General features: G+C 40.0%; 2 protein-coding genes across 3 annotated transcripts; both read right to left on the bottom strand.

The window, feature by feature from the left end:
• Positions 1-3,983: 3,983 nt before the first annotated feature.
• mad1l1 (mitotic arrest deficient 1 like 1) lies at positions 3,984-70,279 on the bottom strand. The gene is made up of 18 exons (XM_061054873.1): positions 70,121-70,279; positions 69,497-69,679; positions 69,260-69,400; positions 68,907-69,086; positions 68,699-68,823; positions 68,475-68,556; positions 66,765-66,895; positions 65,908-66,022; positions 63,518-63,579; positions 58,406-58,492; positions 57,476-57,620; positions 51,553-51,693; positions 51,253-51,309; positions 49,842-49,933; positions 49,508-49,598; positions 34,918-35,149; positions 30,094-30,287; positions 3,984-6,183 (listed from the first exon to the last, which is right to left on the bottom strand). The coding sequence occupies exons 2-18, from the start codon at positions 69,638-69,640 to the stop codon at positions 6,034-6,036; spliced, it is 2,169 nt and encodes a 722-aa protein (XP_060910856.1). The 5' UTR covers positions 69,641-69,679; positions 70,121-70,279; the 3' UTR covers positions 3,984-6,033.
• Positions 70,280-103,582: 33,303 nt separating this feature from the next.
• LOC132987899 (neuropeptide Y receptor type 2-like) lies at positions 103,583-109,885 on the bottom strand. 2 transcript variants are annotated; one of them, XM_061054884.1, is made up of 3 exons: positions 109,499-109,885; positions 107,442-109,026; positions 103,583-105,823 (listed from the first exon to the last, which is right to left on the bottom strand). In XM_061054884.1, the coding sequence occupies exons 2-3, from the start codon at positions 108,332-108,334 to the stop codon at positions 104,830-104,832; spliced, it is 1,887 nt and encodes a 628-aa protein (XP_060910867.1). In that variant the 5' UTR covers positions 108,335-109,026; positions 109,499-109,885; the 3' UTR covers positions 103,583-104,829. The 2 variants fall into 2 exon arrangements, with proteins under 2 accessions (XP_060910867.1, XP_060910876.1); XM_061054893.1 differs by lacking the exon at positions 109,499-109,885 and having other exon boundaries at positions 107,442-109,433.
• Positions 109,886-144,179: the final 34,294 nt, after the last annotated feature.

Genomic DNA, 144,179 nt, shown 5'->3' on the forward strand with positions numbered 1-144,179 from the left:
TTGCAAGGTAAAAAGAAGAAATATTTATGTGAACTGGCAATACTTAAGCCAGCTTCTACTTTTTGCTAAAAAAAAACAAAAACAAGAGTTATCTTGGTTAGCTGTCAGTTTAGACCCTACTGACAACAATCTACCCTTCTAGAAGTCTCCATTGACATTGCTCGCTCACGAAGGCGTTGTTGCAGAGGCCTCTTAACCATGTTTAGCACAATGGTACTCTGGAGAAACTAACGGAATCATTACACCAACCAATCAGTTATCCTAGCTGGTATTGCTCCTGTGACACAGTGTTGGGGCATACACTATGCCAAACTCCCTCTCCATCATTTTGCCTCATAAAATAATAAAAGGTTTAATCAAAAATTGGACTAATACTTACCATGTTTAGAGAGTAAGTAGAGAAGACCCAGAGCAATGCAAAAAGACAGTTGACTGACAAAATGATGAAGGCTCTAATGTTAATATCATAGCCTTCCTCTGGATTCAGGAACACAGCAAACGGGTAAGACCTTCTGGATGGCGTGGGGATATCAGATAAAAAGTGTGATGGAATAGCAGGACAGAAATTCTTTTAGCTTCCACTTGTGTAACAGATTTTCACTTAGGTCATCAAGGACATCTATATTATCTGTTACTGGCATTCTCTGTAGGCATTGTCCACTAAAAAAAAATATGTGACCTGTTTTTTTTATTTCCAAATCCATTTGAATGCAGTATGAGTGCTACCCAAACTTTGAGTGCTATCAGCGATTTTGAAAAATACCAAGGGAAATCAATTACATCAGTGTTGTAGTAACTTTTTATATTTCCTCACTGTGTCATCTCCACTTGTAATGCAGTGCAGTCCAGGTGATTGAAAAAAAAATAATAAGGTAGGGGAAACTGTCATCACAGTTCCTCACAGCTTCTGGATATTGTGTTTTAAAGGTTGGAGGTCACAGCATAAGCGACTTCAGTAAAGTTAGAAATATATTCACAGATTCGGCTTTCCCTGGATCAATAACTCATCAGCAGAACATTGCTTTTACAAAACCGACACCTCTCTGCAATCACAACAAGATAGACTGCGAGCTACATTCATATTTTCCTTGCATTGGCCTCTACGCAGAGCCGGCTGGTGCTCGAATGCGCAGGGACCGTCTGCAAATTGCAACACCGAAAAAATATGATACAGAAATATTCAATAACTTCACCCAGCAGAGGTGTAGTGTCATGAAGTCATTTAACACATATGTGATCTCACTACATTTCTCAGATTGGAAAATAATACTTTTGAAAAAAATTGAGGATTTTTTAATAGCCTATAAATAGCCCAATGTTATAAATGTAAAAAATGTAATAAAATCCCTTTTGTAAGGTGTAGGGTGAAGAAAAATCCCATTATGAATAAATGTCCTCCTGCTCTATAAACTACATCACATTGCTTTGGATAAAGGGCTTTCATGTAATTTCAGTGATCTTTTTATCATTAAAATAAGTAATAAAATAAGTAATAACTATACTATAACATGTTGTAGTGCCATCAAACTCACAACACACATAAACCATCTCCTCTTGATTATACTACAACTCTTAGTTTGAGATGGTTTATGTGTGTTGTGAGTTTGATGGCACTACATGTTACAGTACAGTTATTACGGTTACGTGCCGTAGTTTTGTGTTTGTTTTCTCTCTCTCTCCAGTGTGTGCTCCCCAGGTGTTGCTCCTCAGCCTCAGAGTGCCCAGCCACACCTGTGGCTAATTACTAATCAGGGGCAAACTGTAAAGAGCAGGAGACAGAAGGCAGCGATTGCCAGTGCCAGTGTGTCGTTGGACTGCGTGTGTCTTTGACGTCAATAAATTTAGTGTGATCCTTCTGTGGAAGGATTGTGTTCTGATTAAGGCCTTATTGTTCATATCTTGATTGTCAGTTTTGAATTGTGTTAGATTGGCTTCTCTTTTGTTTGGTGTTTTTTAGAAGAAGCTTGTTTTGTGTTGCACATTCTGCTTTAGTTTGTTAATAAATCCTTTTAAACTTTGCTTATATTTAGTTCCTATTTCTTTTCCCTGGGTTATAATTTATTGTTACTCCCCTCATCCCCTAGCCATCTAGGCGAACGTAACAATAACTTATTTTATTACCAAATTTAATGATAAAAATCACAAAAATTACATTTATGCACATTTTACCAAACTAAGAGTTGTAGTATAATCAAGATGAGATGGTTTATGTGTGCTGTGAGTTTGATGGCACTACAACATGTTATAGTACAGTTATTACTTATTTTATTACTTATTTTAATGATAGAAAATCACTGAAATTACATGAAAGCCCTTTATCCAAAGCAATGTGATGTAGTTTATAGAGCAGGAGGACATTTATTCATAATGGGATTTTTTTGTTTACTCTACACCTTACAAAAGGGATTTTATTAAACATTGGGCTATTTATAGACTACTAAAAAAATCCTACATTTTTTTTTCAGTATTATTTTCCAATCTGAGAAATGTAGTGAGATCACATATGTGTTAAATGATTTTCATGACACTACACCTCTCCTGGGTGAAGTTATTGAATATTTCTGTATCATATTTTTTCGGTGTTGCAATTTGCAGACGGTCCCTGCGCATTCGAGCACCAGCCGGCTCTGCGTAGAGGCCAATGCAAGTTCCCCAGCGCGGAGGACGGCTCGTTTTGAGGTAAATACGAATGTAGCTCGCAGTCTATCTTGTTGTGATTGCAGAGAGGTGTCGGTTTTGTAAAAGCAATGTTCCGCTGATGAGTTATTGATCCGGGAAAGCCGAATCTGTGAATATATTTCTAACTTTACCGAAGTGCATAAGCGAGTTGTATGTCTTTTAGGCTACATATTCAGTACACCTGTGCTGTTGGCTGGTGAAACCTGATCTTTGTGAAGCCACAGAATGATGCACCAAAAAAAGGAGTGCACCCATCGACTCCCCCTGCAATTGCTTGGGCATTCATCATTCAGGATGCAGCTTTGTTCCAGATCAGCTCGCTTCTGTGCCTCACGCTAATTATAGCCTTTGGATTGTTTGCGTGTGATAATTGTTATAAACAGCACTTGTTATAATGGATTCTTTCTTTAGCTCTTGTTGCGCAGTTTTTCACCTCGGACCGGGCCAAATATTTATGTTCGGATCTCACATGCACTCAGTTTAGTATTATCTGTCTGCCAGGGCGCATTCAGTCTAGGGAATCAGTACCGTGCTCAAGCATGCTTCACCCTCAAAGTCCAGTTCATTTGACGAGTGTGAGTGCTCCGATCCGTGCTCAAGCACAGTACACTTTCTTAGCCCTGGTAGCTTGGAAAAGATGTGGTTCGGCATGGTACAGTACATGCACGAGCACAAGCTCAGGCAAGAAACGTGGATAGCCTTCCATTATCGAGAAATCCCGGAGTGTTATGGCTTTATCTGTCTAAAACGACTCAAAATAAGACATAAAGTCAGTAAATGCAGTCCTACAGGCGCAGACTTGACCAGGCGTCCCTTTTTTTTATTTTTTTGAGTTCGCCTGGCTTGTAAACTAAGCACCTTTCACGTAAAGCCATGCATGTGTTTTATTGAGACGTTATGTAGGCTACAAGAGGTAACCGTGCTCAGGCCCGGTTAGTCCTGGAGCAGTGAGTACAGGCCAGCGGGGGAATGGGGAGGGGGGACAATCGGGGGAACTGGACAACTAGGTGAGCTAACTAACTAACTGTGAGCGCGCCCTTAGTTGCAATAGGTTTAGGGGTGTGGTTCTTTAGTTGTTTGATGTGGTTAGTTTGGATTAATTAAGTTTTTATTTGATTTGGTTTGACTTAGAGAGTTAATCATTCTAAGTAAAGTGTGTTCTTGTTGTTATATTGATTTGAGCCCTGTCTTTCACACTCTGTTGCACAATTTAACTCCATTGTTAATAACTATGCTATCGTCCCCCAGAGGGGTGATAACAGAGGTAAACATTTATATAAATATAGTTTATAGAAGAAGTCAGGTCAGTTCCACACTTGCTTTATTTATTACAGTGGAAATTCAAATGTTAAACATCAAGAGGATACAGTTATCTTATCAGATGCTGACAAAAATGATATATCGTTATTTCATCAGGCAGTGCAGAAGGAGCTTGTTTGTTTTTGTTTATTTTGCACAGCTCATATGAAAGCCTGTAAAATATCACTTCTAGGTGAGAGCTGCAGAGTGTGCAGAGGATGTGCTGTGTTGTGAAAAGTAATGAGTGTGTGGAGAAAAGAAACAGTATAAAAAAAACAAGGACAGTATGTGGCATGTACCATAGAGGGGAATATGTTTTCTCTTGAGACATACGGCTGCCTCAGCTGGAGATCTTATATTACGGCTGTGATAAGTGGTTTTATTCTCAGTTCACTTCCTTTTGTTTCTCACTTTTATTGGATTGCTCCCTTGCTGCCTCCTCACCCCCATGTGTGCTTGTGCCATTACTTTTTATTACTGCCTAATATTTCTCTGGTCTAATCTGGTGTTTGTACTCGTACCAATGCACACAGGCACAATCAAAACCAACTACAATGCAGGGGATATTCAATGATTGTTGTTTTTAAAAAATCCAATTCATATCCACGCACTTTTTCCATGTATTAACGGGAAGAAAAAAACATTTTGAGTTTTTTACTTTTTAAACAGTTTAGCATCCATGGTAATATGAATGTCAGTGTTTTAGCTTTGTTTGATGACTTTAAAATATACCAATAAAAATGTATCAAGTAGGTGAGGAGAATGTGTACACTGTGTAAAACTGTTTTCATGTAAGAAGTTGGTTTTCTAGCCCCAAGTAAAAATGTTGTTCAGCAGTGTCTCTGTTCATCTTTATTTAACAGTACTGTAAGTGACAGTCATATGTGTTTTGATTTTGAGGTTATCCAACAGAACAAAATTACCTGCATTTGCATTTTGCGAACAGACTTCTCTCCATCTGAGTTTTTTTTATCTAGAATAGCTCCACACAATTCTAATGTGTTTCTGTTCTAATATTCATTTAAAATGATTACAGACCAGCTTAATAAAGTCCCAACAAGAAGAGTGATGATTCTCTCTCTCTCTCTGACTATGTTAACTGAGCACGCTTCATAATAACATAAAGCGTGCATGCGTTGTATTACGACGTTATGTACAAGAGGTAATCGTGCTTAAGCACGGATAATCCTGTGTAGTGTCATCGTGGGCCGTGCCGGCCAGCGTGGGAATGGCGCAGCGGGGGGCCAATCGTGCTCGAGTACGGCACGTAACAGATGGCCAGTGTGACCGCGCCCTAACATGACACCCTATGGGAGAGACGAGGGCGGGAAACCTCTCAAGACTTTTTCTTTAGCAAATCAAGACACATACTGTATTGATTCAAATAACTAAATGATTTAAAATAAATAAATAAAATGACATAACTAAATAGGATACTGTTGATAACTGCTTTAAAATCTGATTAACTCTGTAAAAGAATGTAAAAAAAAAAGATTTTGTATTTTAGAGGATTTCATGTCTTCCTGGTTAGGACTAGCTGTAACCCAAAAACATCGACTGTCTGCAAAGCCTTTTATTTAAAGGTCCCAGAGAGAAAGCAGTAAAGGCAGAATGTACACCAAAGACCTCGCCTCGCAAAAGACATCTTCTGCAGATCCAAAGAAACACAAAACCACTGTAAAAAAAAACAAACAAAAAGAAAACTCCACAGACAAATGGGCATATGTGCTTCAACTTAAAGACAACCTTGTTCTGGTGTTCAGAAAAATGTTTTTAAAAAAAGTTTATTGATGAAATATTCAGAGAACAAATAGAGATATGAAGTTTGCTGTCTAAGCCTAAGTGAACGATAGAAGCTTTCCACAAAACAAGGTGTTTTTATCCAAAGCACAGCACCGACTGCACCGTTCATGTCAGAGAGTCTGAGAAACACCAGCGAGTTTCTTACGCTGTGTGAATGTCGGATGAGAAAGAAAAAGAAGAAACAGGAAAAAAAATCATCATAATCCCATGAGAAATTTGTCAACCCAGTGTCTGAGTTGGTGTCAGATTACTTCAGATTGTGGTTTGTCGGCTGAAGAGATCAAGAGTCACAGCTGAGAGGAATGCTGGGAGGCTCTTCTGGTGATGCAGATGAAGCGCCACCATCTCATCCAGAGTTTTGGAGAACTCGGTTTCCATGAGCTGCATGCTGCCATTGGAGCTCTGCACACACACACACACACATAAAATCATAAACACACAGACATCAAAAATCAATGCACAATATCAAAGAATAACAGTCAGGTTTCCCACTTCTTCTATCTCCACAGGCAAACTTTCAAAGTGAAGCAAGATCACTTAAAGTTATTGTCCACAGGGGATTGTCAAGTGTCTGTTGTGTTGTGTAGTGTTTGTGTGTGTGTACGCATTCACAGCAGGGTGAAGGTGTCTAAATCTGTGTGGATTAATTAAAAGGAATGAGGAGCAGCTCGGGGCAGTGGAGTGAAGGAGAAAGGGATAAGGAGAGAAACGAGGGATGAAGTAATTAAAGCATCGCAGGGAGGGAGGAAGGTAGCGAGAGAGGAGCAGAGTCCCAAGACACGCCGGGAAGATATGGAGACGTCTGACAAATGTCCTGTGTCAATGTGTGGAAGAGAAACAGATCTTTTATTCGATAATTTTCTGGAGGAGGCTTATGGAACAGCTGGTGAAGGGAAAATAGAGATTAGAGGACAAAAGAAAGAATGGAAGAAGATTAACAGAGAGATTTAATGCTGCACTTTGTTATTTTCCTACATGGACACTTTAAATATGAATATTAATTCTGAAAAATCAGCATTTTTGTTTGGAAATCTGATAAACTTCAGCAGTCCAACACTGGGACATATAGATGATGCAAGCTTTAAAAAAAAAAGAAGTAAATCCTACTTGATAAACCAATTAGTGTGCTTCCTCACACACATCCGGATGAGGTGAGCTCAGCTGTTCACTTTTGTGTGAACATCCACAAATCTCTAAAGGGTGACAGCAGGGGATAACTGAACTAATGACATTTGCAAGCTGACTGCACAATGCTAAACCTGCGGCTAAAAGCAGAGGAGAGAGCTTGAGAGAATTTCTTCAGAATGACTTGCTCTTTTTTAAGTTGTATTTTTTTTTCTGAGCAAAACGTATTAAAAAAAAAAAGTGCCGACATTACAGTAGCTTCAAATCGAAGCTGACGTCAAGCCAGAGAGCCGCTGAGAAAAGTTTTTGGGTTTAATTGATTGAAAGCAGCGGACGTTCATGTTCTTTTACACTTCAAAAGACTTCATCTGGTTCATCAGCTGGAATTTCTTTCAAATAACAAGAGTACTTGAGTCATGTTGCTTTAATAGAGCCCTCTTACAGAGAAACTCAATATTACTGACTTTTTCTTTTAGTTAGAATAACATACAACTGGTCCCTATATCGTCATCCTGCAGTATCTTTGACCATAGCAGTCATCTTGCTTTGCATTCAGGAGAAAAAACAGTATTTCTGCACCCCCCTGCCCAAAAAAAAAAGAGAAGATCTTAGACATCTTTCACACTGAGCCACAGGAGTATAAGCAAAATCATATTCACTCTGATGTGGGCAATGCCATTGATATCAAGTCTTGTATCTAAAAAAAAAAAGACATCACATCACCCAACCCTCAGATGTTGGAGATTTTGTCTAGGGAGCTGTGGGAATGAATGAGAAGGGGGGGTGTTTGAGCTAATACTTGAAAGAAATTGCTGTGTGATAACATTCATTTTCTTCATACTGCCTAAAGAGGAAGTGGATCAGTGGAATGAGCTTTACTTTGTAAATGTTTTCAAGCAATTATTGTTTCTTTAAGTAAACAGCTGATGGACAAAGGCAGGAGGGGAAAAAAAGAGAATGACACTCAGCAAAGGTCTGCAGCTGGATTTGTCATGGTTACCTCGTAAACGACTTCCTCCATCAGACCCCTGTGATATCCTGCCATGGTGGTGTTTTCATGTTTAAATTTGTATTCCTGTCTTTACGGTAATTGGCTCATTTTGGAAAATGTATCAGATGTAAAAGTATTATGCATTAAAGGCAGGGCTTCCATACACATGTGGAATAATAATAATGTATTGAATTACATAGCACCTTTTAAGGGACCCAAAGATGCTTTACATGGTGGAGGGACCAAACAAAGAACTAAATCAAAACAAAACCTGAGACATGTAGCAAAGGATGGGAGATGGAGAGACAGATTTGAGGGAGGTGGTAGGCCTGTCGAGTACAGATGGTGTTTGAGAAGTTTTTTCAATGAGTCCAAAGGCATTGAAGATGTCTGAGGGGAGGGTGTTCTAAAGGGCGGGGGCTGTGACACTGAAGGCCCTGTTCTCCATAGGTATGGACAGAAGGCCAGTGTCTGATGACCAGAGGTTTCGGGACGTGGTGTGTGGGTGTAGGAGGTCAGAGAGGTACAGAGGGCGTGGAGGGATTTACAAGTAGTCAGCCAGTTGGAAAAAGTAGCCAGCAAGTGGGGTCCAGGGCTTGTGGAGAGCCCTGATTAAAGGCTTACTATGAGACTATCAAAATAGATTTCATATCAAAACACAAATCCTCTTTTCAGACACACCTCCTTCATCCCTGAAGTGAAAGAGACACCGGCCCTTTCCGAATAGTCACAGTTCAGTATGCAGTACATACTATTCAGTCGGGAGTTTCAGTATACTGAACTTTCGTGGTCATTCAGTATGCATTTTTTGGGTCCACCTCAGTATACTGAACATTTCAGTATGGATACTAACTTCTGGGTTTCATGCAGTATGGATCGGATGCGTGCTTTCAGGAAATGAATTGTATTTTACCACCCACAATGCTGTGCGAAATTAAACATAAATCGTCACTTCACGTGCGCCTCCAAATCAAAACAAACGAGCATGGATTAATATAATCTTAATTTAAAGTCCCGACTGAAATCGCTACTTTTAGTTAACAACAAAAAATATAACAAATGTCTGCATTATTATAAAACCTTTCTCTCTCTATTTAAATAATGATTTCATTATTTAAATCATTTAAATAATGATTTCACTATTTAAATGCGTCTTTATTGGTTTATTTTACTTTATATTCCAGTGTTTCCCCTAGGTTTACAGCGTTGGGGGGGTGGGGACAAGCCGACATGCCGACACAACGACACAAACACTTGAAGGAATCTTGGTGTTCATGCGTTACTTTTAATGACAGCTGTCCTTTTCTATCAGAAAGGTATCCTTAAATGACTTCTTTCCCTGATTTCCGACTCTATCCACTATCCTATCTCTACAATAAAGGCACAAAAAGCCCAAAAATAAATCTTTAAATCTTTTTTTTTTACTTGACCTTCAGGGGGGGGAAACACTGTATTCTGTATATTACTGTCTTTCATTTGTACTTTCCTTTATGTACTGTATTTTATTTAGTTATTTAATCTGTCTTTTACTTGTGATATACCTGACTGTATATGCGCCTTACTCTTCTTGAATAAAGTTAAACAAAAAAAACAAAATAAACGGGTGAATGCGGCCTGTTCGGGTAACGTAAATGACCCCACTTCCAAGTAGGAACAAATATCTGTCTACTGTGCGCGCCTACTGAATAGTAGGTACTAAACAGTATACAGCACGGATAGTAGGTACTGTCTACTGCCTACTGACAGATTGAGTAGTACTTGGCAATTTGGATGCAGCCACCGAGTGCCTTTATACAAAATAATGGATCTTACAATAAAAAAATAAAAGATCTTAGAAACCAACAATTTTTTTCTAAGATCTTTAGACTACTTTGTTTTGACCTGTTTTGACATTCATTTATAAAAACAAGCACATGATTTGAATGGAGCAAAATCCATCTCGTTCAGACACTTTCAGCTGACTTCTTCAGACACAGAAACACTTATTTCCACTTAGCAGACGTGTTTCAGTAAATATATTAGGACACCTCACAACAACACCTTTCTGGTAACATCTTCAGGTATAACTCTTCACATGTGGCAAACCAAAGTCTTTTCTAATAACATCTTCAGTCTATCACTAACCCTTTTCACACATACAGAAATCTCCTGAAAAACCCCGGAGATTTGGCTATTTGGATTTGGTTTCTCCGGCCAGACCCCTAGTATTTTTTCCGCAGAAAGTCCGAGTGAGCTGATGTCTGAACGCGGCATATATATACACACACATATATATATATATATGTCCGGATAGTTCAACTCGAGCCAATGGGACCCGAGTGACGTTTATATAGTGACTGCCTAAAGTGTCTGCACGTGACCACTACGATCTCCGTGCACGTAATTAAACGGCTGCATTATGTTTTCTGTTCGTCAGTATGTTGTTCTCCTCTCTTTTGTGGATGTTGTCATTCCATTGGATTACACATAGCACTGATAAAGGCAAATATTCTCATTATAACGTTGTGTAGTGGACTCTGTTGCTTCGGCCGCTACTTCCGCGTTGTTTATTTACGTCACGTCTTACCTCAGGAAATCCCCCCTCCCCCCCTCCCCTCTGACAGGGAAAGTCCCCCGCTGTGAGGAGCATATGTGAACAGCTAGGTCAGAAGAATCTCCGTAGCGGTCCTCCTGCAATGATCTAGATATTATCCGGAGTGCATATGTGAAAACGGCTACTGTCTAACCGCCTCACTCGTTGGCTCTATTTCCTGACAGTCCCCGATGTTTTCTGTCCCTGAGCTGCTGTCTGAAAGCTACGGTATGCCATATCCCCGGGCTGCTCCTCTCATCGCAGGCGCACACACAAACATGTCTGCGCGCATGCCTCTCTAGAAATGGCCGTGGCTCTGGGAACATGGAACACATACATTTTTTTTTTTTTTTAAAGCCACTGTAAGCGGTTACCATGGAAATCTGTCCAGTCTGAAGGGCCTTCTGCCCAAGTTTGTCTTGAGATCAGAATTCGTATATACGAGTGTGTGTGTGTGTCAGTTGATGAAAGCCTGTTGGAGCCAAGGACAGCAAGACTTCTACGGTTTTGCCAAACCAAGTAAATGGCCTTGTTGTGTGATATATAACATCAGTGCACCCATGAAACATTCAGTCTTCAAGGGGCCAAATGTGTATGCAGACAGACAAACATACACGTAGGTGGCTAAACAAAGGTTGTACAGATTTAAACAGATTATACTGCAAGCAGATTCACCATTTTGACTGAAATCTGTCTGACCAGCTGCTGCAGCAACAACAACAACAGAATAATACTATTTTCTTCAGATAGAGTTAACAAATGGTGACATAACCGCTTGTTGTCATCATGGTCTGTACACATATAGGTGGTTGAAATTACAATGAAGAACTTGACTATTTGGCACCAATTGTTTTATGTGGTTTAAATTTGTGCATGTTATCCCCACTACGTCCAGATTTAACCCATTCATACCCTTTGATTAAAATTAAACATGATGTAATCTAAATAGTTTTCTTAATATAAAAAAAAATAAATCACATGGGGCAAAAAGCCTATTTAAAAGCGAAGCAGATTTGAAACCAAAGCAACCTTGAGTGTGACCCATTCAAAACAACTTGTTAGATTTTGTTCTCACGTATATCTTTGGGTATGCAGGGGAAATTCAAAAGACGTTAATAAAATGTCAGGGGAGGGTTTTTTTTTTTTTTTTTTAAATCAGCTTTATTCAAATGTTGACCTTATCAATGCATATTTGAATATTCACACTTCTCTAAAACTAGTTTGAAACAATATGTGACCTTTATGAAAGCAACTCCATTCTGTTTGTTTTTGAAAAACAACGGGATTTCTCTCATTCTGTGAAGGTAGTGAGATAAAAGGAAAAATAACTACAAGGTGAGGTTAAGGTAAACACACCTATGACAGGTTCCTCCTACAAAGTCATCAACATCATTCAGCCTGAAAACACAGAGAGAATTGGCTTTGTGTTTCTCCAAAGATCAGGGGTAAGAATCTAACGAGACAAACTTTCCACGAGAGGACAGCCCTCAACAATGGAGAGGAGTCGAGCTATCCCATTCTTAGCCACTTTTCATTTGTCTATCCAATTAAAGGAAATCAATACCTGCTGGCTTGAGATGCAGGGTGGGGCTTTATAGTGACCTCATCCAACCAGGGAGCTGCCTGCTGCCTGAATGACAATCACGCTCTTCTCCCAGAGAAGACAGGGTCAGAGAAGAGGTGCACACCCACCCTCAGATAGTTCCACAAAAACACATGAAAGACAGAAAGGCTCAGAGCGATGACTGAGGCCTGTTCTCCTCAATGCAAAGATAAAAAGCAACACTACTTGTTGTTGTCTACTAATGAGCTTTGCCCCAACAGTTTATATATTTCTTTTTCTATTGTTGAATTACTGTTCGTTTGTTTTTTGCCTAACACAGCACAGGAATTGTCTCAGTGTTGTTACGAGGGATACAACTATTATTTTGATTATCAGAGTCCATTTCAATCACAGCTCCATTGGACAAAGAAAAGAAGCAAATCCCAACACTTGAGACGCTTGAACAAACAAACCTATTTGATATTATTGCTTTAAAAAGACTGAAATTATGACTTAATTACCAACAAAGCTGTGGATTAAATGCATTTTTCATATACTTTCTGCTTCATTTACTAATCAATTTAGTTTCATAAGGTATGTTGGATTTTTTTTATTGGAATGGCATTTGAAATAAACATCTGACATTTGAAGTCAGATCAGATGACAAGAAAAATTAGCTACTCCGTGCAAATGTGCAGTAATTAAAGTTTGCTGAAGTTTACACTAATTATTCCGGCTTCTTTAACAAATGTATGCACACATGTAAGCCACACGTTCTTTTTTAGATATATATCTATGCTGAAGCAACCAATAGGATGGGGATGAAAGCACTCTGAAGAAAAAGGCTGATGTTTGTGGTGCACCCTGTAGTGTTGAGTTTAGAATCTCCCCATTGAAAACTGGAACTGCTGAGATACACATTCCCATCACATACTGAAAACCCATCTGTTCAGAAAACCCTGTGATCCATTAAATACAAATAGATACAATATATGTTTCTCTCCTAAAAAGTAGCCTCTAAATGTAGCCTTGAAAAACAGTTCTTTTGAATATTCATGAATGCACTTCCTCATAACTCTGTCAGTGAAAGACGCAACACTAAAGAACTGTAACATTAAGGACATGTTCTGGTAAACAAAGTTGTGAAAAAAAAGTGGACTGCTGCAAAAGAACAACACAAATGTCTGTACAAACAGACTCTGCAGGTTATCACTACACAAAATATATCGCACACTGTGACGATCAATCCAGTTGTCGATCTGCTTAAGTGTTTTAATTATTCATGCTTGAGTGACATTTGTGATTGTGAAATGATTTTATACAGCTTAAGAGAAGCGTCTTCAATAATTTAATCAAATCTATCATCAATCAATCAATCAATTCTGTCACAAGAATGAAATATGATGGCAGTAAATGTACCATTTCAATAAAAAAATGCATCCAGCTTACAAAGTACAATCCTCTGATTTTGTTTTAATATATATTCTTTGTCATGCCACTCTGAGACCCCCAGGCTGAAACAGGGATTTTTTTTTCTTCTTTTTTTTTTTTCAAATTGCTACTTGGAAACGATCTCTGTATTCTCATTTCCATTTGATGAACTGTTTCAATTATGTGTTACAGTGATTGGTAGGATGCGTAATGTGACTGAAAAGATAAAGATTCATCAGCACTCCCACACAATTCATACTCCAGCTCTCACAGCCTTTTTTTTTTTTTTTTTAAGAAACATGTGAAATGCTTTTAGACAGCTTCACTGTCCTCACTAACATGACATTCTGCACCGCTCTGGTCTTTAGGACTCTATTGTTAAAACCGAAGCCCCCGGACGTTGTGTGATGTATGGCTCCATGTTGAAGTGGTGAGTTGCAGGTCACACATCAGTTGACCTCTGTCTCTGTTCTCCACCGCTAATGAGAGGACTTTTCTTCACGTCTTACCCTCTCTGTCTTGTTCTCCCTGCCGACCGCAGCATAGATCTATCCTCAATTCAATCATATTCATGTCTCATTCGCTAGTTAGCCTCTTTTCAGATTCCAAACACATACTGTACTGGACTGTTCCACAAACAGCAGCAGCATTCCCAATTAGAAACTCTAATGCATTGCAAAGCTGCTGATTAGTTGAGTTGGGAAAAGGCAAATTAATTGAATAATCAGAACTATGCAGATGAAAAGCTTTCCATTTAAATGCAGATTTTGGCATTTTTCTGCAGCCAGGAGAGGGATGTCGGAGACAGAAAGAGGAGAGAGATTACAGGGAGAGCAGAGCTTCGACTAAATAGTAATTAAAGCAACAGCAATTTGATCCATATTTATATTCTAATCAGCTCTTTGTTTACTGTTTGTTTTTAAAGCATTGTTCATGCGTCTGAGCAATGGGTGACTTATGACAACAAACATCTAACAGAGAACTCCTTTGTGTGCAGTCTGATAAAAAAAAAAAAACGGACCGACTCATCAACCTGATTCTCAATTGCATGAATGCATAAAACATGGAATCAGTTCCTGTTATCGATAACAGAGACTTCTAAACTTAACATGTGTCTGTGTAGAACAAAGAACTCTTTGTTGTTTTGTTTATTTGAGATTTCTCTGATCTTTTCCTTCAGTTGCTGAACATTTCAGATCCAAAGAAAACTCATAACTGTGCTTTCATAACTTGAAGGGCATTAACTGTTGTTCCCAGAAACACCATCAACAACTACTTTGCTTTTTATATGTACAACTTTTGATTCAGATTATTTTTGGGGCTTTATGGCTTTTAATTGAGAGAACAGCTATATAGTAACGGGAAAAGTGAGGAGAGGGAGAGAGGTTGATAACATGCACAAAACAGCATCAGGAATGGAAGTGGAAACCTACGACCAGTGGGACAAGAACCGTAGCCTCTGTACATGGCATGCTTTATTTACTAATTGAGCTAAACCTGTACTACTTGAAAAAGTTCATGTATTTTTGTCCTGGTTCAAATTTGTGGTTTTAAAAAAATCGTGAATCCTTTAGTCTAAGAGTGAAAAAAAAAAAATCCAAATCTGCCAATCCCCCTCTGCTTTGGATGCCACTTGACAGGTCATTAATCTGCTAGTGAAAGTAGAGAGTGACACTGTGCTGACCTCCATGTAGTCTGACCCGTCCGTCCATACAGCACCATTCAAATTCCAAGCAACAGATCCCAACTGAAGAGGAAACATGCTATTTGTATGCAGTGTGACATTCACCAATGAACTTATTGCAAAAAAATGTTGTGCAGTTTGCATTTTAGATAAGTAATAAACATAACAAAACGGGGCTGTTACACAAGATTTAGCTGCTGGAGTTTTAAGAGCTCATCAATGGGTCAGTATTTCTGAACAAATGTGAAACTGTAGTGCGCTCTATGTCTCTTTAACACTTTAATGTTAAATTAGGATCAAGGCAGATGTGTAATGCAGCTTGAAGGAATCTCTGAACCCATTCCTCTTCCTCAAAGCCTCAGAAAGACGCACAGTCATCACTTTTTAGTTCTGCTCTGTTGTTTGTGAAAAAGAAACATATTCTATTTTAGATGTGTAGCTACTCTATCAACATTCATTTTAGTGGAATTTTCCACTAGGTTAAATGTTGAACATGGTGTATACATTCTTGTTTTTATTATAAGCACCTCCTGCAGTTTATGGCTACAACTGTACTCATAATGTACATGGTTGATTTTTTTTTTCATGACATGTATTAGTAGGAGCAAAGTGATCTGACAGCAGTTAGTTTACCTTGTTGTATGGCATACCAGAAATATTTTTAAGCAGACACTGCCTTCATGGGACATCGCAGATTTTAAGATGAGTTCAGCTTGTGAAATGTGTGTTGAACTAACCAAGTGGTGTAACGACAATTAATCCCCAAATCGTAGGTTACCATGAAATTCTTCAAGCACAAGGTTTCAAGCCTGATTTTAAGATCGTTTGAATGGTGCACATGCCCCCCAGTATTAAAATACATAAACCAAAAAGTGCACCAATCATGCTCATTTTTAGACTTCTGTGTAAGGAATAAATTGAATCACATGTAAAGTATGTTTACTCACTTTATAACAGCACTTGGAAAACACAAGAAGATCTTATTTCTAAATCAAATTAAACCTATAAAGTTAAAACCCCGTCTGTGTCCGACTGATATACTAAATATACATTTGACATAGACAGAGCATCTGTAAACATCCACATGGAGCTGATAGAACTTCACTGTAAGAGCACAGTCAAGGTAGAGTATGAGTCTGTGGCTGCACGGCTCTCACACTTCATCCCTGAAACCATGTCCCAACTCCACATAAAGTTTGAAGCTCAGACCTGTGTGAGCAACTTTACTCTGTAAAGAAGTTCAGCAAAACCTCACACAGGACTTTCTCACTAATGCATACACTTCATTCTGTATTTCCACAGCTGAGCATTTTATAATCTAGCCACAAAAGATGCCAAACATCAGGCTGGGGCAAATGGACATAAGAGCAGAGGTCACTTTATGATCATGGAAATGACCCAGTGAAAAATGTGTCTCATTTTAAATTCAATCTCTTGTTTGTTTTTTTCAATATCCTTGGTTTATTCTAAACTTCAGATGAACTTCAGAAGATGTCTTAAGAGCAGGTAAGTTCATATATCTCTGGATGAATAGTTGGTCATATTACTTCTGATGAAAGAATGGTCTGTTCAATAAATGTTAACGCTAATCGGCCCTAAAGTTAGACCCTGAAATTACTTTTCACTCCCCCTGTGAATGAGTTAGACATCACTGATTTTAAATAATACATCTAGCAGCTCCTATATCCATGTGTTGGGTCATATAGAAGTTGGCACAAATTAGTCTTGCTCCCTTGAGTTTTTTTTTTCTCTTTCAAACAAATCCGGTCCACTACCTAATATGAGTTTGGCATTGCTGTATTGCTGTAGTCAAGACCACACTAACTGAGACCAAGACGTTTACGAGACCGGAGTGCTCTGAGACAGAGACAAGACCGAAACATTTAGGGATCGAGACAGAGTCAAGACCAAGGCAGGGCGACACCAAGGTTGTGGCCATAACTAGGGCATTAAAACCAAACTACAAATGAATTTAAGTTATTTGTTCTTTTAGAAGGGGGCATTTTCCTTCTCATCACAGTAATGACATGGAAAATAGCCCGGTGGTGTTGACCGGTCTTGTTTTACAATCCGGAGTCCTCCTAGTCTGAGGCCGAGGAAAGGCTGCGTAAAAATGCTTTTGATTCTGAGACCTTCAAAAAGTGGTCTCAAGACCGAGTACTACAACACTACATCGCTATGTGCTAACTGTGCTAAGCGACTCGTATGCTACAGCCGGATGGCAACAACAACTGCTGAACTTTCAAAACTTTCTTTTGGTCTAGAATTACTGTTCCACACATGCAAGTTGTTGGACTTGTTAGCTTATACTCATTTGGATCACAGGGAGTGCCAAAGTGAGGCAGTAACTTACCAAAACTATCCTCCATCTGACACATCAGAACGGATTCAAGGAGTGTTACACACAAACACGGTGTAGCAGCGAATGTGGCCTCGAGCTTATTATCCCAAGCACAGACAAACCCCAGAACCTTTCTTTTTACAAACACTAACCTTCAGCCACAGGTGACATCACTTGAGGCAATTCACAAGAGTTCACAAAGCTCGCTTTAAACTACAAAAGGCCTTTTGCATCTCATCATTGGTACTCCTCAAAATCTGTAAACACTAAACATGCTTTAACGTGGAAGTTTGTGATCACTTAAAAAAAGGGTAGAGCAATTCACTTCACTTTTATGTACACAAACAGTGCAAACAGATCTTGATACACGAAAGTCAACTGATCAAAGTTGTCTCTTTTCTTTTTTTATCTTAATGTCAAGGTTGTTTATAAATCCTGCGGCTGACAGGATTGAGTGATTAGGTCATGGAGTCAGCGGTAACGTGTGAACTGCTAAGAGTCAGAGACAGAGCTGCAGTGGATCAGGAATATTCATGACCTCAGGTGGACCTTTGTGTGGTTCTGATGTATCACGTTACCATGGAGACAGCAGACATATGTTCCACACACCGACGAGAGGAGAAAGTGATGCCAAGACAAGACACACACACACACACACACCCTGAGGGCATGCAGGACAGCAAACAGTCAGGAGTAATCAGAGTCAACATCCTTTCTTTCTTTCCTGGGGATTTCAACTCCTAAGATTTCTCTCTGAAGGTTTAAGCACACAAAGTCACATCCACAGGAAAAAAAAAGCTGCTCATCTATTCACTCTTGTATTCCCAACAGTCTTGTTGTTTACTGTTTATTAGTGCTTTGCTCATGTTTGTCTTCATAGCTATCAGCGATACATCAGTGAATGTTTTGTTTCAGTCAGTGAGCAAAGTGAAATTCAGTCCCAGCATGCCTTCTTTCTTTTCCCAGACATCCACTCATCCATCTTTTTTGTTGTTGTTTCATATTCATGTAACTGCTCCTGACTCTGTCGTAGACCCATGCACAAAATCTCATGCATGTGCACACCACATACGCAAATATGTTTTTTGAAGAGAGCCAACGTATGGCAGAAATGAAGACAAAGAATCCAAGTGATATTCAGTAATAACGCAAAATCCTTTATTGCTCCCAACAAATTGTAAAGTAAGCGCTCAGAACACACATATTCCTCCCTTCACAACAACTCAGCAATATCAAGACAGCATTTTTTTTTATACCTCTGTTGGTCTGAAGTCTGCTCTGACCTTGTGTGATCAGATCGAGCTATAAATAGTTCTACTACAGAGCTTCAGCACTAACTCTGTTTCCAGAAAGAGTACAGTAGGCACAGTGTCCATGCATGAGGCTTGATAACCTAAATGGGATGAATACAGCCAGTCAAAACTAAAAGCCAGGGATGCAATCATTGAAATGGTAATGTAAGTCTCACCAGTCATACGTAATGATAATATTTTTTCTCCACAAAAAGGGTTTCAGTTTAATATTTTCCACCCTAAAAAAAATATGAGATAACACAGAAAGTACTCAAAATCTTTAATATATTATTTGCGTGTAAAGACATGTATAACTGTAAATTGTGCAATGGTTTGGATCAAAATCTAAAAAGTTTACTTTGTGAATTGTTTTAATGAAGAAGATAAAATGTATGTCTGTGTTTTAGGGATGGGTCATGATATTCAAATATTTTATGCAACTATTGTCTCATACAAGTAATAATGTTTTTTTTTTTTTGTTTTTTTTTACCAGTGCCTGGTTGTAATGCGGTTCTACTGCCAGACGGTGGTTTTTGCACATCTGAAAGCAGTTTGCTAACCGCATCAATGAACAAAAAGAAGAAAACATCAGTGCCAGTTGCCGATGATCAAGATGTAGGCCTGCGAGAAACTGAAACTAAAGAAAATGCTGACTGTACATTCCTATTAGATGTAAACATGCACTCCACGCTGCTGAGTCACAGAAACTACGGCATGACGCCTGAAGCAGATGCTCCGTTATGCCTGGCAGATGTTAAGTTAATGTATTCACACTATCAGTGTTAACGCTGTGGCCATCATCAGCTGACACACACAGTGTTTACCTTTGGTAAGTGTTAAGTGTTGTGTTAGTTACTGTTTCTCTACTTCTCCTTTCTGTATTCATGTATACATCACAAAAAGAAAAAAATGAAATATCAGTTAATTTCCAGCCCTTTTCTTCCTGCGTATGCACAAAGGCAGGCCACCATCCAGAATAGGTGGATGAAGGCGCCTAATACACAAAGTCATTATCCTGTGTGTTTGACTCCCCTCATAATAAAAGGTGGTTATCTCTAAGTGCTCTGTCTTGTAAAGCCAGCTGTATTGGTGTTTTTCCACCTAACTGGATGTAGTTAATAGTGTTGTTGTTTAGAACTGCCATTCCCTTTAAAAAAATGAGCTCATATATTCCACTTTACTATCTTATCAATAGAAAAAAAATGGTTCAAAGAGAAAAGACCACATCTTAACAGGTCCTTATCATTTTATGTGGGTGCCACACTGCCTTACGACAAATAAAAGCCCAAACATTCCAGTGGCATTAAATCTGATTGGTCTGTAAAGGACAGAGGCAAAGATTACAGACTTCTCACAGGGAGAGAAAGACTGACACCACAAAGGTTTCTGACCACTGACCCGGCTTATTGGCCCTGTAGCCCGCAGCGGCCCTGTCAGCCAAACTGGGCTTCAAAGTTATTTTAAAATTAAGCTATAACAGACAAATGACTAAAACCATTCATGCAGTGATGGCTTACACTCTGTCTTACACACACACACATGCTCTGACAGGCAAACACGCATTTGTGTGGTGTTAATCATCCCAGAGTGTCTGATAAAACAGAGAGAGGTCATTAAGGTTTGACAGTGTTCATAAACTGTACTTTATTAAGTGTCCTCTTTCTTCTCCCACTCTCACACACAGGCACAGATACAAATTTTGTTGTTTTTATCAAAGGGAGTTATTGCATGGCTTCTGGAAACCTCTACAGCTTTTTAAAATATTTTCCGCTCTTCCTACATCAAAATACGGTCCCTCCACCATTCGTCCATACGTTCCTTCATTTCCTTCCATCTCAATTTTTTCATCTCTATCGCTCTCTTGTGAGAGGGCTGACAGTTAATTGGGAGAACGTTTTAATGAGCTGGCTCTGAGATTCTATCTTCTCCTTTCATTGGGAGGGGGAAGACAGGGGAGAGAGTGTCAAGGAAGTGAAGGATGAGAGAGAGAGAAGAGAGGGAAGAAAAAAAATAAGAAAAAAGAGAAAAGTCAGGCGGTCGATAGAGAACACCTAGAAGTTTTTAGTCTCAGGCGAGGAGAGCGCAGCCCTGTGTGTATTTGTTTGTTTATTTGTTAATGAGCTAATCAATAGCAGAGGTGTGTAGGCTCAGCAGTGGGTCTGCTTTGAGATTACATACAGAGATGCACAACTTGTACGACTTGTTTGTCTACAATGTGCCTCTCTTGTTTTGCTTTGACTCAACTGAAGTTCCTCAACTAAAGTTTTTCAGGTACAAATTATAGCAACAAAAACACCATCGGCCAATTTCAGGTCTTTATCAGACAAATACACTGCTTCTTATGAGCTGCTCTTGCCAGCATTGTGACGTGAGGAAAATAATGTACTCTTTTTCTTACAGCTTGGAGGAAATTAAACAAAACAAAAAGAATGAATCTTGTTATTTCTTGGGACTGCAGCAACCCTAATCAAAGTTTGTGCAAAAATAATTTACCGTGGAGTCCTTTTCCTGTAGTGTCAGACAGACATTTTGGACTTTGTGTTTATCTGAACCTTTAAATTGGAAAAATGTTAATGTTGTAAAAAAAAAAAAAAGCAAGCAGTGCTCACTCTCTGTGAAACTTCTGAAAGAAAAAAAAAAAAGTCCAAATAACCCAATCGCTAAAACAGCTACGGTGTTTATCTCGCTGATTAGCAGGGCCTCATAAATACCTCATCACTGATGCTAATCAGCCCTCTCACCTAGGGGGGAGCTAAAAATACTAATTTCACACATGCTCAACTCGGGCTAATGCACACAGAACAACATTTTCTGCACAATTTCCCCATCAAAATACTTCTGGCATCGCAAGCATTTTAACATAACATTGCATTAATCCATTATTAAGTGACAAACAGCACTAAGTAGGTTCTGCACAACAAAATCAAAGCACTGCACAGGGAGAGTTTGACACCCACAACGTCTCACTGTACTCTGAAATTGATTAAAACATAACAACACAGAGGTCTCATCATGATGACTCTTTATGACTTTGAAATAAAAAACAACTTTAGAAATATTAAAGATTTAATAGTCAATGCTGTGGAGGTCTTCATGTTGTTTAATCAGTACAAACACTGGACGTACCGATAAAGATAACAAGTACCTTTGATAAAGTCTTACAGCCTAGAATTTTGCCATAGCAACAAGTTAGTATGCAAAAAATAAAACGCAAACATTTAGCATGTCAGCCTGGAATGTTAGCTGTTTTTTTTCCTGTTATAAACCCAGTTCACCCTTTATCTTGACAGTAACAGCTCTCTACAATGCTCCTTACAACACTTAAATGGATTCTGCAGACACACAACACCTTCTTGGAGTCTTAGGAACAAACATTCTTTATGTTGCCATCCTGAAGTGACAGACACGGCAAAAAGATTTGTTTGTTGTTGTCCAGGTTACGTTTATTTGCTCCTTGTGTGAGAGACACATATCAGCCAACTACTTTTTTCTTTTAAATGATACCACATTGACTCTCAGCTTCAGTATGAATTCATGTGAATACAGACAGAGTTGGAAAGAAGCAAATTACATTTCCTCGCGTTACTGTAATTGAGTAGTTTTTTTTGTGTAATTGCACTTTTTAAGTAGTTTTTAATATCTGTAATTTTACTTTTACTTAAGTAGGTTTTGTTTTAAGTATTGTACTTCGTTACATTTTAAATCTGTTACTGAGAACATTTCTGAACAAATATGTTTACTTTTACAGTTGGTTTGTAAAGATGTTTAATACTGAAAAAAAAGACAAGACTATATACAGAAAAGACATTAAATAAATTCTATGAATAAAGTTAAATGTTTCTTTTTTTTTTTTTTAAATGTATTTACGATTAAAATGTACAAGGAATTTTTAAGAAATATTGCAAGAGGGGTGTGATGATCAGGTGCTATTACAGTTGACCACAAGGTGGTGATAGTGGTTAATCATAAAAGCTATGAGACAGAGTTAAATTAGATAGCCGAGGTAGAAGATGTATGCTAACTACATGTTACCGGCAATAAACAAGAGATTCGTAAACTGACAAAGGACTAATATTCTTTTGCAAACGACGAACAAAACATGGTACCAGGAGTAAATATAAGCTGCGTGGTGGATTGTGAAAAGCGACATGGATGCTCTGAAGCCACCGGAGAGTCTGAAGCTCACGGGGAATGTCGACAGCAATTGGCGCACGCTTAAGCAGCAGTTTCTTCTGTATATCGCGGCAATGGGACTGGAGACGAAGCCGGATGCTAGAAAGGTAGCGTTACTGCTAACTATAGCAGGGCCACAAGCCATAGAAGTGTACAACATGTTTGTGTATGAAAGTCCGGATGATAAGGACAAGTTGGACATTGTGCTTGTTAACTTTGATGCACATTGCTCTCCAGAGAAGAACGAGACATATGAGAGATATATTTTTCGGTCTCGGATGCAGCACCGACGTGAGCCTTTTGATAGCTTCCTTACGGACTTAAGGCTAAAAGCACAGTCGTGCAACTTTGCAACATTGAAGGACTCTATGATCAGGGACCAGATCGTTTGTGGCGTGGAAGATAAAAAGCTCAGAGAACGGCTACTGAGGGAATCGGAGCTGAAGCTAGACGGAGCCATCACCATTTGCAAGGCAAGTGAGCTGTCTCAAATGCATGTGAGGACGTTCAGCGAGAGAGAGGCGGGAACAGCCAATGTGGGTGACAGTGTGGCTGTTGATGCTGTCTCAGGCAAAGGAGGACAACGCACGCATACCCGGCAGACGCATCGGACTGATGACTGTAAATTCACCTGCAAACGCTGTGGCTCACAGCACAAGCCGAGACAGTTTCCAGCATTTGGTAAGATATGCTCGAACTGCCAAGGAAATAACCATTTTGCTAAACAATGCTTCTCAAAAGCAAAATAAATATAGTTGAGGAGACAGATCTCAGTGAAACATTTTTTGCTGGCATGATAAACTGTGACAATAAACCAGAAAAAGAAATAAATTCCATAAATGAAGACAAGTGGATAGCACCACTGCAAATAAATGGAACATTAGTCACAGTAAAGTTGGACTCTGGTGCAAAAGCTAATCTAATAAGCATGTCTGACATTAAAGACATGAAGATTAAGCCAAAAATACAAAGAAAAACACTTGAGCTGAAGGACTACAATGGACAAGACATCGAGTGTTTGGGCAAATGCCAGCTAAGAGTGACTGTGAAAGAAAAAGTGCATCACCTATTTTCTGTTGTACCTGAAGGACTTGATTCACTGCTAGGTGATAAAGCATGTGAAAATCTGGGGCTGGTTAAAAGAGTGTATCTCATCAACACCGCAATGAATGCACCAAGTGACTCTGTTAACTGCATCACACAGAAATTTGAAGATGTGTTCAGGGGTTTTGGTGTGTTGCCATTCACATACAAAATTCAGCTGAAAGAAAATGCACAGCCAGTGGTACATCCTGCACGAAGAGTCCCGGCACCACTAAGAGAGCGCCTTAAGAACGAACTGGACAGGATGACTACACTGGGTGTGATAAGAAAGAAATCACACCCATAAGAATAAGAAAAGGATGGTATCGGGGCAGTACTTCTACAGGCTGAAGGTGAGCATTGGAAACCTGTTGCCTATGCCTCAAGGTCCATGACAGAAACTGAATGTAGATATGCCCAGATAGAGAAAGAATGTCTTGGGTTAGTGTTTGGCCTAGAGAGGTTCCACAGCTATGTATATGGTCTTCCCTCCTTCACTGTGGAAACAGACCATCGTCCACTAGTGGCCATAATAAAGAAGAACCTGAATGAAATGACACCAAGGATACAACGTCTGATGATGAAACTGCAGAGATATGACTTTGAACTGATTTATACACCAGGAAAGCACCTCATACTCGCTGATGCACTCTCACGAGCGCCCACTGGAGGCAGTGTGAGTACGACAGATGAGGACGTTCAAAGCCATGTGAACATGATTTCTTCTGCTCTTCCTGTATCTGACGCAAAGTCCAAACAAATAGCCGAAGAAACAGCAAAGGATACAGAGCTGCAACGTGTCATTGAAAATATAAAAAATGGATGGCCTGTAGCTTAACGTCCATTGTTTTATCACATCAGAGGTGAGCTGGCTGTCGTGAACGGGCTGTTGCTCAAGCAAGACAGAATCGTTATTCCACAGAAGCTGAGACAGGACATTCTACAGAGGATCCACAAAGGTCATCTCGGTGTGGAGAAATGTAAAAGAAGGGCGAGAGACACAGTTTTCTGGACTGGCATCAATAAAGACATTGAGAAACTGATAAGCAGATGTGACACATGCCAGAAACACAGGAACAAGCAAACCAAAGAGCCCATGGTGGTAGCTGATGTCCCAACAGCGCCATGGTTTAAGGTAGCAATGGACTTGTTTCATCTCAAGAGTAAAGACTATTTGGTGGTCATTGACTATCACTCAAACTTCCCTAAAATGGCTTTACTATCAAACACATCATCAATGTGTGACATAACACAAGTAAAATCCATTTTTGCCAGACGTGGTCTACCAAACACAGTGGTGAGTGATAATGGACCATGCTTTAACAGCAGAGAGTGGCAGCAGTTTGCAAGAAAGTACGACTTCAAACATGTGACATCTAGTCCACTGTATGCACAATCAAATGGGAAAGCTGAAAAAGTAGTTGTAGTAGTAGTTCACATCCTTAAGCAACTCCTGAAGAAAGCTGAAGACAGTGATTCAGATCCGTACCTTGCTCTACAGAGCACCACCTCTCGAGTGTGGATTATCACCTGCCGAGCTGCTGATGAACAGAAAGCTGCGTACAGCACTGCCAAGCTACATCAAAAAAGAGAGGTCCAAAGCTGGAACGAAGACTGCAGCATCAGAAGATGAAGCAGAAGTCATTTTATGACAAAACTGCCAAGCAGCTTCCCACACAGATTGAGGAACCTAATGGTTGGAAAACAAAAGCCACTGTTCTTCAAGAAGTAGCTCCACGGTCATTCACCGTAAAGACTGAGGAAGGGCAAGTCCTTAGGCGAAACCATCGCAGTCTGTTAAAAACGCTCAGTGAAGAAGACAGTGAGTCTCCTACAGACAACAACACAGGCACACAAACTTTGACGGAAACTGTGGTGAGAAGATCTACAAGAGAAATCAAGAAACCTGATAGACTGAACTTGTGATTTAAAAAAAAAATAATAATAATAATTAAAGGTTATGTTCTCTAGTGTGTGAGCTAATGTTTTACAGACCTTTCAAACTGCTTTTATCGTTATATAGAGGTTTGCAATGGCATGCTAAGTTTTCTAAATATTGATATGTTGCTATGACATGTTTTGGTAAGAATAGCACTGTTAACAAACCTGACACTTATTTTGTTTATAACCTGTTATGTTGCCTCAAAGGAAAGGGGATGTGATGATCAGGTGCCATTACAGTTGACCACAAGGTGGTGATAGTGGTTAATCATAAAAGCTATGAGACAGAGTTAAGTTAGATAGCCGAGGTAGAAGATGTATGCTAACCACATGTTACCGGCAATAAACAAGAGATTCGTAAACTGACAAAGGACTAATATTCTTCTGCAAACGACGAACAAAACATGGGGGTCCCAGCTAGAGGCTCATGCTATAAGGTGGTCCTTGGCATGGCACAGTTTGGGGACCCCTGCGCTAAAGTATTGTTTTGTTTTTTTAATTAGACAATTGGCAATTGTGACATCATACAGTATTCGTTTACAGAAGAATAGTCGAAGCGAGCAGAGAGCTGCCATAATGGAAAGTAGCACACAATGCTTGCCTGGTTAACTCAGTCTTTGAGGTTATTAATAAAGCAATAACCCCATGTCCAAGGTGATCTGAACTGGCTAACAAATGAAGAAAGATTTATTAATGGCCAAATTAGCCATCTGCTTTCCATCCTAACTTAAGATAACCAGTGACAAGCTGTTGTCATGTCTGTATGCGTTCAGTTTCTAACAACTGTCTGACCTCTGTGAACAAGTAGGATAGCTGGCTAATTAGCTTATGAGCTTACTTAAAGAACACTCATTTCTTTAAGGAAAGACTTCAAGACATTAGCCACCATCCACAAAAAAGTGGAATGGGATGTTTGGATCCAGTGAACTGTGGGTATTTGCTTCAGGTCAGTGAATGTGATTGTAGCAGAGAGCTGCTGAGGTTATTGATTAATGTTGGCCACAGAAAGCTGTCGTTTGTTCAGTCGCTCTGGGTGCTTTGACTGAAACATCTCAGCCTGCGCTGTTCAGCAAGGTGCTGAATGTCGCTGCTCTAGGCAACCAATCATACACTAGATGGGATGGGACTTGTCGCCCAGGTTACAAAGAAAACAGAAACCTTGTTCTATTGGAGGTGACAGATAAAAAGTCAGTGGGCCACCATTGAGACTCCTTCTCTGGGGATCCTTGTTCATGGTAATCCATCCGACAGTGTTTGCTTAATTAGTATGTTTCTTACAGTCCTAAGTTTACACAAGTTTTGATGACTTAAGTATTGTTTCAGCATCATTCGCTTGCCAAAACCCTCAATTAGGGTAACTGTTCTGACACTTTCAGAGATGAAAGCGGGGTGGGGGAGTCTAAATTTCAACATCTGAGCCAAGTTTGTGACAAAGACTGAATAAACAAAAGATTTCCTGCGGTCATAATTATCACCATCTTTGTGTCTCACTAATATCTCTGTTGAGACTCAAACAATAATTAATGATTAAGAGAGAAAGAAAGCATCTCATTTCAAAATTCAACTTGAAACATTTCGATTAACAAATCACAGCAATGTCAAAAGGCTGAGAAGTGATGAACGAATAGTTAGGAAATCATTTGAATAAGTGTACAACATAATGAATCCTTGAGAAAAGACGGAGAGAAAGAGAGAGAGAGGGAACGTGACAGTTGCAGGTTAAACAGCTTACACTATGGGGGGGGGGGGGGGGATTTGGGTGCCTGCAAGAGGGGGATATTAGCAGGATTATCTGGCAACCCTGTTGCTGAGGTGAATAACATTAGAATCCTATTTGCAACGACTTCTATGCTTCCTGTCCAAAATTCCCCCTTTTTTCTTCTCATCCTACAATTAGTCCACTTTTTCTTCTCATAAAACAGATTACAGTCACAGTGACTTTTAAAGAGCATGTTATGTGAGACTGTGAGTGTGTGTGTGTGTGTGTGTGTGTAAGTGTGTCTGTGCAGTCTGCAGAGTGTTGTATGCCATGAGTAGTACAGGCCTCTGTGCTCCCATAGGCCGCATCAGGCATGTGTCATACACACTCAGACAGTCGCAAACACCCTGAATACTAATACAGGAAGTGTTTGCATATGTGTGTATGTGTGTGTGTGTGTGTGTATATGTGTGTGTGTGTGGCTTTTTACATCTGTATGCATGTTTACCAGACAGAGAGAGGTGAAGTGTGGTGTGACGGGGAGTGTGGAGATTGCACTGAGTATGTGTGCATTTGAGTGTGACAGTGTGCACAATGAGGGAATGACGACTGTGTGGTTGTGTGTGCCTGTGTGTGAATGTCTGTGTGTGTGTGTGAGTGTGGAAGCAGTCTGAGGTTAATAAATATTGACAGTGAATTATCTCTTCTGGCAGGGTCGCAGGTGGGTTCGATGGAGCAGATTGGACACACTAGCAAAAAAAAAAAAAAAAATGAATTTACATCCCCCCCATTTCTTATTCTCATTTTATCCTGGCATTCAAGTGAGTCCTTGAGCAAGGCAGGAATGACCAGCCGCAATTGGCAATTGTCTCATAGCGCTGCCTTCCACCTTGCCAGTATGGTTTCTCCACACTCTCTGTTCTAGCTGGAGGCCCCCCGTATCATAACAAAACACAGCAACAACACAGTGATTAGCTTCCGCTACACGCTCAGATCAGAGAGTTACACAGAGAGGGAGGGGGACAGATAAACAACATAAGATAAAAAGAGAAAAAGTCAGCAGGGCAGGATGGAGAGAAAAAGGAAGGAGGTAATTGCAAGGGGAGCACAACAGGATGTTTTCACTGCAAAGCTACTTAAGAATCGGATTTGCTAAACTGCTAAGGGACAGACACACATACAGTTTGTATTTAGCTGGCTCAATGAGCGAATGGGGGATTGTGATCGATTATTGCAGCCCAGCACTGTGACATTGCCCAGTCATCATTCACACACACACACACACACACACACACACACACACACACACACACACACACACACACACACACACACACACACACACACACACACACACACACACACACACACACACACACACACACACACACACACACACACACACACACACACACACACACACACACACACACACACACACACACACACACACACACACACACACACACACACACACACACACACACACACACACACACACACACACACACACACACACACACACACACACACACACACACACACACACACACACACACACACACACACACACACACACACACACACACACACACACACACACACACTCCACTCGTGAGGTACACACACACATTTATTACACACAACAGAGGAGAGAGTCTCTGCCGGTAGAGTGCTCCTCTCCCTGCATGGCCGCGTCAGGCACAAAGCTATAATGTGGCGTAATGGTGCATTAACATGGGTGTGGGGAAAAGAGGGAAAAAACCTTGCAAGGTCAAATTTGCACTTCCTGAAGCATTCATGAAAAATCTCATCAAGACAGATAGCAGTGCCGCAGATGCCGCAGCCTGTAGGAATTCTTTTGTTGAAAGTGTTTCCCTTTTAACTTTCCACCTCTGTGTTAATAACTGCAGTGATTATGCTGTATGCACAGTGAGATGCACACTGTGAGTTGCTGATGGCTACCTGCATGCAGATCTTTGATCTTTCTGTTTTTCTTCCTTTAAGGTGTAATACAGATTAAAGACAAAGGTTATGAACACTCAAAAGTTGTAATAAAAAGTTTTCTAAAAGTTATGAACTGTTCAATGCACAAAATATATCATGTCACTATATAATGCAGCTACGAACTTCCATTCTGCGTTGACTCTGGCGGCCCCGTGGACAGATGTGAAATAGGTTGTAAGAATGAAGACCACCTTTTGTCGTAAAGATCAAAGAAAAACTTAACTTATTTTTCTTACTAAAACTGTTAACAGCAGCAAGGGCATAGCTATAAAAAAAAAACTATACAGAAGTAGACAATCTCCCAGCCTGTTATTAAGTTAGCCATAAATAGGCATTTGTATTAATTGCAAAACGTTTCATTACAGTTAAAGCTCAGTTTTCTGTTTGATTGTGTCCACTTTGTCTGGCCCTAAACGTGATGTGTGTGTACCTTTTTAAATAGCAGGGAGTCGTCCATGTGCTCTGCATAGACTGAAGTGAGTCTGTACTGGTTCTCAGTGGTGATATCCATCTGATAGCCGGTCAGGAGGTAGCAGACTGTGCGGAACTCCTGAATCTTCCTCTGAAACACCTCTTTCAGCCTCTGGTTCCTGAGCTCCGAACTCTCCATCTGCTTACGTAAATCTGAAACACATTGCATAGACACAAACGTTTGGAAACACACTTAAGCAAGTATTGCTGGTACTTTTATTTTAAGAACATCATTCTTTATGTACAACTGAGATAGTCCGGTTCAAGACTCCTTCCCCACGGAGCTCCACAAGAATATAGTCATTTCACTTAGCCAACACATCAAAAATACACTCCCTGAGGCTCTCCATCTGCTCACTTAGCGTCTACCAAACACTTTGATGCACTGAGTGTATGGTGACTAAAGCAGTCAGCTGCGTCTCTTAGCTGGGAGCAGAAAGAGTCACAGAGAGGGGAAACAGGACGGGGGTTGACTTTAATTTGTGAAAAATCCATTTGAGATAATTGCTTTAATTTGAAGACTTGATTTGAGAAGGTTGAGAAATGAGTTTGCCTGAGCAAAAAAAAAAAGAGCCATTATGGAGGTAATTATTTACACTGTTATAACAGATAAAAAAAAGCTCAAAGTCATAGTGCAAGAGAGAAAGTGTGAAAGCGCATGAGAAAAGAAATGGTGTCAGGAGCAAAGACAACAGAGCAGCCACTCAGAGGAACTCTTTTTCTATGAAGTTATTAAGAGCACTGCCACTTGAATTTGTATGTCCTATTGAAACATGCCTTATAACAGCAGAAGACTTAACTTTGTTTGGAGCTTTCATCTTAATGCAGACATCTTCAGCAGAGGGTCCAGACGTGACAGAAAGCAGAAAGATGGCTCTAAATACAGTAATGTTGTTTTATTCACTTATCGCTAACTATTATCCTTAATCATGTCCCTGAAATTCACCTCTCACATGCCTGCCATGGCCGTTTCACGTTATTGTCAAAGTGAAAATGGGAACGAAAACAGAAGTATAAAACATGAGTTAGGAAAAGGACAGACAAACGCAATAGAAAAAGTGTTTGAAAAATAACTTTTTAATCAAGGTATATGCAATGCAAACAAAACATTCTTAAAAGCTTTGCCTCAAGGACAAAGCACTTCAGTTGCTCAAGTAAAACTAAGCCCAATACTTGGAAAATCGTGCCTTCTTACAGTCATCTCTTGTGCTATAACACACGCACACACACACACACACACACACACACACACTCATACAATATATAATATCCTCGCAGGAGCACTGAATTAATAGAAACAGTGGTGCGTCTTCATGGCCCAGGCCTCTAACCCTGCTATGACTAATAATTATGTCCAGCTATCATTCTCCTCTTCATACATCCTACCCTATTACATTTTCATCCGTCAGAGTTACACAAGAAAATGGCTACAAAGTAGAAACTTAAGAGTCTGAAAGTGTCAGTGTGGCTGTCTGCCTCCTGAGTGACTGTCTCCTCTTGAGTGTCAGTCAGTGCTGATAAATACTGTTTCAACACTTCAGCATTGTGACAAAACTGTCACTCTATGACAGCTTTTCAAAGTGCCCTAAAAATGGTTGTTAATTCTCCAGTGACAGCATGAAGGAGACACTGCTTAAATGTACTGTAACATGGAAACAATTGGGACCCATGCAGAGGGATATGGACATGTTAATGCCTGTGACATAGCACAGACAAATGAGAACAAGTCGCCTACTCAGAAATGTGAAGCGGTGACTGTTTAGCTGCTCAATCAAAGTATTTTGGGGGTTAAAAGAGTTTTACACCAACTGTCAAGTTTGGAGAAAGTTAGTGACTTCTGATATTTGCCCTTAATTGGTCTCTGCGGTCTGGGCAGGCTGTCTCTTAAAAGCTGTCAGGAAAATTCCACAGCTGAGGGAGCTTCTCATTTATATACTGCTGCCCACTCATGTTTCAACCTGAACTAAGCCCAAAAATGATCAAAAAATGGGTAATGATACAAAATCATTTCTTGTTTTGCCTGAGGAAAAACTTCAGAAGTTAACTAAATGTGTCCTATCGACCCAGGAGAGCCTAAACAAGTGGAATATTATCCTGAGTCTGCCTCTTGTGACATCTGAGGTCGTCTGAGCTCAAAGGGAAACAAGACAAAAGGATAACGATTCTACGATAACAATGTAAAAAAACATGATGAACTATTTGTTAGAATATAATTGAAACATGGATGAAAAAGCTTTAAGATTTAAAGTAAATAATCCAACATGAACAGGATGGAGAAGAGTTGGTTTATAGCTGTGAAGGTAAGTGGGTAGATTAATGACCCTGGCAGATTCATCTGTTGGTGCTCTGGTTGAATTCTTGGCTACATCATGGACCATTGGCAAACAACTTATTTAAAAGCCTTAGAGTAGGAAAACTGTTGGATTGTAAAAAAACATGACCAATATTTTCACTCTCCATTACATAGTCACCCCCCAGGACTTTTCCAAGAAGGGATGAAAAGAAAATATTAATAAAAGTCAGTCATGTGTAAAGCTATAAAATAAGACTTAATGGTCACAGCTCAATCCACTGCTTTAATTTAATTTTTTAGCCTAATGCTTTATGATGATTAAGGTTTCTAATCTTGTGCAAAAAAAGGCAAAAAAGAACTGTCTATAACCTTACGCTTCTTTATTATTCAATTATTTTTGTTACATGTTCACATAAAGTTCTCGATCCAAAATAAGACATAAAATACAATACGGGATTATTACAAGGCATTAGGGATGTGCTCAAAAAATCGATATGGCATGTGCTCCTTGCAAATACATGTATAGATGCAGACGTTACAGAATCGATATGGCTGCAAAGCTGTGATGAGAGTTTCGAAAGACAATTGACCTTTGGTTCAGTTCATAATAACACTTTTGCCATAGCCATGGCTCTGGGATTAAGATATTTGAATGTCTTTCTAGGATCTCTGAGGACCTGAATTGAATAGTTGTAAATTGTAGGATCTGTATGCCTCTGCTGTTATTCTCAACAATAAAGAACAGCTGTTGTAGTGAATTCTGTGTCGGACATGGTCATTATCCAAATTCAATGTATATCACAATATGGTATGTATCGTATCGTGGCCTCTGCATTGTGATACGTATTGTATCGCGGGGTTGTGGGAAATACCCAGCCCTACTAGGCATTCAATTAGTACCATCACTAAAGATTAGCAGCAAAACTACAAAAACATTCAAATTAAAACTAAATAAATTTCAGTAGAGAGTACTTCACTCTAAGGTCGCTGGTACAGTAGAATGGATCACCTACTGTATACACACAGAGCCAGCAACAGAGGTACAATAATTTCAAGTATACGTGTGTATATACATATATATATATATATATATATATACATAATGACCTTTGTTTGTGCCTTTGTAGATGCAATGTACTGTGTGTTGTCCTTTAAATGGACTTTGAGCATGTAATAAAGCTGGAAGTGAAGTGAATACTCTTGTGGGTCAGTCAAGGACTTCTGTCAGACCTCTCATTGCTTTATTAAGCCTGTCTCTTTACAAAAGATGACTTTTGATCAGTAGATCCTTATTTCATTGTGATATTGAAGTCCTGTTAGAGAGGTCTTTAACTAATATTTGATCTGAGTACAAGACGTTTTACTTTTTGTATAAACCTCTGCCAATGTCAAAGTCATAAAAATCATTCCATTTATCTTTGATCTTTTTTTTTTTTATTTCCAGAAATCCCATCACATTGAACCTGGTCTGAAGATAAAAAAACCGATAGCACACATTAGGTCCGTATTATCTGGGTTTGAAAATGAGAACACCAGTCAGAAACTCAATTATGTCTCCACATGGGAAATAAAGAAAAGGAAAAAGACAGGTAGAAATGAAAGACAGGAGAACGTGACAGAAAGAAAGACAAGAGTGAAAGGAAGTGTGACAAAGGAAAATAAAGGACAGCATTCGGTTGAGGAGAAGAAATGAGATGAGAGAGGAGTTCTAGAAGGAGGAGTGTGTACTGGGCGCTTTCTCGGATGAAAAATTAGACTTCTGGCTCTGAACTGCCATGAACCCCAATTAAATATTTAACCCTGTCAAAACTACACTTCCCTCCTCTAACTGTCTGTCATATACTCCTCCGAGAACAAAAGCCTCAGGGCTTCAAATATAAATATCAAGGAAGCAATTCCCTTCTTATGCTTTCATTAGCCTCAATTGAAATAGGACCTAAACTGTTAAAGATGTTCACTGTAGAAAGTAGTAATAAACATCCAGTCGTTTCTCTAATGTTCACTTTGACTGTCCTTACCTGTATGTATCTTTAAAAACCTTGGTAACTGCCCGTATAAATTATGTAATATGTCATCTTTTAAAGATAATTGACTTCTAAAAGATGACTCCTGTTAGTGTGATGGATTAAAAAATGGAACATGCTGAACTTGTGGACCATTTCAGGTGTAGCACGACTCAATAACAACTCACTGTAACTAATTAGAGCCAAAGCAGAGGCCTTTATGTGCATGTTCTTACTGTGTCCTACATTAACGTAGTCTGTGTTGGGCAGATTTATTTCTCCAATAATGTTTGCTCTGGCCCTAATCTCTGCTGTGGCACCTGTGTTCAGCTACATAAAAATTTATGGTGATGGATATGTGATGGGCAATGAAAGAGTCAATGCACTTGCCCAACCTGGTTTCATTTATTACAAGGCGAGCACCAGCTAATGAGGTAATTTAGAACAAAGGGAGTCTGTAGAGAGAAGTGTATGCTGTGAATCTTACCCAGCACCTCCTTGGATGGCGGCAGACTGAGGCCGAGGCCGGAGACTTGCATGCTTGACTCGTCCTGTGAATGGACCACAGTGCCTCCTTCCCGCAGCATGCGCACCAGTTCTCTGAGACTTGCCACTTCCTCACGAAGACATTCTACTTCCTGCTGGCGCTGTTGCTTGGCAACACTTGTGGGATTCATTTTGAAGTGGAGAACTTGGGTTTTGACTGGATCATAGTCTCCCTGAAACGGATAGAAAGACAAAGATCAACTACTTTAAAAACAAAAAAAAATCTGAAGAGTTCCTCAACTGGAGAGGAATTTAAATGAACTTGTCAAAACCTGAGGCCTGAAGAGAAAACAGAGACCAAGTTCTGATGTACTTTAGCCCCGTCATTGACTGTACATTTGATGCACCTTGGCATTTACTATCTACGCAGACACCTTACATAAATGTGTTCATGGCAACTCAAAGTAATGGATGCTTATTAAGACACACTTTCTTCATGCTCAAAAATAGAACTTTTTGTTCACTTTACTTTAAATTTAGATAAATTCATTTAGATTCTTAAATTATTAAGTTGAGTAAGCACAACAGGTAGTTGGTTCATAATGATGTCTATAAAATATATAAGTCCAAGCTTACTGAATGTTCAGAAGATGTGTGTCACCCAAATAACACTCCAAGGTTCAAAAGTCATTTGGTTCACAAATATAGAAAGATTGGAGTTGGATTGACCAAATGGTTCAATCTTTTCCTCAGGAATATCATTTTTGTACCATGTTTTATACCTCCCTGAAGTAAAGTTCACTTTTCAATCATGCATGTTGCGTAGAGTTATTGTACATTTTAAAGACTCAACTGCACGATGCTCAAGGAATAAATGCATCACATAAGTGCTCACCTTGAAATCAAACATTGCTTCAAGTCCCAATGACTCAAAACAAATTGTTTATTTTAAATTCAACAAACGTTGTTGCAACATTGTAATGATTTAACCACAAAACTACACCTTCATTTCATTGAATACTGAGAAGAGTTGGATGTTGTAAAAGCCAAGCTTTCATTATTTTATTTTTTTAGTATTGTTTCAAAATAGTTTGGAGGAAAACTGTATGTGAGCATAAAAAAGGTGGAAAGACTTCCACAGGGACGAAATCAGCCAGACTGATGAGTCACTTAGTTACTTGTGCTCAACAAATGGTGATGCCAGCATTGCAAGGGTGAAGAAATTCTCCTTAACACTCGTGTGAGAACACAGGGAATTTGATTTTCAAACAAGTAGCTTTATTTCAAAATGTCTATTTCGAAAGATATTTATTTGGTGTAACCTATGACTGCTCTGCTTCTTCACCCTGCCAAAATCCTCTCTTCAGAGGCTGACGGAGCAAACATTGAAGTTATCATCTAACTGCCCACCTGTTTCATTTCCCAGTGTGCTACTCTTTGCCCTCAGCACCGAGCAGTGCAGACTGTGGCAGCAGCAAAACCTGCACAGATACACGGTGTGCCGTAGTATCTGAAATCTTCTTTACTCTCAAAGTCGACAAAACTAACATAGTAGGGCAAAAGGTAAAACAAAGCCAATAAATCATCGGAATGGAATAGAGATTAAAGATCAAAATGAATTGTACACAGTTATGTTTAATGTTTGTACAAGGAGTGCAACGTTAAACCAGAGGCAAATTCATTGTGCTTGTACACATTTCTTCGAGACATATCTGGCCTATAAATATGATTCAGCTTCTTTTTCTGAGATTAAAGGGAAAACCATCTGACATGTTTTTTGTTTTCAATATTTGGAAATTAAATATATAATGTTAATTCAATTTCTCGTTTTTTGTTTTTTGGATGTTCAATGTGCATTTTAACCTAAAAAAAAATAATAATATGCTATCCAACCAATTAGGACATCAGGACCAATACTGATTGATTTTTTCATTCATGTGTGTAAATTTAATTATCTATGGGATTTGTTTTACTTAATTCCCTCCTCTTGAAATGTCACTGGAACATGTCTTACAAACTGCACGTCATACACTTTTCTGCCCAATAAAAAACCTCTCCTATGAATCAGCAGTTATTTATGCTAGCTTGCGTGGATTGAATTGATGCGACACAACAGATAAATATCAACTACTGACATTGGTGCATGCAACATTACTTGCTGACGTGCCGATGTTTGTCAACAGGGCTATTATTGGCCAATAACGATGGTTAAGTGAGACATCAGTGCATCCCTACATGATAGGGCTGGGCCTTTAATCGGGTTCCAATTTCAGTTGTAATTTGGGTTGTTACAAAGTGTATCTTGTTATAGTTTGGCCATAAGAGTACATCACCACTACCTCAAAAACATAGCTAATGTATCAATAATGTATTTATTATTACATATATTTTTTTTTCACTTATTAATTTTCGTTTATTGCTTGTTTTTCAAAGTGTTAAGAGTGTTTAAATTTGAAAATGCAGGTTATCCAGATGTTGTAAAATCCATGAATAATAGTGTTTAATAATTGATCATTGAAAATAATCATGATCGTGATTTTTGCCATAATCAGCTACATGAAACTCGTAGCCTTCATAAAATTAAAAAGGCTGGGTTATAAAACGAATAATTCACCGCCATAGTGTGTGCCTGTAATAGCATAACAATACCATAATTGTTTTTTGTATCAGGCTGTGTACGTGTTAATTTCTTCTGTCAAAACGGACATTTTAGAATGGGCTGTGTATGGGACTTCTGGGTATTGTGGAGCACAACCTGAAGCAGACAATCGAAGAACTGAAGTTTTGCTGCTTGGGTTCAACAGTAGAAGCATTTCCGTCAAGCAAAATAGAGAAAAAAGAGATGTCATACAGCTGAACATGGGGAATGCAGATTAGGAAGCTAAGACTTCAACAAATAAAGGTTGATGCTGTTTCCTGAAACTAGATTTATTTTTATTGTGTTCCCTCTAACTCTGAGGTGCAGGTTAATGAGAAGAGTCTATCTCAGCTTAATGCCAATATAAGGACATACACACAAACACAAAATGCACACACACTCCAACCTGAGCTCTTGATTACTGGCTAAATTAGATTCCCTAGCCCCCAAGCTATGGTTGCCAAATAAACTACAGGCGTGCAGAAGAGCAAGAGGCAGACGAGGAGAAAAGGGGGATGTGAAGATGGGAAATGGTGAGGGACATGGAAAATAACATGGTGAAAACAAAAAGGGGGAGGTGTATCATAGCCGTCAGCTACGATATGAGGGGAAAAGCAGCATGGATGGAAGGGAAAAAGCCTCACATGCTCATAAAAAGTGCTTTGTATAATAGAAAAGGAAGAGAGGGACTCAGCTTTCCAGAATGAGATGTGAATTTATAAAAAAAAAAAAAAACTCATGGGACAACAACTGGACTGCACACACACATCAGTGCCAAATAAAGTGTTGCTTTAGTTGCTTCTTGCGTAAATCTTTTTCAAGTTTTATATATATGGAAGGTTTATTTTAGGGCATGTGAATGTGTGTTTGTGCGTTGTGATAAACAGTGAAGGGAGAGTGGAAGGGAGAGCCAGATAGTGTGAGACATATATGCAGATTAGAGCTGTAAACTCAGCACAAAACGGAAAGTCAAGAACTCAAAACACAGCCAACAGCTAGATACTGTCAAAAATGTTAGAACTCTCTCAAACATACGTCCTTAAAATCAGGTCAAGCTACAGAAAAAAATGGAATGATTTGGCCATCTTCGTCACAATAATAATTCAATGTTTTGATGCCTGGACTGAGCTGAAGGGCAAAGTTTTAATTGACTGCTCGGAAGCCAAAACAAAGAGGAAAAAATGTCTCTTTGGCATCAAAGCACTTTCACAGAGCCAAAAAACAGTTTAATCTTTTTTATTATTATTTGTTTAAACTCTCTCATCAAACGCATAAAAAAAAAATGGGAAAATACCTTTTTTTCCTCTTTATCCATTTTAAATTCAAAGGAATGTTTTCTAGTATCTTACTCCATTCATAGGTTGCTACCATGCGTTAGTCAAAAATATTAAATCATGTTGTTCTTTTGACGATTGGATCTTCAAACACTTAGGAAATGTATAGAAATTTAAACTAAAATCATGAACATTTTTGATAAACCTACTTGGAGAAAAAGTTGGGACTCCTCCTCTCCTGCGCTGCGACTCTGCTGCTCGAGTGACGACCTTGTAAGTAACAAGCACCTACTACCAGGCTGAGCATATTGCATATGTATGTCTGCTTTTGACAAAAGAAAGGGAAAGTGGTGCACTACCTGTTTATAAATTATAATTAGGTTTACTGCTGCAGAAACACAAGAAGCCAAATGGAGTTTCAAAGTGGATGTAAGCAAACTGTTCAATATTACAGTATTTCAGTTGGCCTATTTTGTGCTTGTGTGCATGTGTGAGTGTGTGTTTACATGCATATACAACCTTCTTTTTCACACAGTATTTACAGTGCAGCAAGGTGGAGTGCCATTCTAAGTGCCTACGGCTACATATCTCTTATTCATAGAACAATAACCACACATCTAATACAAGAGAGCAGAATCTGTTTAAAGAAAGAGCAAGAGGCAGGAGAGAGAACGCAAACAGAGCTGGAGATCAAGAGAAAAAGAGAGAGAGAGAGAGAGAGAAAGAGAAAGAGAGAAAAAGAGAGAGTGAGGAGAGATAAAGAGAGAGAGAGTGAGGAGAGATAAAGTAAAAGGGGGGTGGTAATCATGGTATAGAGAAGGAGAAGGCTATGGAAGTCCAGGGAATAATGTCTTTTTTTTAACTGAGCTGAACCAATCAGTCTGGAACATCCACTTATGTACTAAATGGAGCCGCAACCACAAGGGACACGAGTCACTGATGGAACAGGTGACAGGCTGATGGAGAGTGAGTGCATGAGCGAAGGGATACTTTTTTTAGAAAAAAAATGATGACGAAAATAAACGTACAAACACGTCACAGGCGCTTCAACCACATGAACTCTTGAAATAAAGTGTAACGCAAGACACAAGAGACTATTTCTAGTCGGGACACGTTCTCAAAAATACATAGCGCTACTTTATTTGTAACGACTCCTTTAGACAAGTTATTTATACTTGACCCAAGCAAATTAAAAAGATTTACCCTTCACTGGTTTTAGCCGTATAGATTTTTCAGTTTATTAAACACCTGCAGTGATCCCAGCGCAGCAGAAACGATCATTGTGTCTTCCCAAGAGACTCATGCACGATGCACAGTGTTGTTACTATATTCATCATTTAAATCTCCAGACACGCAGACAGGATGGTTCAGAATCTTATATTAACAAATGAAATGTGTTTTCTACACATCCACAGGTCCCATTCAGTCAGTGGAGGTTCATACAGTGAAAAAGTTTGGAGTGAAACAGAGGTCCTCCTTTATAAATCATTTGATTGTTTATCAGTCCTCTCTCCTGTCACACACAAAAGTTAAAGTAAAGTTTTCTCTTTTCTGGGGGGTGGGGTGGGGGGACTCGGAGTAGAGGTATGATGACTCGACTACAACAATGGCCCCCACAATACAATAGTATGAATTTACATGTTATTTTGGAGACCAAAACCAGTGGAAAAATTCCTAAAAAAAGTGTCCTGGTTACTCTGGATAATTCACAGACCTCCCTGGCAATATGTTTCATTATAAATGCTTGTGTTACCTACAGTAGTGGTACAATGAACTGTGTTGTAGGTAAGCTGTATAAACTATTGATTATGTTGTCATATTTAGTCTATATCATCTGTGAGCCTACAAATATAAAGTGAATTAAGGGGCATTACTCCATATTTACAAACAACTAACTGCTACATGACAACTGTTTGAGGTCATTAAGAAAATAATCACAACAAGCTAAACCCTTTTCAACCTTTTTTGGTTGTGGGCTGACAATCTATCTTCAGTTAGTACACCGATGTCCATTCTGCAATGAGGGTACAGTGGATATTTATCTTGGCAGAGGTTCCACTTCAGTGTTTTTTTCCTGCATGGGTAATATTTGAGGATGACCAGCTAGCCGAGGCAAAGATGTCCCTATAAAGACTCTTTAAAACGGGGCCTAGTCAGGTCACCAGGTCCCTGGTGGAAGATAGACATCAGCCAAATGGTGCTTGAAAAAGCAAGATGGAGTTCGGCCGTAGCAGTAGAAACTGTGCAACAGCATGCACTCTGCACTGACAATATTTTGTTTGGTAATGGGTTTATCCCTGAAGGGCTTAGTCCAGGACACACGCATCTGGTATGCTTTGATAACATCCTTGGTTTTAAGGGACCCTGTGGAGTTTTCCTTTAGTGAAAAGGTTTACCTTCATACATGTTAACATGATTCTTGGACTTCAAGTAAAAACTGAATGTAGAGTGCAGTTCTTCTTCCAGAAAGCATTTTCAATCATTGATCTTTAAAGTATTTAAAATATTACATTGCACTTGTTCATGTTTTCTAGCTAATAGTTGAAAAGAGAAAAACTGGAATCAGAAAACCTCAAAATATTGACTTCATTGCAACATGACAAAAAAAAACTGCTACCCAATTGTGGTAAAAAAAAAAAAAAAACTAAATAAATAAGTTCAGAAGTCCACCATGGAACCTTAAAGGGGTCATATGCTTTTTCTGGTTTTATATGCTCTTTAGTGTGTTTTCCATGTGTCCTGTGCATGTTTAGGCACAATCTATGTGCAAAAATTCAAAGTCAGCGGAAACGTGGCTTCTCATACGTCCTCATGTTAGCTGCAGCATTAGCTGCATATAACGCTCGGTTCTAGCCAAACGGCAACCTCCGGTCTCGAAAAATGAAGCCAATGCGGAAGTAAAAAAAACTGCAGTTCGTCGAGTGTCCGCTTGAGGCTGGCTGCAGAAGCCCACAGCCAAAAAAGCCAATTTTTACAACAGAAATTAACATGTTTACAGCCTGGTACAAAAGACAAAATATATCTGATAAGTTGATGGCCTCATGTGCTCCCACTGTGGGGGAGGGGTGATTTTTTTAAAAACTCAACGGATTTTATTCTCTTACGTAAAACGGCTATGCCCATATATGGGTTGTGGCAGATTTGATTGACAGCTCTGCACCCTGCATCTGTCTGTCAGGTCAGGAGTCTAGGTAGCGATTTGATCCGTCTGACTTCTCGTCTTTTTTACTTCGTTTGGAGAGTTTGTTTAACACATATCTGACAACATACATGGCTTGCTGTGCGGTTAACAGACCATCCAAGAAGTTGATTCTTCAGTTTTTTACGGTAAGTGATAAAGGAGAGTTATATTCACTGCATACTCGTGTCGGTATATTTACGGACCTAGCTTGTTTAGCGTTAGCTTGTAAACCAGTCGGCTAACTGTACTCAGTGTAGCCCATTATTTACGGTCAATGGTTTAGCCGATCAAGACTCCCATTCATGCCAAAGAAGCTAATGGCAACATAGCTAGCCATTACTATTAAACTGGGTAAAAAATCTATTCTGAAGTGTTAGAAATTTTAGTTGGCAAGATGTTGAAAAGACAGAGTTTGTGTGATATTAAAAGCTAAAGGTCCTCTTCGGTGGTTAACCGCAGACTGTAAATATGGTTATCCGACATTATGATGAATGTTATACTCCACGTAAATGTCGACATTAAAAGACAAACTTTGTGTATAAAGTTCAACATTAATCAGACGATACCCGCTGGTTAAACATGTTATAGAGGATGATATTAACGTTACAATGGTTGACGTTCATTTCGACAGCCCACAAAACTGAAACGTCAACATTTTCTGTCATTATTTTTATAACATAAACAGGCGATAACAAGTACAAAACTAAAGATGTCGACAGACAGAGATCAGCTATATGTTGAAGCTTGAACATAAAAATGTTATTTGTGAAAACGGTTACCAAATTCAGTTTTTTTTTGTCTCTTTGTATGAGTTCAGGGAAAATGTATATGGTTATGAATATAGTTATTCATCGTTACAGATGCTCTTACAAAGAATATAGCAGTAAAAATATAAAAGATATAAATAATATATGGAACGAAAATAAGATATAAAGCCATAGTACAAGAAATAGTTTGAAGAATACAGCCATGTACCGAGCTCATGTTGATAACAAATGGGCTAGTGCAGGTATGGGCAAACTACGGCCCGCGGGCCATATACAGGCTTTTTAATCCGGCCCGCCGAACTTGTCCAAATTATATTATTATTAAATTAAATTTTATTATAATTAAACCTCATTCATTTTCCCCTGTAATGCCCGCGTTTCCCCAATAGATGGCGCACTTCAGAGTGTGGTGTATTACTCCCTTTTTCACTTTTTCGCTTTGCCCTATGAACCCGTATGAGCCCTTCTGTAAAAATGAGCAGATCAAAGAAAAGAAAAGTGGACAGTGAATGCCGAGTGTTTAATACGGAGTGGACAACAAAATATTTTTTCACTTAAGTCCGATCAAAGGCTGTATGCCTGATATGCCAAGAAACTGTCGCAGTTTTCAAAGAGTATAATATCAGCCGTCACTTTGCTACGAAGCATGCTAACTACGCTAGCAAGCAATCCACGCAAGAACGGGCGGCTACAACTCAGAGGTTGAAGGCTAATTTACAGACTCAGCAACATTTTTTTCACCAACAAACTGCGATTCAAGAGTCAACTACCAAGGCAAGTTTTTTTGCTGGCATTCAAATTAGCAAAGGCTAGCAAGCCGAGTTTTTAAAAGAATGCGTGGTAGAGACAGCAGGTCTCTTGTGTCCGGAGAGCCAAGGCCAGTTTGAAAAAATCAGTTTATCACACAGGACTGTGACTCGCCGTGTGGAACTGATTGACGAAGATATAGCCAGCGAATTAAACAAAAAGGCTGAGTCCTTTAAGTTATATTCACTAGCGCTGGATGAAAGTAATGACGTAAAAGACACTGCTCAGCTCCTCATTTTTATCCGAGGGATTAATGACAGTTTTGAGATAACGGAGGAGTTTTTGACCATGGAGTCCCTGAAAGGAAAAACGCGAGGAGAGGACTTGTATAACCAGGTGTCTGCTGTCATCGAGAGAATGAAGCTACCTTGGAGGAAACTGATGCGGATCATCAGGACTTACTGTACCACTCTCGTGTCCGCTGGTTAAGTTTGGGCAAAGTGTTTCAACGAGTGTGGGAGCTGAAAGAGGAGATCAGCGCATTTTTGGAGTTAATGGGGAAATCCGACGAATTTCCTGAGCTAAGCGACAAGAACTGGCTTTGTGACTTTGCATTTGCTGTGGACATATGTTCACACATGAATGAGCTGAATGTGAAACTACAGGGGAAAGATCAGTTTGTGCACGACATGTACAAAAATGTTAGAGCCTTCAAATCCAAGCTAACTTTATTCTCCAGACAAATTGCAAACAAATCTTTCGCTCACTTCCCCACACTTGCCATGCAGAAAGAGGTGACGCGAAACGCAAAGAAATACAGCAAATCCCTTGACGACCTGCACGGAGAATTCTGCCGTCGGTTTTCTGATTTTGAAAACATTGAAAAGTCACTTCAGCTGGTGTCCTGCCCCCTGTCAGAAGACCCTGAAACAGCACCACAGGAGCTGCAATTGGAACTGATCGATCTTCAGTCTGACTCCGTCTTAAAGGAGAAGTTCAACTCTCTTAAACTAAATGACTTTTATGCTTCACTTAACGAAGCCATGTTTCCAAACCTCCGGAGGACGGCACAGAAGATGCTGACTTTGTTTGGCTCGACCTACGTATGTGAGCAGACATTCAGCGTCATGAACATCAACAAAGCCCCTCACAGATCCAAGTTAACTGACTAACACCTCGGATCTATCCTGAGAACTGCCACTACAAAACTAACTCCAGACTTTAATGCACTGGCAAAAAAGGGAGATCAACAACACTGTTCCCACTGAAACTGAACGTGAGTTTGTCTACTGTGTTTATTAAAATTTAATTTAATTAAATGAATGCATTTGGAAATCAATTTGTACAATGAGCCTTGCATATTCATGCTTTGCTAGCTGTTAAAGGCCAAATCCTTTCATGTAATGGCTTTTACATGTCATTTATATTAGTTCACACAAACACTCCATCCATCTGTTCCTGGCCCGGCCCCTCTGTCAAATTTTAGAGCCCATTGTGGCCCGCGAGTCAAAAAGTTTGCCCACCCCTGGGCTAGTGTATGTTCTGTACTAAAGCACAGAGAGTTGGGACCTGTTAATGATTTAAATAATTCAGGTAATATTTGTTTCATGTTAAGATGAAGTACTATCCACAATAGTGTGTAGGTTGGTGCTGTGTCTAGGAAGTATGAAGGCAAAGGTCTGCAGAGCAACAGCATCTTCAAGAGCTCAGAGGGGCTCCAAAGGCTCCACTCAACCGTCTTGGGGTTGTCCTCTTCAACACTGTGTCAAGTAAAGAGCTGGAAATTCCCTCAGGAACTAGTGAAATGTGTAATATTTCTTCCTCATCACACAGCTTGGTCAGGTTGAACCTTCTCACCTGTTTGATTCAGCTGTTAGAGTGGCCTTTCTTGTGTCTTTGGGCTGCTAATTGGAGTCCCTGTTGTTTGTTGCAGTGTGCCAGAAGCTGGACAGACGTTGTTTCGAGGAAATATGTATAACAAGATACAGCTGAAATTCATTTCATGGAAAAACTGATAGGGACTTTGATGCCTGCAAAGAGTGAGTTTCAATGAGCACTTGGAAGCTTTTTCAGCTTTTTTCCCCTAGTTGTAAGTAGTGAAATAGAAGCCGGAAAAATAAATGTTCACTCGAATGTGCTTCAGCATAACCGTCACTACTGACATTTCTCTCTCAAATTACATCTAACACTGAGTATGATAAAGGAGAAAAGGGTACCATTTTCTGACACCTTGAATCATTTGACTCGTATTTTGATTACTGCCATCATCTTTTCTACCGAAAAGTAAAAAAGCTGCTATCAATATTACCCAGACACTTCATGAAATGTTTCTTCCTACTACTACTGCACATGACCCCCTACATGTCAGATATGAAGTGTAATGGAAAGATAAAGTCTGGTGGGCAAGAAGCTCAGACAATGGGATACAGTAACAGCACTAGGACTCAGGAGTCATAGTAATAAGCTTGGAAGTTACGCTTCCAAGAACATTCACACCTTCATATGACATGGCTACAAGAAGGGCACAGGCTTTAGACTTAAATTGGTATTTGAAAAGAACTAATGTTTCAGCCATGCCCATGCCATAATCAAAACAAACTATCAATAACGGTTTCATCTAGTTCCATGACTATCTGAAAATAATGTATAAATCCAATGTGACTGTGACAGGGTATTATTCAATTGGGCATGTACATGTAAGCGCATGTATAGTAGAGACTGTTGATGCAACCTCCTGCAACAACAATTATCTCTGTCTAGACACTGCCATGACAGCAAGAAGACAAAGTACAGCAATGCTAAGGCAGCCATTATTGCTGCTACGATTGTGCAAGAAAAAACATTAATAAAGCAAAATTGATATTGCACCTTAGGCCTTTTGTGTTATTGTTATCAGCTGAATTCACAACGTTGTTAATTTGCTTCATGATTTATTTTCTAGGCTCTCATGTTGATGTAATTTTACCTCCATGCTAATGAACATGATTCTGCACTAGAAAGAGGAACAGGTTTCAAACCACCGAGGGGCTACTTAAGATAAGGCAGAACAAACATGAAGAAGAGCTTAACAGCCCTTGACAAGTTCTCTAAACATGTCTGGGGAAAAACATTGTTACCAACTTCAATTTGATACTGACGGCCCTTAGAAACAGACCTATCAGAAAAATTTAGCACTAGTATCTCTAAAAGTACCTTTAAAATACAACAACCATTATTCAGCACGATCTAATGCTCTTCGCTTCAAATCTACCTCTTAAGGGTTTAATTTATGAGACAATAATCCATCAAATTGACTTGTTCCCCATTTTGTGGCAAAATTATAAGTAACTTGTAGTGCATATTATGCCTTAAATGCCAATGAAAGTAAGAAGATGAAAGCTTTGCAGTTCAGTGTTTCCCACAGAATGAGGCAATATCTGGGCGGTGGAGTTCGCGGGGGGGGGGGGGGGGGGGTGAATAAACATGAGCACATAAATATAAGAAAAATACAAAATATTTTTATAATTAGAGCTCAATTAATTAAATAAAAGTTGTAATTTAATCTTGCATCAGAATGGTTCAAGAGTAAATTGGTGACTGTTATTTTTCGAATCAAAAGTAACGCTCCTGGGCCAGCGGTTACAATGGTGACAGTGATATTTTTTTTTTTTATACAGTGGAGATTCAGTATTATAGGCTACATTTATAAACTTTAATACGATAAATATCGAGTCATATCAAATATCGACATTAGGCAAAAAAATATCCTGATATCAAATTTAGGCCATATCGCCCAGCACGAGGTGAGAGTGAACGTAGTAAAGTCAAACCGACCGTTTGACCGGATCCCGTGTGTTCCCCACTCGGTCCAGTCGGTACAGTCTATGGTCCGTACTGACCACGGATCAACTTTGTGCTGTTGCAAAGTAAAAAGGTGTGCACCATTGTGTGTGTGCATTTGTGCAGCAATGTTCCCCGCGATGCTTACAGTCATGACAGCAGAGAGAGGAGCATGGAAAAGTAGCTGCAGCTTCATCTAACGCGTTTCATACTCTATAATAGCGCGCCTGCACTCTCTCCCCTGCTCTCTCTCCCCCACTCTCTCGCTAGCTCTCTCTCGTGCACGCAGAAATTTTATGAATACAAAAAATGTATCCGTGGCGGTCCTTGTCGATAATGTGGCGGGCCACCACGGATTAATCAATGTATGGGAAACATTGCAGTTCTGCTCATTTTTATGAACGATTGTAAAACTAACATTTCTCAAAGAAAGAACTCATCTGTCAGCATGAGCGGTGGTAACTTTGAACAAGAAGACAAAGAAAGTGAACTTAAAAAGTCACAACAAACAGAGCTTTAGTCAAAGGCCTCAAGGCTTTCTTTGTGTATTGCAGGAGATAATGTGAAAACATGAAATGAATGGGGTTTTCTTGTTGTTGTTACATTCCAACTTTCTGAACTGAAAACACGCTAAAGTCAGAAGAATGACTTCCTAACTCGGAAACTGGGACCATCCGAGGAGCAGAGGAATGCAGCTAGTTGTTTTGTTCTGCCCTCTGAGACTGTACACTGTATAGGACATGGTGCGAAAAAGCCCAAGCCACCCAAGCAAACTATAAATCTTTCCAGTTTTCGGCTCAACAGTTGGGTTGCCTCTTCCAGCACTGTGTTTATGATTTCACTCTTTTCCTTAATATCTTCTGAAACCCCTTTGGCAGCTGGTTTTGCAAGATTCAAAAATAAAATCAGGACAACCACAAGATGATATTGGCAAAGCACTTGGCATGAAAAAAATAAGTGCTTTCAAGCGATTAAAATGATGATGTAGATGATTTTAGACTTTGTGATTTATTAATCTCATACATCAACAATGTAAGAAGCACTGCTGCACAGGTAGACCTACTGTACTAGGCTATTTCCAGTTAGTTATTTATAATTTCTACATTTTATTGGACTCCTTTCTCCACCTTATTTAGGCCTACTGTTAAGTAGTAGTGTTTGTTAGTCACACTGCTTTCAATGGTCTAAATATAAAGATAGGGCAGAAATTATGCTTAGGGTTGCAAGTTGATGTAATGAAAATTCCCATCGTCCATTTATCCAAGCATTCAATTGTGTAAGTCTTTCATGCCCACTCATTCAGACACCCATTTATCCTTTCAAATGCTTCTCCATTCAGTCACCCATCTCTTCACCAGGCCCATGTAGCGCTCTCTTGCTGTGCATTAGACCATAGAGAAGTCCTAAGAATTAACTCCTAAGAACCGATCCATTGACTGTGCAACCTTGAAACCTGCGCGCACACACAGACGCACAGCACACACACTTCTACGCATACTCTGCTGTCAATTGCCTTAAAAGTAGTGGTCATGCTTGAGAACACATGGATTTCATCCACCCCTCGGCTAAATGGAACCAACACGCTTGCCCACACACGTTTCATTAAAGTGCCCTGGTAGGCTTAGTTTGGCACAGTATGAGTCAGGCGAGTGAGAGGACCTGGCTGAGATGAAACACACACACAGACAGATAGGGCCAATTTAAAAAGGAGAGGGGATCAGGTATCAGGGAGGGAGTTAGTTAAGTAACTTTGTCAGATGAAAGTAGCTGGATAATATGCACACACTTACGCAAGTGTGTGTTTGTGTGTGGTCCAAGATTCATTTCAATTCAGCACGTTTCATTCCCAGCAGACACTGCGAAGGGTCTAAATTTATTTTGCCGATATCTTCTATTCAGCCCGCCGCTCTGTTCATTCTAATCCCTATAAAGGGGAATTTAAAACTAGCCACAGGTTTTGAGATTTGTCCATTGGACGGTGCTGGAATCACACCTGGGTCCAATTGTGCTTGAAAAGCTGTCAGATATGGGATGCGTTTGTGTGAATCAATCTGCAGTGTCATATGGACTTGGCTCCTGCCATTGGGGTTATTAAATTGGTTCCTTTGTGCCAGACGGGTAAATCCATCAATGAGAACAGCTGGAGAGAAGTGTTGGTGCCTCACCTGTAGGTTGTGTCTCTCCAGTCTCATCTCCAGGATGTTGTTCTGCTCCTCTAAACGTTGCCGCTCCGCCTCTAAATCCTCGATTTTCTGTCTGTAAAAAGCATGCAAGCAACTTACTTACAGTACATATTTATTTTATCTAGCCTTTGTAGAATAACATCTATGCTCATTGTTGATTCAAAAGGTTAATCCGGGAGGAAGAGCTCTGCTTTACAGTCGAGGCATGCTGAGTTAATCCAGCCCTGCTTTATGCGCGAGTCTTTCATGTCCCGGGTTTTCACCTGCATTATCAACAAGTTGTACAGTGTGTATTGTTTGTGTTTGTGCTAACTACCTGAGTACGCTGACCTCTTCTTTGGCCACTGAAGAGTTGCCGTCAGCAGCAGAGGCCTGCTGTTTCTTTACAGACTCCAGCTCCAGCTCCACCTGGGGGACACAGAGGAGAAAATGGGCCTTGTGCACAAACATCCGATCACCTTTGGCTGTGTGCCTGGCACAAACTTTTTGGCTGTAGATAAATCCCGGGCACTGTGCTTGAAAAGATAGCAGCCGTACAAATAGATATATCCTCTTTACACCATTAGCCCACAGACTCATTTCCTTCTACTTCTTGTCCACATGTTTCAGTTGGTTTCTCCCTCTCCTCTCTCTGCAATCCTCCCTCATTTACATTTCCCCTCTTCCTGACAGCATCTGTCTGTCTCTCAACTCAACCTAGCTCCCAATCTTCCCAAGACGGAGAAGTAATTACAGCTGTACCAGACAGGTGGATTTCACGCGTCAATACTCATTGCCATGGCTATGTTGATGTCTCCCCAGCAACAAGGAGCGATGAAAAGAAGGGAGATCAGGGACCAAGTGAAGACACAAAGACACAGTCCAGAAGTATGCAAGAGAATATAGGTCACACCTGATAACGTTCTGCTTCATCCAAGTTTCATACCACATTTTAAAGTGTTCTACATTTTTCAAACTTTTCAAACATTTCCAGTTTTACAGAATGTAACAGATGAACTGGGCCCAATTAATCTGGAAAATTCAAAGATTACACTACTTAACGTCATTCACAGACCACAGAATCTTTTCAGTACACCTGGCAACCAGTCACTTTGAGAAACAGTTTGAAAAGGATGTTCCATTATTACTAGTTTTCTTCATGTAGCCTGTCAATTAGTGTCACCTCAGTCAGTATGTAAGAAGAAAAAAAACAAGACAAGAAACCTTCTGTTCTTTACGAGAAATATCAATCCAGCTACTAAATAGGACCATCCCTTTCATAAAAGTTACATAGCTCCAGCGTGATGTTCAGAACAGCAGAAAAAAGATGTTCCGTCAGCATGTTAGTCTCTGAGGTTTACAGCGTCTTTGAGTCACACGAGGCACTGTGCACCTGCAAGGATAACAGCAGGGACTAAAAAGGTACAAGAGCAATAGGATGACGTCATATAGTCAAAAGAACATTTGATTATGTGATAAGTGGTAATAAGGATTTCTACATCTTCGATAGATTATTTTGCATTAAACCTTTTTGTTTATATTTATTTTGTTTAAAGTGGCGGTAGGTTGAAAATATTATTTTGGAGCCAAAACTGTCAAAAGCAAACATGTATTGTTCAATATCAAAAGACAAAAAATATATATTTTACTCTCGAAGATCTTACCAAAACAGAGTGCGTCTTAATTACTCTTGCACTTAATATTCTGGATTTTACGGTATATATGTGTGTGTGTGTGTTTATACGTACTGCTTGCAACTGCAGCTTCAGAGAGCGTGTCTCCTCCTGTGCTTTGGTCAACTGGACCTGAATCCAAGGACAGATGAAAATGGGTGAAGGTTACTGATACAGAATGCAAACAGTGACTTCCTGTTAACAACCTACTGATAAACTGCACTGACAGAAAAAGGAAATGTGAAGTAAGCAGCAGCAGCAGCAAAAGGTTTAAGTAAGTGGTTCATAGGTAGTTTATATTGAAATTTGTATTGAATACTATGACAATTTGGCTGTACTGAATCTTAAACAGGGAAAGAATTGTTCTACACACACCTCCATCTCTGCATTGTGGTTCTGTGTCTTCTGCAAAATGTCCTCCGCCTCTCTGAGACGTTTGCTTAGTTGAGGGGAGTACTCGGTCGGCGCCAACTCGCTGTCATAGGACTCTAGGATGGAACGCATTCCATCTCGCTCCTGCAAGAAGAAAAAAAAATGACACTCAATCCTGGTGTAGACAATCAAATGACAAAGGAAAGAAGTTGTGACTTAACTGAATTGTATTAGATGTGTACGATTTGTGTGCATGAGTGAGCAAACTGAGAAAATCAAAGCTCTTGGTGTTTTTTTGATCCTTCTGTGAAGCTTTTGTTTGGTGGCATGTTGTGTTAATATGACAAGAAAATGCCTTTGTCAATGAGGAACAAAGTATGAGGCAGCTGCGCATTTCTTATCCAAGCTGTGACAAGAGAAGCTCAGGGTTATGGTCTGAATCATCCCAGTTTCTTCTCATGTAATAATCAAATCAGAGACAAATGTCTTTGTAGACAAAGAATCAAGAATAAACAAAAAAAATAAAATCAGAGTCATGATAGAGAAATGTCTTTGCAGTTCAAGTATAGAATTGTATTCTGCCTCATCTCTCTTATCTGGAATGTGATGAGATCATTTAAAATTCTATTGAATTGGCTCTCCTCTATAAACCTGGATAAAAGACATGTCTTTCACACTGCAGTCTGTCCAGATTATCATTGCGCAGTTGCTGCTTTTTGAGTAGAGGGGATAAAAACCTCCTCAAGTCTATGTCTTCTCAAGTGTCACTCAGACTGAACCACCGTCTCCAAACAGCTCATGAGTGTCTGTCAGCATGTGTCTGCAGGATGTCCATTAGCACACACAACAACATGCATGTCTTAGTGTGATTCAAAAACACCGAAAATAAAATACCACTTAAAGTCAGCCCTCTAAAGGACTATTCAGAAGTCAAAGAAGATGAAAGTCAATTGTAGATGTCAGACGGAACACAAAAAGACAAGAAATAGCCGTATTACTGCCTTTAAATCATGAAAATGTCTTAGCCAGTGGTCCATTTTAGCCGTCAAACTCTGAATAACAAGTCCTTATTGACTGTCCATGTGTGAAAAATGGACTCTGACAATTTCATGCAAAGTCATGCTCTGCTCAGCAATTTGCTGAAAGTTTTAAACAAAATAAAAAGTACTGTAGTCAGCTTAACAGCTACATATACGTTAAAATACGCCCAATAAAATGTTTTGATAAGTGTGATTCTAGCATTTTCAAAACCCCTTAATGGATGAGGACCAAGCTCAATACAAACTCCAATATTAACCAACTGATTTCAAGAACCCTGACATCATCTACTGCTGAGTGATTGGAGGTTAAGATTAGAAGGTTTAAGAACATTAGGAAGTTAGCCTTTGTGAGTGAAAAGTTTTCCACAGAAAGCAGAGACGCTGAAGGCAAAGGCATCCCACACAATTATATTGCAAGTAAATTAAAATAGACTACGCAGATCTCTGAATGCATGTTGAACCTGTGGAGGACTCTTTCATGAGACACAACTCTCATCTGTGACTGGTAACAGAGACTCCAGACTGCAAAGGAATTTATAAAAGTCTATGATCGACCTGAGGGATATTCAAAGGAACACAAGGCTTCATGAATTATTGTACTTGTCTTTTGCTTATAATACAATGTTCAGAGTAGGGGTGTGCACGTGTACGCGTGTAACCGGTTAGTAAATCATAACCGTTTAGGAAAAATCAGTAAACGAAAACCGTTTTTTAAATTTTTTATTATTATTTTAAAATGTTTTAGAGACACGCATTAAATCATCTCTGATCAAAAATAACACATACTATTTATTTAGAGTTGAATAAAGCTACAAATGTTCCACTTTGACAACGTTACTGCGCTCACAAATGCACGTGATAAATGTTGGATAACTGACCACCGGGCATTACGTCACGTAACAAGTAAGGGCGCGGTCACACTGGTCATCTGTACCGTGCTGTACCCAAGCACGATTGGCCCCCCGCTGCACCATTCCCACGCTGGCCGGCACGGCCCGCGGTCATACTGGCCAGGACTAACCGTGCTTAAGCACGATTACCTCTAGTACATAACGTCGTAATACAACACATGCACGCTTTATGTTATTATAAAGCGTGCTCAGTTTACAAACAGGCGGACGAGAGAGAGAGAGAGAGAGAGACGCGCAGTCGAGTCTGAGTCCGCACATCGGAGAACAACACAGAGAACATGACAGCTACTTTGTGGCTTATATTGAGTCATTTTAGTCAGATAAAGACATGAAACTCTGGATTTCTTAAGTAAGAAAGTTTCACTTTTGACTTGCGATGGCAGCCAAGACTACTCAGCATGATGGCGTGGAGGAGCCGCACTCCTGGGGATTGACTCTGGCTCCGGGCGATTGTTTGGACGTGCCTGTGCGGGTTCTGGCTTTTGGTTCTCACCCCCTTCTTCGGAGCTGAATTTAAGCATATTACTAAGCGGAGGAAAAGAAACTAACTCAGAAATCCTTTGTCTCTTGCCCTTTTAAAAAATAGAGATTTCATACTCATCATGGTAGTTGTTTTATCATAGCCTTGTTATAGGCCTATATAGGCCTAAAATAAATACATACAGGTATTTGTTTTTACAAATTCTATGGCAAGTTTTCTGTGTTATTTCTGTGTGATGATTCTTTATAAAGCACAATTGTATCTGTCTGACAACTTTGAGTGGCGGCAGTGATACGGAGGAATCTTTCTGAAAAGCGGCCGCACCCTCCATTGGTTGTATAGCGCGACTGCGGTCCACTTTTCTTTTTTTTATTAATAAAAAATTAGAACGGTTCTAAGCGAAGGGTTTCCAAGAAAACTTCTAGTAATGTCAACTTATTGAGGTAATTATGTACAATAAATTATTCTGTTCTGTGTACATCATGTCTGTTATCACGTAAAGCTCTTCAGGCAGGTATCAAGATGTTTAAGCTGCACTCTGACTATTTAACATGCTATAAAATGGTTCACTATTATGTTATTACTACTGTTAACATAAAAAGTTTACAACATTAAGACATCTTAAAATGTCATTTCATACATCAATTAAGCTTGTTACAGTCACAAATTATATTTACATTGAAGCAAAATATTACATACTAAATAGGTTTTTGTTGACCAGCAACATGAAGAGAGTTCAATCTAATCTGTTCAAAAACTGGCAAACAGCCCATTTATTAATGTAAATTCACTGTCAGTCAAGTCAGTTAAAATGATGCATCTCACCCCCTCTCTTTGGCTCTCCATTATAAAGCAAAGCCGATACTATTTTGTGGCCACAGGCTTTAAATAACCAGCTCAAAAACAGCCAAACAGCTCAGGACCATCCTTTAACTCTGAGGGACATTGAAAGCGCAATAGACAATTATTAACAGGGCTCATTTAGAACGGCAAATGCACTTGAGGTTGAAGTCAGAAAATGAATAACGGCCTTAAATAACACTTCAGATAACTGCATGTGCTGTATGGTGATTGCTAAATAGTGCAGCCAGTTTAAACCTGCTCAAAAGCACCTTGAAATTCCTTCATGTAAAATGTCTTGAATAATGTGCTGCAATTTGTCAGATCAGCTTGTAGGCTAGTATCTAAATACAAACCATGTTTACCCTAATCAGATTCAGCCTGTGATGAGCCATTTCAAAAGCAACGTAATCCATTTAAACATGACTGAGTCTGGTTCATTTTAAAGCACTAGATGTGAAATCATCCTGAATTCTACTTTATTTGTTCTGGCAGTGTCTTTTGTCATGCCATGTTGCACAATTGGCCAATACATTTTTTTTTATAAGCTTGGATTGGAGAGACATGGAAGCCCAGCAGGACGACGGACTAAGCAGAATTAAATATAAAAAAAAAGGTGATAAAAAAAAAAAAACTCCAAAAGGTCAGTGGATAAGTGTTTCCTTTTAATAGTAACCAGCAGGCCCTTTGGCTGTTTACTTTCTATAATGGTTCAATAAAATTCAGTCAATCTTAATCAAAAATCGGTCCCTACTTTTGGGATAAAATAAACTCTCATTTTAGAGCATAGACAAACAAACAGGGAGCCGGAAGCAGGAGGACAAAGTGATAAAACTGTCATTACTGTTTTTTATCATCTATTTTTTAAATTGCTTTTATGTCAACAGTTTTATCTGCTGCGTGAAGATGCCACTGTGCTTCTGATGGGGCAGCCGGTCTGTCCTGCTAGAGTATATAAGTAAAGAAAAAAAATCTTAACAGTAGCATAAAGAAGAGGCCGAGGGGGGGAGATGGAATCGATATCTTCTCCAGTTCTTTAACAACTGCTGTCAAGCCTCTTCATCGTCATTGATTTATGAGCCTGTTTGTGGCTACAGCCGGTTCCACAGGTGGAGGGGGGGGACGTCAAAATGGAACGTCAATTAATAAAATAGTTGACCAGGGCAAGATGAATGACAACTTTGATAAATGATTTAAAATCGATGTCCTTTCTTCACCAAAAGTGTTCCACACTACTCTAGGTAGTAGGTACACTTTCTTTTTTGCACTGTGCCCAGCTCTGCTGAAAACATACCTTACCTGTCATGTAGCCCTCAGTGGCCACCACAACCCAAACAGCAGTGCCAACCACAGGTCACGTTAGACCTTCTCTCTGTTCGTCATTTTGATGGACAGGCTTTTCCTACCGTGTGACTACATACCATTTTAATTTTCCCTTTTTCAATGAAAATTAATCATGACCTTTTTAATAGCCTGTGGGCACTCTTTTTCTCCATACTGCATATAAAACTTTGAATAGACATTAACTGAACTTAATAGACAGGTTGTGGCCTGTGACTCAAACTTGTCTCCTTGTCTTCATGGACACACTGGGGAGATGGCAGCAGAGGCCATTTGAGTCAGACAGACAACTCCTCATGTCTTTTTGAATTTTTCTGTTTTTTGTTTTAAGTTTTGTAGTCATGAAACTTTTCTCACACTGGAATGATCAGAACTAGGCAAGACTCAAGTGTTGAACTCAACTGCATGTTGTATTTCCCAACCCTCTAAGCACTTGCTCTTAGCAAAAGTAATCATATGGCATTCAGCCCAGTCTGTCCCACCCGTAGTGGTCCCACACCCGCTTCAAGGCCTCCAGTCTGGAGATCTTCAACGCGCTGTCAGCATCAACTGCATTCAGTAGCCAAGGTGTCAAGGTTAGTGGTAATTTCCACATGCACAAGAAGGGGAATCTTTTTTTAATTTTTGATGGATTAATTAATCACCAATGTACTGTAATGTGTGCGCAAAATTAAAAAAGTCTCACCCTCAGTATTTTAATGAAGGACAGCCTTCAAATTTTTTGATGATAAATAAAAAGAGGAATATTGAAAAGCCCAGTTATACACTACCATGAACAGATAGTTTTGAAAACACAGTGTGTCTTGACGATACAACAATGAATCACACCCAGAAAGTGTATCTGCTTGAATGTGATCTCTGCCAAAACAGACTTGGGCCAAGCCATATTTTCAGTGTGCCTGTGCCCTGCTCAGTTGTGATGGTGTGTGTGTGCGTGTGTGCGTGCATGTAAGAGAGAATGTGTGTGATTTGTGTACTAAGAGACTGAGAATGTTGACCTAGGGAATTACACACACATTACACACACTGAGAAATCAATATCACAGGGAGGTCTAGTCAGGAACTGCAGAGCAGGGGGAAGCCAAGCGGACAGCATGAAAAATCATGTGATCTTTATCGGCCAATCAGAGGAAGAGAAGGGTAAAAGGAAGATTTAGAATTCCGTGCCTGCCTTAAGATTCAAGTCCTTACTGTACCCTGAGTGTCAGATTGTGGAATTGGGTGATGGTGAAAAGGTTGTATGTCAAGGTGTGGCTTCAAACGTGTCAGAATTTATGGGTTTGTTTGTGAGTGTCTTTGATGGTCGAGGTTACCTTGGTCAAAAGTAGCACTCTCTTCTGTAGTCGACGGACAAGCGAGTCCTGCGTCTCTCTCTTCTTCTGCTCCTCCAATGTCTTACCGCGCTGCTGGGTCAGCTCTGCCTGGAGCTCTGACTGCGAACGCTCCACACTTCTCACTCTGACAGACCGGGATGAATGAACAAAGCAGAAGTGAGTGTGTAGGTTAATAACTATTGAGAGGAGAGGGCAGGGAGTGGGATACAGGTTGCTTAGTGCTGCTCTGACTATTAGAGAAGGTAATTCTCAGTCAATTAAGATTACTACAGAGAACTCACCTGACTGACATGGAATAACCCCCAGACTACTGTCCAGATATTATTTATAGCAGTAAGCATGGTTGTGTTTTGTTTTTGTTTAGTTAGCCAGGTCTGATCAATTCAGCAATAATTACACACAGGCTTCTTTCACCAAACCCTGCCACAGCCCCCAGTCTCCCACTCTGCATTTTCTAATATTTCTTAATGAGCTCAATAAGCCAAGCACAAGAGAGATCCTTGTTAGCTAATGAAAGCTTTTTTTAGCTGGACTGAGCCAAAGCAGGAGTGTATCGGAGCATGCCCCCAGTCCTCCCTGTAGACATCACCTCTGCCTAAACAGGACAAGTTTAATTAGTGAACCCCCCCCCCTCCCTCACAATCTCTCTCTCACACACTCACACACTCACACACTCACACACTCACACACTCACACACTCACACACACTCACACCAGCGGTTACTGTCAGGAGTGCTATCAGAATCAGGACCAGTTTAATTAACTCTGTGACAATTAAGGACTTCTCAGAGATACGCTCTAATAGATACATGAGGGGACTAAGGCATGCAGGCAGAATGGAAGAAGAAGGTCTAAAGGCAGAAAGAGGGATTTTGTGTGTGTGTGAAGAAGTGTGTGTGTGTGTGTTACCGGCTGTTGAGTGTGTAGTTCTGCTCTTTCAGAGCAATTTCTCTCTGCTGGATCTGAATCACCTCCCTGGACAGATCCTCTGGTTTCCTACAGGCAGAGACAAACACAGAACAGTTAGCATGCACACATGTGTACACACACGCACACTTACAGACACACACAACAAAAAAAATCAATACGACTGAGTGAGCAGAGAGGACAGAGAAAAGATGGAAACAACGACGTTTCCATATTCTTTTGTTCGTCGGCCGATGGGGAGCTGGGAAATAAAAAGACATGAGCAGCAGAGGGAGAGATGAGAGGAGGATAGTGGGCTAAATACTGGTCACAGTTCTACAAAACAAACTCACTCAGTGGGAGAGATTGACAGATTACAAAACACATACACACATACACAAACAGACAAGGGTAGAGCAACAATAGAGAAGGTCACATACTCAGACAGAGATGCACCACGTGACCTGCACACTGTAAATATAGAGAGTAACTATGGATCTGTGCATAAAAACAAAATTCCATTATCCCTTTAGCTCGTGTGAAATGGGCACACATTTAAGGAGTTCAGCACACTGTGTGAGTTAGCTGCAAGCTAGCAGGTAAAATGAAACGTGGTATATCTTGGTCATTAGGATAAATGACATTTTAAATTCTAAATATGTGTGAGATCAATGTAACAAGCGTAATAAGGTTTCAACAGTGTTAGCATGAGACATCGGCTGAGTAAGAGGACAAATTTAACACATGGAAGAAAAAGGCTGAGAGGTCGGGTGAGCGTCAAGAGTGGAAAGCCTGAGTTCCCCCCGCGTGAAATATGAATGGCATGGATTTATCAACATGTCCACTTCCGCTAGGTGGAGCCTCGTGTATGGAAATAATCTCATGAATAGAATATGAGTTCACGAATAATGATGGCATAAAGAAGAAGGTAATTCCACATGGCCGTCAGCACTGAAGGATGAGCCTTCCCCTGAGCTTATATTAGAGGCTTTCTCAGCGTGTTCTGCCAGTGTTTCTGGGGGGGGTTTCATGGGTCATGAGCCTGCCAGCTCTGTTGACATTACCAATAAGAGGTTGGTAGCAAATTATAGGGTGAGATGTTGTGAACGACAAGAGAACGCACCAGTCAAGAGTCCACTGAGAGTCTAGTATTAAGCAAGAATTTAGTGAGAAAGGGGAAGCTATTCAAACACTAAGATTGAGGTTTTCATTTTGGCTGTGGCCCGTGTGGTTTAATCTGGGCTAAGGGTGAGAATTTTTTGATTATAATCTTGAACTACATAAGTTTCAGAGTTAAGTAAATACAAATGTATGCAAAATTTGTATCCTTCAAATAATCAACCTCCGCTGTTGAAAAATAAAGCCGACGCAGAAGTGCAAAATCCTGTAGTTTGTCAAGTGTCCGCTTGAGGCTGGCTGCAGAAGCACCATCAGTCACATACACACCTATTCTAAAAAGCCGTTTTTTTACAGCAGAATTGAACATGTTTACAGCCTGGTCAAATAGCTCATGTCTCCATCAGCAAACACTGTACTTGGGGGGGGGGGGGTGGATTTCTTTATAACTCATCTGTTTGGATTTTATGAAGGATATGCATTATTTACAATAATTCCCATATCTGACGGGATTGATGGGCGGGGCTGGTCACTGTGTGTCAAGAGGCTTAAAACCTGCCTCATCTTAAACTCTCAGCCAGTCGTTAGGTTGACTGAAAGTTAGGTTGGGACAGCATTTCAAGCATGGCGACAGCCATTGATGGGACTCCAAAGCCCCCTGTGGTCTACTTAGTCCATTAATATTTACGGTCTATGGACCAAACAGGATTTTCCTCGGATTTTGGAGCCACTCTTAAGTGGACACTACTTAACTTTTTTTAAGGTTGCAACTTGTCAATCACAAGGAAGCACCGTCCATAAGAATACCCTACTTTATCATCTTTTAATGGTAATACACTTAACAACATAGACATCATGCTGTATTGAAGAAGACAGAACATAAAATCATTAAGAAAATGTTTCCTACAGTAAGTTGAGAGTTGAGTAAGAAGTATGGCCATTTCATCATGGACTTCTTTACCATTGTCCATGTTTGAGTAAGAGGAGCCACCACCTGCTGGCCACAAAAACTTAATTATGTTTAGTGTTCTTCTTCATTGGCTTCGCTTTTCAGACATGGAAGCTTGATTCACCTCTATTAAGGAGTTTATGTTAAAATGAGAGTGTGATCTCGTGCCTAATTAAAGCTTTGTTGGATGATTTTCAGGAAACATTTGTGATAAGTAGAGACCCCTTAAAGCGATCTGTGTTTTATGTTATTTCCTGGATTATTACATAAATGATAAATTATTTAGATTTAATTTGACTATTACTTTTCAAGATATTTTGTTGCAAAAATCTTTAACTAAAAGTACTTTTTTCAGCTTTAAACTGAAAAAAACATAAGTCTTTATAAAGTACCTTTCAGGAAAATTCCAATGCATTTTTGCAACTTTTTGTCAGAGACTAATGCCCACCAATGTGAATTTAATAATTAACAATGGAATAAAAGATGGATGATAAAAGAGAGAAGAAATAAAAAAAGATGGATTAATAACATTTCAACTAATTTTCAGTTTATAGTACTTTCATTATCAAGCCAGCATACTGTAATAATACATCACAGTTCATGTAGAAAAGAACCTTAACCTTATTTTCTTTATACACACATTCACCTATTGGTCTCAATTCTCTCTTCAGAAGGGAATAGAAACAATCTTGAAAAGCCAACCCATTTCCAAACAGTCTCCCTGTATGCTTCCATCATCTGTCTCCTCAATGTTCCTCCATCTAACAGCCTGATTTGAGGAAAATATTTTCAGACAGTTTCTGTCCATCTTACTTTAATTGTGAGCCACATGGGTAGGCACATGAGCAGGCACAATGTAATCAGACTGTGCAACAGAAGGAAAGAAAATAAACACTAGCAACCAGCCAACTGCTGGCAGAGATGAGCCGAGGCAGTGACGCTCGTCGTCTTTACCAGACAGCCACATTGATTGTTGCTCAGGAATCAGGAGAGGAGGGTTAACTTTTGTCCTAAGTAGTTATTTTTGTGTGACAGAACAAGACAGAAAAGCCGGTAAGAAACCAAATCCTCTGTTGCAAAAGACCCTTAACAACAGCACAGAAGTGTTTACTCCTCATTAACAACAACTGCTGCACAACATGTTCTTTTCACACCACTAATGACCATCCTCAACTGGCTATGACGGATAGAGGAACAATATGTAAACTCAAGTGAAACAATGTAGAAGGATCAGGAGCTTGCAGTCATGAAAACGACCAACAGGCAGGCCAATTTAAACAAAGCAATAGAAAGAAGTATAGACAAGCATGTCAAAACACTACAGCCATTATGAGATATTTCATATTTGATAACTGAAGAAGCAGACGATACACTGGCCTCTAAGACGAAGCTTTGTTTGGATGTAAATATTCATCCAGACACCACCATGTTTTTCCTTCTGTAAGTGCAGTTTCATAAGACCTGATATCAGTTTCAACTTTTGAAACAGGTTATCAGGTTATTGACATATGTAAGGATTCACTTTCTATTATCTTAAAATAAAATAATGACACACCTGAAAACCTTCAGCACAATACAAATCATGAAATAATAACTGCCTAAAAGCTTTGAAGGCAATCACAATGTGCTGTTAAAGCATAAAGTCAATACTAATTTTCAAACCAGAGGAATAAAAGGTGAACAGATCGCTAAATGAAACACTCCTGCTCTCCATTCATCACAGGACCGTGTCAGGAAACAACATGCTGACAATTAAGTCGAGCCATTTAGCAAACAGTAAAAACAGCTTGAAGGAGTTCCGAACTGTTGATTTGCAAGCTGCATTAACCTTTACTTTTGATCAGTATGAGCCTCACACATATGGCTGCCCTTTAGAAGCTGTATGTGTGCGATGCAGTTTTCTTCTTTTTCAAGCAACGGCACTCAAGCAGCCAATCACATGGCAGTCTGAACACCTGAATTTTGAGGAGGGTTTTACATTTTCAACTCAATTTAGCCAGGATGGCCTGACTTTAATCTTAAGGAAAATGATGGACAGCCCAACCCAATAATGGTATGAATTAAACTGAGACTGGTATTACATTTGCAGTGATCCTCTCAGGGCTTTTAATAACTGTAAATTTAACAAATGGTATCAGCAGCAATAACACATTACATAAGACCTGAAACCTTCCATGAGTCAAGAATTTTGACAGTGTGTCTACCTCTTTTTTGTTGCCCTGCAGGAGGATGTAACACACACACACACACACACACACACACACACACACACACACACACACACACACACACACACACACACACACACACACACACACACACACACACACACACACACACACACACACACACACACACACACACACACACACACACACACACACACACACACACACACACACACACACACACACACACACACACACACACACACACACACACACACACACACACACACACACACACACACACACACACACACACACACACACACACACACACACACACACACACACACACACACACACACACACACACACACACACACACACACACACACACACACACACACACACACAGAGAGAGAGAGAGAGAGAAACTGAATACGCTGTGTGGATGTGTCCTATTTAACATTCAGTTAACATCACAGCCTTAGTTAATCATCGAGAAAATGGAGTGTGTGCGTGTGCGTGTGTATGTTTGTATGCATGCATTTCCTGGACAATGTTGCAGTGGTTTTATTGTCTATCAGATCCGCCCCACTGCACACAAGGAAACATGCAATCATTTTCTCTTTATCAGTTTTGACTGGGTGCATTTAGACGCACTCAGTGCACACACATGCAGGTATGAAGCAAGCAAACACACACACACAAACTTGTACAAGTTGGTGAAATCAATCCACAGTGATGAGGCACATTTATTTGGTGTGACCACAGCCCCATCTAGTGGTACTAATGTATATTACATAACTAAAACGTTAGAAAAGAAACATCTTGTTTTGTTTGTCTCATAACGACACACAGTCACACCCTGGCACAGTGTCTGACCTGATGTTGAGTCCAGTAGATTGCCCCAGGTTTTCCCAGGCATGGAGTTTCTCTGCCAACCTCTAAGGGTTCAAGAAACAAGAGGTAACATATTAGGATATACAGGAAGAAATAAAACAACTGCAGTATATTAACGAATACATTTGGTCAGAAGTATAAGTGCAATACATGTGCGTTATAAAACACCATATCTTAATATGGGCACTGACACAACATACTCAATAGCCAAAAAGTCAGAGGACACCAGGGGAGGCTTTAACAGAATATTATCCTTAACCTGCGGAAATGTATCAATGAAATGATGCACAACATCTGAAGGCTATCTCATCAACTAAGTTCAGTGTTGTTTTTGTTTTGTTCATTTCTTCACAAACCATATAGATACAGCTTATAGAAAGAGGGAAAAAAATGGAAACATGATTGTATTGTATGAGTTAATATATGGTTTGTTTCAAAGTGTTTAAATATAAATGAGGCAGTGAAGGTAGAAGAACAAGCTGATAAAACTGATTATCAGCCAGCGGCAGTTAGTGATATGGCGCAAGCAAGAGGCAACACGGAGGGGGAGTGCTGGTCAGGGTACGAGTAGTGTTCAGGTGGCAAAATGTTGTAGAAAAGCTTAAATGCGAAACAGATCTGCTCGAGGGTGCCCTACGATGCCAAAATCAGCATTGAGTGACACTCTGGCACACTCTGGTGAGAAGCCATAGCCATGTTAAAGCTTTGAGGGTGGTCATCATCTTCTTCTGATGGGGTTTCAAGTGACAGATCTATTAGTGTCCGTTTATTTTTTTGCTTTCATCTATACACTATTATTATTATTATTATCTAAGTTTGTGTAATTGTGATTTGAAATTAAAATGACGGGAAATTTGAGAACCTCGTGGAATTCTTAGAAACCTGTCCATCAAAATTACAGACAAACATACATTCTTATTAAAACACTTGAGGAACATCACCACCTATTATTAGGTTCAGGTTTTTTGAGGTACAAAAAAATCATAGCATGAATCAATACATATCCCAGAGGTTGTCTTCACTGAATACTTTTCCGGTTTTTAATGGAATTTTTTTGAACAATGACAAAAAATGTTGAAGTCTGTTCATCATTCTGACCAATTCAAATACTGATGTCGATCCAGTGTGGCATCATACTCATGCAAGCACACAGACCCTTTTCCAGTTTGTGCACAGAGTACATTTTTTGATTAAAAAAAACAAAGATACCCCTCGGCGCATTATCCCTCTTCTCAACACTGTGGCTCTTGCTATTTGCTGCTGACAGCACAGTGAAGAGCTATGGATTGGAAGCCTTGGGGCGCATCTGTGACCACTACAGGAAGTTACAGCTGGTGCAGCGGGGCGGCATGATGTAGGATTTCCTCTTACTGATGCGAGTGCTTGCAGGGTCGGGAAATCCAACATTCAGAGTCTTAGCTAGTTTTGATCACCACAATGGGAGGAAAGTTTAATGACTACAAAACGTTATCTGAACGTACAGCTGGTAAATTCAGTCACCAGTGTGGCTGCAGGACTGGGATTCTGCCCCCAGAACAAAATTAAAATGGCAATGAGAGGTTGAAGACTAAAAGGTTTGTTAGTATTCAGTTAGAATAATTCTGTCAAATTGCATTGATCAAATTCGCTTGCTTGAGGAAAACTGACACTGACATGGAAGTGACCACAGGTCAGTGTATTTCTCTCCATGCTCTAATCAATGCATTATAATGTTATATTGTTTTTCATGTCACATTATTTGAGATTAAGTTGTTTTTAAAAAGAAATGCTACTTTGTAGGTCATGATTCATGAAAAAAAATAAACTTACTCCACCAGTAATAACACGGTATGACAGAATTTTTTCTGACCCCGTCCATCAAAATGACAGAGAGCAAGGAAGTCTCATGCAACCTCTGTTGCATCACTTGTTACTTGTTGACTCTACAGCAACATACATACAAAATCTAAGCTTCTGGAGGTTTCCCTGGCTAAGCAGTTATCACAGGCTTCACATCACCAAGCTTCACATCAATATGCAAGCCCAGCTTTGCATGAGACGTGTACAGCAAACAGCTACTTGACTTTTCATAACAGTTCTTTGGAGTGAGGAAACACGCTTCACTATTTGGCAGTCTTACGATCAAACTTGTGTAAGTGAGGCAGATGCCAGAAGGATGCTCATGGTTTTGGATGAGGTTTCATAACAAGCTCTAAAAGGTGTGCGGTTCAATGTCCACTGACTTTTGGCCATAAAATGTAGGTGTTACCATTAACATTTGACAACAAATCTGGACTGCCAATATATTATTCAGGTCTTTTAATACACATTTGGTAGTAGACTGTTTAAATGATGTTATACCAATGTGCCACAGAAAAGGAAATAAAATTTACCTCCTTCTCTAGTTCTATATTAACTAGTTCTTCTTTTGTTTTTTCCATCCTCTCCAGCTTCCTCCTCAGCCCCTCCACCTCCTCTTTCAACAGGCTGCAGTTCTCCCTGCTCTCCCTAGACAGAGAAGAGCCAACAGAGCAGAGGCACACACAAAATTACTTCAAAGCATGAAAGTGCCTGATGTTAAAATACAGGAAACTTGAAATCACTGGCTACATCCAAACTCTAACAGGGTTTTTAATCTGATTTCAGATTTAGAAAGATCACAGGAACTTCATCAATGCAATAAAAAAAAAAGTATTACTTGGAATGAGCAAGTTTATGTAAATTGTGCAACATATTTACATGTGTATTGCATTAATCATCTGATTACACTAAAACCCAAGCTTACATAAAGTTTCTCTCTAAAACAGGGGTTAAAAGGGGTAACCAGATGTTAACAGAGGAAGGATACTTTGATGTGACATGATAGGATATTACTTTACCAATCCTGCTTCATTACCATGCCAAGTGGCTAATTAAAAACTGTCTTAAAACCATCAAATGGCTCTAATGACCAACCAGTGAGTAACAGAGGAATTTTATCTTCAGAGGAATTTAAGTTTGGTTATGAACTGTTTTCTTGATGGATTACTGTGAAAAGCCAAATAAGTTTCATACTTTAAAACAATGCAAAGTCACTGGTTTCCTTATTCTCCCTCCTAGTGTGGTATGATGACCCACAGAGACGCTGAAATATCAGTTTGAAGCCCATCAGGGGTCACACTAAGCTGTACTCTTACACTATGATACTCTGACTATTCTCCTGAAAGGTGGAACCTTTGGAAAGCAATATACAAAATTCAAAATATCTGACCTGAGGAAGGCATTATCCTCTCTGAGGCGCTTCAACTCCTTCTCCAGGTCTGGCACCTTTGCCACTTCAGACTTCACAGTCTTCACAATGGCAATGTCTTGTTCCTGGAGGGTCAGACGCCTCTCTAACTCCTGCCAAACAGGACCAAAGAAATGAGACGGAGCAAAGGCAACAGTAGACATTGGTTTATTTTCTGTGCACTGCGAAAGCATCAAGTGCCCTTTTCTTTCTTAGACATACAGTATATTTTAAATTAAATTATTTTAACAGTTTGTAAACCAGAATCTTAATCATGTCAAACGGCATGAATACACACAACAAACATGAGACATGATGTTCAATTCAACCAACTTTTATAAAATGTAAAACTGAGAAAGGAAGCAAAAATGTAGTTTAAACAAGAGAGTTATATCAATACATATATATCAAAAAGAATGGCATATATATCATTATAAACCATCATTGATCCCTAGCCTCACTTAAAGAAACTGTTTTTAACATGAAATCTACAACCTGCCCGAATGACATAGTTCCTACTCGTCTTGTTAAGGAGGCCTTTGACTCCATTGGTCCAAGTATCCTCTCAACTGTTAACAGCTCCTTGGCATTCGGCAAAGTCCCATCCTGTCTTAAACATGCTGTGGTGCAGCCTCTGTTAAAGAAACCAAATCTGGACCCCTTACTGCTTTGTAATTACCGACCCATCTCAAAACTACCTTTCCTCTCCAAAATACTAGAAAAGGTTGTTCTGCACAAACTTTTGCCCTACCTTCACCAAAATAATATACTTGATAGATTTCAGTCAGGTTTCAGGGTAGCTCACAGTACTGAGTCAGCCTTACTAAAAGTCCATAATGATCTCCTCCTCACAGTCGATTCAGGAAACTGTGCTGTCCTGGTTTTATTGGACTTTGGTCAGCTGTTGCTGTTTTTAAATGTGCTTTATAAATAAATGTGATTGATTGATTTTCTTACTCATTTTCTTTGACACCTTATCCAGCAAATCACTGTCATTTTTTTTTACAAACTAACAACAGTAAGAGCTTCTAACTGTAGTGGCTTTGTGCTTGGACAATGCTGCTTGTATTACTCTGCCGCTAATGTAACGGAAGATGAACGCAATAGGCAAAAAAAATAACAAGTCAGTGGTGCATAAGTCTGTCTCATTAAACACAACATTGCAATAGTGACAAGCCAACTCGAGGGGAAGCAAAGCCGCCACCACAACCACTATGTTTACTTTTATTTATTTCTTTTTTAGGCTACAATGTGTTTGTGTTGAATATTAAACATATTTTTTAAAACAGGGACTAGAGTGTACTTTTCCCAGGCAAGTGTTTGATCTCTTCCAGTGCTATGAACATTCAGCCTCATGGAAGCTGATCCAGCCACAAAACTGAGGCAGTTTGAGAGCATTTTGTCTATAAACCACATAAAAGGGAACAGCTAAGAAACTAAGATGCGTCCCTCCCGGCAACACGTCGCAGTGCTGCTTCAAGAGCACAGCTAATACAGAAGCTAACAGGCATGTATGGCATATAATTTATGCAAGTCCTTTGTTATGCAATACCTGGTTGACCAGACGGTTCCATTTAGCTTAATTTTATAGAACTAAAACCAGGTAAAATTAAATTAAAAAACCTAGGCATGCACACCACACAGTTGGACCACCCTGAATAAGTGTGGTCATTTTCACTGTTGGTAAAATACCTTTATCTTGATGATGTGCTCTGAGCAAGAAGACTGAGCAGCTTGGAGACTCTGGCAGAGCTGTGACACTTCTTTGTACTTCCTGTTCATCACCATTATCATACAAAAAAAGACAAAACTGTATGGTCAGCATTCATCTCATGCAGTCAGATTACTATTTAATCCGTATGAAACAGAGTGCAGCATGCAGTAGACTCTGTGTGTGTGTGTGTTTGTGTTTTTACCTGTTTTGTAAATCTAACTGCTCCTGCAGTTCCTGGTTTTCCAGAGTTTGAGAAGAAATTGTCAAGTCTTGATTTTGGATCTTTTGCTTCAGCTCTCTGATTTCATCCTTAAAAGAACTAATCGTCTGGAAACAGATTACAGATGTAAGCCATACTGGACATGGTGCGTACAAATACAGTCAGTGTTTAAACACATCTGTGTGTGTACCTGATTAGCAGTGTTTAATCTACTTTCTCTCTCCTCCAGTTTCTTGTTCATCCCCTCCAGATTCTTGCGGAGAGATCGATTAGCATCCACCTGCTCCGATAGGTTCTTCACCGCTTCGGTCTCTCTCTCCTCCAACTTTTTGATTCTTCCCAAGAGGTCCTGGTTCCTGTCAACCTCATGCTGTAAAAATGGTCAATTTAAAATTCGGTCTCACATAATGTTTTCTGTTAAAATTATTAGTAAGTGTATGTATGGAATTATTTAAGAGAATAATAGCATGACATCCTGCATCCAATTACAAATATTTACACAGACCACAGGTAAAACAGTACGATAGGACCTGTGACCTGTACCTCCAAGTCTCTTGCGCTATCAGATGCCGCCCTCTCCAGTTCAAATCGAGCTCGCTTATGACTGAGCTCCATCTGCTTCTTTTCCTGGTCCATCTGAAGGTAGCGATTCTGAGATTGAACCCTCTCTGCTGCTTCCAACAACTACAAGTACAGACAAGTCAGTCAGTCAGTGCTGAGGTCACATTTTAATATCAATTTACACAGCTCACTGGTACCATGCTACCAGTTTCAGTTTACCTCCATGCTGCGTTTGAACTGACTCTGCAGGTTTCCAGTCCCAGCTGGCTGCTCTGACAGCCTCTGTGGAGCTTCAGAGCTGCTTATGAAGGAATTGAAGGACTTCAAGGTTGTTAACACGGTGGTGTTATCGTCTAAATCCATGCTGAGAATCTCTGGTGTTGCGATGCACAAATTGACTTTCTGAAATTAAGAGCAAGGTCAGCAAAGTTACAAACAAGGTATTTCTGGGGCTTGTATTCATTCATGAAGTAACGCAGCTATGCAAAGGGTTACTAACATAAACGTCAGCCTTCTTACACAACATACACAACAAACACAACAAACACAACATTGTTATCCAAGCTAACGTAGCAATGTAAAATACAGTCATGCCATTTGTATTTGCAAATAGTTTGACGGTTTCTGATAGGTTTTCTTTGTTTACTCTTCACTTAAACTTAAAAAATGTTGTTATCGCTGCCGTGTCGCCACACATCTTAAATCTTAAATCTTAAATCTTAATCATGATGCTAAAGTGTAAACGATCGTTTATATTCAGATGATGCTAGACAGCTAACTGACCGAAAAAAAAACTACAACTTTGGCCCAATTACAAACTATCTTTCAAATAAACATCCTCACCTCGTTGTTGACTTGTTTTTTCAAGAGAAGAAGGTTAGTTGTAGATAAGTTCTTATAACTCTGCTAGCGTGTTAGCTGCACATACTCCATACTCCAGAAATCCCTCCAGTTTATCTCGAATGAGATGCGTGTGGTATCGCGAGACTCCCCTGGCCTATCGCGAGAGTGTCATTTTTCAGAGTGGAGTTTATTTAGCAAAAGTTCGAGCTTTTATCATTTAGGCTTTAGTTGACCATCTGTAATGCATTTTTAATTTGCCTTAAATTAGAGGGAAATATATTATAATTAAAATGCCCACAAACCGACAGACTCAGAAATAAATCCAGAAACTTTATGAAAAACTTCATCCTCCCCATATATGTCATCCCATTCATGTAGATCCCATAAAAGTAAGTACACACACTGGTAAAATTCTATTTGATTGTATTTTTCACTTTATTTTTAAAATGCAGTTTTTAATTTGTCCAACAGAGGGCAGCACTGTTATATATAGTATATGTTCATCAGCATGCATTTTAGAGAACCGTGAGGAACTGGACACAAATACATGGAACCAGGTGTATTATTAGCCATATTTAAGACGTTTTTAAACAATATATTGGCTACTACTTGGGCCACAGTCTTAATTCTCATAACAAAGTACAAGAGTATGAAAAAGATGCATATTTAATTGAATTGCAACAACCTACCATGAATGAAAAACCTGTTGTAACGTGACATGACCTTGCACAGAACCTTGTCACCAATCATCTGAATTTGCATTTGATCTACATACATTGCATTGCATTTGATCTACATACCGCCATAAGGAAATCTGTATTTAAAGGCAAAATTGTAGAGTGCACATCTAATTCTGTGACTAGTATTGGGTTCTGAGGCAATACCAAGCAAAGATGTATGTCTTTTGAATCGGGAATGCAAAATGGGACTGCTGTATAATTCAGACAGGAAACATAGAGTACTGTGAGGTACATATATAGGATAGTAAATCAACTGCACTTGTAGAGGGCCTGTCTAGGCTTTAAGCCACTCAAAGTGCAGCGACTACACACATTAAGACCGCCATATGGTAAATCTGCCCTCCAGAATTTTACCTTATTTTTTCACACAGATGCCCATGTCTTCTGAAGCAACTTTGGTGTTCATATGGACTGTAGGAACTGGGGATCATACGTGCTCATCCTCTCATTGGTGGACAGGCTGCACTACCTCCTAGTCACAAGTTTCCAAGAAGTCATCAAAACTTGTCAATAAAGGAAGGGATTTTGTTCACACTATTTGATTGTTTTGCAGTTTATAGAAAGTCGGTATGCCACCTCATCAGCTTCCAACTGGTGTGACAAACTGAATGAGAGGCAATAGTTTTTATTAGGCGTTAGATGAGCCTCTAATTCAGAGGGTTTTGCAGCAGCAGTCATTTAAATTAGTTAATTACCACATTAAGTTCCCTGTGGAGAACAGCTGCTGAAGAGGTCGGCGCAGTTGCTTTTCCTGTCCAATGTTTATGCAAGAAAAGAGCTGGAAAACATGGAATAAAAGCTAGAGGGCGAGACACAGAGGGGAGCTTTTTAAAGCTTGGGTGAGATCCAAGAGGGAGAGGGTGGAGGGGTGTGAATTTGTCTGAAAAGGTCAGAGAGAAGACATGTCCTCCTCAGAGAAACGCAAGGGCTCCCATTTGCCCTGTCACTGTCTCTTTCTCTCTCATCCTTCCTCCCCCCAAGAGGACTCTGTCTGTTTTGTTTTTTCTGCCCCCACCCCGCTTCCTCCCATCTTTCTGCTTTTCCATCTCTCTCTCTCTCTCTCAAACTGTCCAATAACACTTTTATCCTCACTGTCGTTCTATATCTTTCACAGTCTGACTCATTCATTCCTTTCTCTCTCTCTCTCTCTCTCGGGTATTCTCTCACCCTCTTCTCCTTGCTTCACTTGCCCTCACCCTTCTGAGCATGACCTGAACGTGCAGTGATCTCTGTAAGATGACGTACACGGACACAAAAACAGGCATTTAGATGCACATACACATAAGCACACAGACATTATGAGAAGTAAATCAGCAGAATTGCCTGCAGATGTGCCCCTCATCACCATCTGTTGTGAAAAATGTGAAAGCAGTTTCCCCACAATCGGCAACACATTAACACAAACATAAATATTCCAGTTTTATGCACATTGTAAAGGCTAAGGCAGATGACATCTATAAAACTCTATATTCTATTTGTGCAAGCTGTGGGCAGAATTTTGAATTCTGAGCTCTGCACTTGATTCTCCGGGTACCCAAGCTTCCAATAACTGTCCTGATACATGTAAGTGAGGTAAATGGTGACTCTTATTTGCCCATAGGTTAGTTTCAAGCATCAATGGCTCTCACAGCAGAAAGGTGTCAATTCAAGGTCACTCCATGTGTTGCCTCAATAACTATTGTAACTGTAAATAAGAAAATGAACAACAGGGGAAAACATAACAAGAAAATAATAAGGAGCAAAGGTTAGTACAGAATAGTCCATAAAGAAAAAGCAAGGTAGGGAAGAATAAAAGGAATCAAGAAATGGGAGAAAGAAACAACAACATTGTATAAAAAGAGCAAAGTGACAGAGAGAAAACAATGTTAGAGATCAGATGAGGCAAAGGTTAAAGAGAGAAATCAATAAAGTAGTGATTTTATGCTCTTCTAATGGAGGAGGACAGAGTCAATAGCTGATTCAGGCTTCCTGTGTTCCTCAAGGCCCAAGGGAAAACTTTAACAATATTAGTGTAGGGGTGACGTGTATGTATCATGCTTGCACACACATATACACACACACACACAGGAAGAGGAAGGTAGGTGAGGCATTGTTGCAAAGAAATAAACCACAAACAGGAAAGAAATAAAAAATAATCTTGATTAATAAAATGAGCAAAGTCAGTGAAGCAAAGAGGAGAGGAGATTTGAGTGTCATGTGGATTTTCTGAATTCCACACCCTGGGGTTTTCCAACATTAAAAATATCATCAGCTCAAAACACATTATAAAACTATAAATATTTGATCCTATAAAAAATACAAAGTCATTTAATACAAAGAATGTTTTGAAATGTGTAAGATTGTTTGTTTGTTAGTGTTTGGTCTTCATTTTATTCCCGTGAGCTGCTGTCACTCACCTGCATTTTCAGTCAATAATCTACCCAACAGCAGCCATCGGGAATCCCCTTGTGTTATTAGATAGGACTGTATTATGTGTGTGTGTGTGTGTATTGGTGTGAGTGTGTGTGTCTCGGCAGATTTTATCTGTGGGACGGCTTGATTGACACATGAAAAAAAGCATCAAGGCATTGCTGCAGGTGAGAGAGATGAAAGGGAGGAGAATATCAAAAAACACACATTGTGAAGGGAAATGAGTAGGCATGATGGTAGGACTTAAATTCAGAGAGACTGGGGGGGGGGGGGGGTAGAGAAGGCAGGAAAAGCAGAAGTGGCACAGACTGAGTGTAAGAGTTGGATCCAACAGTTATATAAGCAACAAACAGACACTCATTTAGTATGTAGTCTTTTGTGTTGTGCATGTGCTGTTCTGATGTCTGCTCATATTGGATTTAAAAGCTGATATGAATGCCAATATCCACAGAGTCGATAATAGATGGTATCATCATCAGTAACCCTGGAGTAACCAAGTTCTATAAGGTTAGCTGCAGCTGCTTCTGCTTTTTTGAAAATTTTGCTTAGGGTTCATTAACATAATTGTTAAAGGGATACTTCACCCATTTGCATTAAGCTTCGTATCATTAGAAACCTGCACTGCAAAAAAAGAAAAGTTGGGTGAACTCAAAATTTCAAGGCAAAAAGTTGGGCAATTAAACAAAATATTTTAAGTTTTGCTTTTGAGGTTGCTCAACTCTGAATTCTGATTTTTGTCAACTCAACTGTAAGTTGTACTAACTTATAATTTTACATTGTAATAACTCTGAATTCTTACACAGAATCCACTTAAATTTGGTTAAGTTAGTATAGCAGAATAATTTAAGAGGAATTTAAAATTGCACACTGCAATAGTTTATAATGTAATATAAGTAATATAATGTAACCAATAACTTCTAATCAAATGTATAAATAATTACAGATGCAACATATACATTCAAAACATTTGTTTTATTTAAACTGTACCAGCATCAAATCCCTTTCAGCAGGGCCAAGTAAATGCAAACTGATGAGACCCAATTGTCCCAGTCCTAGCAGTCAACTTGTGCTACATTGTATACTTGTAGTTTTCTTGCCTTTGGACAGTCCTGTGCAATTTTGAAAGATGTGATTTCAAAGCACTAATGGTCCTAAAAATGTAACAGCAGTCCCTGTAGAGGCCAGGTTGAACCTCTGTAATGCAGTCGATAGTGTTTCAGCAGAACAGCTTCAACGGCGTGGGTGAACTTGCAGAACTTGCACTGCATTCATTTCGATCTGAAAAACAAAGATGACAATTTGCTGGGGATTAGTAAAGCAGTCAGCAGAAATTGTAAATATTTAATCAATTTAATGACAATGTTAACAGTAGACTGGACACTAGAGTTGACAAGACTGACAATATAATATTTTTTAATTGTTAATACATTTTGCTGCAGTAAAGATGAATTACAATTAACGACAGGTAATTCACACGTCCTGGAGCAGAGACGGAGCATGAGTGTTATTACCACAGTGTAGTAACACCGCCAACACTTCTGTAAGATGACATGTCAGCTAATGTTGCGACCACCATTTTGAGTTAGCATTAATACCCTAATGGCTACTCTTGTAGCTGTAACAAGTTAGCGAGCATGAATTAACACAACCAGTCAGAAGATAACATGCCTGTCCTGTTTGAACGGTACATGCTAGCGGCTAACTGATGCAGCGCCGCATCAGTTAGCCGCTAGCTTTCGCTAATGACTGAAAACCTGTTTGTGCTTAAATGTTGAAAATGTGTAGGTCCCTTTCTCCATTAAACAACGTACAACATACTGCACAACACAACTCAGAATAAAATATATCATATCATATCATATAACCATATCATTTTAACTTAATTTAATTAAAGCTTGGTTAAAACTTACCTGTGTGGACTCCAGCTTGAGGCAGCACAGCCACAATGAGACTTCAAGTGAAGAGTGCCAACTCAGAAAGTTGGCTTTCTCGCATTTTACAACAAATAAATAAGAGTTAGCAGAACTGTTGTCCCTTGTATTGAACCCCAACTTAAAGATTTAAGTATTAACAACTCACCAAAGTGTTTTGGAGCATACAACTGTCTTGCTTTGTTGTGCTAACTAACATTATTGCCTTAAATGTCAATAATTTATATTTTCAAGTTTTACCAACATAAATTACTGTTTTAGGCCAAAAAATACAAGTTGGCTTTTTTGCAGTGTAGTAGTATTTTTGAATGGTCGTGCATTCCACCCTCATTTTCCCCTGAGATGGGAAATCTTTATATTTCTAAGTCTGAAAAAGGAGCTTCCGATGACGCAAAAATCGTCATTTTGCATCATCGGAAGCTACAGACCTATCCCAGATCATCTCTACGAGCCGCAATATAGCGGCTGCTGAGCTGCTGAGCTGCCAGTGGCCAGCGGTGGCCATAAAAGGCCTGCCTGTCGGCGGCGTTGAGGACGAGGAGCCGGGGCCAGCTCGAGCTGACATAGAGTCCGTTTTCTGCCAGGAATTTCCAAGATGCCAATTCCTTCTGGAAGAAATCTCGGAATCAGTTGAGGAAACAGCTGTATGTGTAGTCTGTAAATATAGGACCTTAGTGGGAGTGGCCTGCGGTGCTGTGCATTCTGGGATTTGGTGTCTTTCATCCACGAGCCAAAAAGACACTTTCTGCATTTTCTCGGCCAAGAAGGCACCAACTTCCAAATTTATTTCACATTTCTACTACATATATGACCCAATGTCAATACAGATTCATGTTTCAACGGGTGAAGTATCCCTTTAATAACAGTAATTAAAAGACTAGAAAATGCATTTCTTCCCTGCAGCCATTGCCTTTTTTAATGGCTAATTGTGTTTGTTTGTTTGTATTTATTGTCCATTGGACTTTTACTTCTTAGTGTCTTCTTGTGTTATATGTTGATTATTGCCTGAATGTATTTATTTTTTGCAAACTGCAAGACAAATTGCCCTTGGGACAACAAAGACAACCATGAACCTTGAGTTTTTCATTCTCCACAAAATTGACTGTGTTTAAGCAAAGCAAAAAAAATAAAAACTCAATAACTTAACCCTGCTGCTACATTGGCAGCGAATGAATGTGTTTGAATGGGATTAGTTAATACTGATGGACACTTTACATACAGCCTCTGACATCGGTGTGTGATTGGGTGTGAATGGGTAGGTGCAACCTGCGGTGTAAAAACACTTTGAGTAGTCAGAAGATTAGAAAAGCACTATACAATCTCTCAAGTACATTTATCATTAACCAGCTGTTGTTTACTAGATTGTTTCATTGGACCAGATGATCATACTTTCAACGGCTGGGTGGAGGACTGTACACGTTTGTTGCAGTCAGAGTGAATTTGAACACTTACATACAGTATACGGTATAAGATAAGCTACGCTTTTCATGTGTTGTAAAACATACAAGTCTACCTTTTTTCGGCCGATTAGCCATGTTGAATCGGTGTCGGTCGGCTTCGCCGTGGTTGGTGAGAGGAATCACTCTGATTGGCTGTTCAGCTCAGCGAATCAATGCACAACAAAAAAAAACAGAAGTGATGAAAGCAAGTAAAGATTTTAACTTTTTATCAGACATTATTCTCGATTAGAAGAGCCTATAATACAAGTGGTGAGCAACAGCGGTGTCAAAATGGTCTTCTGATATCATAACAACGGTTTATATATCCACATTCTTCTCAGCTCTCTTTCGGTTTGCCCTTTTTGGAATGACGATTACAGACTACCACCGCCTGCTGGCATGGAGAGTTATTTCCTCTCACGCATGCGCAGAACACACATGGTGCTTGGCCGTCGGCTGTAGTCTTTGTGATGTGATCAAGTGCAACTTTTTTGCCAAGACAGAAGACATCGTGAGGCCTTTGTCGCAACCAGTCCATTGCTGTCTGCTTGTTGTGTCAGGGCCTTAAAGCTCATAACACCAGCTAGCCTACCCAGTTACCTAGCTTTTTGTTAGAAAATGAAGATTGTTCGGGGAGGAGAGTAAGGTCTATTTAAAATAAATAAGCTTGACTTATGGCCCCAGTTTTGCCCCCTGTTGCTTCTGGAGGGACAAGATTACCATGTATTCAGTTTGTGTGTAATAATAAGGGGTTAGCATTATTGTCAAAAGTTTTAAGCATTGTAGATCCCTTTTTGAAACACTTTGAGACATTTTTGTGAAGCATACTGGTAAGCAGTGTTTGGTGGTTTTAGTTAAAGAAAAATCTGACACGAGTAGCATAAAAAGGAAAAACATTACAGATGATCAAAGGGTGCTTTTCCCCCATAATTACGTCAATCGATTTATAGAGAATGCATCCAGAATAAAAAATACATAAAAAAATCAAATTATTTTATTTTTATTTTTGAAAAACGTCCTTAGGCATCAGTAATTCATCTTCATTTTAATCAAACTGACAAATTCTGCTTTCAAACACTCCATGTCCACATGGCTCTAGGGCTTGTTTGCAATAATTTTATTTCCCCATATGCCAAGCTTCATATACACTATGTATATACATACTGTATGTGTCAGGGAAATATATTCCTGGCCACATTTCAGACACTCTAAGATGGCTCAGATGTGTTGTTTTGCTCATTCAAGATTCATAACCTTCATTTTTTTCAACATATTGCTTTGATTCTTTTCCAAGTATGAGAGGTTTAGCCATTGGATAGGATAAAACCAACTTGGTAGAACATTTGTGCCACAGAAAGTTATTTCATGGCTATCCCGCAACTGTTGAAAATATAGCAGCAAATTGAGTTACTGCTGTTAAAGGCACTTCTGTATCATCTTGAACATTGTAGTTGTGTTTTTTCAAGAATCAAAGTGTGCTTATTAGCTAACTAAGGTTATCAGGATGACCGACAGCTGTCACTTTCAGTCAGTGTTCTGAGTTATGTTAAAAGGCAGTCATATTTCCCTCATGTTAACAATCTTTTTGTTTTTTTGCAAGATTAGGAGAAGTCAGTTCCTTTTTACCTTAAGGGAGCATCAGCTCTAATAACATAAATCCTCAATCTACTCCTCTTTAGGTTTTCTTTTGTCAGGTGGGATTTATTCTGTTCAAGTACAACATGGGCCTGTCTGCTCGTTGGCGCGTGCATACAGTTGAACAACAACTGTCTTTTGTTTCAAAAATAAAATGTAAAACTGGTTAAAACAAGTAAGTGGCAACTGAGACCGGACACTCCTCCATAGCGTTTAGCATTCTTGCCTAACAGGTGGCCAGTTCCACAAGTGTGTGACCTCATTAACTATAGCGTCTCTTAATACAAATATTTCCATCTGCTAACAGTTGCTGGTAATGGCGCTGCAGTATTTCTAAAACCTTCAGATGATCACTACAAGTCGAATGTTGACCCTAAATATGGTTTTAAGCAGGAAATTAACTGTATGATGCTCTGTGAAGAGTTTAGAAAATAAGTGTAATAATGGTAAATACGTGTTTAAATCTGTTATCAGTGGTTTCATTGCTTGTGTTGGTCATAAATGTCTTGAAATTGAATTAATGAGGAATTTGATGCAGATACAACTTGATGTGCATCTTTTTTTCTCCTGATTAACATTCTGCTCATGTTCTCTCGCAGCATGTTCTTAACACTGACGGCTGATGAACTTAAAACACAGACTTACAGGGACTATCCTCTGCAATCAGCCAAGCCTGAAAAATTGTTTCTGCGTTGCTCTTTGATCTCATGTGACACTATAATGACAATTTCCTCCATGACCTTTGCAGATCTGATAGCTTTGGCTGGATGGGGTGCTGCAGTTAGATAGAGGATGACATGACTCAGAGCCTCACAGGACAGAGGGAAGAGGAGTGCTCTAATATGGGAGGGACCAACTAGGAAGAGAAGCGAGGCCCCCTTTGCCTCAGCCAGTCACTTCATCAATCATCTCTTTTGCCCTATTGATTTTCTCATTCCTACTCTTCCTTCATCCACTCCTCCTTCACGAAGGAACTTCACATGTGGGTGAGCACAGCTTCACTTGCATACAAAACAGACAGCAGCTGGGGTCACCGTCATTACTGAGGGGATGAAAAAATGTAATGAAAAGAAATATCGAGTCACTGGTTAACAGAACATCTGGATTTGATTCATATTCAAAACACAAGGAACCAGCAGCTGTGTACTCTTTCAAAGGAATCAATATATGGATGTATGATTTCACAAACCACAGAACATCCAACAAAGAGTCATCAAAAGGAGAAATGAAGATAAAATGAAGTATAATTATTATTTAACCTTAATTTCTATATTGATTTTCTTATCTCAAACAGTTATTTATTCTGTGCTGACATTCAGGCAGCAGGGTGCAAGTCATATTAATCAATCAGTGAATCATGACAAGTGAGATATGGTAATACCAATTAATAAAATCCCAATTTAATTTTGTGAAATAACAGGAGCAAAAATTATTGAGTTAACACTCCTCAGACATTCATTATTTTATTTGACTTATTAAAATAATCAGTGAAATCCTTTCAGTCCGTTGAGTCCCATTATAAACCTTCCCCAATGTTTTAATACTAAAGAATGAAACTGTCACCCATTAAAAAACTAGATTAGTTTGTGCGCCCCATGTAGGGAGGCTGTAGTCCTCCAGGCGGGCGGCCCAGCTTTGAGTCCGACCTGTGGCTCTTTTCCCACATGTCTTTCCCCACTCTCTCTCTCCCTGATTTCCGACTTTGTCCACTGTCCTGTTTCTCCGGTCAGGGCACAAAAAGCCCAAAAATAAATCTTTAAAAATAAAAAATAAAAACTAGATAGTTGTTGTTTTCTCAATTTCTTGATTCTTCAAACATTTATTAATTATGTTTTAGCTATTTAGGGTTAGCATAACATGCAGTGAAGAAAAGTAACATATTCTATGGACTTGATAACGTAAAACTTTGTCCTTGAGAGTTCTGTTAGATGCAGAGTAAGATAAGAACTCATTTATAGTCAACATGTCCCTCTGACTTTAGCTCTATTGTTGGACTCCCCCAAGTGAAACATCTAGCTCTTTAGCAATGACATTCCAAAATTCCTTCACAAGCTATTTGCTTAGTATGTCTGTCTTTCAGGTGCTTGGAAAGTGGTATACAATGAATTACTACTTTTGTTGCTTCTAACTTTAGAGCTTGTGTAGGAAACTTGTGTTGTCACGACATTGGCAACCCCAGTGGACAAAACGGTACGTCTCATCTCTTTGCTAAACTCGTCCTGTACATGTCCTTCTGACAGAAATCTCATCCTGCCTCTTCTTCTTAACCGGCAGACGAATCACTCACTGTGAATCTTTATGGAAAATTGTATACTATACAAAGGCTGTTTCAGCAAGAGGCTCTTAACTTAACTCTTAATTTGTCCTTAATATTTATATGAAACACAATGAGCAGGTTAGAAATCTTGGTATTGTTTTTGGATTTTGACCTGAAATTTGTAAATCACCAATAATACCAGAACAGCATTTTACCATTTAAAAAAAGATGTATTCTGTATTGTTTGAAAAACCAATGGAGTGTTTGGCACGTTTGCCACATTAAGCTAGCCTGTAATGAAATGTGCTTTATAAATACACTTACTATTGCTATTGTTATTACACTATTTTTTTACAGTGTACAGAGTCAGAAGTCTGTAATTAATCTTTAAAAAAAACATTGAATTATTGAGCGTTTCTATTCTGTTGCTTTAGTTCTGAGTGAAGAAAACTTGGCTCATATATTATCAGCATACGCTGGTGGAGAGTTTCAGTGGACAAAAGCTTCTCTTCAGCCTCATTCATACCAATGGATGCATAACCTTGATCCTTAACATATGAAATATGTCCTCTTTGTTAGTATCCCAAGACTCTCCTCCCACTGCCTTTCCTTTTAACAGACTGATGATTCAATGTCAACTTTTCTTTAACTTCTCTTGTCAGATAAGATTGAGAGACTGTAAGTAATGATAAACAGTGAACGTTTTCCATCATCTCAGGGTGTAAGTCTTTTTCTTTTTAAATATGGAGCAGACTTTTAAGCACAAAATTGCACGTTCACAAAGTAAATCTTGCTTGTGAAATCAGATACAGAAGAGATTGAGAATTTTAAGGATTTGTTTTGGGTGTCTCTTTGTGTTTGTGTAGGTGCATGACTTTTGGGATATGGTCCAGAGAATAACATAAACCGTTGTAAAATTAATTTTAAAAGTTTAATAGTTTCAAGCACTTTTGTTTGTCATTGTGTCTCCATGGTTTGTCTCATATCTGTTAAAGAAATTACCAGGATAAGCAGTATTCTAGCATGGCTACAGACTCTCAGCCTTGTTGTCATATAGCACACTCTGAAAACCCTGTAGCTACCTGTAAACTTCTGTTTAAGACTTTATTTTAAAACCTGACAGGTTCCAGTCTATTATTTTTCCTTGTAGATTAGCCCAGTGGTTCCCAAAGGGGGTGCATTCCAAAAAATGAGTACTGATTTAAAATCATTTAAAATTGTGTTTTTTTTCCCGATTATTGTACAAATAGATACAAGAAAAAGTTGTCCAATTTCAAATAAAAACACATCATTAAGTGAAGTGAAAATGTGTTAAAAAAAAAAGTGTAAATGTAAGTTTGAACACGAACGTGTCTGCTGCTCTTTCCTCATAAAAGATGCACACATAAGTTTTTATCAGTTTTAAGTTTTTACCGTTAGTGATAAAGGCTATACATGAAAATGACTTGAACTGTACTTCTAGACTTTCTCACAATAAATTACTATGAAATAACATTTTGCTTGTATTAGTTTGTGTTATTCTTTTGCGTTACCAGATTTTGGGTAAGCCTGTTAGTGATTGTGTCTAGCTATGTGCACCGTTATATGCCTTAACCACTTCCAGGGACAGTGGGGGTTTCCCAGTCTCTGGCCTCACCCCTATTTTTTAGGGTCACAAGTTGAAAAGTTTGGGAACCCCTTGATTAGCCTATATGATGTCAAAACACTGTGGGGGGGCCCTGAGCAGCTCCTTCAGCAGCAGACTCAGACACCCAACCTGCAAGACAGAGCGCTACCGCAGGTCGTTCATCCCATCTGCAGTCAGACTGTTTAATCAGACTCTTTAACAGCATCACCACCTCATGCTACACACTGTGTGTGTTTTTATAAGAACAACTGTGTAATTTTACATTATTGTATTTTTTTATTTAACTGAATGTAAATATGTTTGATTTGATTTTAACTTCTATTATTATTTTTAATAATTATATTCCCTTCCCCTGTTTTCTGGAGCTGCTGTAATGCACAAATTTCCCCCACGGGGGATCAATAAAGTTTATCTTTATCTTTATCTTTACCAGCCACATTTAAGGAGGAATCAATAGTGTCATTGTTTTAGACAAAGGACGCATTTCACACCGTTTTTTTTAATTGTTGTTGCTTGGTACATGTTGAAATTCTGATATTGATTTGTTTGTTTATTCATCAAGTGTCATTCATTTTCACCTCCTCACTCCACCTCTAGCTCCCTGGACCAACACAGAGCAGTCACGCCTGTGAAGAATTAATTATAACTGATAAGATCACAATTTGACTGCACATAATGGGAGTCAATGGCCTGTAGCTGCACTTCAAGGGGCAAGGTGGGATGCTTTTTGCTTCAATGTTTTATTTCAAAAGAAATCTATTTGAGTTGTTATGACCAGCTCATCTAGTAATTTGCATATATGGTACATTTTATTCCATACAAAAACAAAAATACACCATACCCAAAAGGTTGTCAATCTTGGCATCCAGAGGTAGAGGAGGCCAGAAAGCTGTGGCAGCCTGGCTTGCATACCCTGCTACTCAGGTGTAGCCCATTTGCAATCAACAGGTAGGTGGGTGAGTCTCCCAACAACCAGCAGGCATGCCACCACCAACCACAAGATAACGCCAAAAACCCTGAAACACAAATGGCCAGGGGCCCATTTCTGAAAGAAGGTTTTGTGCAAACTCTGAGTCCGTTTACCCTGAAATGAGGGAAACTCTGGGTTGTCTGTGAACCTAACCTGGTCGGGAGCAGGTTTTCTTCAATGAACCCCGACTTTCTCTCGGTCTCCTCCCCCTTTCAGAGCCAGAAACGCAGTTTCATTTCCTCATTCTTTCATTGAGTCCGTATCACGCCATGTTAGTGAAGATTCGCCGTTTGTCTGAATAAAAGTCCAGGTTGTTTTAATATGATATGTTAGGGTGGCAATACTACAGCATATAAGACGAACTATTTTATTGAACATGGCTCGTCTTTTAGTCCATCCTCGGCATGAAGGGGCTGCATTACTCTTCAGAGAATTAGAGCCTACATTAATTAATTTAATTAGGGTTAACTAATAAACTAAACGGGATAAAGATTAGAGGATATTAAGCCTAGGCTATATGTGTGAATACAGCTTTATGTTGGGAATAAAGTTAATGCACATTCAAATAGACTCTGAATGAAATTAACTTTAAATCTATATGAGCCTATTATGTTCTTATTTCATTTTGAGCTGTTTTAAAGTCACCTTTCTTCTGCTGGATTACATCTTAATGAAAATAAATTGTAGGTTTAATAGGCCTACAATTCCAACAGATTTGACCTGCAATAGGCATATAATAATTCTGATTAAATATTAATTTAATAGTCACAGAGTCAAAAGCAAAACAACAAATCCCAAATAGGCACTTATATCAAAGATGGCAGAGTGTAGGAGGTGCTCGAGTTTATCAGCCTATAAATAGCATGTACAATGTGGGTCACAATTTCAAAAATAATCTAGAGAGCAGATGATGACAGATCAGCTCTGCATTTACATCTGATATCAAATACAATATTTCTTGTTTACCTTCAATTTGGTTTACCGTCTATTTCTTACCTTCTAAATACAAGGCTTTAAATAGGCTACTATCCGCAGCTTCAAAGATGTTTGACGCTTTGTACCTCTAAATATTCCACAAACGCTTTCAATACAAAAGAGAGGAGGGAAGTAAATCTGTCTGCGGGTGTGTGTGTGTGTGTGCGTGTATGTGTATGTGTGTGAAAACAGAGTTTCTTGTTTTTCCTGGCTTAATGAGGATTTTATCTTTTGCGAATGTTCCCATAAAATATGAACAACAAAAAAATCTCATTAGTGTTCATTTTTCGTTTATTCTGGCATTATCAAAAATCACACTGACTAAGCCATTAAACCACACCCAGTTTCTGATATCTTCTTCTAAATGTTAAAAGTTCATCATCTCCCCATTGATAGTTTCAAGCAGTAGACTTTCGAAATGTGTCCTCTGCCGTCATGTCAGCAGTCGCCCTCCATACTTCAAACAATAAATACTCAGGGGGAGAGAGCTGGTTTAAACTACATGGACGGGTGGTGAATGATGAGGGGAATTCTTATGCATATACAATGATCATCGTTATTTCATAAAGTCTGAAGTCTAATTCAATTCAGCATGATGTTCATACTGAAAACCATGGCACCATTTAGAGCAAAATAGACGATGAGCAGGTGATATTCTCCATGATTTTACTACCTCTTGATTTACAAGAGGCATTGCTGTAAAGAATAGCAGTAACAATGTATGGGCCTACATTCTCTTTTCCAAAAATGGTTAATACGTTTAGAATAACCAATTTAAACAACTTATTGCTCCTCATTAATGGAATGTGCTTCAAGCTCAACTTAAACATCAGTATTTTAATATAATATATATATAAAAATCAGAAGGCAATTCATTCACGTTCCACCTGAATTGTTCATGATTGCAAGACTCTTCTCATATCGTCTTTTCTGACACAAAGCTTATTCCGAATGATAATCTCACATTCCAATTCTGATGTGTTTACACAGCTCCACAGGTCAGCACAGCGTCATCAGTGATTATATTGACAGAGGTCTTTCTCTCTCTTCCCCACAGTGCAGCAGGTTGGCATAGATGGGCTGTCTTGCAAAGAAAGCTCAGATTAGTGTTTTCTAATTGAATTTGTTCATAAATATCCAGATTTTGTACAATTTTCTTTTCTGGTTTACAATGGAAGTCTTTTCCATGTTTGCTGTGCATAAGTTTTGTTTCAAATAATTAAAGGCCTGTCTTCTGTAGACATCTGTCATAACTGAAGGGGGTCATTTCATAGACTAATTAAATAAAAGCCTGGGCTGTTCATTGAATATTTTGATTACATATTACTACAGTAGTTGATGTCGGGCCATGTGTGACATTAGATATGACAGGGTGGATAAGAACTGTGTGTGTGTGTGTGTCCATGTTTGAGATTGTATATTGCTGATTCACCATTTTCTCTTTGTTCCACACAAACTTTTTGTTCCCACGCCATGACATTGTACAGATGTGACATGGGGTTTCTATGCATGTCAGTTTTTTAAACAACCACTGTGATATGTTCACTGCTACTTTTAGTTAACTTAAGTATTGGGATATTGTCCATCACTATTTTTACTCGTCTATGCCCAGGCTCGCTTCTTTGTGCAAGTATGTCTTTTGGCTTCCAGAAAATAATTGGGACGTGACAGACACATAAAGCCGTCACTGGGGTTAATGGTACATTCCTTAGGCAGACTGAAATGTTTACAGAACATTGAAACTGTGTATCTGGTTCAACTAGAAAATATTTTTTGAGAGGCAGAAAGATGTCCTAATTATTCCAAGCTTCCTGTTGTCATGATCACCGGTAGTCAAATGGCCATAATGTAGGAATGTGATTTATATCCTCACTTCCACTACCTTTCTTGTTGTTTTGTGCTGCCATCGGTACAGTTTAATAGCAGATCCAGCTTTGTCAGTAAGTGGCAAAAATACAAACAGCACCTTGTGTCAGTATTGATAGTGTCAGTGGCACTAAATGCTGTCAATCTGATGTTCGAACATTTCAGTATTTCTGTTCGATTCTGGCTCAGCTGTATGTTGCTGCAGCTCATTAGTCAGTGGATGCAGAGCAACGTAATCATGCATTTCCGTTACGCTAGGCAGTTAATTCCAAAATTAAAAATGAAAGTGGAGATGTCAGTTATGGTTTGGTGTTTGTAAGACATTTGTCAACCTAATTAAGCTTAAAAAACATTCACAAAGTTGGACTTTTGCTCAGAACTTTGTTGAAATCAAATTTAAAAGAAATCGTCTAAACTATTTGACTCTCAGCTGTTTCCTCCTCCGTCTCTGCATTTCTCCACCACTAACAATGTTGACCTCATTTATGCCCTTGTGTCGCCGGCCACACTGTGCTTTCCATGGCCTTATATTCCATATATGCAACCATACATTATGTATGTTTGCCTGCAGATGCCAAAGTTGTTAGATTGTCTATATAGGCTTTTGCTCCATCCATTTTAATATAAAGTGGCTATGCCACATGCATGGCTGATATAATCCCATTTAAAATGAACCATATGGCAGGGCTACAGAGAACACAGTCAAGTAGTGATCAACTGGCTGGTTTCATTTTCAACTACATGCTCCTGACGTGTGGAGTTTTTTAGAGAGTGAAAACAATTTCAAGTTGAACAAAAACGTATTGAGTAGAGCACTAAGGGACAGTGAAGTCAATCTCTAGTGGACTATAATTAATTTGTCACATTTTTCAGTGTGGAAAAAAAAAGTGTGTTATTTTTACAAAATCAGGAAATTGCGTTTCAACAACATCCATTTCAGAATGACAGAACTAAACTATTAATCATTTCTCACAGATGCTATCAAAGAGTACACTTGCTCACAGTCACATGCACCCTTAGATAAGATGTACTACATATGTTGTTCATGAGTCCAGACATGTCTGGACAATTCTGATTTGAAGGGTTCAGCTGTGGAAAGAGGCTGCATGATAATGACTGTGTTCAGTGGTAAATTTGGGGATTTATGAATTCAGCCCGTAGATCGGGGGCCTGCGGCAAGGAACATAGTTTTATATACCAGACAGAAAGTGATCACAGTAGGCTGAAGCATGAAGCAGATGTGTCTCTGCTGGTAAAATGTTGGAGCAGAGAGGGTGGCCGTCACAAAGAAGCAGACAAAAAAAGCCTCATCAGCATGCACTGATCTGTATAGTTTATGTAATTTTCACTGTTTAACTTAATCCTTCCAATTAATTTCAATCTGGAGATCTTTGGAGATACTGAGTTTTACAATCCCTGAGGTATCTGAACTGAAAATGACTTGTGTGTGATTGTTCATTTAGAAAAGGAGGAAATCTCTCATCGAGATGGCGCCGAGGACGGTCGCTCCGGTGTGTTGGTGCGCGTTGTTTTGTCTGTTTTTGTGCGTTAACTCCGTTTTATGTCAAGATACACGGAGCTCTTTCACCAGAGAAGAGCTTATGAATATAAGGGCTACAACTCCACCGGACTTATTCCCCACTTTTTTGATGGAATCCATGGAATTATTGGATATTCTGGTCAAAGGTGCCCTCACCTCACCTGGGGACCATCATCACCCAGGACCTCAAGTGGGAGCTGAACATCACCTCCCTCATCAAGAAAGGACAGCAGAGGATGTACTTCCTGCAGCAGCTGAAGAAGTTCAACCTGCCAAAGACCATGATGGTTCACTTCTACACTGCCATCATTGAGTCCATCCTCTCCTCCTCCATCACAGTCTGGTACGCTGCAGGCACAGCAGAGGACAAGTGCAGGCTGCAGCGCATCATCCGCTCTGCAGAGAAGGTGATTGGCTGCAACCTGCCATCTCTCCACGACCTGTACACCTCCAGGACCCTGAGGCGTGCAGGTAAGATTGTGGCCGACCCCTCTCACCCCGCACATGGACTGTTTGAGACTGTCCCCTCTGGCAAGAGGCTGCGGTCCATCGAGACCAAAACTTCTCGCCACAAGAACAGTTTCTTCCCCTCTGCTGTCAGCCTGATGAACAATGTCCCTGCCCTCCCCCCTCCCCCCTCCCCCCTCCTCCCACATAACCCAGACTCTCATCAGCCCCACAGTCAGTAAAACATCAAGTAATGTGAATGCTGAACTGTTCTTTATGCATTACATTAACGCCCACTGGACTTTAAAAATGTATCTTCCTTACCGTTTTTTTTCTCATAGTCCACTGCACAGCTCCTACATTGCACCTTTTGTACATTTTGTGTTTTTTATTTTTATTTTTTATATTTTATATTTTACATTTTTAAATTCTATTTCATATATTGTAATAACTTCTTATACTATACTATTTAAATTGTTGCTAGTTCTGCGTTATTTCCTTGTTAATTGTTTAGCACCAATACACCAAGTCAAATTCCTTGTATGTGTAAATGTACTCGGGCAATAAACCCCGATTCTGATTCTGATTCTGATTCTGATTCTGAAATGTACCTGACAGCCATGCCTGCGTCAGAGAAAAATAGTTGCTGCATACCTGCCATAGATCTGTGACCATTCGGTAATCATGGAACACGTGGATATTCTAGTCGCGGTGGAAGCTGGATTAAGATGGAAGTCAGCCCGTCACCTTTACCTGTGCAGTGGAACGGGAGCTAATGAATGAATAGTCATTCGGAAGAAACTCAGAAAAATGCTGTAAACTCAACAGCCTGAAGACAGGTCTCCAACAGGACCATAAAATCCAAGTCTCGGGACATTAAGAAATCATTCAACAGGAAAGCCTTGTTAACCAGGGATTTTGCATTAATAAGTGACTGGCGGAGTGTGTGCTCCTTTCTGCCAGGTATTCGAGAAATATTCTGCAGAGGTTTCCGTGATCCATGTTGCTATGGCGGGGCCCAGGACTTCCTTTGTAAAGGATCCACTGCTTCCTGAAATCTACTTGTTGCTTGGTTGCAGGAGAAAAGTGGCATCCACTGCAATAGAGGCAATCATCATTCCCATAGGTAGATTGGGGGCCCTTATCCTTACAAGTAGACCCCGTCTCTTTGGGCATAAACAGGGAATAGCATAAACTGGGCGACACATGTAGCTGGTATAGCTGACAGAATTAGAGGAGGAGGGTTTGTAGTTTGCTCTTTCTGATAACGCTTTAACAGCATTTCTTGAGCAGCACTGATAATGAAAAGCAATTGGTGGTCATAAACAAGTATAGCAGAGACATTTCAACAGCTAACAAAAAAAAAGAGAAACAAAGCTAGCAATAAGCTGAGCATGACTGACAGCACGGCATGCACATTGCTGGCACCATCATTTTTAAGGTGAGCTTCACACTGTTTTAAAATCTACTTTACTTAATGGACCCATATTTGACTGCAATTTTTCCCAACATAAATAAAGCATCAAGGGAAGGCGGGCATAACGCCAACAGCAAAGTGCTTCAGAAAATTAGTTTGGATAGAAGCCAATTTCCTCCACACCATCATGTTCAAGATGGTCATTGCCTGCATTAGTTAAATTTACCATAAGATTAGTTCTGCTTATTGCTAACTGTGTCTTCTGGCCTCTCCTCTCACACTTACCGTGTATGCTCTCCTGACTTCAAAGCCTGCTAAATATTCAAATACAGGATTACAGCAATCACAATTACTCTCATATAAACAGTGAACACATGGAATTATGAATGCAGAATCCTGCTGAAGTGTGAAATTAGCCCAATGTTATCGACTAAATATGTAAAAGAGGGTTAAAAAATATGATAGTTGAAAACATTACTATCCCTGATGCTGAGACTTAGAAGCCAGAGTCAAAGATTTGCAGCACGGCGAGTGTCAGGCAACAAGAGCACTCTGGTTACGTAAAAAAAAAAACTTGATTTAAATGAAATGAAAATAAAAAATTGTGTGTTTTAAGTGACTGCTGGCCTTTTCTTCTTTTCAAGCTCCTGTGAGTAACCTTGTTTGTGTTTCAAGTTTGTGATGATATTAGTGCCTCAAGTAGACAAAGCAGTAACTCAAATCCCTTTGCTGAAGTTGTCCTTATACGTATGTGCCATGTGTTTGTCTGTTTGTCTGTTTTTTTCATACAAATCTCATCCTGCCGTTTTTTAACAGTCAAATGTATCCCCTACCATGAACATTTTCAATGGAAAAATTATATATTTTGCAATAAATAATTACAATTAAGACACTGTCAGTCTTGTCCCGAATGCAGTTGTTTGCTTTTGGAGATCATAACGAGACATTTATATCCATATCTGTCCCGTAAGCAGTTAAGAATTCCTACAGGAGCTTTAAACATAACCATAAAAAATGTAAATACTGTCTTTGAGTTCCTGATGTATTGCTAGACTGTATACTTCAGGCAGAAAACATACTATAGCCTTAATGTACAAAAATATGTTTAACCTTTACAATTATGTTTAGTCAAAGTACATTATTTTCCTATTGACAAAACGGTTTGTGATTCCATGTTCCTGTCTACTTTAATACTTTCTGTCATTGATGTGTCCAGACACCACCTCATATCATCACACCAACACTTATCAGAGTGCATTTCTGCAACAGTGCTGTAACTAAGCTCGGTCGTCATTGCGTCTTTGTGCATTCATATTGATTCCCCAACGGAGTTTATATTGCTATTGGTGTCCCAGTCTGTGAATTCACATTGCCTTACGGCATTACAGAAGCACTAAGTGTAGAGAAACAGCTGGAGCTCCACATGCACACACTCTAACGTGCACGCACACAGCGCTTTTCTCCCCCACAGGCTCCACACATCCTGTCTCACCCCTGTAACACCTCTGTTACTGCCTCCAATGGCAGTTCAGAGGTGGGATCACTTCGCCCCTCCATTATGCCTTAGTGACATTCAAGTGACGAAGAAACGTCACAAGGGCGTAAATATGGCACCTTGAATGAGCAGTTTGAAAGGAGCTATCATCTGTGAAACATGTGTCAAGAGTGATCAGCATGTTTTGGTTTCAGAAAAAAACCCTCAGATGCAAAAAAAAAACACAATAACAACAGCTTTATCATGTTCTATGTTTAGTGAGGCGTGTATTTTATTTTGAAATGTGGCTTTTAGTTTGGAGATATGGTGCAATATCACTAACACAAAGGATGTTTACACCTTAAAACACAAGTACAAAGAAATACTTCACATGCCCAGTGGCAGTAACAAAGAGCAGACTTAATATGAGGATAATTGAGACGTTTTGTAAGAGCTTCTAATCAGATTTTTGTTATGAAAAAGAATGACTGATTAAAGGAAGGAGAATTGCAATAAGGGATATATTTAGAACCCAGTGTCTAGTCGGAAGACTGAGCTCAGGGGAGATGACTCAGTCTGAATCTGCCTCAGGTGGGAGTTTACTCACTTGAATACACAATGGCTCACTTATACCAAAAAGTGCTGATGTACCATCACCCAAACAACCTGTCTGCCTTCATCAAGAGAGTTCTGTCAGCCAGTCAGGTTGCATAGCAAGCCCTTCATTTGAGGTGTGTGTTTTGTGGATGAAAATTTAACAAGATGACGAAAGAGACGAATTGGCATGCAGACTAACATTGATATTGCTCAACACAGAACACAGCCGACAAAGCTTACATGACAACAGGAATGCTCACGCAGAGGGCTCAGGTAGAAGAGCACAGGTCTGTCCTATATTCAGAGATTTTCTGGTTGTGTGTAGCTCGCACTACACAGAATTGCATTATTGTCTTGGGCTTCCCAATAAAACATAATGTCACCTTAATCTCTGCACTTTGGCACTCAAGTTGTGTCATTGTTTACAAAACACCCAGCAGCATCAGTGGTCATCTGACTAGAAATATTACCTGGAGTTGAAATATCTGAAGAAATTTCCCAAAACTAACAGACCCCTGTAATTGAAAAAGCATTGGATTGTACAAACTCATTGTTATAACTGCAAACTCACGAGGCCTTTAACATGAGCTGAATTACCCACAGAGGTCTTCTTCTCTCAACAAACAATCAAACAGACTCAGTTATTCAACCCAGTAAAAACTTAAATTAAGCTATTCCACATCTGTCCTCTCAAATTATTTTCATCTGAGCTCTGGGGGCTGCATGCTGAGTTGAGTCAAAATTTCAGTCTATCTTGTCCCCCTGATATACTCGCAACTGCTTGGGGCCTCAGACCAGCAGGAGGCCCCTGAGAGCTCACAGACTTACTGTACGCCAAAGCAGTGGCAAAAAATGTGAACTTTTGCAATGACAATAGGAAACCTCCCTTAGTGTGCCCCATCTGACAGCACTCTCTCTTGTTGCCCTGCTAAGCGTTGCATGCATTATTGATGTGAAATCCAAAGTTTGCCAATGAAAGAGGAATCAATAGGAGAGAAAAAAGAGACTGGGTTCCCAACATACTCTAGAACCGCCACTGGATACGTTAGATTCCAGAAGTCCAATAACTGTGACTTTTAAAAAGGTGGGCTCGTGTTATTGCTTGATATGTTTTTTAATGTATGGACATGAAGTCATCAACCAGTGCTTATCAAGAACTCTTACAACATGCATTACAGGTAAAATATTTGGGGTGAGACAGCAGTTTCACAAGTGAATATGAAATGATAGCGTTGAACAGCTAAACCTTTTTAATAGCCAAAAAGTCTAAGTGGGTCAGAGTCTTTACTGTTTCCCTCAAGATCATCATGGCTAAGGTTCAAATTAAAGCTGCAGTTAACTCTTTCCAGAGACGTAATATGTGGACTCTAATAAGTACCTCTGCACAAATTCTCATGCACTGCTTTGGTTTCTGAAAAGCCGTCGAACTGGACTTCCTTGTTTGTATTTCATTTTCTAGTCTGTCTCGCTATACAGCAAGACCTGCACAGACTGTTATGATTCTTAATAGTTCTATTTTTGGTTTGAATGCAGCCTAAGGGAGACAGAGTGCACGGCCAGAGGGAAGAGACAGAAACAAGGAGCTGTCATCAGTTTTCTGAACAGCAATGTGCTGTTGGGATGAATAACTCTCTGATGGGGTCAGTGCCACTGACGAGCAGAGAGTTGATATCTGAACACAGACCAGGATTATCCTTTTTAAGGATCTCTTTTCTATTTTACTGTGCTGGCTACAGTCCAAAGGAAAAAAAGGCCTTTTTTGTTTAGATGGCACTGACAGCTTCTTTATTCTGCAGGTCTCAGCGCCTCAGGTAATAACTTTTCCCACTTTAGCTCTTAAGACCGTAGATTAAAAAATATGGATGACAGGCCTGTCATTTCCTCTTTTCCCTCTAAACCAAGCATAACCGAACTGAATGTGAGTGGCATAGTGACCTATCTCTTTAAATGACTCCTATTTATGTGATATGCCATACATTATTTTTAAGTTGTTGTTTATTTGCTTGTTACAGTACAACCCCATTGTATTTATCATGTTGATTGCAAGAGGGAAGTACTGTACTTGAAGTGGACGCATTAATGGTGTAAGTTTATAATTCAAATATATTAAATAACGACATTATTCTGACTTTTTTAACATTATTTATTGAGATCATTTTCTTCATCATTTGTATAGCGATAAAATTCTCTACCAAGTCTACAAAGAAAATAAACTTCTGAAACAACATCCGCTCCTGTGCACTCAACATATGATGTTCTATGCACTGGCAGCAGTTACATCTTAGTTTTTTTCAATAAGAAAGAGACTAAAATCTTATACCATTTGAGCTAAACTTTGGGTTTTATCATGCATGTTTTATATCTTATAATTGAGAAATGAAACCATAAAGTGTATTAAGAGGATATTGGTTTGTCCCTACAGGTGTGAACATGTTTTTGTCCCTAATTTTTGTCCACAGCATTAAGAATTAAAACATACACAAAGGCTCGCAGACATGAGTGCAGAGGTCTCATCTTATCGTGTCACATCGTGTGAGTCAGTGGGGAGTTCCTGCAGCAACATTGTTCAGGACACTGAAAAAAACCACACAAACACATGCATAAATTAACAATTAGCTGTTTGATCTATGGGCATGTAGGCTTTTAAATGACCTAAGTGTATGTTTTTCCCACTGAGTACTAAACAAGGATCAATGATTCAAGGCTAGTGAGTAAATCTCCACAGTATCGAATCAATAGTGAGACCAAACTGTCTGGGGAATAAGAGTCTGACATGCTTGCTTAAGAGGTTTAAGAGACTTACAGTATTTTAGGGTTTTAAGATTCTTATTTGGAGATCACTTAATACTTATGCAAGTCACTTTGTAAAGTGCACTTGTGATGGCCGATTTGAACCTAAACATGTTGTACATCATGTGTTCATGCTTTTCATGTTGTGAAGCATGTGGGCTAAAAAGTGAAAGAAGCAATGTAAGGACACTTGTTATATTTTAGATCGCTACATTTGCAAAACCCAAATCTCTTGCAGTGTAGTTGAAAATATTTAAGTATAGCTAAACCAATATTATAGTAATTGAATCCCTGTTATAGGGGACTTTTTCCTGTAAAGCCAATGTTGATGTTAAAAAATCCCTGCCACAGGAAATCTCTCTCTTGCTTTACCTGGATAACAGGAAGCAGCTATTTCTGGAGCTCATTTGTCTCCTTTATCATATAACAGGGCTCTATTGCAGTTCTATGACCAAGTCAATCTTACAAGATTTTCCTTTCTTTTCTGTGTGCAAGTCATAAAATCTTCTTGTTTCTGCTTCACTTCATTTGTATATTGACTTTTGAAAATCGTTGATGGAGGCGACACAGACCAGAGTACTTACAGAGCCTCGGCTATCTCACGCTACGCTGAGTCCTCCAAACAGGTAATACGAAATCTTTGGAAAAAAAGGAGAACAAATTATTATCATTTAAAATAAGCCCTGGATCTGAGATTCATATGCACACACATACACAGAAACACAAACTGACAATAGCACGGTTTCTATTTCAGACGTTTTGGAAAATAAGAAAATGTTATCGTCTACTTTCAGAATAATACAGTCAGTGCCCTTCAGGTAAATTTTAAGATTCATCTTGGATAGTGTGAGTGAGTGCGCATGTGCACGTGTGTGTGTGTGTTTGTGTTTGTGGCAAAGAATGTTAAGTAAAGCTGATGTAAAGCATGTCAATCGTTTCATCCTCCCTGTCTCCTACCAATGAGCCATATTACACGATACACATGTACACTAATTCATGTATGTTCAAGAAAGATTATCAAAACTACCAAAAACATAGTTGTGGAGTCAGCTGTGGATGAGTGGAAATGTGTTGTATGTGTGTTGTACTGTTAAGCCCCAAGGCTTAATAAAAGCTTAATCACTAACAAATCGATAAGCATTAGGCACTCCAAGCCCAGATGCCGGTACTAAAGCCAGTTCATACCCGGGTTATCTTTTAATTGTCTGGCTTCACTTACCCTAACAAATGAGGTTGAGCTTAGCAGCCACACCCAGAGATTGAATGTGTTCACATGAGAGGGGCGGTATTTGCAGCCTAAGACAAATCCCTAACATGAAGAACTCTGCCTTCAGCAGTTTGTCACATTAAACAAAATCAGAGCAAACTGAGATATTAGAAAAACATGAAGAAGTTCAACTCAAAATCCAGACGAATATCACCACATAATAAATAATAATAATAAATTAGATTTATATGGCGCTTTTCTAAATACTCAAAGACGCTTTGACAGGAAACAGCAAAAAACTAAGCAAAAACTAAGAGAACAATACAACATAGAAGTAGTGTCAAGGGAATAGGATGAGAGTCAGTGGTTGTAGGTGGTGATGAAAAGGTGAGTTTTTAGGGATTTCTTGTAGGAAGTGAGTGTGGGGGAGAGGGTTCCAGAGGGTGGGAGCGGCAATGGAGAAGGCCCTGTCCCCCCAGGACCGTAGGTTAGTCCTGCAGGTGGGGGGGCAGGAGGTTTGCATCCGCAGAAACTGAGAGTGCGGGTGGGAGTGTGCTGGTGGAGTAGCTCAGACAGGTAGGGGGGAGCCAGGTTGTGGAGGGCTTTGTAGGTGAGGATGAGGAGTTTGAACTGGATACGCTGGGGGAACCAGTGGAGGTCATGAAGGACGGGGGTGATGTGATCTCGGGTGCGGAAGTGTGTGAGAAGTCGAGCAGCGGAGTTCTGAATGTATTGAAGTTTCTTGAGTGTTTTGGATGGTGAACCATAGAGGAGACTGTTGCAGTCGTCTAGTCTGGAGGTGATGAATGCGTGGGTGAGGGTCTCAGCAGCTGAGAATGAGAGTGATGGGCGGAGGCGGGCGATGTTTCTGAGGTGGAAAAGGGCTGTTTTGGTGATTTGTTTACTGTGTTTGTCGAAAGAAAGGGTTTAGTCGAAGATGACACCAAGGTTACGGATGTGGGGGAAAGGGAGAAGTTGTTGGTGGATTTGATAATGGATTTGGGGCCGATGATAATGACCTCTGATTGACCGCAGCAGCGACCAATGCACGAGGAACAATTGGCAGAAAAAACAATCACCAACTGAGCGAATTAACACATTAAGACTTGTATCACTTTCCATTATTAGTGCATCATAGATGTGACTTTAATTACTCCTGTCTTTCCATTAAATTAATTCAATGCTGAGATAGTCTTGTGGCATGTTTGTATATTAGAAGAAGCCTATTACAATTACAAAGCTTCAGTGCTTTTATGAGTCTGTGATATCAGTATAGCACAATGATCATCTTACATCATATGAGGGAAAGACAGCGTTTTGCTGGTCTCTCTCCCTCCTCCACTCTCACTATCAGCTGACAGAGCTCTGCGATCAAGTGAGCTGATTGGTCAGTGGGCGGTGTTTTAGGTTACACATGTTGAACTCTTACCCCGAACATACCTACCTACGCCAGAGCTGGTTAAGTGTTCAGCTCAAGTTACTATGGCGATCTACCCCTGTAAGGAGTGTACCACCTTTGCAGTACTGAAAACCAAGAGTTAGTTGAAGTTACCTCAATATCCAAAAATCCTGCTTCATAGTAAAGGGCCCCTTGTAGGTTTCATCCCCTTAATGCACTGCTCACATGTCTGTAGTCCTGGAGAAAGAGGGCAAGCACTTGTGCAGTGTACAAATTAGAGGGGCTGTCACACTTTGTTGCAAAAATGCTACTGAAAAGGACTCTGAAATCTTAAACAGTGCTCCGATGTGACCTCCCACAAACAGAATACCATTTCATCGTTCTGACAAGATAATCACAAAACTCTGTGCAGAGCAGTGCTTTAGTAAAACATTGTTGGATTGTACAAAACATAGTGTTTGAACATTGTTAAAATCAATAACTCCTCACTCAGTCACAAATCCGTTGGAGGAGGATTGCTTGAAGAACAAACTATGTCTTGATACTGGTTTTCAACAGGAATATAGGGAGTCCTTTTTTGGAAACTAGCATAACTAGCAGTGTAGAACTAATTAGTATCATTGGTCTTGATATAAAGAGGAAGTTCATCATTGTTTAAAAAAAATGTTCAAAAATAATTGAAATCAATATTAATAGGTTATTAAAAGATAATTACATTTTCTCAATACTTTACCAAGCCAAACAATAAAGACATCTTAGCAGCCTAAACCTGACTACACATTTGGCCTCTCCAACCCATTCTTCTCTGTGTGAACACAAACAATGAACACATTAGAGACATTCATTTTCCTGCCAATGTAGGCTATTCATAAAAATGAATGCTGGTTTGTTGTATGTATACTTTTTAACAAGTGTAGAGCAAATCAGATTTCTTACATTGAAAAAAAGAATAGTAAAAGCTAATATTTTGGCTTTAGCTTCAGACTAAAACTAAAGGTGACGGGACAACAAACTCCACCTTGTTAAAAAGACTAACTGGAAACACATGCTGGGTTGACTTTATATCAAAGAAGGTTTTCTGAATGAGTTTTATGACCCCGTGACTTTTCCTGAAGCCCCACTGAGGTTGACATTTATAGTTTTGGTAAATAAAACAACAAAAAGATATGTTGCCCTTTTTTTCCAAATACCTGCAAACAATCAGCGATATCATCTTTACAGTCCTGTTGTTTCTGTGTGCTGATTAGCAAATGTTAGCATGCTAATATGCTAATAGATTATGGGGAAAAGGCAGATAGTCCTGCTTTACAGTAGCTTATTATCATTATTATTAGTAGTAGTATTATTATTAGCATGTTAGCATGCTAACAATTGTTAGCAACACCATAGCTAGTATGGCTTAAACTCTTAGCATGGTTTGGTTCTAAATACATATTTACTTGCCATGTTAACCATTTAGAGACTAACTTACCTTTTGTAACTGGTTTAATATGAAATTAATTGAGTTAACTTCTACCACAGCTTGTGAGCTCTGAAACTTTTTGTAATTTGTTAAATCTCCAAAACAGCTGAAGTCAGCAAAAGACTAAAATGAAAATTCATGAACCTGTCAATCATACACCAACAGCACCCATGAGTTTGTTAACATAATAAATAGTAGGCTATGGAAAAATTGAAGGTGTGGCTGGGAGGTAAAGCTTGGGACAGATGGGTCACCTGCACATTATCAGGTATATTTTATCTAATTCAAAGTCCTGAAATAATTACTGCTTGAAATAGAGTATTTCCTTCAGGATAACAGGCTTTATTAAATACTGCCAGCAGACTGAAAGCTTTAGGCACCAACAGAGCCCGGTATTATAACAGCTGACTGCACAAGCCAAAGCTGGCAGCGTGCTTTCCATCTTTTAATTGTTTGTAATTATAGTCATTATCATTGTGTGTAATCATTGCCCATTTTTCTGTAATGAAAAGTGATCTCCAATTATTGTTCCACGTTGCACTTTTTTCCTCTGCTTTCCTTGAATTTGCAAATACACAATTGACTGAGATATTATAATTAATCAATAAGATAAATCAATAATTAGACAGAGTAAAATAAAAAATAGTGTGTGAGTTGCATATAGGACATTTTTATTTTACAAGATAAAGTCATCTTTTTTATGGTGACTTTTACACGGGGCCAATTAATTCTGGCTTTTATACACAATGTAATGAACAAATTAAGCTCTTTTGTTTTTCAAAAAGTGAAGTTTTCCAGTCTGCACTGTGTTCATATATGCTGAGTCTTCTTCACCTCACTTTAATGAGCCTGCTGAGCACCCCCAGGTTTTGTAAAGTGCTCTGTAAATCCAGTGACTCGGCTGTTTCACTCGCACTCCATCAGGACTGCTGTTTTAGTTTTCTGCGATCCAGTGAAGTAAATCCATATCACAACAGTCTTTGTCTGCATGGTGCAAGAGCTACAGCAAAATCTGGGCTGTTTAAGTTTGATACTAAGTCTGTATTAGGTCCAACAACAGGTTCCTTTAAAACATCTTTTTTTCTCCAAGACTGCACTTGCAGGAGAGGTAAAACAAAAATGTGAAGTCACAATGTGGTCTAAAAAGAATGTTTTTTGTAATATAGCATGTGAGATGGTAATATAGCTGACCATCTCAAATGCCTGCAACCTGGGGCCCAGGCAAACTTTCAAAATGCTCCATTTAAAAAAAAAAAAACATATAAGAGATGTCAGCTTTTCATTATCGTCACATGTTCTGACCATCAAATAGGACATTTGACACATTTTAACATGTCAGAGTAGGAAATAAACAAGTTTAAAGAATTAAATTAAGTGCTTCAGTTTTAGTCCAGAAATATTTTGTTATGATTTTATTGTTGAGATTATATGTTTTATACGTCTTTGTTACATTTGATGAGCGTTTTTAAGTGAACATTCAAATCATACTAAACAAAGCTTCTACATTTTTGGCAAAGACACTACAATCATGTCCTTTTTTCTGTCTTCATCTTAAATGAATCAGGGTTCACAACTGAAAATGAAACTCATGTTAAAAATGGGAGAGATGGCATATGTGTGCAGAAAGTCTTTTGTTTTCAACATTTACATTCTAAACAAGAGCAGAGGTAGACAGGTGAAAAATAGAAGGTGTGATCTTTGGTTATTGACGATCAATTTAAGCATTGGCTACTCTTAAGGAAACACTAATAAAGTCTAACAGTTCATGAATATTTAATCATTTTAAGTTAAATCGATTTTACATTTTGTCAACAGCAGACATATTAAATAGCCAAAAATCAATTTCCCTTCTCTAGTAATCAACCTTATGCTGAAAGTGTTGTCTCTGGCTTTGCAAAAGTGGCCTCATCATCATCATGCTTATTAGTTCACAGTTAGGGTGCCTTTATTTTGCATTGCACCCCTCTGGCTATGCTCTCTAGTGTTAAATAGCCCTTGTCTTGCGGCCAAAAAGAGAACTAAGGAGATGGTAATGAGGGAAGAGGAAGAAACGCGTTATTGTTTACAACAAGTTTACGACACTACAGCTGTGACGCAAGAGGATAACAAAACGTAAAGAAAGAAAAAAGTCAAGAAGGAGAAGAGGACATGAACAGTGCAAAGAAAAAACAGAGATGAAAGAATGTGGAGAATAGAGAGAATCATACAAAGGCCCGGTGTCTGAAGAAAGGAAAGCAATCACAAGTTGAAGTGCTTCGTCTTGAGTCTTGGTGGCAATGTGTGTGTGTGTGTGTGTGTGTGTGTGTGTGCATGCGTGCGTGCGTGCGTACGTGCGTGCGTGCGTGTGTGTGTTCTTTATATCCATGCGAGTGCTTCATGACATTTCAAAAATACTGCAGAAAACTCAGGTCCCTAGTTAACTCCATGTGCAGGTGCAGGAGTCTGATTGTCATCACAGACACATTTTGTCTCTTTATAAACATATTTATCAGATAATGTGCAAGTTCAAACAAGATGTTGAAGAAATTGAGTGTGTCAATGCTCTTTAGAGCTCAGTAATTTCACAAAAAGAAGTATCACTTTCTTTTGACTCATTACCTCTTTATCAATATTGTAATGGGAATGCTCATTGTCTTCTAGTTTCCGGTATTGCACAGGAGCAATGGACACCGCTCCTGTGACCGTTTGCATTGAAAAAACATTTTTTCTTACTTTTTTTCCCCTTTTGTGTCAAGCCAATACATACTCATTCAACAGTATCCTTCTAGTCCACAGTTTCAGCCACTACCACAGTGACCAAGGTCTACTTACTGTAATAAAGTATTAAATGGAAACCAAATCATGGTCTTCTCCAGCTCTAACCAAAAAACATTCTCTAAATTTCTCACCTAACCAAAGCAGTGTCAGTGTGATTTGTCAGTTTTAAATTAATACACTGTCAACCGTCAAAGAGGAGTGACAGATGACTCAGCTGACAATATGACTTTTTCTTTGTGACTGATGCTCTGCCATCTGCCCTAATTTAAAAAAAAAGCAACGTAATATTCTAATCAACTAAGAACTTTTCATCCGGCCGTCTTGATTTACATTCAAGATTAACTTGGCCTGTCAGCATCTTTACACATGTTCAGTGCATTTAACTGCCCCATGCAGCACAGCTTTTTTGAGTAGTCAGCACTTGTGACAATCTTCCTCTCATCTAATGGGGTTTGTACTTGGCCCCCTGTCGGTATGTATGTTGTATTCTTAGTGTGACTGCTTAAGTGCACTCCACTCAGGATGAAGGTTTTGGACTGTGAGGGAAAAAAATGATCAAACAGGTCCAAATACCAGGTGTAATGTTGCAGAATTCAGGTTATCTTGACAAAAATAACATCTCAACATCTTTTCTACACAAGATTAGAATGACTTCTTATAGTTACTCTGGGGTGTTGTAGACCAAATGCCTATGTAACAATGAGTGGGTCCCCAGTTTGGAAAACAACATTGGTGATGCATTACACATTCCTGCAAATGGCTTCACTCTGTTTTTCTCAGATGCGCAAATGCTTTATGAAGGAAGAAAAAGCGTTCAGACCCTTGTATTAGGCCTCAAGGGAAAAGACAGAGTCGTTAAGAGAAATTAAACATTTATTTAAAAGTTAAGTCCATAGGGTACTTTTAACAGGTGAAATAAAAACTAAAACGTAATAGAATAGACACAGATGTTCAACCTTGAGCAAAATTGCCTGACGAATAAAAAGCCTTAACCTCAACCTTCGCCAAAGTAGTTCCAGTTCCTGTTAGCTTCATTTTCTAAAAAATAAAAAATGAACAAGTTAAATCAGCATATCCAACGTGGGATACATCTACTAATGAAATTGTCTTGCAATGTCCATTCCACAAGTTTGATGAGACAGACTGCTTCAACCTCTCTACAACTCATTTGATAAGGGAATGAGAGTGACTCATAAATAAATTCAGATCCCATTAAGATTTAATCAAGCCTGAGGGAACAAAAGAAGATTAGATGAACGATCCAAGAAGTATGCAGACACTTTTTATCTGCGTATTTCAGGCCACCCACTGTCTGTTATGTCCTTGTTAAATAGACAGCTTTTTTGAATCTTTGAACTGAAGCTCTTTAAAACCAGCCGTCCTGCAGGCTCTTTGAAACTTTGTGAAAATCCTCTGATGCTTCAGTCAAAGTTACAGGTGTCCAAATTTAAACTCTGCCTGTTATATAACAAACATATCCTCCTGGAAAAGAGAGAGAGAGTGAGGTAGATTAAATTAAAAACAAGAAAGAGATAAAAAAAAAAAAGACAGCCAAAAAATAATGGGATTGAGATTTATCTCAGGTACAATGCAATGCAAGAACAGCTTCCACACTGTCTGATGCCTTGAGTGTTGCTCAGTGCGATTAGGAGTCACAGAGGTCGTTGTTGTTCACCACCTCTTTCTTTCTCACATGCCTGAGGCTAGATTAGAATTTGTTATCTTTGTGTTCATGCATCTGTGTAAGTGTGATGTGTGTGTGTGTATGTGTTTTATTTCTTTAACCTTTAGAGCCATTTCTGCACCGTTTCAGACCTTTGCTGCTGGTTTTCACAGTCAGTGTCTCTGTTCTGACCAAACCCCTCCTTTCATTAATATCAACTGATTTACTTTTCTATTTTGCAGGTGACATTCATTGTACAGACAATGCCACATTGGCAATAATCTTTTTTTCAAAAGGTCAGCTCACCACAAATCACAAACATTGTCTTTGATCTTTACTGGGAGTGACACGTTGTTTTGGTTTAATTGGCTTGTTTCCCTGATGGGAAAAACAACTGAGCCAATCAGAGCTTTGCAGGAGGTTCAAAGCTTGTTCAAAAAGGGTAACTGGACCTGGTGAGAGGTCTTGAAGACGTCTCCCTTCTCCTTCTTCAGTTCTAAACAAACTGGTGGAAAGAGCTAGAAATACAAGCCTCCATGGATAATAATTAGGCTAACAAGATGAATGTCCTCCAAGAGTACAAAGGAGTGTTTGCGTCCACACTGAAGTTAAGTTGACGAACAGTTCTACAAGAACTTAGATTTAGGGAAGGGAGAGATTGCGGAGTTAGTTTTATTCTAATACAAAGAAGATAGCTTGTTTTGGCAAAAAACAAACTAATTGTCAGTTCATTGTCAATAATCATTATAGAATTTTCATAATGTATGGATTGAAAGATATGAGTTAACAACATTTATCTAATAGCTGACATACTGAGCTCAGCTTTAAAAAGGTGAAGAAGAAGAAGGAGGAGGAGGAGGAGGAGGAGAAGGAGGACAATATCATGTTAAACAAAAACAAAGCACAACACCACAATACACACTGAAAAAAAAACTTATTGCAAATGAAGGTGATTTCTGATGCTGCAGATGCAAACCTAAAAACAAAGCCATTTGCTTGCAAGAGGTACAGAATAAGACGTCAGCTCTGGAGTTAACATGAACTAAGACACTCGGGAAATAATTCACCAAAATTATGACCATGGTTAGAAACCATTAAGGTGACAATATAGGTTGTTTTTGTTTTCTGTTGAGGTTTAGGGTGAACTGACCTTTTTTTGGGCGCCTGCCTATATTTCAAATCAGACATTACAGACTTATCATGAGCTAAAGAAAACCATTCACTGTATGCTGGCTGTTTGTTATCTGCATAATTTTCCATAAAGTTCTTTTTGGACTGAACGCATGAATGCTGTGTCTGTATGATTTTTTTTCACAGACTGCAGACGCTGATTGTGACATTATCCAGCACAGACGTGTCAGACACGCTTGGCACAGGCTTTATCTGTGTGATACAACATCAATGTGCCTACATTACATTGCAACAAGAATTGATCTTTTAGTAAGTATCAAAAACAACCTTAAGCAACAGCAAAGCAGAAAGAAAGAAAGAAAGGCAAATACGTCAGTAGAGACACTTTAATGCGGTTTAATCCTGCTGTGTTATTGTTTTAAGCAGAAATTAGATCAAGCTGTGACGAGCAATTGAATCACTTATGATGTGCTTTGCATGTGATGGTGCACTGCTGCTACACTATCCTTTTTACTGATGAATGGCTTTCGAGCCTGGGGCTAAATAACACTCCAGCTCTTCCCCTGCAGAGTTTACTCCAGCGCCGCTCCCTGCACCCACCTTCAAAACCTGATCTGATTGTTGCAAACATCTGCCCTGGATTCCCTGTGCTTTCCTGGACACAAAGAGAAAACAACACAGGAACAGAAAGAGAGTGTAGACCAGGTCAGTTTAGCCTTAAGTCAAACAGTGGCTTTTCTGAGGGATTAACTCATATTGCCAACTACAAACTGTGAATCAGGAGTGTGTGTGTGTGTGTGTGTGTGTGTGTGTGTGTGTGTGTGTGTGTGTGTGTGTGTGTGTGTGTGTGTGTGTGTGTGTGTGTGTGTGTGTGTGTGTGTGTGTGTGTGTGTGTGTGTGTGTGCGTGTGCATGTCTGTGACAAAGAAGAAAAAAGTCATCCCTGCTGATATAAAGTATGAGTTAATCTGTAGCTTTCACAGGCTGGTCATGTCGAGCGTTTCATCCTCCCTGTCTCCTACCAAAGAGTCGGTGTGTAATGTTTTGCTCTGATGCTGCAGGGTGTAACACAGAGCGTCTCTGCCCATGGTAATAATGTCTCTCTTATCGTTTGACGGACCATATATTATGTCCCCTGAATAACTCCTTAAAGGCAGAATGTCTATTTCCACACACTCCATTCTTAAAGGTAATGATCCTGCGTTGTCATTCACTGAGTGTCTTCTCATGGGCAGGAATTCTGTTTTCTGCATGGAGTTCTGAAGTGTGTGCAGCTGGCAGGGGAACAAAGAGCTGTCGCACACGCTGGGACTGGAGCGACACCAGTCTGAGATACTGTGGTCGGATCCCGCTTGGCTGTCTGAACTGTCTCCGACCCTCTGCCCTAGCCCCTGGACTCTGGCCAGGTTCAACAACCTGGGGACAGTCACAATGGACGCAGACGCTGCCACAGCTGCAGCAATGTGGTGGCGCTCAGCATACGTCACTCTTGTGTCTGAAATCCGTGCGACAGAAGACGTCACTGTAACCGAGCTGGTGAAGGAGGAGGAGCCGAAGAGGGACGCAACTTTCTGGTAGTATCTCGTCCGTATCACCTTCGCTGAGCGGTACAGGTCCCCTATGAAACAGTAACAGATGGGGTTAAGGCTGGAGTTTGTCAGACCAAGCCACTGGGCAAACGGCCGTGTCTGCAGGAGCCAAGATGGTTGACTTTGATCATAGTCGATCCAAAGGTCAGCCAAGTAGAGGGGCAGCCATGACACTGCAAACAGCAGCACCAGACACACAACCATCTTAGCGATCTTCTGGCGCGTTTTGAGGCGGGACACATGCAGAGCTTGGCTGCGAGGATCCAGATCCGCAAAAGTAGATTTCTTTCCTCCCCAAAGCCGCCTGCCAGTTAGGAAACCTATGGTGAGGTTAAACGCCACAGGCAGGCAGTAGAGCATCACAAACAGCAGCACATTATATCTGTGGAAGAAAAGTGAATGACAACAAATTAAGATGCTCCCTTCTCGAAGTAAATGTATAACTTCAAGCAGGATCATAAAGGGTTTATATCAAAATATATGTATAATATAAACATGCGGTGATACACTTGATGTAACAATTAAAGTGGAACCAACTCTCTGCATCCTCTTTATAAACTTTAGTAGTTTTGCATGAAGGATTTTTTTATTACATCATCATCCTCAGTGTTAAGTTATGGATTGCAGTCTCAGTATTGTTAATCTTAATGGATTCCTTTCACACCTATTTTATTTGTTCTGTTTCCATCACAGGGATACAAAGCTCAGTACGACAAGGTCATCATTATCAGCCCTGACAGAACTCCCAAAGAGAATTAGTGCAGTTTCTCTCTAAAATCAACACTTTTTCTAACACTTTGCAGCATACAGTTACAAAACAGACAATGAAAGCATAATGAAATGCCAAAAAAGATAAAAGTAACCAACAGAGAGTACACAATAGAAGTTGTTTGGAGTGATTTCACAACTTGTGATTAAGTAACACAAAAACCTGCGAGGCACAAAAATAGAACAAAAGTCCATCACTAAACCTGTTCGAAGATCCAAGCATCTCATGCACAGAATTCAAGACCTTGCAGGTTTAAATTGGAAGTGGGTCTTCTTATGTGGATCAAAAAGCCTCTGACACTTAAAAATTAAGTTTTGGGGTGTAGACGTGCTCATGAAAACTTGCCTTGCCTAACGTTGCCTCATGCTACTTCATGTTGCTCATTAATAAACTACTGAAACTACAGATAACAACACAGCCTGCACTTAAGTTATGTACATGGAATCTGATTCATAGAAACATCACAAAGCATATTGTGCCAAAAGTTGCAACTAGCACAGTGAGAACTTGCTTTTCTTATGTCAGCCTGTGGGCTTTTTACTTTAAGGGAAAACAAGTCTAAATTGGTGGGCTGAACTGGGCTGAACAATGATTAAATTTTACATGCTCAGTTGACAATTAAGAGCCCATTGGACCAAAACATATTGTTAATCAGAAATGCACAAAAAGAACTCAATCACTGTTAGTTTACTCACATATCTGTTAGCAGACTTTGTCTGACTGATATACCCCATCAAAAATGCATCAGTTTTGGCTAATCAGTAAGAAAAAGACAATGTTTTTAAACTCTTCCTGCAGAGCACCTCAACTACATTGTGTATTGTTGTCATATATGATTGCTACATTATAAAACCAGGTGGCACTGTCTTAAAGCAGGCAATCATTAAAAACACTAGCTGTGTCTTAATTCGAGGGTAGCATCCTTTGGAAGACGTAGCCTACGTAGGAGCTGCTAAGGTTGAACTGAAATGAGTCGGTCTGGTCCACGGAGGATTTCCCATTTTCGTCAACAGCTTTCCCTGACCTTACCCCCCCATTTCTAAGCACCACTGCCCATGACACCTAGCAACCTAAACACCTGCTGTACCAAAACTAATACCCTGATTATTATGGCCAAACACTTCATTGACAAATGTGAATTCATAAAGAACAGACCAATGTTTTTCATCTTCATGAGTGAGCTAACAAACTTCAAGAAACTACTTGTTCTTTATTCTGTTGGAGTACCTACCCCTGTTTGAGGCGGTGCTGAGGCCACTCCTCCTGACACACCAAGATGGCAAATGTCCCAAAGCTGATCTCCCGTCGTCGATTCATAACCGTTATGGGAGCACATATGATAAAAGAAACAACCCAGACCACAGCCACGGTCGCCAAGATTCGATGGCGGGTGAACATGGATCGAGCTCTCAGTGGTGATCGAACACTGTAGTAGCGATTCACACTGATCACCGTCAGGGTTAAAACACTGGCTGAGACTGAAACAGCCTGTGTGAATGGCACAGCTCGACACAGAAGGTCCCCGTACACCCAGGCGGTGTAGATCTGGTTTCCCAGGGTGATAGGCATGCACACACACACCACAGCCAGGTCACACAACGCGAGGTTCACAAGGAGATTACGGGTCGCACTGACACCGGCTAGCCGCCGGCTGCGTCTGTTGGTGAGGGCGCGCAGGGACATTAAATTCCCGACAAATCCCAAAAAAAAAGAAAGACAGTACATGATTGTGAGAGCGATGGTACTGGGCTCGTGAAGAGTCCAGAGCAGCATTTTCTCCAGGTTGGCTAAGTCATTGGGAGAAAAGCTAGATAGGGAGAAAGGGAAGGATGAAGCAGAGGGCTGGTAAACAAAAGTGGATATTTGCTGAAATGATAGGGTTGAGGTGGAGAATAAAGGGGAGGAGATAAGGGAGGAGTAAGGGATGAGGGAGGAGGGCAGCAGAGAGGGCAGGGGTTGGTGGATGGAGGTAGCTGGTGAGCTGAAAGTGGAGGACAGCATAACAGTGCTGTTGAGGTTGTTTGTGTTGTTGAAGTTTTCCTGAGAGCTGTCGTACTGCAGAAAGGGAGAGAAGCTGGGTTGGACTGGGCTCCAGCTAGACTGCTGGTCCTGGGACAGATCCATGCTGCACTCCCAACAAAACCAGGAGGGGCAGCAGAGACGTATCAAAAGCTTAATGTTCCTTGGAAAAGCTTTGCATCCCGCATTCAGGGTCAAAAAGGTAGGTCACCGTATATGTAATCCAGGAAGTTTTCCCCTCTTAAATCAGTTTCTGTCTCTAAAGTCCTATGTCGGTCCTCTGTCATGACCCTAAGAGTGGATCATGGTTTGAAGTTGTCAAAAATGCTAGAGAGTAGAAGATCTGCATAAAATAATCCTAAAACATCCTTAGTCCTCAAAAATCCATTTATAGACACTGCTTAGTAAAAAGCAGACCATCAAAATCAGAATCAAAGCAGGTAAAACATCACATCCTCCTGTGGAATTGAATAAAAATTTGTGGAAGCCAGTCATGTTCTCCCATCTTTTACTAGATCTTATGAATCAGCTGGAGTCATCTTGCTGTTCATCACTGGTCCAAGTGTAGTTTTTATGAAATGTGTGTACATTTTGTCCTCCAGGGAGTGGCGGTCTGAACCTGATAATCCTCCACCAGCTGTTAATAGACTTTCTCACCTTCAAGGAAAGTGAACGTCACGCAGACCTTCCTCCTCCTCGCGCTCACTCTTACTTCCCCTCATACCATTAGACTTTAATGTGACTGCAATCAGATCTGTTTGGATTGGAACATTGCCGATATCAGAGGCTGTGTCCATCTGCAGCAGACAAATCAAAGCCATTCAGGAAAAGAAAAACACTGAAAAGCTTAAAACATCTTTTGCTGTTTTTTTGTTTTTTTTTTTCAGATCAAAGCTTATCCCACTTATTTTTTTACAGTCTGTGATGGGAACATGTAGTGCAGAACAAAGTCAAGACATACGAGTTATAATTCAGTGTTTTTTAAATAATAAAGCCAGTGCAAAGAAGAATGTAGCTTCATATTAATTATTCATATAGGCCTATGATGTGCAGATATGTCACTCTGGATTTACTATATTATTTTGCTGTTTATGAACTAAAGGTCTGTCATCATCAGTAACCTAGTTAACATTTAAAAATAAAACTGTGAAAGCCAAACCACAGACAACAAAATACAAATGTGTCTTAAATAGGTCTATAGCCTATACAGAGCAAAAACAATTAGGCTGTTTAAATAAAATAAATAGAGCCTAATTATAAGGATCCTACCTTCAAATAAAAGTCAAACGGCCACGGTTCAGTCATTGTTTGTTGACCGTGTGCAGAACCTTTTTGATGCTGAAAGCCTGAAGATGCAGAGGAGGCAATCAGGTGCTGACTGAGGAGCTGCGCTAAAAAAAGAAAAAAAAGAAAAAGAAATGAAAAGAACGGACGGACCGACCGACGGAGACAGTAAAGTTACTCCGGAATCGTTTACTGCCGCTTTATAATCCGTCTGTGAGTGTTAAAGCTGCGGAGGGATTTGTTGTTGGCGGAGCTCTCTGTGTTTCCGTCGGCTTTCCTTTGCCATAAAACGGACTCCTCAAATGTCTGCGCTCGTGCCGGCGGGAGCACCGATCCCGCGTGCGCCACTGCAGGACTGAATACTGGAAGAGCAGAGGAATAAAAGTACGGGAGGGAGCAACTGCTACGGCAAACACACACGCACGCACGCACGCACACACACACACACACGCACGCAGGCACACACGCACACGCACACACACACGCACACACACACGGCGCTTAACCTCATTGCACCTACGACAACTCTGAAACCATGCAATCAATCAAAAAGTGCCAACTCGCTCCTCTGCTGCAGGGTGCCTCCTCAGCTTGGGGCTCAATTACAACCCGAAAAATGTGTTTCGGTTCCCTCTTCATAAAAGGATAACTAAACCTGTGCTGCTCTGATTGATTGTAAGAGCCAAAACAGCATGACCTGTAGATTGTCAACTTGCCATTACTCTGGCAACAACAACTATTTACAGAGAAGGAGCTAGAAGCAGTAAATATCCAGGTCATTTTTTCCCAAACCTATGCATGTTCCCCTGGAAACTTTATCCCTATAAGACAATTTCATTCACTATTTTTAAGCTATTCAAAATGCAAACAAAGATTCAAAACACCACAAAATATGTAAATCATTTGGGAAAAATGAAAAAACAATTCCTTTAGAGTCAGTAGCATCCTCCTCCTGGGATCCTCGCCACCAGAAGCGCACACCCACTGCAGGGTACGCTTGTATTATACAGTATATATATTGAAATATAAAGCATATACGTATATGTTCAATTTATATCGCCAGTCAATGGAGGTCCAGGGTGCAAATTGTAGCGCCCAAGACTGGAAGAAGGCGACGTATCAGTAACATGAGACAAAGTTTGAAATTTTTTATTTTTTTTGCAGATCATACAATTTAATCGATAACTTCATATTTTTTACTTTCCCCTTTTAATATTGTACACGTATGTAGAGCCTTTATTTAAGTTTCATTTTTAAAATGTATCCAGTGAAGGTCTGTCTTTCTCCTAGTGGGGAGTGGGTGAGCAACGGCCACTATTGACCAGCCGCCACTATACTACATTTGTTGTAACTGAAAAGCCGATAATTAAGCAAGCTAGCAGAAGCTAATCCCCGGTGTTTGGCACCTGCCTGTACAACAGAAAGCATGCCAACTTTGCATCTGTGGGTGAAAGCCAATACCCTTCATTTTGGAACAAGCTTTATTGGCGTGACGTTTTGCCACATTTTGATTGTATTTTCTTTTGTATGCCCCTACATCTGGGTTTGCAGTAGTCCACATCCACAATATTTTCTGGTTTGAATGGCATCCAAAAACTAAATTGTTTCCCCTCCCAAACTCACTTGCATGCATTTACTGGATACATCAATTCCCGAATTAACCAAAACATCTCGAATCTACCAAAACATCAAAATACAGGCAGAGGAAAGGGTCTTTGCAGACACATTCACATTCATGTTTGGAGGCCCTTAAATGCAATCCAGCTTTATTTATAAAACACATCTAGAATAAAAAAGTAGTGTTCACCAAAGTGCTTTACAGTCCACAAAAAATAGTGGTAGTAATAAATAACAAATAATGATATTGTAAAAAAAAAAAGAGATAAAATAGTAAAAGAACAAGGGCAAGGACAGACGATTCAACAGCCCTCGTACAGAGTTAAAGCCCAGGCATAAAAATTTGTGTTAAGACAAGATTTTAAAACAGGCATTGTGGGGGCCAACATGACCTGGGGGTGCTGCTCGTTCCAGAGTTTTGGAGCAATAGCTGAAAAGGTTTGTTGTTCTCTGGTCCTCTGCCAAGGTTTTGGAGTGATTAAAAGTAATTGGTCGGCAGATCTGAGTGGTTTTGACGGGGTGCAGAACAGCAAATGTTCTGAGATATATTGTGGCACTGAACCATAAAGCAACTTAAAAACAAATAGTAAAATTTAAAAAGGAATCCTGAAACGAATAGGGAGCCAGTGGAGGGATGCCAGAATGGGGGAGAAGTCCTCTGACTTTCTTGTACCTGTTAAAAGAAAAGCAGCAGCATTTTGGACCAACTAGGCGAGACAGGGATGCCTGGCAAACGTCAACATCAAGTGTATTATAGTCCAGAGAGGTTGTAATAAAAGCATGAATTAGACATTCAATCTGCTTTTTATAAGTGATGATTGAGCAGCATTACTTTAGTGTAAAGTAGAGCTGAGCGCAACACAAGGCCGTGTTACGCAGACATCCAACTTGGGCGCATCAACCCCGTGACAACCCCCTCAGCACATCAAATAGGAGGGATGAACAGATCAAACCAAACAGTGTCCTATCCTGAGCTCTAATTTAAAGACCTGCCAGGACATCGGCAAGAGAGCTCTTGTTTGAAAAGAAATGTCAAATAGTTTGGGCGTACAGGTGTGTTTTAAACAGCAGCTGAAATGTATGTCGTGCTTGTGAAGGTGCCTTTAGCTGCAGCTCCTAGACAAGCCTATAAACTCAAATCCTGTTGTGCCCTGACAATTTCATGAACCTGCACTCTCTTCTTCTTTGCTGCTCGTCGGGCTTTAGTGGGGAGATACATACATAGTGTGCATCCAAAAAAGGAGCTATTTGCTTGACTATCATTTATGGGTTTTCTTTAAGAAAAAGCTGCAGACATTGTCTTAGTTATTTTCAAACTCTCTTGAGCATTCGAAACCATGAAACATTATGTAGAAGGTTTTTTTGGGTTTTTTTTACTTCCGCCTCCTTTAAACAGGCAGAAACTGGCTGATGTTTCTTTTTAAAAGAAATAACACAGATAGGGTAGGAATGTTTGGCCCTATTCATTTTAAAAAGGACATGAAAAGTATGAGGTGTGGTTGGATGTGTGTGTGTGTGTTGTGTGTGCGTGTGTGTGACGAAGAAGAAAAAAAGTCATCCCTGCTGATATATAGTATGAGTCAAATGTCACTAATAACTTTTAATGGAGCAGCTATGCACATTCAGAAGAAGAATTCATTTTCATGCTTTTAACAAAGTGTTTGGCTTCTTGAAATTGGGTGAAATAATCGAATAAGGCAGCAGTATTGATTCACAACACCCTATCTCTGTTAATATTGATACGTGTGGAGCTCAGAGGTCTCTCTTGATGACTGCAGGAATGGATCCACAGTCCTCTGAACATAAGTTTCCTCCTGACAAACCTGACTCTGGATTATATGGAGAAAAATGCATTTCCACTCTATGAACTTGGAGGTTAAATTAAAATGGCATGGACCTGAATCAGTGGTGTCTCGGGCCAGCATTAGTAAATTAATAATTCCCTGTCGTAAAGAATTGTGATCAAATCGACTCAGTTACAATTTATGCATACCCTGCTGTCATTGTCACCACAGTGGACTAATGTGTTTTCTCTAAGGTTGACAGGTTGTGTTTCCAGCAATAAACAGTACATTTATTTCCCATGGGGAAATAACCAGTTCTGACATTTAAAAAAAAAGGAGAACCTTTTTTTGTTATTGCTGAGCAACAAAGGTGAAGTTTTTAACTAGTTATGAACTAGACTGAAAGTCAAACTTGTGTTTCTATAATGAGCTACAAAAGCAAACAAGACAGTTGGCAATGAAAATGAACTATTTCTCTGTTATTTAAATCTGGTTACCTCTTTTAGGGAATGTGAAAGATGGAAAAATTTAGTGCACGCTTATATTTTCCTCAGCGAATATTCACGATTAGTGATACATTGAACTCACGAAAGAATGCAGTATGTGCTTTACTTAAACACAGAGAGTGAGAATAAGACATACACTTCTGTCCACAGAGGGGCGCTCAAATCGACACACTGACAGTTCCAACATACTGGTTATTTGTAACCACTTTTCTTGTCTGTAAGATGAAAAAGACAATTATCATAAAAATGACTGCCACAGGTCTAAAACCAGATGGAGATGTCTTATTAATGTCATTTGAACTTCGTAGTGTGAATAAAAAGAAAACTGGTCTCATTCTCTGTATATAGCAATGACCCAGGGTTAAGCTACAAAATTAGATACCAACTATCATAAAAGACATCCTCTGCAATATTGATTGCTTGAGCAAAGTTGGTGCTGAAGTTATGAGTCACTTCACAACATTTATTATTTAGTTTCATTTTTAGCACTAAATCATTTATGGGGTTTTTTACACAAATCCCCCTGAATCTCTGATCTGCATATAAACAGACTGGCTCACATAGCATTCATTAATTACACCCTTTGATTGGCTTTGTACATGGTTCAAATTGTTTTGTTAACAACAAAAATGTCCATTTTGAATGATGTTCTGTGTAATTCACTTTTTCAACTAAGTTTTTGATATTAAATTAAAAGAAAAATATCATTGAGGCCAAGATGAGTGTTCCAGTTTAGAACAAACTTCTTCACACGCAGAGAGAATGGTATTTGGTCTCATTGTAGCTCCTCTGATGATGAGTATACATTGTTTGAAAACTTGTTTCAGCCTGAAAAGGGAGGGAAAAAAAACATTAGTGCCGCAGCCTTCACTCACTCATCTCATTGTCAGAAGTTTTGTTCCAGTTTGTCATGACACCCACTCAGGACAATTTCAATCTGAATCCATCTGAACAAGGTCATATTCCCTTGTTTGTGTTAATCATTTTATAACAAAGGATACTACAATTGTATTGAAAGTTTCAATTTGAAACTTTTTATTGCGTTGCCATGACTCATTCACCTTCATGATCTATCTTCAACCTCTAATGCAACAATTCCATACATATCAGTTATATTTTCCAGTCATAATCACTACAACAATAATCAAAAGATGTAATGTTTTAAGGTTTATAAGAAACAAGTTGAATCCTTCATTGTTTCGAAACGATAACATCCAGGGGGAGTGAGCTCTTTTCATATTACAACCATTTTCTCAGTAAGCTCACTTATTATTGTAGAATTTAGGAGTCAAATAAAATAAACACAATTCAATAATGCAAAATGTCACATTTAATTAATCAACACAGTGTGTTTTTAAGGAGACAGAGTTTTATTATTCATGAGTCAAATAGCCGCAGGCAGTGTAGCTCTTTTAAACTACTTTGATTTAAACAGTGTTGTTTGTGCCTCTTCTCTGAGGGCATGTTCTCAAAGAGGTGAGCTGCTGGCGGATAATCATGTGCAGAGCTTTTGGGTGAAACCAAAATGTGTAAATTGAAGATAGATGGGAGGGGGAGGATGTTATCAGAAAATGAAGAAGGTCAAATTTAAGAAGTTTCAATCTTAGTTGAGGACAGAAAGTGACTTCAGTTATTATGCATACTCAATGTTTCATTCATTCCTCAGGCATTAGATTCCAGTTGAGATAACGTTAGTTAATGTGCACCCATTAAAAATATGCAAGTTAATGCAAATTTGGCTAGGACTGTGTAACTGAGGTGAGTTGAAAACACTTCAACAAAGTGAGAAATTCCCATTTCAGGCTTGATGAATCTTAAACAGATAAAAAACATAGTTCATGATGAGATGTATAAACCCACAAAGGCATGCACTAACCACACACACACTAACAAGTTAGCCTTTAGCTAATGTCTGTATAGTTGTTGCTTTGGCTGTTAGAAGTAAAAAACAAAAAATACAAGCTGCTAAATCAGTCTGGTTCTGCTCAGTCTCACCGTTTGGTTTGGCTGATTTTCAAGGTTAGATGTTACTTTGACTTCTTTATTTTATTGTCGACAACCTCTAGGCTGTATTTTGGTGTAGGAAGAAAATAAATAGCAAATCATGAAATCACTGCTCCAGGCTTTAACCCCTTAACAAACAGAAAATACACCTACCTAAGACCAAATGTGAAAAGGTTTTTGCTGGTTATGAAACAGTCTCAATTTAAAACTGGTGCATCTATGGGACCTACAACAGTAAACCAGATCATAGGGGAGAAAATTCAATATTTATTTTCATTCCTTTTGAATTTAGATAAAGCAGATGAACATATGGAGAGAACTAAAAATGACATGTACAGAGTGAAAATGTGAAAATTGAAGTCTACCTTACCATATTTAAGTCAGATACCAATATTATCTATTTCCAGGCATTTGTTTTAAAAGATTACATCACAAGGGAATATGTTAGGTTTCCTCAAAGGATCCGTGTTTGGTCTCATAATGGCGCTTAACATTCCCGCTTTTGACAACCAACGCCACAGTTTCACTAAACATGAGACACAAAGGTTTCCAGAAGAATGAACATTAATTACCCATCCATTCATCTTTACATGTTCTGTTTTCTGTATCAACTTTTCTTCTTTCAACCAAGCCATGTCATGTCTTCACCCCTCTCTAGACTCTATGCTCGTTGTAAAATGTTGTATTAACTGGAATATCTGGGCCAGCAGTATGAAGACACAACTGCGGAGAGAGAAGAAAAAAACAATGCTCCGTGAAGATTATTACATTTTTAGTTCATTGATTTATCAGAAATTGGTCACGGGTCTGGATTAAACCTTCACTCTGCCTCTGGTCCAACATTTAGTAATGCCTGATCTAACCTCTCCGCCGTCACATTTATACAAGTTTCATGTCTGTAAAACTGTTTTGAGAAATACTTCCTGTTTCTTGGCAAACAAAAAATCGACATGGACACAGTGTAGTTCTTATGTTCCCCGGGATGGCGAGGGGATGAGAGGAGTAACAAAAAGTTGGTACAACTCCAAAGAAGCTTCTGTCAAAAAAATACTAACAAAAAGAGAAGCCAATTTCACAAGTAAATCTATAAAGACAACTAAAAATTACAATATAGAAACACTGAGGCCTTGAAGTAAACACACTTGTTCCACTGAAGAAGTTTTTGATAGGTCAGGTCAGGTCTCCTTCATCAATAAAACCAAGTTTGACATGGATCCCATTAACGCCCTAGGACGCGAATCTTTCTGAGAGGTTTTGTTGTAAATCGTTATTTGTTGCTATAAAAATGAGTGTAGCACCATGACTGAGCTGTTGACAAATGTGCCTCCTGCGGCACTCTGTGCACCGGATCAGCAAGAAAAGGGCACGTAACATCTGTCATTTGGAAATGGTTCGGCTACAGACAAAATGATACCGAACAAACAACTGTCGTCTGTAAAACGTGTATGAAAGATGTTGCGACGAAGACAGGCAACACTACAAATCTCTTCAATCACCTCAAGATTAAGCATGTTATCGAGTACGATGCATGCATCATGCTGAAGAGAGCCGCGACTCCCTGTGCCGCTCCTGTAACAACACAAACATCAACAGGAGCCATGTTCAGCTCCTCCCGTTATGAGAGGACGAGCTCCAAATGGAGAGAGGTAACGTCAGCAATCACCTTCTATATAGCCAAGGACATGATTCCTATTTATACAGTGGAAAAAGAGGGATTCCGAAAGCTGATGAAAACACTGGATCCCAGATACGAGTTGCCCAGTAGAAAATATTTTGCAGAGGAAGCATTGCCTAAACTTTACAATAATGTCAGGGAGAAAGTTACGGCAAGCGTGTCGGCTGTAAAACACTTTACTACTACTACCGACCTGTGGAGTAATCGCACAATGCAACCGTATTTGAGCCTCACTGTTCACTACCTCGAAGACTGGGAGCTGAAAAGTACGTGCTTGCAGACAAGCTATGCACCCCAGATGATGGCAGCAATGTTGTTAAGGCAATTGCCATAAACGGATGGCAAAGACTACAATGTTTTGGGCACAGGCTGCATCTTGCCATCGGTAAGAGAACTCTCACTCTCTCACACACACACACACACACACACACACACACACACACACACACACACACACACACACACACACACACACACACACACACAAGCAAAACTGAGTACACACATAGGGGAAACATCTCCATAATTGTTTTAACTCTTATGTGTATTGTAGCAATTATTGTTCATGCGTTTTAATATAATTTTAGTTTAGAATTGTATATATAGTCTATCATTAAAACCTCACAAAATGAGCACTGTGAAAATTTAAATAGGAAAACAAAAAGAACTGTTGAAATAGTATATTTACAATAATTTAGAATAACCTAAACATAGACCTCAGTATTCAACAGGGCCGTTGTTGTGTGCAAAAAGTTGGTTGCTAGTTTCTCGTTTAGCTGGAAGCGCAGAAGAGATTTGGCTGCAGCTCAGAAGGATCTAAGCCTACCTCAGCACACACTGGTCAGTGAATCCCCTACCAGATGGGGGTCACGGGCCAAAATGATACAGAGAGTGCTGCAACAAGAGAAGGCGATCACACAGGTTCTCTCTGCAGACAAAAAAGCAAGACATCTCATTTTGTCTTGGCAGGATATCCACATCTTGGAGTCCGAAAACAAGGTCCTTGGGCCTCTCCTGGTGTTCACAGATGCTCTCTCTGCTGAGGCCTATGTGACAGTGTCATACGTGAAGCCAGTTCTGCACCTGTTTGAGAGTGACCTCCTGGCACCCAAACAAGATGACACCGAGCTAACAGGGTCAATTAAAAGGGCAATTATAGACTACCTGAAGGAGAAATATGATGACCCTGCTACCCAAGAGTTACCGAATATGGCCTCATTAATAGATCCCAGGTTCAGAAGCACAAATGTCCCAGAGAACAAGATTGAGGAACTGAAAGAGAGAGTTACCTCAGAGGCAGAGGCTTTGCTCCCTGAACTGCCCACCACATCACATTGTGATGCAGCTGCCACCACAGAGGAAGCAACCCCAGCAGCTAAACGGGAGAAGCGAAGCCTTGGAAGCTTCTTCAAGCAGCCAGTCCAGCCACACACCAAGACACAGAGAGAGCTGACTGAAGAAGAACTGTCAGGCTACCTACACGGAATAAAACCTGATAGTGACACGGATCCACTCAGATGGTGGAAAGATCATGAGGCCAACTATCCTCGGCTCAGTAACCTAGCAAAAAAGTATCTCTGTGTCCCCGCCAGAAGCTCGTCATCAGAGAGAGCGTTCAGTGCGAGTGGTAATATTTTCAGATGTCACAGGGTCTGCCTAAAGCCAGAGACTGTAGACAGGCTTGTCTTCCTCTCTTATAACCTCTGACGTGTATGTTATAGACTATCTGTCATATCAAGTGGTGTTATAGCTGTTAAGCTGGTTAATTTGCACTAATTTGTGAAAATTGAAGAGTACCCAAGCTCTAATGTTTTACAAGCCATATCATATTGTGGCATTCTCTGTTCTTAACTTATTTTTGCATTTAATTGAAGATTTTCTCATAATGTTGTATTTATTTTGATTCATTTTTGTGCTATGGTATTTGCGATTGCTCTAATTTATTTTAGTTTAATACTGATTATTTCACTGTATTTACATTTTTGGTTAATATAGAAGAGCATACCTTCAAGAGTTGTTTTTCATAAATTTGCAATTTGAAATATTGTGAGTTAAAATAAGGCCCCTACCCTGCTTGCTACAGTGGCTTCTTTTATTTTGAGATTATTATATTTTTAAATACCTGCAGGGAAAAGTTATTTATTTCTTTGTGATGTTTATAATTGTTGAATAAACTTTCTGGTTTATAATGTAAATCAATTTGGTCTAATTCACTTTTATACATTTATAAACTTTAATACGATAAATATCGAGTCATATCAAATATCGACATTAGGCAAAAAAATATTGTGATATCAAATTTAGGCCATATCGCCCAGCACTAGTTCCCGTTAGTGTCTGCTCTAGGTATATCAACTGGTTGGTGAAGGCAGTGTTTAGGCTTCCCCACTCCCAGCTCGTTGTTGTGTCCTCAGTCAGTGCTGGCTATGTTGGGCAATCACTGCTGTACTGCCTGTATGGCTACTATGCAGCCTGAGGACGGTCATGATCTCTGTACCTCCTGCCTGGGCCTTGAACACCTGAGAGAGGGCCTGTCTGAGGATCCCTGCATGAACTGCAGCTACATGCCTCGGACCGTGAGGGCTGCTCGACTGTCTGAGGTGGAGGAACTTCTGGGGGGGGGGGGGGGGGGGACCAGCTTATGGCAGAGCTTGATCAGATGAAGGCTGCCTTTTTCATAAGGCAGACTGAGGCAAGTGGGGTCAGTGTGGTCATGCCTGCTCCTCCTGATGCCACTACAGTTATTGAGGAGGACAACCTCTCAATGGCAGCATCTGCCACAGAGTTTGGAGAGTATGGGGGGATGCACCCTCTCAAGAGGGGGCTTCTCAGGCCTCAGTGGCTGGCTCCCATTCCTCTGCCCTCAGCTCTGGACGGGACTCGGTGGATGACTCCATGGGGGCCCTCATTCGTAGGCCGGCATCCTGGCCGGCGTGCAGCCCAGGACTTTCGGGTCCCCGATCGCCTGCCCTCCAGGCAGCCTTGGACCTGGGACTCAAATCGCCGCCCCCCGGAGCCTCTAGAGGCTGGGGGGCCAGGCCCTGAGGCCTTGGGGCCGGCTGTCTTCTGTTTTTCCCAGAAGCAGCTCAGCTACTGGGCTGCTTCAACACCAGATGCTTGGGTGGTTTCCACTCTAGCCCAGGGATACAGACTGCAGTTCCGACGCCGGCCCCCAGCCATTGGCCGGGTCAAGATGACCATCATAGGCGACCCGGCAAAAGCCCTTGCTCTCAAGGGTGCCATCGTGCCAGTAGACCCCGTGGCTCAGCCCGGGGGATACTACTCAGCGTACTTTCTTGTCACAAAGAAGGACGGTGGACTTCACCCTGTTTTAGATCTGCGGGGTCTCAACAGGTTCCTAAAGGTCATGCCATTCCATATGCTCAGCACTGCAGAGGTTCTGCTTGCTGTGGACTGGGGCGAGTGGTTTACATCCATCGACCTGAGGGACGCATACTTTCATGCACCATATTTCCTCGACACAGGCAATTCTTCAGTGGTCTGCTCAGGCCTGCACAGACCACATCAACATTCTAAAACTACGGGCCGTGTACCTGGCTCTGAGGCATTTTATGCCATGCCTCAGAGGGAAGCATTTCCTTGTGCATTTGGACAACATCCCAGCAGTTTCTCATATAAATCATCAGGGGGGCACCAGGTCCGGGACCTGTTGAATTGGGCAGCCCCCCGCCTGGCCAGTCTGAGGGCAATGTACCTACCCGGAGAAAGAAACCAGGTGGCAGATTTTCTGTCTCGGGGCAGGCCTTCTACAGTTGAGTGGCAGTTACATCCGGAGGTGGTGCTCAGCGAACCCGGGCTGACCGCTTGAGACAACAGCCTCCATACATGGGGTGCGCGCACTAACCACTGCGCCACCAGCACCCCCTCAGGCAGGAATTTTGACCCTGAGCACTGCTCTGTGCCATCAGTCCTGGAGTTCTTGCAGTCACTCTTACTACTGGCCGCTCCCTCTCTATCCTGAGGGTTTATGTAGCTGCCATTTCCTCTCGACATGTTCAGGTAGACAACAACACTGTTGGGTGCCACAGGTTGGTTTCCCTCTTTTTGAGGCGGGCTATGAGGCTTCGTCCACCACAAGCCCAGAGAGCACCGGCTTGGGACCTGCACCTTGTGCTTGACAATCTGTGTTTGCCTCTTTTCGAGCCCCTTGCAGAGGCAGATCTGCATTGGTTATCAGCAAAGACTGCTTTCCTCCTCGCCATTACCACAGCAAAGTGAGTCGCTTTGTCTGTAGATCCTGCGTGTCTGAGGTGGAGTCTAGATGACTCAGGGGTCACCTTGCGGCCGAGGGCCACGTTTCTGCCTAAGGTTCTGGCAAGATCAAACCTTGATCAGCTGATACTGCTAGAACGGTTCAACCCCCCACCAGGGGAAGATCACAGCAGGTCAGCGCTGCTCTGCCAAGTGCGGGCCTTACGAGCAAATGTCAACTGTACTGCCAGTATGCGAAGATCAGACCAATTATTTGTGTGTCATGGTGGTCCTAAGGGAGGCTGTGCTCTCTCGAAGCAGCGGTTGTCCCACTGGATTGTGGACGTGATCAACCAGGCATATCAGGCAGCCGGTTGGCCTTTGCCCCCTGGAGTGCGGTGCCATTCCACGAGGGGGGTCTCCACATCGTGGGCAGCCCTGAGAGGGTTGCCCCTGGCGGACATTTGTGCCACGGCCTCTTGGGCATCACTGAGCACCTTCACAAGGTTCTACTGAGTGAACATCCCCGACCCCCATCCACTGGGCGTGGTCCTGTTACAAGATTCATCAGCTACAATGCAATGAGGTTGGTATGTGGGGATTCCTCGTGACTATGTTGGTATGAGTCATCCAGTGCTTAAAGCACCGCCTCTGGTGGTCAGGAAGGATGAAATAGAACGAAAGTTACATATGTAACTATGGTTCTATGAATCCTGGATGACCGCCAGAGCTTCTGGTCACTTGGAATCATTGTGTCTCGCGAGAAGATTCTGAAGCAACAGATCCTCTGATGACACCGGAGGATATAGACCTGTCGCGGTCATCAGGGGTCATACGTGACTTTGTTGGTATAGCTACTCGACCTGCACATGCACGATATGGTATCATTCAGTGCTTAAAGCACCGCCTCTGGCGTCATCCAGGATTCATAGAACCGTAGTTACATACGTAACTTTCGTTTCTGCTTCAAACCTTCAAAAGTAACAATTCTATTATATTGTCAATATCTACAATATTGACCTAAGTGGTCGTTGCCATTGTATTGGTAAATTAAATGTGTTTCTGTTAGCGGAAGGAGCAGAACGTCATAATGCGTCATAAAGGAAGACGTACAAAATTGAAGCTAGGGCTTAGAAGAAAAAAAAATCTCACAACTTTGTAAGTGATGATTAATCTTTTAACAAAACTCTACAATGTTATTGATTGTGAATTCTGATATGTGATTTGCACAACTCTGGCTTGCTTTAGACTTCAAGATCTCATCCAATGATACTCAAAGTCTTAGCCAAAGTGTAGTTCTCTGCAAGGATGATGAAAACAATACGTTTTTGAAAAATGATAAGATATAAAGCTTTTGCCTGTTCTTTTAGTGAAGACAACTAGACATGACCGATGACCCCTACAGGTTTAAGATGTGTATAGATACCAGTTCAGCATTTATTTTTTTAAAGCTATTGTTGCTGTGGAAGAACAGACCAAAGGTCAGGACAATTTTGCACAAAAATACTGAACTTAGGCAGTAGCTTGAGAAAAAGATGAAAAAACAACAGAATGCTTTACTTTTATAGATTTGTTTAAAGGCACATGCTGCTCTTTAACCTAATGATTTTTAATTGAAGCACATTGTAAGTTGTAAGTGCATCAACTCTTGTGAAAATAGTTCTGGAAAGGGTGTGAGAGGCTTTAGACAAAGGTTGTTAGGCAGCTGTGAACGGTCATTAGGAGGAGGAGAGACAGAGAAAGCAAGAGAGGGTGTGGGTGAGCACTTTATGTGTGTGTGTGTTTGTGTACATGGAATGGAGTTAGCAAAGCCTCATTGATTGATTGTCCCCGTACACACATCCTGATGGCTGAGATGGTTCGTTAAACCCTTCCAGAGATTCAATTAATAGCTGAAATTAGATCATACTGTGTGCATGTGCAGTTTGTTCCTGTGTTCATGTGTGTTGAACATGATTCATGTGCCTTCAGCGGGAATCACAGCATTACAGCAGAGAGAAACTATAATGATTTATGATAATCGCTTCCCGTCACTAAAGGAGGGAAAGCATAAAAAATGATGTCACTGAGAGAGGTAGAGAGACAGGGAGAGGGAGAGAGAGAGAGAGGGAGAGCACTGAACTCAGGTTGTGAAACAGGTTCAAACCAATCATTTCAGGAAGGTATCGACCTGTGACAGTTGCAGAGAACAAGACAAATGTCTACACACTGTTAGTGTCTCTCAGTCTAAGTGAGGACACATTTGCAATTGCATGTCTTGAAGTCCCTTTTCCCCTTTTTTATCATGCCCTTTTAAGACCTGTCTATTGCTACTTTTATTATGTTACTTATCTATTTATTAATGGTTTGCCTAATCGAATGCCCAGGTTTGGTTGAATAGTTATACATGTCTTACTGTTATTTCTATAGACAATAAAGGCCTTCTGTTTCTATAAAACAAATATTCACCAAAGCAACACAAAAAGCACACAAATTTAGACCAACATAATATATGCAGTTACTGAAAAAAAACATTAATGAAAATAAAATAAACTGCCAGCACATCACCCTTAAAGAGACATCATCACCCTCATGTCAACACCGCACACTGTTGGTCTGAGTCAGATAGTATGCTTTCTGCTAACATGCCTTAGAGAAAAATCAATCAATATTCTTTTTTCCACAATCCACACATTAACATACACATTCAGTGGAGTGAGTTATTGATTAAATCCAACAGGAGGACACATGTTTGTTTACTCAGTTTCCCATCAAATCCAACCAATTTTGTTGACTCTGCAGGTTGCATGATAGAATACAAAGATGAATACATCCTTTAACTCAACATGTGGTACACTCACACAGACACACGGGAATCAAGAGCTGCCATCAATTTGCTTTCTGCAAATCAGAAAATGGATGATGGAAAACAGATTAATATCTGAAATACAAACTAGACATGCATAACAGCTTCTGTGTGCACTTACTGTATGTGTGGCTGTGTGTATGTCTGTGTTAAAGAGAGACGGAGATGGAAAAAAAAAAGAGAGAGAGAGACTCCTCTGTGATGGTGACTCCTCTGAGTATGGAAGTCCCTTCTTTGAAAGGTGAGATTGCTCAATCATGCCTGTTTCCTCTTGGCAACAAAAAAAAGAAAAACACCATTCAAAGTAATAGGGACATAGTTTAAAACCTTAAAGGTAAAGTTGTCATGTTTTGTTTAAAACACAATTTAATTATAGAAAAATTAGTCTACACTTGGTCAGTGTAGGCTGCTTTATTTGAAGTGTCCCCTGTAGAAAATAAAGCCCTCAGAATGCTGATGTACCACTTAAGAGTTTAACACTAGCATTTTATCTTATTCCTTTACCTCGTTTAAATGATGGTGTTTTTTGTTCAATTAATCCTAGAGTCACGAGTGAATCTACAGCTTTTAAAAAAGCCATTTCCCGCACTTGCAACTGACGGTGAAAGTTACTGACTGGAGAAATCAAGTCAGCTTGTTTTAAATGTGAACAGAATGAGCGGTGCTTCATTTGTAGTGATGGTTTATGCTTTCACATTGATTCGTTTTTTTCAGCAGGATTTTGACTTTCACATTACAAACCTGACTGAATTACAATAACTGTTGAGGATGCACGTTTTCCTCCAAGGTTCATCCATGTTACCCAGTTGTCAAATCGGTTCAACTTATACCAAGTCAATCACCTTACAACTGATTACAAACATTACCTATAAGACTTAAGCGCATCGCAACCTGAATTATACTGAACTGTTGCCTTATGTAGAGTCTTTATTGCCGAGTGTGGAAAGATGAAACAGAGGGAGAGATATGACAAAACACTGAAATGATATCAAGTTACTAAACAAAAGTAAATGATACAAAAATACTATCCAAACAATGCGATAGCTTAACAAAAGCATGAGAATAGTCGATGTCCTTGTGAAACACTTTGTAACATGATTGTTCTATTAATAAAGGTTACTTTTATTATTATAAATAAAACATATCATCACATTCCTGCATTTAAGCAGAAAGTATAAAACTAACAAAAAGTCGGTACTTGGACATTTTTGTGACCTGTATGCATGTGTGACTTGGTTTAAGTGTGCCTATTGTGCACCAAAAAATCCATAAAGCAAAAGAAATAAATACAAGAATGATTAAGGACAGATTGGATGATAATTGTCAAATTTATATTAAAGGGAATATGATACTGATTCAATGATCTATAGGCCGAGCATCACCAAATGCTGGACCGCTAAAAATGTAACAATCTTCAACATTTTTTTTCTCTCTCCACAGTCCTGTCTACATACCGTGGGAGCAGCTTTTCCAGTGAATATGGCAGTTTACAATGAGCATAGCGTCACTAAAATGAGCCAATCAAATCAGCTGTTTTGGGTTTTCAGAAGAGAGGGTGAAGATTGGCTTGCATGAAAGTGAGAAAAGTTGATACAGAAAACAGAACGTTTAAAGATGAATGGACAGACACATTTTTAGTACTGTGGCCGTTGGGTCTGTTTACTTTAAATCCAGCTTTTTTTTGCTTTATTCTACAATTCACTTAGCAGACGCTTTTATCCAAAGCGACGTACATCAGAGAGTAAGTACAACACTAATCCATTCATACACCGCCACGAAGCAGCGGGAGCAATGCAGGGTTAAGTGTCTTGCCCAAGGACACATTGGATATGTTGCTCAGCTGGGGATTGAACCCTTGACCTTCAGGTTGAGAGGCAACGACTCTACCAACTGAGCCTGTGTCTAAAGAGAAGGCAATAATTGGCTTATTACAACTTGTTGTCTTCCACATAATATGTAACAGTGTGCATAAATCAGGGGTGACCAATTACCGGGCTTCTGACTGGTACTGTACTAGGCCTTGGGTCATTTCAAACTAGGCCACTATACCCTGTCAAAAGCAAGAGGGGGGTGTAATTGACTGTATGTACTGCTTTGTGCTTTTGCTGTTTATTTATTTTATGGCCAACCTTTTTATTGTGTTTTAAATGCAAACATTATTTTATTAAAGTAAAAGTTCAAATATGACAATTAAAAATCATTCTGATTAGGTCATGTGTGGGTCAAAGCTGGGCACGCAGCACATGCAGGGTGAGAGGTCACTTTGAGTTAGTAAGCTAGTGAGGAGAAAACATGAAGAAAAGAGACGACATTAACACATTTTTTTTTTTTTTTTTACTGGGGCTGCTGAAAAAAGGCTCATGGACAGTGAGGATAGTGGAGACACTGTCCACTCACTCAGCTTTTTCTGCCACCAAAACAAGGCTCTACAACAGACAGGATGGTAGAAACACACTGTGTCTGTCACTCACACACATAATGACGCCATTATGTCCGCTACGACCACCTTGTCTTTGTAAAACAGGCTCAGGCCTCACACTGATGGTGAGGAAAGTATTGATTTCTGAGTGTTTTATAAAGTAGTTCAGGTTATCTTCAGATGACATTAAAAGGTGACTGCCATAAGGTGTGTACTAATCGTGACCTGAGCTGTAAATTTAGATATCTTGATAAAAGACTTGATTGTGGAATTGATGTCTTTCTTGTTTATAATAAGGTTATTGTCTGTATCTGAAACTGATTAAATAATGTTGTGAGATTGCATTTGTTTTACTCTAAGAGCTAATAGTTTACCAGATCTCTTAGCTTGCTAGTAATATTTTTGTTTCGTGCAAAACAAGGCATATTCAGTTTTCCTATTAAGTATGTCATTCAGTTCACTTTTACGTTGATTTAATTTACACCGTATTGCTGCATCTTGGTTTTTCTTAGCATTGCTTTTCCAGCTTTTGATATCATGATCTATTTTTTAGCATTATTTGATATTCTGCCTTCATAAGTTAATTGTTAATTGTTTAGCACCAATACACCAAGTCAAATTCCTTGTATGTGTAAATATACTTGGCAATAAAACCCGATTCTGATTCTGATAATAAGTGAACTAAATTATAAGCCCCCTCAGGAGAGATTTAAAAGCATCCCAAATTATTCATTGGTCCTGAATTGAGCCCTTGCTTTTCTTCCAAAATTCCTCCATTGCAGCTAAAAAGTCCTTATTCAACATGCAGTTATTGAAGCGCTATCTCTAGTGGGTGGAAAACTAAATCTACAGGTGCATGTTCTTATGAAACTATATTTTCATCGTTGCATTTATCACCTGGCTTTCCAAACTACTGGACATAGGAAAATAATCTATTCTACAATAACTTGAGTGTGGGTGTGAAAAAAGTGAAGACTTTTTCTCTCTCTATTGTAATTATCTCCAGATATCAACAAGGCCTAGTTCCTTTAACAGTGCATCTATTGACACAATACCTGCGGTGGGGGGTGAGTGGGTTTATAGGTTTTATTCATGCTTAAATGCTTCAATCCCTCACTTGTTTAAAATCCCCATAGGATAATATTAGCATTACCCATGTTTCTAATTAAATTTTCAGACTTCAGGAATCAAATCTGGGTCAGCAGAATTAGGGGCATATATGTTAGTAATAGTCATTTTATGTCCTTCTAATGCAGCCTTCTGTATATGAAACACATCTGTGAACCTGACAGTCAATATTCTTTCTTATTAGAGTGCTCACTGCTCTCTTAGGAGAACATAATAAGATATTCCTGGCCCACCCATTCCCTCTTAAGTGTTGCAGCTTAATCTTCATTAAGGAGCATTTCTTGGTCGATGTATATATCTTCCTTTCCTTTAGTAAGTACATGAGACTTTTTTTTCTCTCTTGACTTTAGCATCTTCAGCATTCGAAAACTCACGTCTTTGGTGGTTCAGTGTTTAGATGTGCTGGTTTCTGCCTTGTTGATTCTAATCAGCCCGCCGGGGCCGCTAGCGCTGGCCGCCGGGGCCCGCCGCAACACAAGACCGGCCTGTCAGCAGCAACCGTCTTGCGGCTATATTGCTATATTGCTATATTGCTGGCCGCCGCTGCCAGCTCAGCAGCCGAGACATAAGGCCTGCCTGTTGGCGGCGGTGAGGACGAGGAGCCCGGGCGGGCTCGAGCTGGGGCGGACTGGTAGTCTCGGTGCTCTCACTGTTTGCCTATGGACACAGACATAGAGTCTGTTCTCTGCCAGGAATTTCCAAGATACCAATTCTGGAAGAAATCTCGGAATCAGTTGAGGAAATGGCCTTATGTGTTGAAGTAAATATGTCTGTAAATGTTTTTATTACTATATTTCTACTGCTATATATTTTGAAGAAACTGTAACGATCGAATTTCCCTCTGATTCTGAAATCGAGGACCTTAGTGGGAGGGGCCTGCGGTGCTGCGCATTCTGGGATTTGGTGTCTTTCATCCACGAGCCAAAAATACACTTTCTGCCTTTTCTCTGCCAAGAAGGCACCAACTTCAAAATGTATTTCACACTTCTACTACATATATAACCCAATGTCAATACAGATTCATGTTTCAACAGGTGAAGTATCCCTTTAACAAGTCAAGGGGATTGAGAGAATTGCGCAGCATGATTATAACTGAAATCTAAGTGGCTTGTTGTGAAAAATGCGATTGTAAAGTAAAAAAACGGAGGCTATTTGTTTAAAAATGTTAAAGCCATAACATTCGGATCCTCCATGGGGCAGCATCTACCAATGCTCTCCTGTCCCTCCCTGCCCTCAGCATAGACTGTCTCAGCACTCGCTGCCTATGCTAACGGTTCATACTGATACTGCTCTGGACCGCGGTGGTCATGGTCTTCAGGAGACTATGGAAGAGAGAAATCCTCAACCTCAAACCACATATCTATCGCAAAAGTGTCATTGCTACTCTCCAGTCATTGCTCAGGGCTATATAGCCTAGCCTATAGTGTGTGTGTCGCATAGACTGTAGGATGTTGCAGCTAATGGTAACTGCACAAAGGTATGAGTGGGCGCCGCTAAGCCTACAAGCAGTGGACTGATAACAATGATACAGGCCTGATAGGGTTTTTGTGTCTCTGTGAAGTATTGTTTAGTCACTCAATAATTGAATTTTACCATCAAGTTGGTATGTGGGTGGATGAAGGGGGATGCTATTCTGTGATTTTGTTTTTAGTCAAACTGTTAACTGCTGTAATCTTTGTTCAGGCTGTTTGAGAATCCTTGGTGTTTCTAAGTGTTTGTTATGTAATTAAAACCAGAAGTTAGACATAAAATAGATTTTTTTTTTTAAATCAGAGAAAGCTTGGTAGAAACACGACTAAAAATTATTTGGGTGTTTTCTTGACCTAGAAGTCATTTTCAGCTCATTGCTTGTGTGTTCGATGGTAAAAAAGTCAAAGCTGAAAACGGATTAATTCTTTAAGCTTGTGTTACACCCCTGAATAAGGAGAGAAATACCTGAGAGCCTGTGTCCCATAAAGCTTGGAGTGGTTGGCCATCCAGGAGACAGTCAACAATACACTGTCTGCCAACTAGTGAGGTGACTCTGTTGGATCGGTCAACTGAAGATGGAGGAAGCACACAGTGTACCTGTTTGTCTTTACAAGGAGGTTTTTCAATGTTGTTTTCAGTCGTCAGTTGAGTGCACTTTTTCTTATGTTCAGTCCAATGTTGTTTTTGACATGCTCTGGAACAATACAATGTCTTTTTACAGGATGAGCATTGTTTCAACTCCTTCAGTGAAGCTAAACAGTCACAATTCGCACATTTCTGGGACCTTTTATCGGTTACGGCTAACACTCGTCCCTCAGTGGTAACCTCCTCCCGTTTAAAGGGGCCTCCCTCGATGGTCTGACACCTCTGATTCTACATCCGACCTGAAAGTGTTCTCCACTCCCACATCTGTAGCAGTGTGTGCAGCGTTCATTCATTCCATTCTGCTGGCAGACAAAACACCTTCTTGGGATGCGATCAGGTCAGCTGGTGTACTGGTAGGATGCATTCAGGGGCTGCATCGGAGCGTGTGCTTGGGACTGGCTATGATTGCTGTAGTGCTGCGATTGTAAACTGTGTGGCTGGGGATCTCTTCCAGATCTAACGGCAGGTGGGGCATAGAACTGTGACTGTGACTGCAACATGGGCTGCTGTAGTGTCTCTTTAATCTGAGCTATTTCTGCGCTGAGGCCTTTAAGAGATGCAACACCTGCTTTGAGTTCAGCTAGTTCTGTTAATAGTTCAGGCGGTACCTTAACTTTAGCTTCTTTCACCGGACCCTTTGCAGGTGGCTGTTCTTCTGACTGGACTACACTTACACTAGCTGACTGTGGGGCACTGAACTTTTTCTTATGTTTTCTCTCTGTTTCATTAGCACAAGCAACATTAAGCCTTTCTAACAGGAGCTCGTCTGATGTTTCAGTACCTAACAAGAGAGGCTGCATGTCTATCCTGATACTATCGTTCTGGAGTCCTGTAAGTACTGTGTGCAAAAACATGCGCTGAACTAAGACTGGATCATACTTGAGTCCTGATTCTGACTCTTGAGATGCAAATAAAACTTTCTGTTTCAGGTCCAAGACCCGCATGAGGAAGCTTTGAGGGGTCTCCTTGCTATGCTGCACTTCTGAAGCAAGCTGCTTGTACAGTTCTGTGGCGCTCTTCTCCTGGAAGTGGGTGCGCAGAATGCATCTGAGTGTGGGGAGGGTTAAGTGAAGTTTTCCTTCCAAGTAACTGCGTAACTGCAAGCTGGGGGATATGGCTCTGATTACAGCATCTACTATTTCTACCGCAGGATAACCCCTGTTTAGTCCATTCTCAATCTGATGAGCAAGGCTGGAGAATGTCAGTTTATCTTTTTGGCCTGGTTCGCCTATTTGACCGGAAATCTTGAACTCTTTGCGCCAGAATGAGCTTTGCTGCTGCTGAGCAGTGACTACAGGCTGCAAGTTGACTTGAAGATTATTAGCAATGGCATTCACTGTCGTAGTCTGCTCAGTTTCTGCTGCTTGCTGTTCCTTTTCAGTTCTAGATTTTTGTATTTCTTCCTGTGACGCCTTCGTCTTAGGGTCCTGTTCTGCTTGTACTGTGTCGTTATTTGTGCCACTCATTATATCGATAATTTTGTCCTTCAGTGACAGTATTTCAGACATGCCTTCATCTTCCAGTTCTGCTACTTCATCTCTTTCCAAATACCTCATGATGTGACTCACCAGTGATAAGCAAGATTTTCCTCTGCTTTTTCCTCTGATTTTCCATCTGCTCTTTGATCGCCGGATATTTTGAGGAAATCACAAATGTCAAGCAAACTGTCTTTATTGAAGGTGCACAATGCTCCTACCACCTCTTCCTGTAGCTCTTCAAGCGCAGTCATTTTGATGACAGGACAGGAGGAACTGTAGCTGTGCAGGATATGACTCTAAACTGGAAGGTCTTTAATGTCCCCGATGATCTCTGACTGGCCTCAGGTGACACGTATCCAACCACCAGCTTCCTGATGTCCTCACACAGAAACAACTTTCTCACTGCTACCTGCCTGGGTTATGGGGGGATTTAGCTGGCTCAGAATTCAGCAAACAGGCTGTGGACACTGGACATCTGAATAGCTATCCCAGCGGTGCCTCCAAAATGTTACACCCCTAAATAAGGAGAGAAATAATCACGAGTGATTCAGTTGTGTTTCCTCATCAAGAGTGTTTATTGTAATCAATTACATGCTTACAGAAATATAACAATGTACAAAAGTACACATTTACAACATCTTTCACATTTCAGAATGAATAGAGGTGGAGGTAGGATATACACCTTTTCCTTTTACAAACAATAACAAACAGTATTTTCCTGCAATAAATCTTTTCCTCACACATTTCTTTTAAGCATCAAATATATAAGTCTTAAACTCGTATTGAGCTAATAAAAGTGCATGAGTCCAACCACATAAGACAATGAAACAACTTAAACACATCCTCACTCCTGTGAAACAGAAGACTACACACAGAACACGCTGCGGCGCAGCTACGGGTTGTGCCGTGGCTCCGAACACGGGCTCCTATGCTAGCAAACTTACTGTTCTGTTCTTTAAACTTACTCAAACTTCGAAATTACTTAGTCATGAAACTCTTTACTTGTTAGTAAGTTATTTCGGACATGTTAGCTGTGTTTATGACCATAAACATACCTGAATAAGGAGAGAAATAATCACGAGAGTGATTCAGTTGTGTTTCCTCATCAAGAGCGTTTAGTGTAATGAGGAAAACGCCGCGATTTCTCCTGGTATGTGGGCGGAGACAAAAGCAATCGCTCCCAGATAATCTAACTCAGACAAGTGTCTGAGATCACAGATACACATAAACAAATCTTACTTTTAACAATAAACAATGAACTAAATCATGTCTATTAAACATTTTAGCATCTTTAACCTTTTCTTTTAACATAAAACTGATATTTAAGCATTTTAACTTATTTATACTTTTTACTCACTCTCTATATAACTTCTTGTGACTATGCAATGTTTTTATCCACAATCAATTATTTAACCCTGTAACAGATCATGAACTCTGTGTTTTATTCTTAACTGTAAGTGCATTCCTTTTTAACGTGTCACACTACAGAAACATTGAATCTGGCAGCATAGAACATTTAACACAGCACATGTTATGCGTCTTGGCTTTCTTCATGGGTAAAACATGGCTCAACCTGCCATAAAAGAGCTGTTGCATGAAGTTCAAAGTACTTATAATTCAAAATACAGTGAATAATACAGTACACCGAGATGAGCAAGGTTTTTCACTTCACCCCTTATATCAACGTATGCTCAGCAATCTATCCTCTGACATTCATCGGCTTATTTTCTGCCTTTACTGCAAAGGGACCTGTCTTCCTGACTGTGAATCCAATTTCCTGCTGGGATATCTCGTATGCCGTCTTCAGCTTTCACAATTTGGTGTGTCGGTCCATATATGTCCACCTGGGCACCCAGAGTGTGTGTATTTGTGCAGGTGCAGTGTGTGTGTGTGTGTGTGGGGGGGGGGGGGGGGGGGGGGGGGGGGGGGTTGCAGGTTACAGAGAAAATGCTTTTGGAAATGAAGAGAAGCTACTCAAGTGAGCCTGGGGCAATTCTCTCCTGCAAACCCTCTGCTTTGCATCATAAATATTCAATTTATTCTCAAGTCACCTTTGTTCTGGCCACCCTCTGCGTCTGTGAGAGTGTGAGAGAGTATGACTCCTGGATTACCTCTTGCTTGTGCTAATACGACTACAGTTAAGATACATTCATGTTTAAATCATTGTTTCCTGGTGAATTGATATGATGGAGTACTGAACTGACTGCATCTGCACTCAGGAAAGATGGCAAATGTGAAATGACAGAGTCTCTCATATCAGATCCAGAACCCTGCGGCTTGGGGTACAATGTAACAAATGTACTCTCATACATCCAGTGTAGAGTTGGACATTTTATGCCAGTCATGCATGCCTCTCTGTATCTCTACAGTGGCTACATGTTCAGCCCTCAGATCGACCTTTATGCTTCTTCCTCCAGCGGAGTCATAATACGTATCTGCTGCTGGAAAACTAACCTTTCACATCTCCCTCTCACTATGCTAACTACATCCCCTTTTCCATCCTCTAACCTTTGTCACTTGCAGGCACAATTTAGTTCAGTTCAACTCATGGCTAATGCGGTCTGAAATTTTTTTCCCAAGCAGCTTATATTATATATGTTAGTCCGTGACCTGCAAGCCCTATTCACATGGGATGAGTATTACCTGAGTATGTATTTACTAACATTTCTGACTGAAAACGTTGAGGCACTTTATGAAAACCCCCTTGTTTCTGGGGGCAGCAACACACTTTACAGCATACAGCCTGCGGGACATTCATTGGAAGAAGAAGGCGTGCACATCCGATACACTTTCACTACTATAAACAACCAAACAAACAAGCACTACACGAGACAGGAAACGTTATTCACTCTTGGACGTTTGGTTCTTCTGATGGATTTTAGTTTGCTCCTTCTTCAAATCAGTCTCCATACTGTGTAGCGAGATGAGCAAGTTGAATTTACACTTCAAATGCTGTCCAAACCTTCATTTACAATGTCCAGCACAGCCTCCATTATATACAAAGCTTCTCCCACCCTGCCTTCTACCACCTTCTCCTTACCAGTCTGATCTTTTGTCAGTATTCTTGAGTTGTGTAAGTTTGTAAAGTTGCCAAAATGACTCAACTGAAATTTGTCACCCTATTAGATACCACAACAGGTGGTAACACTTACCTTGGCACATCCAGCTGTAATCCTGTATGAGCTGTTAATACCTTTAATGCGCCAAATAGTATTTACTTCTTGAAAATCAATTGAACTTTGAACTCTTTTGTCAGATAATCTTCTTGATTTGCATTCTTGGGCTTCGTCCACCCACTGATGTATAGACTCAGCTCATAGAAGCAGATAAGTAGCCCAGAAATGAGCAAACTAAAACAATTAGATATATTTCATGCTTTTGGAAACATATAACTAACTGCCCTCAGAAATTAAGCTTCTGAAACCATGAACCAGAAACATGTTCATGAGCCAAATGAACAGAAAGTTCCTTTCCTTTGTGTCCACTGACAGAGCTGCTCACAGCGCTGTGAGTTGTTTACATCGATAAAGACGCATCTCAGGAATACACTGACTGGACTTACACTGTTAAACATCAATCATATCTGGATTGATGCACATGCTGTTCTGCAAGAGTTTGCAGAATGTAACGTAAGTGTAAAAACATCCAGTCTTCCCTCAGGCCTAAAAAGTACAGTATGATAAAGGGGTTAATTTCTTGAGTCAATACAAGCCATTTTTTATCCTACCCGTTATTATCAAACGGACATGATATCTAGGACATGGCTGAATGCTAACAAAGTGGTCTGATCACATTCTGTATTTTACACATCCATTGTTTTAGTACAGTTTAAATCAAGAGTGATGAAACTTCAAACAGGTTTTAGAACCTTGATGTTTATTTGACCTAAAACCTGAAATATAACTGAAGGACATGATAACAACATTAGAGCTGAGAGTTATGTCGCAGGGACATGGTGGCAGTGGTAATATGGTCTATTATGCCTCTGTGACATTTACATTTTCCACAAGCAGTGACAGGGAGTGGACAACACCGGTTGGTCTGCAAACCAAGGGGTGTCTAAAACCTCCATGTGGGGTTCCTTAAGACCGCCTACCTTCTCTGGCAAAGACAAAAACAAACATTCCACAACGGAATCAAAACTCAAAAGGAGGACATCCTGGCTGCCGGGTTGTTGATGGACTAGTCAGAACTTCAACATAGCATGTCATCTTAACTTCTGATGATATAGTAAGGTCATTTTAACTTGAACCCAAATTGTCTCAACCCAACTGTTTAAAAGAAGCAGGCGATTCATAGCTCCACAACCGTAGGTAACTCTTCTTCTTGGTGTGTTTTGTTGTGTCTACTTCTTCGTTTGCTGTTTAATAGCGGTTAGCAATGTGTGATTGCCTTTTATCTCCGCTAGCCATATTTGTCGTGTGACTGCATGCATCGAACCCTGACGGCCGAAAACGACAAATACAAAAGCTTTACAGGCCTACATATGACTCAAGGTGGTGGCGGTCACCATTCATTTTTTGACTCCATGGTGTCTTTTTTCTGTGCAGTCTGCATGTTATCAACTCATCTGAATCACAGATGGATCAGAAAATGTATACATTCATGGGGCTTCTTTGATTTCCTTCTAGTTATGTACTGGAAACAATCCTTGGGTCTCGACCTTTATGTTCTCATAAATAAAGCACTTAAGGATGGAGGATGGAATAGTGTGTGGTTTTACGTTCTAAAATTTAATTGGCTTGGTTGCACTTGAGCGAAGCATATATTCCAGCCATGTTTTGATCTATAGTGGACTTCCATGTTTTATTTTGATCTATCATTGTCTTGGTTTATTTTATCCTTGTTTTTCTTCTGTTTGATCACTGTGCAGTTGAAAGAAAACTCAGCCTTGAAACAAAGCTGAAATTAACCTTTAGTGACTGAGTTTGTTAGAAAAACTTGAGGTAATCAGTCATCCTGCGGGCTTATGGATTTTGGTAGCGTGGGGTTCAAAAGTAAATTTAACTTTAAATCAGTGAAGTCAGTAACTTACCTATCTCTTCAACTTCTTTTTCCTTTTAATCATCTATTCATTATGTAATTTAGTGATTTAAAAACACCAACAACTGCCATAAGAAATTACTTTCCCTCTTTTCTTAGACCTGCGTAGGATGTGTTTTTTAATCCTGTGCAAACAGACCATGTCTGTAATGAATAAAAATTCCAGGGCAATTTACCTACCATATTTCAGCAAACACAGAGGTCCTCCAAATTGTAATTCAGGCCAAATCGGAATCTCTGTAATTTGAGTAATATTTGTTTTAAGAAGGTTCTTCAATAATAATGGAGTCGGTGCTGGGAATTGTAAACCAAGGTTTTGACAGTATTATGGGTCTAAATTCAGCTGGCTCTTCTCGCTACATGAAGCCCCATTCACAGAAAGAGCAAAAAAATGTCCATCAGAAGAACCAGGGTCGAAGAGTAATAAGATGGATGAAATTTTTTGCAGCATGCGGTAAGGATCGGAACATTCTCCATCTTTCAACAGGCTCAAATCAAATGTCTTTATAGTGCTAACAGAGTGTGTACATGTCACCTGAAAAAAAAACAAGATGCTCTACATTGCCTATTGATAGCAAGGCTCCATTTAATGTTGTTGCCATGAAACACCTGGATGTTTCCAATCAACAGTGTCTGAGTGATTAACAGACTTCACTTATCCAGTGCGAATGTGCAACAGTAAACTGACATTGTTGACAATTCCTAAATTAATTATTATAATTAATAATTCCATATGAAGAGGGCTTTGATTGAAGTCGTTGGACAGACTCTGAAAAGCGACCGCTTTAATTACAACATCTGAATACAAATGTGTTGCAACCTCTCTTTGAAATTTGTGAAATATGACCAAAGAAATATTTTAAACCAAGATGTATCTTGACTTCTTGTTTAAGTGAAAATGTGAATGCATAGATTTGCAGGGTCTAGAGTTATGAAATGAAAGCAGCTATAAATAAGACATGACCAAGGATCACTTGTCTGTCTGTAAGGTGGGTCCTCCATATGAGTCACCGTCCTTTTTTAAGCTGCGGAAACATGCTGTGCAATAATGAGGTAAATATGGAAATACAAGAATCCTCATCTTCTGCTCTTACTTATCCTTTAACTGTTTAGTATATCCTGTCCTTTACGATCAGGTCACCAACAACATCACCGGAAACAAAAAATAGTATTTTATCTGTCAGCTACTGGCTATAGGTTTTTAAATCCTTGTGTCAATGAGCAGTTTCTGGAAAAAAACACTGACTCAAGCTGCCAAGGGGCATAGTTACAAGAGAAACGATAGAGGGAGGAAGGAGGGGGAGAAATATATGTACATGCATGTGTGTGAAAGGGAAGGGGGAGGGGGAGAGACAAAGTGCCCCAGAGTAATTCCCCAATGCACAACGAGATTAATTTTACACTTCATAGTTTCTGTTTCAAATTGACATGTCGATGAGTCCCTGTCCATTTCACGAGGAAGATGTATAAGCTGCATGCAGAGCAAATCACACCAGCTACATGTACCCCCCTCCCCTCCCCCTGCACGCCCCAACCTGTGTGAAGCACTGTCTTCCTTTTCTGCCTTGATTTTCAGAACACTGATAATGGATCAATGCATTATTTTGTCAGTGCATGAGTGTGTGTTTGCGTAAAAAAAAATGTGTTTGGAAAACTAAAAAGACTACACAATGAGGCCTGTCAAGATTTATTGACATGAACGTAACATGCGTCACAAAGAGGCTACAGCACCATCTAGTGGGAAGAAATGTCACACATGCACATATGTCCTGCAGTAACACCAAACTGACCTGCATTCAAGTGTAACAGGGTCACATTTGCAACTGCAATCTGTATCTTTCACTGTCTTTTTTGCTATAATTACACAAGATGTAGATGTTTACAGTTCAAAGCCCCTCCTCCTTCCTCTGTTTTGTCTTCTACTGTGGTTATGTTTTACCTCCTCCCCTCTAGCCTTATCTCAGATTCCCATGTGGGAGTGGTGGGTAAAATTGTTTTGGCCAATTTATTTTCTAAATCCCATAGCCATCTAATTAATGATGTTTTGTTGTATTCCCCCAGAAAATCATTAAGTGTCCTTTAGTATCTGTTAATATACTGATTTGAGTTGGATTTCACGATAATAGTCATTGCAGCAAGTTCAATTTACACCGCAGGAAAAGCTAGCTGGCATGCTCCATATTATTTAATATTTGTAGGAGACGGAGTAGTCTGTGGTATTCACATGTTGGCTCTGTTTGTCTGTAAGCTTGCTATAATAAATTGAGTTCTAAATGAAAGGTTTCACTGTCCTGTTTCATCCAGCTGACCAAGGGAAACTTATAGAAAAGGAAAAACAATAAGTGTATAAAGTGTAATTGGGCTTAAATTGAGTCCTGATAATAACGACTTGTAGCAAATAATGACACTGTGATGACAAGATTGAAGAGAGTGTGTTTTTTCTGTTTTTCAGCTGACTCAATCACAGAGCCAGCTAACAATGAGAACATATGTCTTCTCTGCTGGGACACGATGACATTTTTATGAACATTAACCGTCATTACCTAAGTTCTAAAAAACAGTGGCATGTGGTGGTTTCATACTAAATTATGTGTGTATAATGATACATTCATGTTCATACAAAGCTGTTAAAACCACAATTAAAGGCATCTGGATGCTTCAAACTAACTACATTTTTCCTCTGATCATGTCTTTTGGAAAGAGTTTATAGCTGTTCTGTCTTGTTAAAATTCTTGAAATTCAATAAAAATAATGAGAGACAGAAATCAGTCTGAACAGTCTGTTTCAGAATGTAACAAATATAACTTGCCAACAATCAACAAACAAGTGAAGAGGCTTGCATATCCAACTCATGGACATGTCCCTAAAAAGATTATGAATTATCCCTTTGCGAGATTAGATAGTTATTACATAGTTAAGGGATATCTCTGACAGGCAGTTAGCTGCTATCTACTAACTTATGCCTCTTCCACAGTCACATGAGTGCTCTGGTTAATAAATGTATTCTCTGACTTCATCCGTCATCTTAAGTGTTAGCTTACAAGTTTTCTCTCTCATTACACAAGCTCTGAATCTCTGCAACCCACCAGCTCAGGAACAAAACGCGTTATCATGATGTTGTTGTTGTTGTTATGATGCTAAGATATTTGCGTCACTTCAACCTATACCAACAACCCAGCCTTTGTATTTCAGAGAGAAACTACACCCTCGTCATCACCATCTAGATACTGGGTAAAAGACATTGTCTCACAAACTATGTGTCAAGCATACAGAGGCCTTCTGGACATCATTTAAATGGCAAAATAAAATAAAGTTGATGGCTAACATTAAAATAAATTAGCGTCAACTCTCAAATAAAATTGGGCTTACAGTAAGGGCAAAACTGACAAACTGCACCCAGTGCTGAACATACAACAAGATAATCTATTGAAGAGGAAGTCACTGACTAAGTACATCATCAACTTGAAAATGTCCCTGCTTTGCTGGAATAGTATCTGCCTTCGTTGTTTATGAAGCTGAAGTGAAAGGTGCCGATAAATTCCCTTGAACTATCTCAGATTACAGCCAAATTAGCAACCAAATAAATATTGGCTATAGCTATAGCCGATCCAGTTGGTCATCCAGGGTGGGTCAGCAGATCTACAACTTGAGGTGGTCTTCAGCTCCCATTTGAAGGAGTCAGCTGGGAAAACCTCACTGCTCTCTAAGGACCTGCTCAAATAAAAACACTTAAGATACTTCAGAGGATTAGGGAAGCTTTTGTCCACAGGACTGTAAGTACCTGGAACAAACTCCAGATATGGTCTCAGGGTCGATCTGGATTAGTTTAATCTGACCAGAGGATTGCCTGTAGATGTGGTCTGAAGCTCAAAGTCAACTTTTGACCATAGATTTGTCCTGTCAGGTTTGAGTCTGGGCAGAGTAACAACCACAGATGGCTACATTCAACGGTCTTTAGACTAAGGTTATTTGGAAGAAACTTTGCTCCCTTCAGAGAATTCAATGGTTTATTATGCCCATATGCCTGCAGACACACACAGATAGTCAAGCATAAAGGATGCTAAAGTGGAGCTAAAAATGATTCTGCTTGTCCCCTGGGTTGTTTTATCAGTGTCAGTGGAAAGTGTTGCACTATAAGGGCAGCGGTTTTTGTGTGTGTGTGTGTGTGTGTGTGTGTGTGTGTGTGTGTGTGTGTGTGTGTGTGTGTGTGTGTGTGTGTGTGTGTGTGTCAAAGAGAAAGAGCTATTCTTCTCACAAGATAGTGACTCACTGGTGACAACAGGCACTGCCCTTTCTTATTTTGGGATCAAAATGTGGGATAATACATGCTTCATGTTTCACACAATGATTTTGTGTATCCCTAATGAATTTATGTAAAAAAATATGTTTTATTTTTATTTTATTTTTTTTCCTCTTTCTCACTTAATTGTTTTGATTTGTGTGCATGTCTGTGTATTTATTTCTAAAGATGTTGCTGCTTCTTTTTTTTGGGGGGGGGGGTAATTTTCTTTTGACTGTATTCATTCAACATCTTACGTTGAAAACATGTTTGTTGAAATGAAATGTTAACTAAATGAATGAAGCAACTCTTGGAACAAATGAAAAACTAAGTATAAAAAATATGTTGCCATTTGGATCAAGTATGTCATGGTTGGAGACTCGTTTTTTTAAATGCCACACATTTAAAGTAATCACAAATCTATCAAAAGAATCATTGGAGAGTTGGTGCACTTGAATCCTTTCAAAAAGCTTTTCTTAGCTTGAAATGTAGATTTTAAATAAAAATCACTAACTGTACAGTTGGTGCCACAACATTTCCAAACAGTCAGTTTTAAGTGTGTCACTGGTTAAGCAGGAGGGAAACAGAGGGCTGTGAAAGAGCATTGATATTTGATGACCTCGGGGAAGAAGGCTTTGGTACTTTATGGTCTATTTTATGACTGTTTCTTCCTTTATAAGAGGTCCAACGGGGTCATATTTAGGAAAGAAGAACTTGAAGCCATTTTCTGCTTTAATAAAAGATTAAAATTAGTAAATCAGTTAGTCTACTAAGAACTAAGGGGCCAGACTAAGAGTGGTTCAACAAATACCCCTATGAAGTGGCATACATTGAAGCAAGCCACCTCGCCCAGAAGAGGGAAACCGGGGCACCCCCCTGGAGCCAGACCCAGGGGGGAAGCTCGAACTCTAGCATCTGGTGGCCGGGCTTTCCTCCATGGGGCCCGGTCGGGCTCAGCCCGAAAAAAAACACATGGTGGACTCTCTCTTTTTCTGGAGTTGCCCAGGGTGAGAGGCGCCGGGCGAGTGTGGGGATACTCACAAGCCCCCGGCTGAGCACCGCTGTGTTGGAGTTTTCCCCGGTGAACGAGAGGGTCGCCTCGGTTGGCCTCAAGGAGGTCTCAAGGAGGTTCTGGCAAACCGTCCAACGGCTCAGGGAAGGAAAGCAGGGCTTGCCCAGGCTGTTATCAGCAGGGGTGGAGAACTGCTGACCCCAACTGGGGACATTGTTGGGCGGTGGAAGGAATACTTTGAGGAACTCCTGAACCCAGACAACACGTCCTCTGAAGAGGAGGCAGAGTCTGAAGATCCAGGGGAAGCCTTACCACTAACCTTGGCAGAGGTCATTGAGGCAGTTAGAAAGCTCCTCAGTGGCAAGGTGCCAGGTGTGGATGAGATTCACCCCTGAGATGCTAAAGGCTCTGGACATTGTTGGGCTGTCTTGGTTGACGCACCTTTTCAATTTCGCATGGAAATCTGGGACAGTGCCTGTGGAGTGGCAGACCGGTGTGGTGGTTCCCATTTTCAAAAAGGGGGACCGGAGGGTGTGCTCCAATTATCTGGGTATCACACTTCTCAGCCTTCCGGGGAAAGCTTACTCTAGGGTGCTGGAAAGGAGGCTCCGGCCGATTGTCGAACCTCGGACACAGGAGGAACAATGTGGATTCCGTCCCGGCCGTGGGACAGTGAACCAGCTTTTTACCCTCGCAGGGCTTCTTGGGGGAGCATGGGAATTTGCTCATCCAGTCTACATGTGTTTGGTGGATTTGGAGAAGGCTTTTGACCGTGTCCCTCGGGGGATCATGTCGGGGGTACTGCGGGAATATGGGGCCGTTGGTACGAGCCATCTGGTCCCTGTATGACCAAAGTGGGAGCTCCTTGGCACAAAGTCAGACACGTTCCCAGTGTGTGTTGGCCTCCGCCAGGGTTGCCTCTTGTCACCGGTCCTGTTTGTGATCTTCATGGACAGGATCTCAAGGAGCAGCCGGGGGGAGGAGGGTTTCCAGTTTGGGGACCTCAAAATCTTGTCTCTGCTTTTTGCAGATGACGTGGATTTGTTGGCTTCCTCAAGTTGGGACCTCCAGCAGGCATTGGGGCGGTTTGCAGCCGAGTGCGAAGCGGCTGGGATGAGGGTTAGCACCTCCAAGTCCAAGGCTCCTCCGCATCGAAAAGAGCAAGTTGAGGTGGTTTGGGCATCTGTTAAGGATGCCTCCTGGACGCCTCCCTTTAGAGGTTTTCCAGGCACGACCAACTGGGAGGAGACCCCGGGGCAGACCCAGAATGCGCTGGAGGGATCATATATTCTGTCTAGCCTGGGAACGCCTCGGAATACCCCAGGAGGAGCTGGAAAACGTTGCTGGGCAGAGGGAAGTCTGGGTTGACTTACTGCGCCTGCTACCACCGCGACCCGACCTCGGATAAGTGGAAGAAAATGGATGGATAGAGTTAGTCTACCTCTTTCTACTGTTGTCTTCGTTGGGTACAATGCATCAGAGAAGATAAAAAGGAATGCAGATAAATGTAGTCTATAAAATAATGTGTTCAGACAAGGTAAAACAAAAGCAGAAAAATTTATTGTGTAAGAGTGACAGATCAGGCTATAACGAGGATGTAATACTGGTGTCTAAGTGCTGATTTGCAGTCAGGTGTCAGACTGATGAAACACATCTCTGCGTCAGACTTATGTGTACGTCTGTGATAAGATAAAACACTGTGGCTGTCACAATCACATTCACACAAACTGAAAGGTGTCAGTTCCTTCTATCAGGACACATTAGCGTGTTGCCATTTCTGAAGCACTATTATCTGTCACACACCTCAAACACAAAAAAAGAACTATGCTGTTTGGCTGTGAGAGCACTGCATTGATTTTTTTCGGCTTCAGGTTGTTGTTTTTTTCAGCATGAGGGTTGTGTAAAGTCTCAGCAGAGAGGAGACAGGACAGTTCATCAATCTCACTAATTCACCGATTGACTGTTGTGACATGTTGTGACATCAGGATTCATAACAACAGGAGGCTACTGGTGCAATCAGTTAACCAAACAAGAAAATAACCCCATTTTGTGCCAAGGAGGAACAGACTGTGCAGTTAAAAATGTCATTTTAATCAATGCATGCAACACTTTTAAGATGAAAAGACAGTCTTTTTTTAATCGTGTTGTGTGTCTGATTAATTGAAAGTATTCTTTCCTATTGTAGATATTAGTCATTACAAGCTGATCACAACAATATAAAATTGTATTCAACTAAAAAACAGCAATGTCATAGTTCAGCTGGGCACTGTAGATTTGAAAAACTTCACTGAAACAGCAGTAAATAGTGTATTTATTGGGGGCTATTTTCAGTTAGGGATAAATATATATGAGTCCTGTACTCTCTGGTCTAGGTTAGAAGGAATGAAAGAATCTAGACTTGTGAGTAAGAATATGACAGCGTTTGTGTTAAAGGCGGACCATGCAACACGTCCATACAACAGGAAGTGATGAGGGATGGCTCTACAATTTGTGATGAACACTGATACTTCACGATACACCGTGTCTACAGCATGTAAGCTTTGAGTAGA

Source organism: Labrus mixtus, chromosome 2 (assembly GCF_963584025.1).
Source record: "Labrus mixtus chromosome 2, fLabMix1.1, whole genome shotgun sequence".
Lineage (NCBI taxonomy): Eukaryota > Metazoa > Chordata > Actinopteri > Labriformes > Labridae > Labrus > Labrus mixtus.

What these genes read in the sequence shown, in the direction of transcription:
- mad1l1 (XM_061054873.1), bottom strand. Translation starts at nt 69,640, where the DNA reads ATGGATTTAGACGATAACACCACCGTGTTAACAACCTTGAAGTCCTTC. An exon ending in GATTAAACACTGCTAATCAG is followed by an intron (nt 68,824 to 68,906) that starts GTACACACACAG and finishes ATCTGTTTCCAG; the next exon opens with ACGATTAGTTCTTTTAAGGA. An exon ending in TCTACTGGACTCAACATCAG is followed by an intron (nt 58,493 to 63,517) that starts GTCAGACACTGT and finishes CTCTGCCTGTAG; the next exon opens with GAAACCAGAGGATCTGTCCA.
- LOC132987899 (XM_061054884.1), bottom strand. Translation starts at nt 108,334, where the DNA reads ATGGATCTGTCCCAGGACCAGCAGTCTAGCTGGAGCCCAGTCCAACCC. An exon ending in CAGCACCGCCTCAAACAGGG is followed by an intron (nt 105,824 to 107,441) that starts GTAGGTACTCCA and finishes TTTCTTCCACAG; the next exon opens with ATATAATGTGCTGCTGTTTG.